General features: G+C 38.9%; 1 protein-coding gene across 3 annotated transcripts; it reads right to left on the bottom strand.

Moving 5' to 3' along the window:
* Positions 1-2,045: 2,045 nt before the first annotated feature.
* LEF1 (lymphoid enhancer binding factor 1) lies at positions 2,046-111,522 on the bottom strand. Of its 3 annotated transcripts, XM_070949106.1 has the most exons (11): positions 111,301-111,522; positions 108,794-108,854; positions 107,314-107,447; positions 47,763-47,895; positions 38,257-38,347; positions 36,163-36,246; positions 31,314-31,436; positions 28,253-28,415; positions 21,109-21,216; positions 18,913-18,961; positions 17,412-17,446 (listed from the first exon to the last, which is right to left on the bottom strand). In XM_070949106.1, exons 1-11 carry the CDS (start codon positions 111,505-111,507, stop codon positions 17,412-17,414), a joined length of 1,188 nt encoding a protein of 395 aa, XP_070805207.1. In that variant the 5' UTR covers positions 111,508-111,522. The 3 variants fall into 3 exon arrangements, with proteins under 3 accessions (XP_070805205.1, XP_070805207.1, XP_070805206.1); XM_070949104.1 differs by lacking the exons at positions 17,412-17,446; positions 36,163-36,246 and adding an exon at positions 2,046-2,125 and having other exon boundaries at positions 111,301-111,507; XM_070949105.1 differs by lacking the exon at positions 36,163-36,246 and having other exon boundaries at positions 111,301-111,507.
* Between the last annotated feature and the right edge of the window lie 11,615 nt (positions 111,523-123,137).

The following is a 123,137-nucleotide window of genomic DNA, read 5'->3' as shown; positions in this document are numbered from 1 at the left end:
GTGAAATATTTCCAAATACCTTTTGGAAAAACACCTTTGGGACAACCATGACCTGGATGATTGAGAATCTCCATAGATCTAAGAATAAGAAACACTGCTCTATAACAGGGGTGTCAAACTAAAGGCCTGCTGGCTGAATCCAGCCTGTGGGGTGCTTAGATCTGGCCACGCTGGAAACAGTGAAGGACCGGCCCACCATGCCTCTGCCAGTGAGGGGTCCTCCCAAGTTCTATTTTCGCTGGCAGAGGGTTGCAGGAGGCTGTCACAGCTGAAAACGGAGCTCAGGAGCCCGTTTTCACTGGCAGAGCTCTTGGGCCACCAGTGGCACCCCAGACACAAGGGACGTCGAGCTGGCTATGCCCATCTTGCCCCCCCACCCGAGGTAAAAAAAAAACCCTGATGTGACCCTGATGTGACCTCAATGAAATTGAGTTTGACATCCCTGCTCTATAATCTCCCATAAGTTATTATTTAAAAGTGGAAGTTACCTAGTGACACAGAACTGGCCATCATATAATAGAGTAGAATACAGAACTTACCAGTTGGATCAATTTTAAACAACAAAGACATAAAGGCAAACCGTGTCTGGCAGAACTTTCATGGTCTTTCCATGAGTGAAAAAAATGCAATTCAATTCAATTCCTTGGTTACCACGGGCCTTTTAAGAATTATTAAGTTTAGTGTCAGAGTTGTTTTGCTTTAAATCTTCCATCATTTTTTTCCCCCTTTTTGCTTAGGTGTATTTTTCTCATATAAGTAGACATGGGGAAGGGGGTTCCTTTCAGTTGAGCAGGATAATTTTCATCAATAAAAACATTGGATTGCATGTTTTTCCCCCCTGCTATGTGGACATACATATTTCCAAAGAGCAGACGCACCACCAAATTATCTTCATCTGGTTCCACTGAAGCTGCCACATGAAACAAAGCGAACCAAACTTAACTTTAACCAAGCCCAAAAAAATAAGTATTTTGTAGTTTTATTACAAAGCTTTTATTTTAAAAAAACATGAAAACAACAACAAAAATGCTCAGCACATTAACTCAAATTGGAATGACAAAATATATATTGGTTGTCCATATTTTTTTTTGGCAAAGGCTAGGCCTTGAACTAAAAAAAAAAAAAAAACTTGGGTACATCAATGTTCATTTCAACAACTGGCATAAAATCCCACTAAACAGGCTAACAGAAACAGATACAAGTACAGAACATTCGAAGTAATAATAATCCAAGTGCTGGGCTTTAAAAAAAAAAACAAAACCAAGGAAATTCAGATATGTGAGTAGGAGAGTTTACTGAAATCGGATCCAATAAGGTATGTTGCTTTTACACATATAAAGAGATGAAGTGGATCACGTGTTTAGTGTACATGTACAATGATTTCATCTGTTACAAATAGTTAATTCAAAAACAAAAGGGCTTTATCTTCCAAATGCTTTGTTCTTCTCCAACAGGAAAAAAGAAATCTACTATTATTTAAAAACCTTTTATTAAAAAGAAAACGTTGGGGGAGGGGATTTCAATGCTTCTTTAAAACCTCAAAGTCAATAAAAATGTACACCAAAGGCAATAACTAAAATATAGAAGCATTCAAGTTTATCTTTTTTAGAATCTGAAAACCAAGATTCATCCTCTTGCACCATTAAATAAACCGGATAATGTCTTCCTCAAGAAATTACGTTTTGGTTCCTTCAGTGTGAACGGGCAAGATGGAAGCCAGTGCTGCTGCTGTAGCCTTATATCATTCTTTTGACTAAAGCAAAACGAATACAGCTGAACTATTTTGTTGTTGACTCAGCACTGACAACATAGAAGATACAAATGGAGGAGTGTAAGGCGGACTGGAGATAAAAAGGGGGAAGATCTGAAATGCTACTCTTGGCTCTCCTGTTTTGAGTTGGGCTCGGAATTCTGTGATGGTGAAGGGACATGGCAGTGATTGTCTTTATGGTTCAATGTCTTTAGCAGAGACACCAGGGTAAAATTTGACACCCTTAGACATACTCCTTATATGCCTGTTTACATGAAGGACATCCATGGAGATTTTAACAAGCTTCCATCTCAAGAAAAGGCCCTGATGACGCTGCCTTTGTCTTGCAGGTTGAGAACGTATGTCGCTTCCCACCTGCAGAGAACAATACAGTAAATATTTTTTAGAATTGTATATCAAGGTACCTTACTATGTATTATTCATTGGTTTAATTATACTCTTACTATGTAGGTAATACCTTAGATCAAGGTTCCCAACCTCTGGTCCGCTGCCCAGTACCAGTCCGCAGCCCATTGGGAACCAGGCCACATAAGTGGCAGATGAGCACGCGAAGTTCCATTTGCACAAGTGGTGGGCACACACGCGCAACCATTCCCTCCCTCCCCAGTACAGCCACCGCTGCTGCTGATCCACAGAGTATGAAAGGTTGGAACCACTGCCTTAAACAATCTTCACAATCTAAGCATTATCATGCCGGTTTAGAAATTCTAAAAGTTGAAATCCATGCATCTGAAGGGGTCCAACATGGGGAAGGCTGGGACAGAGCAAGGCTAGGCAACCTGATTCCTTTCTTTGGACTGCAACTGCCAGCTTGCCTGACCATTGGTTACATTGGCCAGATAAGATCTGGAAGATACTTGCATATTTGTTCATAAGATTTTGATAAACCTGATGGAGGCAGCTACTCTGCTTTATACAAAAGATGCATCTAGATATTGTCCAATGACAACTTCCGATATATGGAACAAATTAGAATTCAATCTGATGTATAAAGTTCTAAACAAAAGTGTTAGGAACTCTAGATCCCAAAGCAAATATATATTATGTATAATGCTTAATGTTAACAATATACAGATGCTCAACAAAGTATTCAATAGAAGATGATGTTGGTTCAGAAGTAAACCTCTATAAACTTGATGAACTAATATCACACTCCACTGAATTCTAAGTAAATGTAATTTTTAAAATGAAAACTCATAACAGAGTCCCTCCTAAGAAATACTGTAGTAATGACGGTAAATTCTAGTTCATGATCCAAATGCAGATCACCAGATCCCTGAATTTGGACACATCGGTTAGGAGAAAAAAATATTTCAAATCACTGAGCAGTTCGAAGGGATAATTTTGGCTAGCAAATGCAACTACCTACCCAATGCAGGAATTCTAATTAAAACATTTATGATGGATGATACTCCCAATGAAAGGCTCCAATAATATATCAAGGATCTATTATGCTTTTGCCTGAATGAATAGCCACTTTTTTTTTTGGAGAAATATGATTGTAGGTAGTTTAGTTACATAAAAGTTAGAGCACCTAGCCAAGTAATATAGATACAGTCACTTAGCTGATCTTTCAAATTAGTGTCCAAATCCAAATACAAAATACTTTAGTTTTAGGATGTCGTATTAACATGAATATGATGTTAACATGGATGTGTTTACTAAATCCATTCACATTACATTTTTACTCTAGGTTACTAAACACCTGACAGATGAGGAAGTAGAACCCTGACTGCGTTTCAGAAGGCCAGATCCTGAAGATGAAACTCAAATACTTTGGCCACCTAATGAGAAGGACGGACTCACTGGAGAAGAGCCTAATGCTGGGAAAGACTGAGGGTAAAAGAAGAAGGGGACAACAGAGAATGAGGTGGCTGGATGGAGTCACTGAAGCAGTAGGCATGAGCTTAAATGGACTCTAGAGGATGGTAGAGGACAGGAAGGACTGGAGGAATGTTGTCCATGGAGTCGCGATGGGTCAGACATGACTTCGTAGCTAACAAAAATAAATATATTGGGAAAATAACTGTTCAAGAACACAAACCAGAGGTGGGTTTCAGCAGGTTCTGTCCAGTTCTGGAGAACCAGTAGCAGAAACTTTGAGTAGTTTGGAGAACCGGAGTAAAAATTCTGATTGGTCCCACCCCCATCTATTCTCTGCCTCCTGAGTCCCAGCTGATCGGGAGGAAATGGGGATTTTGCACTAACCTTTCCCTGGATTGGGGAAGGAATGGAGATTTTACAGTAGCCTTCCCATGCCACGCCCACCTAGCCATGCCACGCCTATCAGGCCATGCCACGCCCACCAAGCCACACCCACAGAACCAGTAGTAAAAATTTTTGAAACCCACCACTGACACAAACCCTAAATTAATCATGCTTTTATGGTTGCAGGATACATTTACCTTATGCACATTCACCACCATGAATGAATATAAACATATGATCAATGCAAGGAGGTTATTTTGCAGAGGTTTTATTTTATTTTACTATTTCTTTACGTTAAATCTTCCTAACCTTTGAAAAAGCAGACCCCGGTATCCTCTGGGGAAGAAAACCATTCATTCAACTGCAGCGGTGTGGATCTGACTCACCTAATTCTAATTTCATCGTAAAATTATCTTATAATAACTATTTTAAAAAGCCCCATCAGTTTCTGTCTTTAAAAAAAAATTGCCCAAGAAGAGAAGGGGATCAAAGGAAACCATGAAGGACTTTCTTTTTCAAAAAGGACAGAGAAGGGCCAAGCAAAAAAGCAAAGAAACCACTGGAAAGAGAGCACCCCGCCGATTTATATTTATTTTAGGCCTTTTCATCCCAGATTTTCAAAGGTTTGGTCCAGGTTGCTCTTCCTGGGAAGGTTTTCCTTTCAGTCTTACATTAAAACATTCTGTTTCCTGTTGAGGAATAGCCTTCAGGCACCAAGCCAGCAGTTCACGGCACAAGCAGAGCAATTCAGAGCAATTCTCCCGTTACAGCCGGGAAAATATTCCTTGCTGTAGGAAATGAAATGCTCTTCTGTTGAGATGGGTTCCCGTCCCCTCAACTCACACCCTTTCTCTTTCCAGAAAACTTTCTTTGAAGTGGGGAAGATTAAAATAATGTCCGGTCTTTCTCTAGCCTGCCCTTTTCAGAAATAGGATTGACGTTGACTGTAGCTGTGATTTTCTTTCCAAGCATCACCGTTATTCTTAATGGACCCCATTTTCATACATCTGAAAATGTGAGTGCTACTTTTTATAAGAGGGTACTGCCAAACTTTAAATGTACGTCTCCGCTTTTTATTTCTTTAAACATAAATTCTGCAGAGTTGTCTTTTGCTTAAGTCCGAGAATGGAAGTCCTTCACCCAATAAAAATGATAGCAGCAACAACATTGCCTCCTGTAACTGCTAGCTAAAAATCGACAATAACTGGAGATCCTTTCCACTTCCTACCGATAAACTGATTGGAGCCTTAAAGGAACATAATGGAGTTTCCTAGCAGATATGAAACAGGTCATGCCAGGATTCCTTTCAAGAAACCACAGGTATGTGCTACAGAGACGGAAGACTTCCCACATCTAAGGCTCCACTGGAGGGCTGCAGCTGAAGTTTGGCCAACCCAGGCAAGCCCAAGCAAAGCCTAACCCGCAAGTGAAGTCGGTGCAATCAAAGACAGCAATTACAGCTCCCTGGCTGTGGTTAGGCTTCAAAGCAAAGCGCTCCGAGTCACATTTTAGCATATGTGAAGCCTTGAGCCTCAGCCACAAAACTAGATCTGCTGCCTCTGCCATTTGCGCTGGAGTGCAGTTCTGTGACTGGAGCAGAGAAGTAAGGAACTGTTCCTCAGTTATTGGGGTTTTTTTTTTTTTTTGTTAAAATACTCCACAGTTGAAAGATAACAGTGAAATTTTGGCAGCAAGAAGAGCGCATAATTGAAGACTTGTGGCATGCAGAGATCAGAGGCTGGATTTTAATCTGCCCCCACCTCCCAAGAAACTCCCAATAAGGTTTTGTCCTTTTCTACACTGTACAATTTGAAAAGGGCTAGAGCAAGCAAAAATATATTTAACACAAAAGAATACTTTTTAAAAAGTTGTTTTGGTTGGGTTTATTCATGAATAAATATATAGACTAAGGATAACTTTAATGGATGACCTCAAGCTAAAAGGGACAGGAAAGTGACTCAGCACCAGTCTCTCTCATGCCAGGAGTCTGTCTCATGATTTGAACCACCTGAGTAAATGATCGTTCATTTGACTCTTGGGTTCCAACATTTCCTCCAGCAATTTGTTCTACAGCTTTCTTTATCATGAAATAATTACAGTATACTTAATATGTACTCAATACAATATATGTTTAATATAAAATTCTACTTCAAATCTGCTTGTGTTCTAAATTTATCTTACAGATTTCTCACAGAGTCCATTTTGCAAAAATAAATTGCGAAAATTATTTTAAGAAAAAAAATTTATCTAAGTATCTAAGTTATGTTAGATTATCAGTTTCCAATATTTTTTTTCTTTTGCCATGCATTTCTAAGCTACAGTATTTTATATTCCTTTCCTTTGAGAACTTTACAATGAAACATAAAACTGAACTCAAAATCTAAGGTCCACATAATAATTTAGCAACATATAACAGTATGCATCTAATAAATGCAATACATTTATTAGATGCAATAAATAATAAATTTATTGCAATAAATAAATGATATAAATCCTTTTATTTGGCTTTACATCTCTATCAAGCTCTAGGCTGTTTTCATAAGGAAGACTGATGAAATTTTAAAACTTTTGCCTCCATAATAAATTTTCAATGGCAAAAAAGAGGGGAGAGGAGGGGAGAGGAGGGGAGAGGAGGGGAGGGGAGGGGAAAGGAGAGGAGAGGAGAGGAGAAAAAATGTGGAAAAACACAGGAAGGTAATAAAAACCATACCATCTGAGCCCCAGGTATAATTCTGTGACTGTAGTGTTGCCTGCACAATAAAAGCCTTGTTACCTGGGAGTAACCTAAAAATAAATCAATTTAATGTTAACCTTGCAGGGGCAATTGTAATTAGATGGAGCAGGAATTTAATGATAAATCTTGGGCTATTATAATTAATGATGTGCTGCTATATTATACTTTTTTTCTTGTGATAACAAATAATCAGTGTTTACTGAAATAACCTCTCTTTTTTTTAAAAAAACCACGTTAATATGCAATGTAGCAAATTCATTAAGGAACAAATAATTCAAGTAAAATATTTTGATCTGTTGGCAGTTGTAACATTTACTTTATTCAGAGGGATAGCCTGTTCCATCTTGCTTACTTGTATGCTCCCCTAGGGAGGTTCTTAGCTTTCCCCTGTATTTGTGCACTGTATCAGTGTTCATATGGGAGAGGGGTGTCAAACTCAAGGCCCGGGGGCCAGATTTGGTCCACGGGGTACTTAGATCTGGCCCACAGGGCTGCCTTGGAAACAGTGAAGGATCAGCCTGCAGTGCTTCTGCCAGTGAAAAAGTAGCTTGGGAGGGCCTTGTGCAGCGCTCCTGAGCTCCGTTTTCACTGGCAGAGGGTTGCAGGAGGCCATGGCAAGCAAAAACAGAGCTCGGGAGCCTGTTTTCACTGGCAGAGCACTCAGGCCACCACAGGTGCCCCAACATGAGTGACGTTGAGGTGGCCATACCCACCATGCCCACATCCACCCCGGCCCCTGGAGGTCAAACACAACCCTGATGCGGCCCTCAATGAAATTGAGTTTGACACCCCTGATGTAGGAGAAGAGAAGGCAGAGCTGGAAGGCAGAGTTAAGTGAGTCATCAGCCTATAGTTGTTTTGCTCCCACAAATGGTTCAAGTCTAACTTCTCTTGAATTCTGTTAACCCTGATATATGATGCCAATTTGGTATTGCATGTTAGATTTTTGTGTGTAGGCTTGAGCAATAAATCTTCTGAATTTATGCATGATCCTGATCCTTCACGCCTGACAATTCTCTTGTAATATGGACTATGCCACAAATCAAAAGTTTTACTGATACCATATTTTTTTTCATGGTAATTTTTAGAGAGGCAGAACTTTCATTTCCTTTTTATGTTAACAATGGAGCTAAATTATATAGTGTCATTACATTAATCTGATAGATTTTTTTCTTTTTTAAAATTAAAGAGATTCAAAAATTGTATAGAACTTGCTTTTTGAAGCAGTATCCAAGCACCAATAAAGAGAGTAGTGTGCTTCACATACTTTATCCTGCACCAATGAGAAAATTATCTCCCACTATTGATAACGATCCTGAAGGCAATTTAAGAACTCATGTCCCTCCAGTTAATTGGTAAATTTCATCTCTACATCACCCCGGCCAATTTGGCTGATGTGAGTAATGTTGGGAGTTGTATAACATCTAGAAAGCCACAGCAGCAGTCTGTGCTGGAAAATGTACAGTATGTATAATTTAGCATGAAAGACATGATAGTCTTTCAGAACAGAGGTGGATTTCAGCAGGTTCTGACCTGTTCTGGAGAGCCGGTAGCGGAAATTTTGAGTAGTTCGGAGAACCGGTAGTAAAAATTCTGACTGGCCCCGCCCCCATCTATTCTCTGCCTCCCAAGTCCCAGCTGATTGGGAAGAAATGGGGATTTTACAGTAACCTTCCCCTGGATTGGGGAGGGAATGGAGATTTTACAGTATCCTTCCCCTGCCACGCCCCCAAGCCATGCCATGCCCACCAAGCCACACCCACAGAACCGGTAGTAAAAATTTTTGAAACCCACCACTGTTTCAGAACTCTGGAATCTGTCACAGCTATGGAAAGCAAATGATCCAAGCGTCCATCAACTACCGTATGGCTACAGCACTTTGCTCCAACTGTAGATTCCAATCCCCCCGCAAATATAGAATCATTAACAGTCCATTTTTGCACGAATGAAGGCAATTGTCCCAGGATAATCCTGCAGAATCCAATCAAAGTCCATCACTGGGATCAGAGATTTAGTCTTCCTAGTTTTTGGACTTGTGCTGGAGCCCTCAGGAAACTTCTTTCTCTATGTGTCCCAGTGACCAACTCATATTGGATCCTACAGTCCATTTTTGGTGCAACTTCAGTATTGACAACAACATGTGCGCCAACCTACAAGGTCTGAGTAATATATCTACAATATGGAATCTCATAACTTTCCTCCAACATATTTGGAAAGCACCAGTGCTTAGGAAAGAATTGGCATTGTTAGTAAAGCTTTTATAATAATAAGAGGATGTTATGTTTGTTTTGGTGGCAAATCTTGAACCAGAAAAAAAAAAGGATTCTAAATCCTAAATTCATTTCCTGATTCCTCCAGAAGATGTCACTCAACTATAGACAAACAAGAAAACCCGGCTCTCCGCAGGATTACAACCTAGTTTACAATCTAATATATTAAATAATATAATAGCACTATCCTCTTGAGATGTTACTTTCTTCACTAAATAAACACGAACAAGCATATTAAAACATACTAGTTGAAACCTAGTGTTGACTCATAACAGCAGAATATTCATTTAGTTTTTCAGTTAAGGAAATTTGGTAAATCTGAATTTGGGATGTTTGAAAAAAAAGCAGTAATTTTAGTATAAATTACTGGAAACAATGTATTTAGTTATTCATTTGATTTATGTGCTGCCCATCTCATCTAGAGGCTACTCCTTTTATGCTTATGGAAATTTTCACAACTTGTTCTAAAGAAACAAAACCAAATTCCTTGTTGTTTCTAAAAAGGAGATTTAAAAAAAGTTTCAGTTTTGAACAAGTATATTATGTTGAGTGCATCATTTTATGCTTGGGGTTCTAAATTCCAGCTTAAATTTAAATAAATTCTTGCCATTACATAATGCTTTCTTATTAAAAACAGTTACAAAAGTACAAAGCGGGTAAGATCTCAACTTGTGCAAATAAAATAAATCACTGTGAATTATCTTTCCCCCTATATAAGCTCCATAAGCCTGTATTGCATGTTCTGTAATACATTATCTGAATAGTTCATCAACTATCGGTAGCTGATTATTACTTTTTTTTCTGGGAGGAAGTTAACTTCTCTTAATTAGATAAATGGGCAGGATCTCTACAATGGCTTAAAAAAAATAGCAGAAGGAACAAGATTGACCATTATGGATAGAGTTAATAATTACATAGGGCTAACTATGTAATTATTTTAAATTGGGAGTTTTAAATTGGAGGTTTTAATCCAGGCCGAAATTGTGTAATATTTTTAATAATTTTAAATTTTGATATTTGTATATTTTTTGTTTTAATAGGCTGTACACCGCCCCGAGTCCTTCAGTAGAGGGGCGGTATAGAAATAAAATTATTATTATTATTATTATTATTATTATTATTATTATTATTATTATTATTATTATTATTATTTACAATAAAAGGGAAGAGAGAAACATTTGGAAAAGTGCTATGCTCAATATGTCAGCTGTTGACAAGGGAAGCACCAAGTACAAGTATTCATTCAAGTGTAATCCTTTCATTCTAATGGAATACTTGTGTAATGGCGGTTTTGAGTTTAGTGACATATTTTGATTTATCCTTCATATCAAGAAAAAGTTAGAGCTCATTCTGAACTAACCTGCATAATCTTCAGTTTTGCTTGATGGATAAAGGAGGATCTTAATATAGCTGCACACCTGTGAAAATCTTGGTGAATTTTGGTTCCCATCCCAGAGTCATATAGCACCTAGTTCAAGGTCAGGTCACTTACTCAAGGTCTAACCAGAAAGCCCTGTTGCCTCTTGAAAAAGCACCTTTGGGACAACCATGACCTGGATGACTGAGAATCTCCATAGACCATGGATGTCAACTCGCAGCATCATGCTGCTGTCACATGACGTTTTGCAATGTTTTCCCCATTCACAGAGCTGGGGTGGGCGTGGCCTGTGTGTGATGCATCTGGTCCGCAGGCCACCAGTTTGATACCCCTGCCATAGACAATCAGGTCTTGCAGCCTCATAACTATAGGATGGCCATGAAGTCATGGTGTCAGGTTGTTGTCTATGGAGATTCTCAGTGATCCAGGTCATAGTTATCTCAAAGAAGGAGCCTTGGTAGTACAGTGGTCTAAGTCACCCTGTTATTAAGCTGGTTATTAAGACCAGCTGCCTGCAATTACTGCAGATTCGAATCTCGCCAAGGCTCAAGGTTGACTCAGCCTTCCATCCTTTCTAAGGTAGGTAAATTGAGGACCCAGTTTGTGGGGGCAATAAGCTGACTTTGTATAAATATACAAAAGGATGAAGGCTATTGCTGAGCACATTGTAAGCCGCCCTGAGTCTCCGGAGAAAGGCGGCATATAAATCAAATCAAATAAAATAAAATAAAAAATAAATAAAGGTGCTCTTTTTCCTCCCCCAACAACCTTGGGAACTTAGCACCAAGTACTGAAGAAATTGGTCGCCCTTAGGGTATCTCTGCTGTCATTATTAAGAAGCTCCTGAGAGCTCTTAAGAGATTTGAGTATCATTTTGCTTGATATCTATGCTGTTTGTGTTATGTTATGCTTTTTAAATCTGCTTACTTGAATTATTAATAAAGTTTAAAGTTTCTTTATTCAGTGGTGTCCTCATAGTCTCTGGATCTAAAAGAATCGATTACTACCCTGACATTTGGCAAATCAACTTATTTTTTATATACCTTTTCTATTTTTACAAATAACGCAAGGCAGTGAACATTTCCAACATACCTATCTCGCCTCCTCTTATTTTCCACACAACAACCATCCTGTGAGGTGAGTTGGGCAGAGAGAGAGAGAGTGATTGGCTCAAGATCACCCAGCTGTCTTTCATGGCGAAGGCAGGACTTGAACTCAGGGTATCCCACTTTCTAGCCTGCTACCTTAAACACTAGACCAAACTTGATGCACTGTCATAGTCACTTTGAGCTATGAGAAGGGCATAACCTTACAAATTAAGTATTGCTATGCTTCACTTTAGCTTCAATTCCCCTTTCTTTTTTTATGTTTAATCAAGCGTTTCAAAGCATTAAAAAATGTAATTCACACTGTGTACCTTCAGCTTAACACACATATAGTTCAATAATATTTGAAAAATTGGGGTTAACAGCACGACCATTTCCATCCTTAAATAGAAAAGACCAGTTGGAAATTAAATTAAACGTAAATGCTTCACAATGCAGCATCTTGCTTGCCCCAGTAGTAAACCGGATGCTTTCAAGAAATGACAGGCAGATCTTGAAATAACTGGTGGGATTTTCACACAAACTAATGCCTGGTTAGAAGGAGATTTTCTCTTGAATGCAACAGAAAATGTTTCCCTACTTGGCCTAAATCCTGTTAATCAGCTAATTTTAATTTAACTGCTGAAGTAAAATGCCCAAAGAGGCTTTTAACACTATGAATACAGTGAAATCTCATCTTACTTCACTTCGGTTACTCTATTTTCTTATTCAGAAATGTCCATTGAACTGAAGAGGACAGCATAGCAAGGATTTACATTATTTATCTGATTACATCATCAGGCAATTTACACATGTTATAAATCACAAGGAAAATTTGGAATGCTACAATGAAATTGGGAAAAGTGAGATTTCACTGTGGTTTGGTCTAAACCGGGGTGGGTTCTACTTACCTTTACTACTGGTTCACAACGGGAGCACACTCGCTTGCTTCTGCGCACGCGCAGATTATCAGTGATTACATTGGGGTGGGGGGGTGGAGCCTCCCACCGCCATTACTACCAATTCGCAAGAACCGGACCAAACTGGGAGCAACCCACCACTAGTCTAAACTAGCAGTTATCTCTTCTTCTTGTAGTTTATTCATGTATCGTTTCATGCATCCTTTTACTTATCCTGATTCTCCTGCTAATGTTATGGAGTCAGAAGAATCTGTATCCTGGTTCATGTATTTACATCCCACATTTATCTCATTTTTAATATTAAGGATGGGGAAAGACTACAATAACTAAAAGGCCCAAATACCAAGGAACATATTCTGCACAGATCCAAAAAATCAAATTGGTTTATTGTATTATTTTTATGTAGATTTATATGGTCACAGATATCAGAAAAACCAAGCCATTTTACCTTCCTAAATTAGATTTCAAAGGTCAAGTAGGATTGGGGAAAATATTTGGGAAAGATCATATGTGAAAGCTCCCATTTTAGAACTGAAGACAATTTTATGGGATGAGACTATGTTTACAAGTTTGCAGTTATATTTAAAGAAGTTTAAAGCCTAAAATCTGTCTGGCCCTGACTTAAGACAGCTTCTGCTAATGTTTTGCTGGATGTGTCCTACAGACCTATTTTAAAAGAATGGGAAATTCTTGGTCTTTTTTTTTTTTCTGCTTGTAGCAAGCGATAACATATAGAGTGCCAAGTTACCCAAATTCTGTGAAAAGGATTATAAAAATTAGACTAATTAACTTGTCTCTACTTTGCATACAATTTATCCCGCTTCCAAGATTTGCAGACTTCATGGCATTTAGATATTTTGCATGCAAGGAAGTGGGCAGCTCTGGGAAATGGAAAAAGGCAAAGAGGGTATAAGAGAAGACTTATGAATAAAAAGTGGAGGTTAACAGGAATATTGGTAGAAAGTGATTATTATGTAATGGTGGAGTTCTTGATTTTAAACATTTAAAAAAGTTACATGGTTTGTTGAATATTTTGCACACCTTGTGTTTTAAAAAGTGGGTTTTAATAAAGATAGTATAATAAAAGGTAGTATAGTTTAATAAAAGTAATAAAGGTAGTTTTCTCTGGTGGAAAAAAATTATGGGAAAAAAAAAGAGTTCTTAAAAATGCTACATATAGAGCCCGATTTATGGGCACAATTGAGCCCAAAGTTTCTTGCTAAACGAGACATTTGTCAAGTGAGCTTTGCCCCATTTTATGGCCTTTTTTGCCACAGTTGTCAAGTGAATTACTGCACTTGCTATATTAGTAATATGGTTGCTAAGTGAATCTGGCTAAGCATCTGAATTTTGATCATGTGACCATGGGGCTGATGCAACGGTCATAAGTGTGAACAATGGTCATCAGTCACTTTTTCCAGTGCTGTTATAACTTTGGATAGTCACTAAATGTAAGTCAAAGACAATCTGTAAATGTTAACATACAACTGGAAAATCTTCTTATGAGAACTAGAAAAGGACAGCAGAAGCAGCAAATGTAGCTACCCAAAAGTAAAGTTCTGAAAAGAAATGAAGCACAGAGATAGGAAGAGGGGACATACCATCAAGGGCATGCCTAAAACGGTAGAAATGTACAGACATAGCCAAAAGTATTGGTATCCCCACAACTGTGCCAGATCATAAAAGGATCATTTTATAGCACCTTGAAAACAATACGGTAATTGCCAAAAGTTGCATACATTTCTCAAGGCCAATTTTTGCCAGACTAACTTTATCTCATATTTTTTATTAGTTTCTGTAATAAATTGTGGAAATATTGTAGAGTTAATGTATCTTGATTGCAGCAAAACATTTGATAAAGTACTCCATGACATTCTGATTAGCAAGCTCGTTAAGTATGAGCTGGAGGGTATGATAATTAAATGGATACACAGTTGGCTCAAAAAAATTGTACTTAAAAATTTCTCATCAAACTGGATGAAATATTGAGTGGGTATCATAAGATTCAGTCTCTAGTCTTGTACATTTCCAAATTTTTTATTAATGTCTTAGATGAAGAAGGGGGAATGCTTATCAGATTTGCATATGACACAAAATTGGATGGGATAAAAATATTCTAGAAGGCAGAATCTTGATCTTCAAGAAATGAATAAAGGAAAAACTTAATGGAAACCAATGGAAACTTAATGGACAATTATTTCCTTAGAAAAAGGAAACCAAATGCATAGGTATAGAATGGGGAATAGTGCTTTGATAATAGTAGAATAGAATAATAGAGTTGGAAGAGACCTTGGACTCGGAGGTATTCTAGTCCAATCCCCTACTTGGGCAGGAAACTCTACACCACTTCAGACAAATGGTTATCCAACATCTTCTTAAAAATTTCCAGTGTTGGAGCATTCACAACTTCTGGAGGCAAGTTGTTCCACTGATTAACTGTTCTGTCAGGAAATTTCTCCTTAGTTCTAAATTGCTTCTCTCTTTGATTAGTTTCTGTTCTACCCTCAGGTGCTTTGGAGAATAGCTTGACTCCCTCTTCTTTGTGGCAACCCCTGAGATATTGGAACACTGCTATCATGTCTCCCCTAGTCCTTTTTTTCATTAAACTAGACATACCCAGTTCCTGCAACCGTTCTTCATATGTTTTAGCCTCCAATCCCCTAATCATCTTTGTTGCTCTTCTCTGCACTCTTTCTAGAGTCTCCACATCTTTTTTTTACCTCGTGGCAACCAAAACTGAATGCAGTATTCCAAGTGTGGCCTTACCAAGGCATTATAAAGTGGTATTAACACTTCACGTGATCTTGATTCTATCCCTCTGTTTATGCAGCCCAGAACTGTGTTGGCTTTTTTGGCAGCTGATGCAAACTGCTGGCTCATATCTAAATGATATGAGCCAACATAGTACTTTGTATAATAATATCTTGAAAATTTGTCCAGTAGTGGGCATATTTTAAAATGATTCAGACAAACTGCATCAGATTCAAAGAAGAGCAATGAGGATGATCCACAGATTAGACACCTGTGAAGAAAGATAGGAGGATTTGGGAATGTTTAGCTTCAAGAACAGAAGACTGAGGAGGCATATTCTAGCACTCTTCAAATACTTAAAAAGTATAAAAACAATAGGACTTATTTTCCACCACTCTAGAATACAGGGTACAGAACAATACTATATATTGATTTTACTGGAAGGCATGATACAATTCTGCGTAACAGAGCAGTTTGACAATGGAACCTATTGCCCAGAGAAATGGTGAGTTGGTTTCTTCCACTAGATGTGTTCAAGAAGAAGTAAGGTGGATATCTGAAAAGGTTACTTTAACTGGGATTTCTGCACTGAAGTGATTGGACTGGCCACTTCTAGTTCTATTATTCTGCACAAGTCAAGAACAGGATTCAGATAAGCTATCAGAATGTTTTAATGTTTACTTCACTGATGTTTAGACTTCTGATTTCTTAACATTTGCACAAAATGATCAATTTATTACTGCGGCCCCCACCCTCCAAGAAACCCACTTCCCAATATACAAATGACAATAACTTTTTGATAAAAAAAATGTGATGATGCAAGTATTTATGTTATGAGCTTTATCACTCTTAGTACCCAAATTCAATATATATTGCAATTTAAAACAGTTGTATGATGTCTTTGGTTGTTGAAGACACTCTTTCATTATAATTAAAATATAAATTATATAAATATTATTGTAATACAAAGTCATATTTTTAGGCAACTGAAACAACTTGAGCTGTCCAAAACAGAGAACATCTTAAAATTCAGGAAATTTCACCAGGGTTTAAAATGAACTATTTTTCAAATTTAGCATATTTGGGGAATTTCTTTTTAAAAAATCTAGAATACCTTGTAAAAAGCTGAGTAATTTGCACATATCTATTCGTAGTTATACTTTGTTATTTTTATTTATCAATAATTTATATCAATAAAAATATGTTTTACTGCTTATTGAGTGATTAAGCTTCCCAATAACTGTAATTTTGATAGTGAATGAAAAAAATATTATTTGATTAATCACAAATGATGGTAATTAATTATTGTAGATTAATAAAGGTGATTATTTGGTTAATGTTGATGAACAACAGGATTTGGTAAATGTACCACTGAAGTAACTTCAGTGTAAGATTTAAATGGTTGTTATATTAGATACATTCAAAATTTGATATTACATGTTAATATTTAATGTAAGAATTTTTATTTTTTTATACATCATTGGATGTAGGAGATGACCAGACTGAGCCCGAGGGAAGGATCAAATGTGTCATCAGTCTCAAGTCCCTTCATGCCCAACAGAAATCTAAGTCCAGCCCAGCTTCAATTCCATTGACTCTTATCTATCGCCAATTTGCTTAAACCATTAGTAGTTCAGATTCCTGTAGAGAGCATAAGCTTGCAATAAACCCTTATATTTATTTGAACTGCCTGAGTTTCCTGATTTCCATGCTTGACATTGGAATCTTCACTATCCACAATTCTTAGCATAATGTTGGAAGAATTACCACTCATATTGAAATATTGAAGTGTTTTTCTAGCATTCATAAATGCTACAGCACAGACATACAAATGAAATGACACAAACACACAAACATGATATTAGGTATTCTGTTTTTCTGTTTTTCTTTACTTACAATGTATAAGTACTTTGAAATAAAAATGTTCTTTATCCTGCCACTCAAGATTATAAAATAGTGATGAGAACAAATCAGTTTGGTTTAACTTGTTTCTAATGGAGATTTTTGCAATATGATGCCAGTCAAAATGGTTTAACTGCTTATTAAAATCTTGGGCTTCAGATGTGCAGCTAGTCAGTGAGGTATAGTTAGTTTGAATGACGAAATTAAATAATAAAAGGAAAAAGAATTGGCTCTAAAATACACAGCCGGTATAAAAACCATTAATCATAAGAACATTCATTTGAGGGTAGCACATTAAATTTGTGTGTGCTATAATTTCTTGATTTTTTGTTCAAATATTAAATGTAGGAAAGTTTTAGTAGAAAGTCTTTTATAAATATTCTTACCATGCTTCAGATGTAGGCAGCTGTCATTCGTGGGGCGGTACCTGTAGAAGATTGTTGGTTTTTTTAAACAAATTTCACTGAATAATTTTTTTGCATACCCCAAATAAAAGGTCTTATGCTAGAATATGCATTACTGATTGATTTCCTCTGCCTTTTATGGTTCTTATACCAGCCATTTTTATTTTTTAAAAAAGAGAGAACCTCACTGATGCTTTCAGCAGAAAGATTTTAAACCACTATTTTTCTATTTTTTTTTTTTAAAAAATGTACTGTATGTTAATATAAAGTCTCCTTTGAATGCTGCTTGATTCTGCAGTTTTCTTGGCAACAATATGGAAGTAATTTGTCATGGCGTCTTCTCGGAAGAATCTACAACCCTGGGATTTCCTATTATTCTTCTATCCAAATATTTTACAGGTCTGTTTAGCTTTCTGAATTTACTAATTCATAATTTATCCATGAGATTCAGGGGTGGGCTGCTGCTGGTTATAACAACCGGTTTGCCCAGCACTGAAAATGTGAGCACACGTGCGTGCATGTTTGATTCGCTCACGTGAGCCCCTTCCGCGCATGCGCACAGCCTTCTGCACATGCGTGTGGCTTCAAAAACAGGGCAATATAGGACAGGATAGCGCCGGGGCAGGTGGGCGGGCGGCGGGCCCACCCGCAGGTCACAATTACTGGTTCACCCAAACCAGTCCAAAACGGCAGCAGCCCACCTCTGACGAGATTTATTGATTCATTTACATGGCTCATAAACTGATCCAACTGACTCTTCTCCAATGAAGAAATATGTTGATCTAAAACCTCTGCTTAACAGCCCCAAAAAGAGAATATTCTTAACCCTTCTGGAACTCAGTAATGGGTTAATGAAGCTAAAATGCAATTTACAGCACGGCGAAACAAAACAGCTTCTCAAGTAATGTTTCCTGAATCTAAGCAATGGTACCAAAGAATAAAAGGCAGTTGACTTTTTGTCATTGCTTCTTAATTTTTTTGAACTGGTACTGCTTATATAAGTTGATAGTAGTTAGTTTTATAATTTTCAATAATAATTCATACATGGACAGTCTTTCAGTAATTTCTCATGCATGGACAGTCTTCGGTAAAGATTATCCATGCACGAGAAATTTGGCAGGACAAGCTGACCTATTCGAGGCTGTTCTCCCCCCTCTTTATTGACATAGATTTGGCAAAGAAGTTATAATAACCTACTGGTGCTGTTACTATTTTCCAATCTTTGAGCCTTTACTGACATCCAAAAGAATGGAAATTAATTTCTTCTCCAATTGCTGAAACAAGCCACAGAGCTTCATTCCAAGCATCCTTTTATAATGAGATTAAAACTCTTAGCTTGGGTACATGAGGGCAATAGAGGTGACATCAAAAAGAATTATTAGAATATGTATTGTCTTTTATGGAGAGAAATTGACATCTTGGAGCAATGTGCTCAGTCTTTAAAACACAGCCAATAATATTTAACATGAATATCTACCCATAAATATACCTGATGTTGACTCCTGTAGCTTCTCTCTCTTCCTCTTTTTCTTCTTTCCCTTTAAAAAGTAAGACAAAAATTCTTTAGTTATAATAAGGAAATAAATAACAAGAAAATAGATTGTTCAGAATCGTGCGTGCACAGTGGTTAGAATGTAGTACTGCAGTACTACTCACTCCAGGAGTTCGATTCTGAGCGGCTCAAGGTTGACTCAGTCTTCCATCCTTCTGAGGTCAGTAAAATGAGGATCCAAATTGTTGGGGGCAATATGTTGACCCTCTAAACTGCTTAGAGAGGGCTGTAAAGCATTATGAGCAGCTTATAAATCTAAGTGCTATTGCTATATAAGCAATCCTAAAATATTATATGTTGTGTCTCTGTTTCTATAATTCTCAAGGATGAATGTTAAATTTTGCCTATATTTTATTGCAGACAAGCTATTTTTGTTTATATTAACTTCCGCCATTCTTGTCAGATTGACAAGAGGCAGGCGATCATAGAGTTCACAACAATTTCACCAAAAGTTACTTGCAAACCCTTTTTCAGATGCAGTAGACATTCCCTTCAATGGAGGACCAGTGTGACAGAAATTCTAGAAAAAGCTTTTTTAATATTCCAGAAATGTGAGAGAGGAAAAGAACTTGCTTGCTGGGAATTGCAGAACAGTTCCTGTACTATTGTTGTACTATTTATTTAACTTTATGCTACAAGAAATGCTGGATTGCAACATCTGTATCAGCCTCCTGGAGTAAGCATAGGCTTTTCCTCATACATGGCAACCCCAGTAAACTTCACCATAACCTCAAAATTCCTCTGCTAGTTTTGCATAGTAGATCAGGTTTTATTCATCATTCACAACCACTGAAAGCGCGGGGGTGGGGGGGAGAGAATTCATTAAAAATTACAATATGGCATTGCACTAAAGAAAATATCCTTCACAAGCTATTTGTGAGACATAGAATTGGAACAATGTGTGTATCATGAACATTTAAAGGGGAGAAAAGTAATCAAACTCAATATATAGTTACTGTTGGCTAACTAGAATCTAATTTGAGAAGCTGCTCAAAGTATTGCTGAGAAGTCTTAAAGGAGTTTACAATCCCCATGCTAAGAATCAAAAAATCTACTAATGCTCTTAATTTCCAATAGCTGGATAGCGTGTTATCCTTTTTTTTTCTTTCCATCTTAGCATAATTCATTAAAACCGAATAAGGTTTGCAAAATGGACTGACACATAAACTGCTTTGTTAAATGAATGTAGATACTAGGCAAAGATGATTCACTGTGCTCTGAAGCTCCTTGGCTCTTTTATGGAATTTGACTAAGGCAGTGAGTCTATTTATCTGGCATTAACTAGGCACATGAGATTAAGGATATATCCCACTATCGATTGAAATCTTAATGAATGTGTGAGAGACTATATTTTCAAAGTCAGAACTATGGCTGGGATTAGGCACTTCTTTGAATTGTTTATTTTAAGAGTCATCAAGGCCCTGTCTTAGCTAACTCTCAGATAAATAAGTCTCTGGCTATCGTTAAGTATGGATTTTTCTTAAGAAACTATTTACAAAGTTAATAGAAGACATACTGTTTAATTGTAATGAAATATTGTTATAATTTGATGGGCGAAAATCTTATTTTGGGGGTGAGGAGGAGAAGAACTCACAATTTCATAAAATGCTGTTAACTTGGTTTTTTAAAACAATAACAGGTATCCCACAGCCAAAAGGATTGCTGCTCAACTCAATGCACACTACATTTTGTTTGCTTTAGGACAACTATACACACACAAATTTCACATTGCCAAGATAAATTCCAAGATAATTCCAGTAGGACATCATTCAAATGACAATCATTGTCATGTGTATTCATTAACCATAGGATAAGCCTATGTCAAAACAGTGATCAGTTTTAGGGCATAAATCCCTGCGCCGAGATATGCAAAACAATTATCTAATACTGAATTGCCATTCTGATGTATTTTTCGAATAGGCATAAAGCTGGACCAAAAAAACTCCCAAACAAACAAGAACATTTGGAATCCATTCGTACATGTAAAAATGGTCCTAAAAAGAGAGAAAAGAAAAATGTATAGATCTCAAACTGAACAAAATGCCAATGCAATGACCTTTTGTTCCATGTGCACATTCAGATTGCTGTGTCTTCCTTACAACAAGATCCAGACAATATAAATACAAAGCTTACGTAGTTGTCTCTTGCAGACCAGCCAGGATACAGTTGCATGTGTAGCTGCCTTTCTTTCCGGGCGAGTTCGTAATATTTTGCCTGTTCTTCACGCGACAAGGCATGCCACTGCAAGTGAAGTGGGGAAACAAAAGAATAAGCTACAGGTGCAGACATCTCTAGATACGAATTCCAATTTATTCCAGTGCATGGAAAAATACAACTCCAGAATCTGTAGAGATTCTCAGTCATTCAGGTCATGGTTGTCCCAAAGGTGCTTTTTCAGGAGGCAACTGGACTTTCTTGTTTTTCCTTTTGAAGACGTTTCGCTTCTCATCCAAGAAGCTTCTTCATCTCTGACAGGATAGTGGGGGATGGAAGGATTTATACTCCATGCAGACAGCTGGTCATTTGCATCCTTTTAGAGGGTCCTTGAAGACTACAGGAACCAGGAGCACTAATCAGGTGACCCTGAGGGCACAGATAAACCTCCAAGTGCTTCCAGAACTCTCTAAAAGGATGCAGCTTACCAGCTGTCTGCAAGGAATATAAATCCTTCCATTCCCCACTATCCTCTCAGAGCTGAAGAAGCTTCTTGGATGAGAAGCGAAATGTCTGCAAAAGAAAAAACAAGAAAGTCCAGTTGCCTCCTGAAAAACCACCTTTGGGACAACTCCAGAATATTTGCATGTTACCAATGGCAGTATAAGAAACTTGCACAATGTGTACAACTGATGTCAGGCAGATGAGTTTTTGAGTTTTTAAATATGCAATTTTTGACATTTTGTGTGGAAGGACTTTGAGAAAACATGAGAACAGAGGGACGGCGTGTATGTTTTCCTGCTTCTCCTGCCTTTTCTATAATCTGATGACTTTTGATCAGGCAGCCAAAATTTTGCAGCACGATTTGCCGATAATCAGCAGGACAGGTCCTGCAAAAAATTGTCTAGGGTTAATATAATAACTCACAATTTGCATGAGTCTATATTTCTTGACCGGAGAGTGTGAATATTCAGTATGACAGGGACAGCTGGAATGCATGGAGTTAAATATTGAAACAGATCTGACTACATTTGGGGTGGAGGGGCAGCAGATGGTATTGCAACAAGAGAGACAGCTAAGGAATGATAGTCTGAAGCCACAGAAACAAATCCAAAACAAAACTATAAAACCCAGAAGAGCAAAAGCCAGGCAGTGTGTCTGGTGGAAACTTTGAATAAATATGGCTTTCACATGACAATGAATGAAGATGATGATACCCAATTATATATCTCTTCCACTGATAAATTAAGCAATGCCAGGAATATCTTATCTCAGTGCCTGGAGGCTGTAAGGTCTGGAGGGGAAACAACCCCTAACAGGCTTCAGTTGAATCCTGGCAAAATTGAACAGCTTTAGGTTTGGGGGCCTGTTGCTTCAAGGACTATGTCATCTTTGGATGGGGGTCATACTGCTCCAGACTGATATGGTGCACACTCTGGGGGTCCTTCCGGACTTAGATTCTTGCTTGAAGAGTAGGTAACGTTAACTCATGTCTGGGAAGGCTTTTGCATAACTTCATGTTGTATGTCAGTCGCACCCATTCCTGGATTGGGAAGCTCTGCCCACAGATACTCATACCTTAAGTCACTTCCAGATTGGACTACTGTAATATGTTCAAAATGGGGCTGCCCTTGAAGAGGATCTGGAAATTTCAACTGGTGCAGAATGCAGCAACATGGGCAATTATTTGTGTTCTCAGAACTTCCGCTCTGAGTTGCATTGGCTGCCAGTTTGCTTTCATCTCCAATTCAAGGTGCTGATTTAAAGCCCTTCATGGCATAAGACTGGGTTATCTTAACAACCATCTTTCCCAATTATATCACAGGCCATCCCATGAGACCTGGCAAAAAAGGTAAATTGTTGCTATCATCTGCTAGGGTGATGGGTCCCAGAAGGTGAGCCTTCTCTGCTGTGGTGCCCATCATATGGAACATTCTTTCCAACTCAGGTTTGTTCCTCTCTTTTAATATTCCAGAAGTCCCTCAAGCACCCCAGAAAATAGAAGACATTTTTAAGATGGCTCCACTAGCGTGGTTGAGATATTTACTTTTTTCCATGCCTTGTAGTTTTGTACATTTTAAATGTTTGTACTATTTTATATATTTTATATTGTTTTTATCTCTGGGTTGTTTTGTTTACATGTTCTTTGCCACCCAAAGTCATGAAATGAGCAACTATATAAATCTAAAAAAGTAAATAAAGGCAATTGCAATATTTAGGATCATGGAGATGGTGCCATAGGAATCAACTGGAGAGGAAGACCTTTTTCTAACTGCTTTTTACAGATTAGTCATAGCAATGAAATCTTGAAGAGATGCATTTAAGAATCAGTAATAGTAATCAAAAATTAAAATGTATCAATCTTCTTTTTATAACCATGCAATCCTGAAGCACTCACTGAATGATTTCTGAGCAACAGCTTAGCAACAACAGAATGTTCTTTAGAAGGCTAATCAAAATCTTCCACCTTGGGGTGTTTTTGATCACATTTCCAATTGTGTGGATATTTCAGCTACAGGCTGTTATCTTCCTAGTTCCCAATGAAGGCCCTTTAAAGAACCACTTCTTATTGTCGAGCTTAGTACTTACATTGTTTAAAAACCAAACCCTGTAGTTTAACATTCCAAAAATACTGAACCTGAGGCAATTTTTTTAGAACAAGTGAACTGCTCTTCTATTGCACATATACACAACCTTCCCTGAACCACAGCAGCCTTCGCCCTTCAAGCAGCAGCCTGATCCAATCGCTGCAGCTGCCCATCAGCTGTTTCACAGCAGGAAATTAGGGTAGAAGCCTGCAGTTTCCAAGAGCTAGGCAGCAGGAAACATGGGAGGGAGCCAAGAAGAGAAATGAAGTGCCAAAGACACACTGCATTACCAAGGAAGGAGAGCTGTTTAAAAATATTAGTAATGGAAGTTTGGGAGAAATCTTATCTTTTAGACACATAACCAAATCATAATATTCTGAATTATCTGCTATTCAGTCACATTTTAGGCCACGTATAACTTGGCTGTTGCAACCCAACATTTTGAGGTTATTGATTTTACTTTATATTTTGCATTTTGTTTTATTGTGGTAAAGCCAGCTTCAATGCTTATAAAGCAGTAAAGCAGGGATATGTGTAACATTATAACATTTAAATTTTAAAAATTAGCCTCAACAGTTATCTACTGTTCTCTAATGGGCAATACGAAACATGTGTACAACTGAATGCGTAGTGTAATCAGTTAGTTTGAAATATATTATTTAGAGATGGGATGAGCTTTCAAGACAGCAGAATTTCAATCCTTTAAAACAAAACAAAACATCCTGTCCTATTCTTTTCTGAAATAACCCTAGACAGAGCCTTCTCACTAAAGCTTTGGCTAGAATCCCACAATGCTATTTCTCCTTTCACTACAATGCAATTTCAGTTTTTTGCCATCTGCTACTATATACAAACTATGCTTTTAACAGATTGGTGCAAATATTAGAAAAATGATATTTGCACTATTATGCCAATAGCCAAATCCTAGATGAATTGGTAGATGCTCAGAGCCAACTGAACTCAGATACAAATAACTATAAAGACAAGATTTCTCTGGGATTGCCAGGTATTCAAAAGGTAGGGTCAGTACGCAGGCTATTGATAAGACCATAATTTGTGTAGAAGTAGCCTGAATGAGAAATCTTTAATATGCTTCCTTGAAGTGTATGTTTAAAATGTTTTACTTTTGATACTTGCTAAAATGTTGGCATAAAAAACCATAACATGGTAGGCATAAAATGGGGACAATGTATAAAACTAATTTTAATTTTTAAGTCTCTTTCCAGTGGAATAAAATTCCAAATATTTTTCTTGACAATAATGTGGAAATGGCTTTCTTTCTAAATCTGTTCTACCAGGTCATTTTTTTTTTAAAAAAATTCCAGTATAACTTACTGGAAAAATTCCCTATAGCACTCCAACCAAATATTAACCAAGCTCGATGCTATCTAACTGAGACAAGTCCAGCCACCTGCTGAAAGTATGTGGAATCTTAAGGAGGCAGAGCACATGTTGAAAAAAGAATTGGAAAATATCCTTGTGGCATATTACCCACTAAGCAATCAGCACTGTAGACTACCTCAAATCAAAGAATAACTTATAGATTCATAACCCCAAAGCCCATCCAGAAAAACCCACTCTCAGTTTATCTTGGGACTTTATAAGTATTAAACCTATAAACCAATACCCTATACCAGAGGTGTCAAACTAGATTTCATTGACAGCCACATCAGGGTTGTGTTTGACCTCGTGGGGGTGGGGTGGGCATGGCCAGGGTGGGCGTGGCCAGCATGATGTCACTTGTGTCGGGGGTGCCTGTGGTGGCCTGAGCGCTCTGCCAGGGAAAACGGGCTCCCGGACTCCGTTTTCGGTTGGGATGGCCTCCTGCAACCCTCTACCAGCAAAAACAGAGCTTGGGGTACCATGTGTGGCCCTTGCGAGTTCAGCTTTTGGCTGGGACGGCCTTCTGCAACCCTCTGCCAGTGAAAATGGAGCTTGGGAGGGCGATGTGCGGCCCTCACGAGTTCTGTTTTCGCTGGCACAGGCACCGCGGGCCAGTCCTTCACTATTTCCAGGGTGGCCCCCTGGGCCAGATCTAAGCACCCCATGAGCCAGAACCAGCCCCCAGGCATTGAGTTTGCCTGGGGGCTGGATCTGCCATATACTATAGAGGATGTAGGAATTATCCTGGGAGACAAAAGGTATCTTAAGTAATGAAGAAAATTATCAAAATATAGACAAGAGCTTAAGCTAATTCAGTGTTTGGGGGAAAAAGTAAGAATTTCTAATCATATGACATGTTTAGGTAACATAATAATCAAACACATCACATGCTTTGATGGGACCAAGCAATAAACATTATAGTATTCATAGCATAGAAGCTCCTAATCACTCTGACGCCAAGATTAATTTTATAAGCTAAGGGTGTATGTGCCTGCAAGCACAGATCAAGATCTGAAGGAAGTAAAAAGCGTAAGAGTCACAACTTAAAAAAAAACATTTCGGCTACTTTTAGGACACATATATTTTTATAAAAATGTGTTGTAATAATATTTTAACATGATTGGGGGGTTGATTAGAACTATTTCCTCTCCCTGCAAAAGCTGTGTAAAGCAGAAAATTAAGTATGTGATGTTGATGTTGAGAATTGCCTATTGTATCTATACATCACTTCCCGCAACCCAATCTCATTGTGAAATACAGTTTTTCTGGCCTCTTTTGAAAATAAACTATTTAATTTGTTATACAACACAAATCTAACTATCTGTTCCAACAACTTTACACCACAGAGGGACTGAGATGCTGTTTGCTATTGACTTTATTTCATGCAACCATCAAACTCTTGCAAGCAAAGAAATCTGGCAAGAGTTCCTTTTCCCAGATGACTCCTAGTTGTAGAAGCAAGAACAAAGAGTATGGGGACTGAGAGAAATTAAATACATATGGTAGCCAAGGGGGAAAAAATCATCATAGATGACAATGAATTTTTGGGTTTACTTTAAGTTATCTGATCACTTCTTCTAAATTACAACAGCATACAGGTAATCCTCAATTTACAACCATTCATTTAGTGACCATTCAAAGTTAACAACAGTCCTGAAAAAAAATGACCTATGATCCTTTTTCACAGTTAAGATGGTTGCAGCATTCCTGTGGTCATGTGAATAAAATTTGGGCACTTGGCAACTGGCATATACCTCATTTTTAATGTGTGCCACTGTGTTCACAGAAAAAGATGACAATAACAGTTGTCTTTTCTTGCCTTGCTTTGCCTTACCTCTTAACTATCCTATCCTATCCTATCCTATCCTATCCTATCCTATCCTATCCTATCCTATCCTATCCTATCCTATCCTATCCTACCCTACCCTACCCTACCCTACCCTACCCTACCCTACCCTACCCTACCCTACCCTAGCCATCTTATCTTATATCTATATTTATGAGAGTTGCTGGAATGGATGCACCTCTGGCCTCCTCTCAGGATGCAAATTCGGAGGAGGAAGAGGTTGGTCCTGGCACATCTGGGTAAGTGAGTACAGGGGGGCATCGAGACACAGACCAGAGAGTGGAGGGCTCCAGCTCAATGGAGCAACCACAGCAGAAGTGACCAGTTGGGCATCAGGCAGAGAGACCCGCAGCTGTAGCAAGTTAGCCTGGAGGCTTCAGGAGAAGAACAGGAGCAGCTGCCTTCAGTCAGCAAGTATGAGGGGATGGAGTCCACAACTCCCCCCTCCCCCCCCGTCCAAGTATGTGCAGGGCGGAGAGGCAACAGGCACAACGCCGATTGGCCAAGTTACTGGTGAGGAAGCAGCCTTGCTCACTGTGAATGGCCACCCCAGCGTTACCTAGTTAATTCCATGCAAAGATTCCATGTTTGCTGGAACAACGTGCCTGGTTTCCTTGATCCATATTTCTGCTTCCTGTGTGTTTGAATCTTGGACTTGCTCTTGGGACAGTGTTTCATGCTTAGTGGACTGCTTCTGGCCAGGAACTCTTGTGCCGCCCAAGTCCTGCCAGGTTTGGTGACTGAACCTGCTTTTTGTTGGGTACCTGAGAACTGCAGGGCGTTTGAATAAAGACTTCTCACTCAATGTGGTGTGTGTGTGTGTGTGTGTGTGTGTGTGTGTGTGTGTGTGTGTGTATGTGTGTGAATAGGGCAGCACACTGGCTCAGGTATCACCATTTGTAACCTTCACTCCTGGCTTCCAACAAGCAAAGCCAATCGAGGAAACTAGATTCACTTAGTGACTGCTTGATTCATTTAACAGCTGCAGCGATTCCTTTAGCAACAATGGCAAAAAAAAAAAGTTTAGAAAATGAGGACCAACTCACTTAACAACTGCCTTGCTTAGCAATGGAAATGTTGGGCTTAATTGCGGTTGTAAGTCAAGGACTAAGCTGTAGTCAATTTGTGAGTAAATATGGGGAAGAACTCGTAAGTGAGGTCTAATGCAATAATCAGGATAACTGAAACTGAATCTCAACCCAACAACTCTGGAGGAGGCAAACCTGAGGCTAATGGAACATGGTGAGTTAAATACTATAGACTGAACACACAATATGCATATACGCAAAAACACATTTCTTCATACCCTTCTGCCGAGAATCTGGTTGATGGCTGCGCTTTCTTTCAGAGTACATTCTGCTACAACATTCGCTCTCATCTCTTTCATGTATAACATGAAAGCGTTCAGAGGTTTCTTAATGTGAGGTCTTTTGGGCTCTTGTTCTTTCCTCTGTTCATGCTGAGGCTTCCTAAAGGTAACAGGAGGAAAGAGAACATACGGAAGAGTGCAATTGATACCGTGCTCATTTTTAAGGGATATTTATTTTATACTGCATTTCAGGTGATCAACAGATATCTCCTCATTTCTACTGGGCAATATTCGCTAGGTTATTTCAGCGTTCAGGCATAAAGAAAAAGAAAGAAGAGAGCAAAAAATAATTTCTCATTTCCATCTAGATCAGGGGTCTCCAACCATGGCAACTTTAAGCCTGGCGGACTTCAACTTCCAGAATTCCCCAGCCAGCAAAGCAAAGCAAAGCTGGCTGGCTGGGGAATTCTGGGCGTTGAAGTCTGATCTAGAAGTATTGCCCTCTGTTATTTGTTAAGAAGTCTTAGAGCTCCTTAACAGTGGCACACACAAATATTTCCAGATGTATTTGAATTTCTGTGGCTATATGACATGCACATTTATAGCAGTACATGGCTGTTTAAGAGAAACTTGTGGATAAACTACCATATTTTTCAGAGTATAAGACGCACCTACCTTTTTTGATGAGGAAAACAAGAAAAAGAAATCTGCCTCTGCCTCCCAGCAATTTTGACTTTTTGCAGCAAACAGCAAATAGCCTGCTTTACTTTCAGCATAGCTTGATTAGCACAAGAAAAAAAAAATCTGCTCCCAGCAATTTACCTCCTTGTAGCAAGCAGCAGAGGCCCGCGCAAAACAGCTGAGAGCAAAACAGCTGAGAGTTGGGAGGCCGATCCAATCAACTTGTGATAATTAGGCTGTGCTGAAGCTGAAACGAGCTGTTTCTTCTTGTGCTTGCTGCAAGGAGGTAAACTGCTGGGAGGCAGAGCCCAAAGGGTGGAGGCCAGGGGGTGGGCGGGGCTACATTCAGTGTATAAGATGCACCTAAATTTTCACCCCCTTTTAGGGGGGGAAAGGTGCGTCTTATACTCCGAAAAATACGGTAATAATTAGCAATGCAAGGATCAATAGTCAGAGGTGTTGGAGAGTAGAATTTCCTGTAATATGAGAATTAGAACAAAACAATACTTTAAAGACAGAGGTGGGCTGCTGCCAGTTTGGACCAATTTGGGCAAACCGGTAGTTCCATCCAGTGGCTGGGCCCGCCCACCCAGGCGTATCCCGTCCTATATAATCGTCATGTGTTTGCTGTCGCGCGCATGTGCGGAAGGCACATGAACGAAGCAAGCACTCTCACTCTCATATTTTCGTGTTCTGGGCGAACCAGTTGTTACAGTATGTGACGCCCACCTCTGTTTAAAAATAAATGAGACTGCTTCCATCCAACCTATTTAAATTGTATAAAATGTGTTTCTGAAATATCTGAAGAAGGAACAGTAATAAGCTACCTCCTTTAGAAAAATAATTTCCATCTTTTTCATAAAATAGAAAGGCTGAAAAACAAAGTTCAAGTCTCCAAAGGCTAACTCTGGGGATTATTATTACTTAAAAGAGTGTTATCTCTTATCTATGACCAAGTCAAAAGCAATCTAATTTTGGTCTTATTTGGCAGTTTTATGAATATGTCCCATATCTGTGTTAATCTACAACATTTAATTTTTATTTATACAGTATACACACACACACACACACACACACACACACACACACACACACATACATATATACAATTTGTATTTAATTGTGCTTTTTTAATAAAATTCAATAAATAAAATAAAATGCCTATTCTTCCTTGAAATATGATATGTTTAAACTATACTCCTTTGTTAGAACTGAGAGTATAAAATCAGAAAGAGATTCTACAATCCAAAGCCCCTATCCAAAGGAAACATATTTGCAGTTATCCAAATATTTTTATTTCTCCATGTTAATACGAGATAGATAAATTTTGATAATCTATAATCCATTTCACAATGCACATCTAGGTTGGATCATATTAAAATTGGAACACCAGAAAGGCTTTCATTTAACTTGATACTACATGAGTTACCTCAGTGTAAACAGCTTCAATATTCAAGGTCAGGAATAATTTTCCCAAGGGGCTACATGAGAAGTTGGGATGTTGTGAATGGCCAAATCAATAGGGCTGGGAAGATGCCTCAGCACACATGCATGCATATATGCAGTGGTGGGATTCAAGTAATTTAACAACCAGTTCTCTGCCCTAATGATTTCTTCCAACAACCAGTTTGCCAAACTGCTCAGAAAGTTAACAACTGGTTTTCCAGAAGTGGTGCGAACTGGCTGAATCCCACCACTGCATATATGTAAATTGAAAAAAAAATGTAGCAGTCACCTTAAAAATAAAAGCAATGCAGTTGTATTGTGTACATGGAGTACACTTATTTAGATTTGATTTCTAATTTTTTGATTAACCTCACATGGGACAGACAGGGATAGCCAAAGGGCCATATATGGCTAGGGGCTGTAAAATGCCCAGGTCTGTTAAAGGTACAGAAAATACAAGGCTATATTCATAACTTAATTATTCATAACATAATAGCTCCTTATGCTATTCATAACATAAGGAGCCTGGATAGCTCAACAGACAGAGCTCTGTAATTTAACACCAGCTGTCTGCAATTAGAGTAAGATCGAATCTCGCCAGGCTCAAGGTTGACTCAGCCTTCCATCCTTTCTAAGGTAGGTAAATTGAGGACCCAGTTTGTGGGGGCAATAAGATGACTTTGTATAAATATACAAAAGTATGAAGGCTATTGCTTAACACACTGTAAGCCGCCCTGAGTCTCCGGAGAAGGGCGGCATATAAATCAAATTAAAAAAATAATAAAAAAAAAAACTTAGGCACATATGCAACACTTTATTTTAAGGATAAGCAGGGGAAAAAAGCCCTTCATCACAACTATTGCCATGTCCACTTGCTTCCCAGGGAATGCAGATTAAGGATTGTTAAAAGACTTGGAAAAGTCCAACTCACACGTGCATTAAGTCACTGTCTGTGTGTGGATGTTCTTGTTTGACTTGAGGTGTTACAATTGCAGGGTGAGGGATTCCAGTTGCGTGGGGTCCCGGAGGACCTGGGATCATATGATGTGAAAACCTACAAAGGATGAAAAAGGGCAAGTCTTTTTCATAATGGCAATTTTCTCTTAGCATTGAACAATTATATGAATCACAAGGAATGCCTAGGAAGAAATATTTCATATTGGGCTAGCAACAAAAATATTAAGATGTCTATATTTGACAGCTAAGATAGGGACAGAATAAACAGGATTATTTTTGTCCTTTAATCCTGGAGAAATGTTGCAGTAGATATCTTGTATAATATGCAAAGAAATTCAATGCCTCCAACAATTCTAAAAACACATACAGTAGGAAACATAATGCTAATTTCATCTTAGCTTCATAAAAATATTTTCTCACATAAATATAACATTAAAGTTACCCACCACCAGCTAAAAAAAGGAGGAATGGTCATGCAGAAAGCAAATAAGGTTGAGAAAAAATTGCATTTCCTTGAGAAGCTATAACTTTCTAATTGTATAATCTAAATCCCAGGATCAATGTGTTCAATTATATTTATCTTGTCTCTATGATATGTGACTCACGCCTCAGGCACATGATACAGATTGATGATACACATTGACACATGATTTCGGAGAACCCCCAAATCTCACTCCTGGCTGGCCCTTCCCACCCTGCCCCGCCCCTCCCAGGCTGGTGCTGCCCACCCTCCCCCACCCCTCCCAGGAGTCCCCATGCGGCCCCTTTTGGATGCAGGTAAGTGAAGGGTGCGCATGGAGGCTCGGGGAGGGCAAAAACGGGCCTACTGGAAGTTCGGGAAGGCTGGAAATGGGCCCATGTCTGGTCTCTGGAGCCTGGGGAGGCTCGAAAAAAGACTCTGAAGCCACCACAACAGATCCAGTACTGAAAGTTCCTGAGACCAAAAAACAGGACAAGCTATGAGAATGCATAGATGGCATTCAAACAACTGCATTTACAGTTAATTGAGGAGCCAAGGTGGCGCAGTGGTTAGAGTGCAGTACTGCAGGCTACTTCAGCTGACTGCTAGCTGCAGTTCAGCAGTACAAATCTCACGGGCTCAAGGTTGACTCAGCTTTCCATCCTTCCGAGGTGAGGACCCAGATTGTTGGGGCAATATGCTGACTCTGTAAACCACTTAGACAGGGCTTTAAAAGCACTATGAAACTGTATATATTGCTATTGCTATTGCTAATTCTTTATGAAACAAGGATATCTATCCACATGAGTGCATATACTGTATTAATGCATAGAGAAGGAAAGGGTCCAAGATGTAGTAGAGCTTTTATGAAACACTTCAGAGTATCAACTGGAAAATGTTTCAATAGCAAGAATGGGTAATAAAATTTAAGACATCACCACTGAAGAGAAACTTGAGTTGTTGCAGCTGGAACTGAGCTGACAAGAGAAGGTTTACTCCTCTCTTACTTCTTAGCGTTGGTGGAAGTGAGCAGGGCAAGCCTTTTAAAACCTTTAAACACTTTACGGACATTTTCTCCAATGCAAATATTAGCTAAGTGTCAAACCATAGAGAATCCGACTGATCTCTCAAAGAGATGAAGGCATCACCGAACATTACTGCCTGATAGGAGGCTTGGAGGAAGATGAGGAGCTTCAGAGTCTGCCATCCATAAAGCTTGCTCCCAGACAAGAGCAAATAGTGTGATGAGCCTGCTTAATAAATGCCGGGTGGTGTTTAGATAGGTCTACTGTGTAACTCTCACCAAGCAAATAAATCCATGTGAAGGGGAAACCTTAATTCCTACAATGCAGAGTTGTGAAACAGAGCCCTTAAGATCATAAAGTTGGCCAACTGCCTGTCACAAGACAATGTATGAAGCCTTAAATAACAGTTTTAAGGAGTTTTGAAGAAAAGTTGAGATACTTTTAAATAAAATTGGGAGGAGGAAAGAAATAACCATATTGGACAAGCACGTCCTGTCCAAATATGAAATTGCGGCTGCTGTAATGGTTGAAGACAAACTGGAAGAGTTTAGAGGGAGATGTTCCTAGTTACCCAGTATGGTGTGTGTGTGTGTGTGTGTGGCTCTCATCAAACAATTATGTAAGCTCTAAAAGATCCCAATCTACACTCTGCAGAGGTTCATAATCCATGTATATACAATAAATTAGAGTGTTATTGTTTCCGACACGCACGTATGGAAATGTTGAACTGAGAGCTGCCACTCAATTAATTCTTACATTCACTCCTGTGCAGATTTGCATGGTTGCACCCAATCAAAGTAATGAGAAGAACATATAATGCCAGGAACTTGGAGCTGCAATGCTCTACATAATGAAATGCAGGTTTTCTCTCTTCTCAGACATTTAAAGCACTACACACCGGTGTGTGCCTCTTAAAGCAAAATAGCTACTGCATACCGCAAGGACTACTTGGGGCAGTTTTACACATTACACACTGAAAAGGATTTCCAGCATAGATCCTACCTCATGCTATCTCTTCACTTCTTTATTTAAAAAAGGTATTCCAGTAAATATTAAATAGCTTTTCACGATTCCAGCAGAATTTTCTGTACTTCATTAGTGAAGCCATTCAAACTATTACCAGTTTAACAGCAGACCATTCTGCTAATGTTATAAAGAGCTGGGGAACATGTGTAAATTGAATAGATAAAATCAATAATGCCCCAATGTTTTAAAAATCATCATAATGGTGGTGGCGGTGGCAGTGACGGGCAACCAATTACTCTCTTTATTCGGCCAAGATTAGTTTCTCACATCGAATATTGGTCCAGATGTGCCAGACATCAACTTTAATATTGACAAAGACTGCATCCTGTGCATGTCAATATACTGCTAGTTGCCAGAATGTGGGCAAGAGTATGTTAGTTTGCAAAATAGTCTCTGTTCAGAGATCCTAATCTGCACAGAATAAGATTATTAAACTTGGGGTAAAACTAGAAAAGATTCTGTAAAGAATGAAGCATTGTTAAAGGAGGACTGAATAAAAAAAGGAATCAACAGCATGAAAGAAAGTACTTGATGAGGTTGATGAGGTTTTTAGAAAGAGAATGATGAGAAATTTAAAGAACAATAGGATTATTTTGTGAAGAAGGTAGAAAGGTATGGAGCAGTACAGTGAATAATGCTGGTGCAAACTAGTTTGAGCTATTTTTTTTTCTTATATTATGCCTTTACATTTCTTACTAACCCTTACTAGTTCTTACTTTTGTTTTTCTGCACTGTGCATAATATTGTCTAACCAATGGTTCTCAACCTGGGGGTGGGGGATGTGATGTCATCATAAGGATTCTGCAAAGACTTGAAGGAATGTTATAGTTTAAACCAGTGGTGAAATCCAATTTTTTTTACTACCGGTTCTGGGGGTGTGGCTTGGTGGGCATGGTGTGGCTTGGTAGGAGTGGCTTGGTGGGGGTGGCAGGGGAAGGATTCTGCAAAATCTCCATTCCCACCCCACTCCAGGGGAAGGATACTGCAAAATTCCCATTTCCTCCCCACTCCTGGGGGAGGGATATTGCAAAATCCCCATTCCTACCCCACTCTGGGGCCAGACAGAGGTGAACTGCTCAAAATTTCCACTACCAGTTCTCCGAACTGCTCAAAATTTCCGCTACCGGTTCTCCAGAACCTGTCAGAATCTGCTGGATTTCACCCCTGGTTTAAACCTTGAGTTATGTCTTGGGGCTCCATGGCCATGATCCGTGTCCACAAAAGTTTTTAAAGGGTGATAGAAAAGGTTGAGAACCACTCTAACCCAAAAGAGAATATCAAGATGGGTATATTAGTACCAACTAGTGTTGAAAGCCAATATACCAGGAGAATACAACATTGGAGAACCCTGATTTAGCTAATAATATGTTAATCTGTTAATTACACTGAACTGTATTAACTGTTAAACATGAAAGTAGTGTCTTTGTATTAGTTTGATATTTATTTAGTCTTATCTAGTCTTTCTATCCTTCATATGCAAAAACTAGTTGGCAACCTGACACGTTGCATTAATTCATATAAAAATTTGACAGAAAATAGTATAAGTTGATAACTAGCATATTAGAAAAAGTTGTATTGAGCGTGGCACAACTGTAAATGGGAGGAAATAAAAAGTGTGATTAAACTGAAAACAGTACATGTATTCCACACACCCAGCCAACAAATATGTTAAATTGTTTTTATTTGTATGTTGCATTTTATTGATATGAGATACATAGAAAATTACAGCGACCTTTGGGTACACCAAGCACAGCATATAGATCCCATATTTTCATACCACAGAAAGATAAGAATGATACAAAATGATGCCACCACCAACACCTAGTTAGTGCTGCCTGCTTGCACTAAAGTTCTTTATTCGTACAGCAATATAACCATGTCTACACAGCTTCTTTTGTCTTAATTGTAAAATAGTTTGGAGCCTGGAAAAGTGTTTCCTATCTTGCATTCTACATTTAAATAGAATGCTTCAGAGAATGGAGAGAGAATACAAAGAAAACTGTCAAAAGTCACCATTTTATTTTCAGTCATTATGTACAATGATTTCATTGCACTTGTGCTGACAAAACTAATACTCTCTTTGGCCTCAGTAAGATTGTTGTATCACAGATTTGATGTCTTTTAATCAGCCAATGATAATTGCAAGCTGTATATACACAGTATTCTATAGACATACACAGAGACTTAAATGCAATTTAGCTAATGGGGCAGAGAGAGCAAGCAAAGGTAGCCACCAGGACAAAGCAGAATAGCCAATTCCCCTCCATGTCCAGCATTTGTTCCTGAGCCAGTCATTCCCCACCTACACCTACCTTGACATGGAAGTGTCAACTGAAAGTGAGGATGGGTAGGGATGCCTGAATCCACCTGAGATGGGATATACAGGCTGACCTTGCCTGAGGTCACAGAAGAAAGCAACCCATCAATTATAAAGTAACAGAAGTCAATCTGCCTTTTTCCAAACACCAATAAATAGATAACCAACTAATAACCCGAGTAGCTTATTCTTCACTTCGTAAGAACAAATAAACTAGGATTTATTCTTGCTATATTATGATTATTAAAACAGTAACAAACTGGGAATCCCAGTTTTCACAAAACATGAAAATACCTTCCTGTATTGTTTAGTCACTCCCATGGCAGAAGGAGGAGGAGCCAAACTGGAGCAATCAGGCAGAGGGAACCAATAGCTTTGCCTATTTCTGGTAAAGGGACATTCTTAAAAAATCCTGGGATATTTGGACTCTAACAAAAACATTAACTATATGTTATATTTTAAGCAACTGTGTCTTTTCCCACATTGTGAAGCATTGGAGAGTGTTGTTTGCATACAACAAACTGTCTGAAGCATCTTCTTGAAATCAGATTCAATGTGTATACACAGCCCAAGTTCATACAGTTTGAATGCAAAACAAAAACCTTGAAAGGGAGTTTAAAATACAAAGAAACTTCTAATATAAACTTCTGTTCTTCTGAATAGATACATGAACAGCTCAATTTGAATGTTTCAAATATTTTGAATCTTTTATGTTTAGTTTACATTGGGGTTTTTTCCCATCCTGAATTAATGCAACTTCTGAATAGAAGTTAACACACTTGTGTATCAACTTCAGAGAGAATAATTGAATTTTCTTTGAAAGAGTACACTCAATTCTATTCAAGCAGAGCTATTGATTGACAGATTTAAGAAACTGGCATTTTAAAGCTGCTGGCCCTTTCTTATTCTCACCATGGCACTCTTCACACTTAAGTTAACTTCTGTGCATACACGGTAGGTTAGACCATTGCATATGTACACAATTATGCACACACAATTCAAATATCAATCATACAGTACAGCAATAAGCAGAAACGTAAGAGAATTAAGTGCTGTATACTATTCATATTACCAGTATTTTTAATTCAGATTCATCTTTGAAAAAAAAATGTACGTACAAAGAAGCAAACAATTGTTAAAATTTAAAAGTTGGAACCAAATCTATTCCCACACTCCAAAAAATCTTTCCTTAGTGCAAAAACAGCCACAATAATATAAAAAAGCTTGGCCACCAAACTCTTGGCTCTCCTAATTTTCTTCCAATCAAAAAGGTTTATTCAAATAGTTTTAGTATTTTTTGACATGAAATAATACATCAAGTAGCAAATGGAGTTTTTCTATCTAATGTACCAGCTTTGTCAAAATGACAAATTCTCAAAAGAGTTATAGAGATAGCTCATTAGCATCCTTAATATTATCTTAAAATTACAAAAATTTAGATCACTACAATTCTTTTCCACCCGTTTGTTTATGTCAGATACTCTTGCTAAGCAATACTGCACCTGATTGACTCCTTGGAAGAAATTTCATGAAAGGTAAATTCAATTCACTCAATTGCCATTTTTTCAGCTTAGACTAAACAAAGAATACATTTACTAAATTGAATCAAATTGGGCATTCCTCCTTCATAAAGGAGAGTTTGCCTTGAAGAATTTTACAAATTTGAAACATTTGTTACACTGAAGATAAATTAGTGCAAAATGAACATATAAATTGTGGTTATTTAGTGGTAATGTGGCACTCTGCATGTATTCAGTGGCACTTGTGTATTTCACAAGTCCAAATAAACGATCTTACCTAACACATATTATCGGGCTCCCAACTATTCAAGTCATAGAGTCTGTGAATTGTGCACTGGATTTCATTTAGGAACATCATACTATTTCTTGAGTCCAATTTACTCTCAATAGGTTGCTCTGCAAAGCCAACTACTTTCCATACTTTTTATAAATAATTGTATTTTGTTATTTAATAATGGAAACCTTACAATTGTTTTAAAACAAGTCATTTCTCAAGTCAATAAGCATACATTGGATGTACATAACACAAAATACATGAGTGCAACTCAGAAGTAGCAGGAAGCTCTTACCAGCCAAGCGGTGGGGTTATCTGCCCAACACTTCCAGGAGATAAGGGATAAAAGGTGGAAATATCAGGACCTGGAGGATGCCGATTCATGCCTGTTAAAAAGTACAGAATGTAAATCATCATTTTAGCCTAAAGAGTATAAAAATAACCTGTAAGCCGCCCAAAGTCCCTTTGTAGGAGAGATAGGTGGCATTAAAATAAATAAATAAATAATCCATGATAAAACAGGAAATAGAGCCATTTAATCTAAAAACCTATGAAAAGAAAGATTGAGTTTGCAGTATAAGTAGATCTTTTTCCCCCAATAGTGCATGACATAGACTACTTTTGTCTACTCTAGCCTTATATATTCCAGATTGTTACTCCCCAACTAGTGTCATAGCCAGAATTAAAACTGGAGAATTTCAACCAAACTAGAGGATATATAATATAATTGCAAATCTTTTTTGAATACAGACCCTTTAGAACAGATAAATCAACGGTACTCAATTAACTTTGTACTGATCTCAAGTAGCTTATATTCATCTCAGGTAACTTACTTAGGCTGGATCCAACTCTTATGTCTTCAGGAACATTGAAGGATTGAACACCAAAATTGCATCTTTTATGAGAACAGATTAAAAGCCAGCACTTCATCCAGTGAAACAATCAGTTTCCTAGATACTATCATTTGGAATTAAATTAAATGAATGAAACTAGATACTATATTAGCCATTTCTATAATCATGTGACAAATGTGGTTAGCTAAATAAGGATTGCAGTTCCTCAACCTGATATGATTTAATCGTCAAAAAGTTAACTGGCACCTTAGTATCTATCAATTTTTTTGTGACATAAGTTTTCATAAACCAAACATATAGTCACCTCAGTAGGTAAATGTGTATGCATATACCCTAGGTACAAAGAGAAGGAGGTGTCCAAAGCAAAGCCAAAAGGTCAAGCACTGCACAAGAAAGTAGATGCACCACAATATTATGCAGAACACAAATCAGAATGAGTGTGACTCATTTGTGACTAGTGGGCTCACTAGTAGATTACAAATAGGCATAGCACATGAACACTATAAAATCACGTGAGAGGGCAATAGCTTCATCAGGATACCAAATTAAGCAGCTTCCAATTTCATTTACCTTCTGAATTAGGAAAACCCTAGTTTTGTTTATTATAGAAGAGCATAATGGACAGATGAATGGATTCTCAGTATTATGGCTGATGTTGTTATTGAGGTAGGATGGAACAGAAGCGGCATCACAATTTAACTTACTTTTGGTAGCACATTAGTGTTGTACTCTGTTTTAGACTTGGCTACAGATTCTAAGGAAGGACAAGCATTCATTTAAGCTTGTGAGGATCAATGGCCATCTTCCGGGATGCACAAAATAGTGTCACCTAAGGGCTATCAATGGCAGCAAGCGATATGCTATTATCCTGTATGAATGGTCCTATAGAAGATATACCCTGGGCACTTGGTGAGACCCTGCCAATGTATTTTTTACCTTTACCTTCTCAAATTTGAGTTTTAAGAATTTCTGATGCAATTCCTGGAGAAAGATATTTATGACCAAAAGAATGGAGAAAAGACAGTTATATTGTAGGATCTGGCTGCAGACAACAGCAGACTTCTCAGTATGCTGTGGTAGAGACACATCGCTTTAAGATGATGTTACTACATCATGCTTTTTTCCGCTGTGGTGCCTAGAAAGTGGAGTTGCTTTAAGGGCATATTTACTGAGGGAGTTCAGGTGAAGATGCTATCAATCTATCTTGAAAAGAGGAACAGCACTTGGAAGTAGGAACTAAAATGCTTACTAAACCATTAAATATGGCAGTCATTTTATTAGTTCTTTCAAGGGTTCGTGGAAAAACTTTTGCAGCATTTTTACTGCACTCAGCTTTAAAATCTAACCTTAATGAACTGGTTGAGAGGTGAGTGCGCAATGTTATGCAGTAACTTTTTTTTTTTCAGATTCTTCTATTCTGTTGAAAAATACATAAGCAAAATATAAATGGATTCTGTTGCCTGGAAATAAGTTGCCCGATGCAATCTTGCAGAAAAGTAGGTCTTTATGTAAGACTCCAGTTTTTTTTTTTTTTAAATATGCCTTTTCTTCATAAGTTTGTGTAAAATTGGGTTGCATTGAGTAATCAGTTGCGCTCTGCATGGCATTGTGATTACACCGCCCGCCCCCTCTTTCATTGCTTGACCACTAGGCCTCTCCCCCTACTCTTCTCCCTGTAGATGTCAATTTCCTTCTCTCTGTACTAGGATATATATACCTACCCATTAGGTGACTGCTTCATGTATCTGATGAAGTAGGGTCTGGCCCAGAAAAGCTTATGCTACAAGACTCGTAGTTTTTACATTTCTTGATTGATTTTCTCTCTGATTTAAAAAGAAAAAAAAGGAAGAAGTTATATGATACACAAGTGATAAAGTAGTAGAGTTTGTGTGACTGTAATAGATTTAAGTCTTGAAAAATCATATTGAACAGCTAAATATATAAGAAGAGGCTGGGTGGGATGAATGAAAGCAGCAGTTTCAAAAAGACTTATTCGATTTTGTAAATTGCTGCTTATACATTTTATATGGTTCCCTTGAGATGTACAGCTTTTATGAACTTGCTACCACTGAGGATCAGTGGTTAATTAAAAATCATTTTCAGGCCTGCAATGGTCATACTTGATATGATTCATTTACCTTCTGAGTCTCACTTCAGCTCTAGCTAAGCTCCTCATCATATCGACTCTTGGGTGCCAAGGTCACTCTTGTAGTAGTTAATATTTTTGGAATAGACTAAGGAAGTCTCACTGGGAATGATCCATCAATTCAGACTCTCAAAAATGTAAAAAAAAATATATATTCTACAAATTCTAAAAATCACCTTAAGGATTAAAAGTAATCCGAATCCCAAATGAGCCTTATGGTCTTCACGCTCTATCTAAATCTCATATTCCAAGGAGATATGATGCTCACAAAGATCATAAAGGTATTTTGGATGGATTTAGTGCATTAAGGAATAAACAAAACAAGTATTTTATTTTATATCTAAGTCCTCCATTCTAAATAATAAGAGGGACAAGTGATTAGATTGTTTAGAAAAGGGCGGTCAAACTCCTGGCCCATGGGCCGGATGCATCACGCACTGGCCATGCCCTTGCCTGGTTTAGCGAAGGAGGGAAAAGTCCCAATACGTCACATGACGCTGCCGTGACGATGTGAGTTTGACACCCCTGGTTTAGAAGAACCAACTACAATATAAAATTCAATTAAGAAAGTGCAATTAATGAGAACTCCATTCTTCTTGCAGCTGCCTTATACTATATAAACATCCGGCCATCCATTCACCTATACAGGAAGTGTTCAAAACTACTTGTCTGCATTTACTAGCTAAGCTCATACTCACACCTATACAAAGTAGCAAGGAGCAATAAATTCATCATGTTAACGGTGAATCTTATTTTGCTACATTTATAAATTTCCTTCCCCTTTTACTAAATCTCCTACAAACAACATATACTATTATTTTCCTTGGAATCTCAGTAGGTAAAGTTACTTTAAAGAAATGTGTGAGCTAAAAATGACTTTAATTCTTAATTTAAAAAAAGACTATAATGGTACTGATGGTTCATAGGGTAATGTTTAAGAGAAGATTTTAAAATTTTCTTTTACAGCAAGGCATATGGGCAGAATACTATATATTAAGCACAGATACTATTGAAGCCACATAGACAAATTATCTGTTCCGTAGTACTTTTCTACTGCACCTACCAAGAATCACTCTAGGCATCTCCAGGCAGTAGAGCTAAATAAAAGCACTCCTTCATGTGCCAGGAAATAACATAAAGATCATAACTGCTTGGAGGATTGTATGCATGCATATGCTTTAGTTTCACATTATCAGCCAAGATAAGACACCATGTGACACTATTCCTATCTACTTTGAGCTTTCAGCACAAAACTAGTTTAAGTTACCAAGAGGTAATAGCTAAAACAATCTCAGATTTTTAAGAAAGAGAGCCAGAAAATTGTAGAGCTTTGGATATGTGAATAACTTGAAATAATACTGTATGTCTATTTCAGTTCTTCTACTTTGCTTCATCATCCTGAGAAGTGAAACACCTGTCACTATTTTTATGCATATTAGATGACGCCTAGTTTTATGCATTGCACTAAACCACAACATAGTTTGCTTTGTTTTGGCTTAGCATAGTGTCCTTGAACTGACATGACCATGGGGAGTTGCAAGTAACTTTGAGAGGGGTCACAATCACCGTTCAAAGTCACTCTGGGCATAATAGTTGAGCTCAGATCTGTAAATTATATTACGCTTATGAATTGGTTTTCCACCTTGTTCCTTTTCTTAACAAAGATAGAAGAGTTCTATGAACAATATTTTATTCTTCAACTAATAGAACACCTTTTGAAATGCCTGATAAAATCCATCATTATATTAAAATAGTTGATGGAATATTCTTAATTTGCTTTGATCAAAGTACTGTGTTTTATGGATTTTAATGCAGTCAAAATGGACAAAACCCTCATTTCCCAAAAATGTCTTTTCTTGGGATCAGTGCACAAAATGAGAACAACAAATAAATGAGAAGAGACTAAAGTGAGAAAGCTATGACCATAAATATTCCATTTGCAACATGCTATTTATGCAAGTTAGGGTTTTCTTCAGTTGTTGCTATAAAGAGCATGAAGTATAAATGAAAAGTATATGAGAGAAGAAGAAAAAAGAATGATTGTCTTGAAAATAATTTCCATTTTTTTCAGAAAATATGCAAAAATAAGATCATTTTTTTTTCATTTAAAAATATGTGATGGTTCAATCTTATGTCTTCATTTCTAAAAAATTTTAATTTTTAAAGTTGCAGGAATCTATTATTGTTTTACCTGACACACAGATTAAAATTTAATTATTAAAAATAAGGAGTATTTATTTCTTGCCTAAGCCAGCCACCAGAATCATTAAATTTTTTTCCAGGGGAAAACACATATATTTGTTTTTTCATTTAAGACTGTAATGGTAAGCCTTGAGAATTCTTGGTTGAGCATGTTTTCTGACCTCAATCATTTTGATTTTACAAAATATAGTTTCTTGATTAAAGGATAAACCAATACCGATGGCTCTAATTATATATGAATAGTCTCTTCTAGTAATCTAAGGAAACTGAAGGACTAGATTGTGGCGACTAAACTTTTTCTTTCTTCTAGGATCACATCCCTTCTCCTTTCTCCCATTAGCATCATCTTCTTCTTGATCATAGAAGGAACTCTGGCCACAAATGCCCGTGCTGTAATTAGAGGGTTTGCAGAACAGATGACTCCCCAACCACAAGCACCGTCAGTGGAATCAACTGGAAGTGGTTTGCAAGCAGCTTTAGCATTTGGTAGTGCAATTAAGAAACCCTTCTACTCCCACAATAGAGAAATCAGTGTAAACCACTAAGGCAGGGGTCTCCAATCTTGGCAACTTTAAGACTTCTGGACTTCAACTCCCATAGTTCCTCATCCAGCAAAGCTGGCTGAGGAATTCTGGGAGTTAAAGTTCACAAGTCTTAAAGTTGCCAAGGTTGGAGACCCCTGCACTAAGGACTTCCTCCATCACCAACTGAGCAGGCTGCTCCAGTGAAGGCCAGCTGCTGCAGAAGAACCATTTGTGACTAGGCTTACTCAGCAAGTTCCGCCATGACTGAGGCCCATTATATAGACACCTAAACCTAATCCCTAAAAAGTGTAATTATCTGTACACAAAGGTCATCAGACATTTTATGTATGCATAAAATATTTTTTTTTAAAAAAACAGGCCCAAATCATGCCTACATAAAAAAACCTGTACAAATATAGGTAAAGGTCCCCCCACACATGTGTCCTAGTCATTTTCCGGCTCAAGGGATGGTGCTCATCTCCATTTCAAAGCCGAAGAGCCAGCTCTGTCCGAAGACATCTCCGTGGTCATGTGGCTGGCATGACTAAACACTGAAGGCACACGGAGCGCTGTTACCTTCCCACCAAAGGTGGTCCCTATTTTTCTACTTGCATTTTTTATGTGCTTTCGAACTGCTAGGTTGGCAGAAGCTGGGACAAGTAACAGGAGCTCATTCCATTATGCGGCACTAGGGATTCAAACCGCCAAACTGCTGACCTTTTGATCGACAAGCTTAGCATCTTAGCCACGGAGCCACTGCATTTCTACTTGCAAATATACTGGTTCCCAAACTCAATAGATAAAGCCTACCTATAGTGGATTATTCTGAAAAAAGTTATTTAATTATTTAAATGTATTCAAGAGTTATTAATAAAAGTTCTATTTAACATATTACTCAAAAGTTTTTCATTTTTTAAATTCTAGAACCCCTGATCAAGAAGGAAACTTCTACTAAGATAAAAATTGCTGCATTCGCATGCTTATGGAATATAGAGATCATAGTTTGAAAAACCAGTCTAAAAATTTCAAAAAATTATCCCAAATTGTACATATTCAAGCTTCAAAAAGAATCAGAAAGATATATCTAAATAAGTACCTGAAAGATAAAGATGATACTATTTAAAATAAATAAAGTCAATATCCCCAGTTATATAACTTACTACAATCAATATATGAAAAAAACAATGGCGACAATTTGCCTTAATGATTTCAAAGTGGAAACCAACACAGAATAAGGTGTATGACAAGCAATACAATATCATCTATCTTTTTCTCAACCTGCCTTGAAGAAGTATTTCGCAAATTAAACTAGGCAAAAGATGGAATAAAAATCAATGGTGCCTATTGAAATCACTTAAGATTTGAGGAAGATGTTGTTATATCTGGAGAAGAACTAGATGTAGTAGACCATTACATATACCTTGGCCAACAGATCTCAATGGAAGGTGATACAATAAAGGAAACTGAACAGCATACTAAATGTGGTTGGCAAGCTAAGCATAATTTTCAAGAACAACCTCCCCCTATGACTGAAGAGAATTGTTCTCGATCAGTGTGGGTGCTACCTGTTGTAACATATGCCATTGAAATGTGGACACTAACCTCACAACTGATACAAAAGCTACGAGTGGCGCAAAGAGCCATGGAAAGACCTGCACTGGATTAAAGAACAAACAAAAGTGTACAATATCATCAAGAGAGTAAAATAATTGAAATGGAAATGGACTGGTCACATAGCAAGAAGAACTGATGGCAGGTGGACCAAGGTAGTCATAGAATGGATCCCACTTGATAAAAAGCATCCATGAAAGACACCTAAAACAAGGTGGATCAATGACATCAGCAAGTATTGCCGGCCCAACAAAGAAAGCTCAGAACTGTATTGGCTGGAAACATACAGAAGAGGCCTTTATCCTGCAGTGCATAAACAGTGGCTAAAATGATTATAAAACTGAACACTAGTTTATACACACTTACAGTTATAAAACCATCACGTGTTTTATATAACTAAGAATATTTACTTTAAACGGTATCATCTTTCTCTTTCAGTTTCCAGAGAGGTAGTAATATTACACGAAAAATACAGACTTGTTATTTTAAAGTCTAAATTATTAGGGCATCAATTTCTCTTGATCAAGGTATGTCTCTTCAAATATATGAAGTATTAACATTTATGGTTTGTTCATGGATGGAATAAATTAGAAGGAAGTGACATGTAGGAGTTAAATACAGAGATAAGAACATAGAATGCCCATTCAAAAATAATTGGCAAATTAGTCTTGCAATTATGGCCTGATTAAGATATATAGAAAAAACTTGAGGCATTGTTTTTAGATTATGATACACTGGAAGGTTCTACTTTATTTTATCATCATCTTCATTTAATGACCTCATAATCCCTTGTGGAGTGGAGTCTGGGTAACTGAATGGAGCTGAGTATTTACTGGCTGGATGCTCTTCCTGTTGCCAATGTAGAGTTTTGTTCAGCAGATACATTCTCATCACGCCCAGAGAGAGAAATACCTACCTCTACCTAGGATCGAACTCACAGCCTCCTGATTGTGAGACGAGAGCTCCACCTCTAGGCCATCGCACCACTCGTTCTACTTTATTTTATAAACATTATAAAATCTACAAAGATGCAGCACAATGATTAGCTGACCTTTAACAGAGAAACTAGCTTTTACACCTGGATTGAGGTTTGCAAAACAAGAGAAGTAAGATAAACAAATCATTATTGATCACTGCATGGTCTCTCGTTTTAGCCAACAGTGTTTCATAATAGCGTTTCACAAAGATGACTAAAAACACCCATTAAGTTTTTGGCCATCAATAGGCAGTTGGCATATTCTGCTACCCACAGAGATGTGAAGTTGATATAAATATAATTTTTGGATATGATTCAAATGGCTACTTACTGATGTAAATATATTAGAAAATAGAAATTAGGCAATTTTTTCCAAAAGCGTATGGTCAAGCTAATCTTACAAAAGTGCCTGAGAGTGAATGAAAACTATCTAATCTAGTACAGGTAGTCCTCATTTAGCAACTGCCTCATTTAGGGTCCATTTGAAGTTACAACAATGATAAAAAAATAACTTTGTGACCAATCCTTGCCTTATAATCTTTGTGTCTTTAAAGCAAAAAAAAAAAAAAAAAGCTGAGGTATGATCCTAAGCACAGTCAGAGTTTCATTTTGCAACCTCTTTGGTTAATGACCAAGTTTTTAAAAAAGGTAAAGGAGTAAAGGATTTTATTGTGCTGGTTATTGCCGATGATAGGGGGCACTGCTCATCTCCATTTCAAGGCCATTGAGTCAGCGCTGTCCAAAGACAATTCTGCAGTCATGTGGCCAGCATGATGTCCCAAAGCACTGTTACCTTCCCACCAAAGTGGTACCTATTTATCTACTCGCATTTGCATGCTTTCGAACTGCTAGGTTGGCAGAAGCTGAGGCGAGGACGGGAACTCACCCCATCATGCGGTGCTCAGGTCTTGAACCTGGGCTGCCAGCTTGCCAACCAACAAGCCCAGTGTCTCAACTGCTGAGCTACTCCAATGACCAAGTTACTACTTCCAATAGTTGAATGAGGAACACATGTTCTGTAAATGTAACATTACATCAGAGGGAAGCAATTTGGATTCCTTTAAAGAAAGCTTATTTTAATCGTTAAGATATCATATGGCTAGTAACAAAATGCAACAATGGCATTGTATTTTCCTTTAATGGGACCCAAATTTTCAAAAACAGCAACTCAGAGATATTTTAGAATTACTGGGCTCTACTTCAAATACAACAGGACTGAGGTAATCAGGAAAAAGGGAAAACCTACTGTATGTACCTGGATCCACCAGTACTATAAGATAGCATGAAAATCCCTTAAACTCCGCTGAAGATGTTACCTACCCTGTTAATGAAATGTTTGGAAACCAACCCACAAGTTTGGAGAACAAGCCTTCATCCTCATAGTATGAAAATATCCTTTTCAGCATCTGAGGCTCTCAAAAGAAAACATGAGAGAGATTTTCTTCTAACAGCTTTTCAAAGGCTGTAAAAATGGAAGGATTAGCTCACCTTGCTTTGTGTTGACGTCTGAGGGGAGGTGTGAAGGATGTGTCCCTGGAGAAAAATGTTCATCGCTGTAGGTGATGAGTGGAGTGAGAGGGTGGACTGCATGGGAAGGTTGCACCACAGGGACTTTGTTGGACTGCAAACAAAAACAAAAGGCTTGAGTAGCATTTCTTTCTTTTGCTTGTTTTTTCTTAAACTAATAGGCCTGATAAAAATATTGCATATTTAATTGCCTCATTTTTTTTTATCTGAACAATAAGACATACTGGGGACAATTTAATTCTGTTTCACAAACATCAGTACAGGTAGTCCTCAACCTATGACCACAACTGAGCCCAACATGTTGCTAAGTGAGAAATTTGTTAAGTGAGCTTTGTCCATTTTTATGATTTTTTTTTTGCCAGAGTTGTTAAGTGAATCACTACAATTGTTAAATTAGTAACACGGTTGTCAAATAAATCTGTTTTTCCCATTGACTTTGCTTGTCAGAAGGTCACAAATGTGATCACACGACCCTGGGACATTGCAACTGTCATAAATGTGAGTCAGCTGTCAAGCATCCGAATGCAAATCACACGACCATGGGATGCTGCAACGGTCATAACTATGAAAAATGGCCATAAGTCATTTTTTCAGTGCCGTTGTAACTTCGAACGGTCACTAAGCAAATTATTGTAAATTGAGAACTACCTGTACTCAGACATACCCACTCTCACAGTAAGTGGAGATTTAAATAATGGTTTGATGAATAAGCCACAAAAACTTTACCCAGACTATCAAGCCATTATCATGAATAATACAATGACTGGGTATATAAAACATGTGAAACTAAAATCAAACAAAGTTAGGTCCAGGACAATGGGTGAACTCAACCACAGGTTGCAGATTATGCCTGTCTAATATAAAACAATAGCCATTGATCAAATACTAGGCCTCACCACCATCTGCATAACAAATAGTCAAGGATTAGCAGACACATCACTTCGTTGCTCATTTCAGACAGCAGAAATCAGGTAGAAGAATATAAAAACTTGGCTAGCCATAATGCATTGTAGAGCTAACATGGCGTAATAATTTTAAAAGGTTAGAAACTACCCATAAAAAGTAGTTTCATCATGGCACCCGCTACAAACCTTTATCATTATAGTACATACAACCACAAAATGCTAATTTACCAGAAGTCTGAGGATATTTTGTAACTTCATCTAATCCTACCTTGATGAGTTGTACTGGGCAGACAGGGATATTTCTAAACAAAATATTAAGAGTCAACCCGTCCGCTTTTCTCATTCATACAAGGGATTAAAGACATTCTTGAAAACAAAGATAATACTGTACCAAAGACTTTCCTTCACAGCACACCAAGTTAATTTTTTAATTATTATTTTAAACAAAAGGTTTTAAAACATTAAGATCTTAAAGCAGGGGTATCAAACTCAATTTCATTGAGGGCTGCATCAGGGTTGTGTTTGACCTCAGGGGAGGGGGGGCAAGTAGCCATGGCCAGGGTGGGCATGGCCAGCTTGACATCCTGCAGCCATCTGCATGCAGCCCTCACTGCCTCTGTTTTTGCTGGCAGAAGGCTGCAGGAGGCCGTCGTAGCTGAAAATGGAGCCTGAGAGGGCCATGCGTGACCCTCATGAACTCCATTTTCTCTGGCAGAGGCACTGCAGGCCAGTCCTTCACTGTTTCCAGAGCAGCCCTGCAGGCCAGATTTAAGCCCCTTGTGGGCCAGATTCAGCCCATGGGCCTTGAGTTTGACACCCCTGTCTTAAATGCTCCTGTTTTAGACATTCCTGTCTAGCCTAAATACGTCCAAACACAGATCATTTGTGAGCATGTAAGTATAGTACTCCAGTCTAGTATTACCAATGCTGAATCACAGAAGTCTGATGCTAAGATCAAACAACAATGTGCTAAAAAGAACTGTGGATCATAGCTAAAAAGATCTGTGGGTCATAGCTAGGTAGAGACATTTTCAAATAGAGCTTGATTCTTAGTAACTACTACTACAAGCAGTGTTCTTAGCAGTTTTAATGGTAAAAAAAACCCTTTTGCATTTTCCCCCCAATTTTTTCCAACTTCTAGTCTGCAGCCCTAGGTCTTACATCCAAATACAAACCTGATCTGACCCTACTTAGCTTTTGGCAATTGGGGTGTTATCAACTGCATAGTGTTTTCTGTCTTCCTTAAAAGAGAAGCAATGCTCTTGCTACAAAATGGAATTCAATAGTCAGGTAAAGGAAGCCTTCTCTGAAGCATGGAAAGAAATCAAGCTATTCTGTTGATGGGTGTAACAATCCCCTCAAGCTGAAAAGTATTAGAGTTACCACAGTAATCCCCCCTTTTTTTTCATACATACATCTATGCAAAACATGAAAAATGTCTGAGACTCATTTGCATTATTAAATCATGTTCTTTGGTTCATTCTCCCTTTTCTGCACTCAAGAAAAATCTCAGTATAATTTGAAAACACTGTGTAAAAACCCTTTCAGCATTCTTTGAAATAATCACAAATATACATTCATGTCGGATAGGCTTCTGGGAAGAGAAGAGAAGACTCATTCCAAAATGCAGATATTGTTCATTAAACCTCCACTCATAAAATAGTGGAAACTAAAAATAGATTTTTTTTCCATTGACATTATTTAAATCATACATTATTTATGATTATATTTATGACAGACCATATTTCAAACACAGTACCAGAGTCTGTGTTTTATTGTCACTACAAAATTGCCACATTTTTTTTAATCTGCTACTTTTTTTTTGCATACTTTCCCTTGTTTCCAGAGCACTACCTTAAGGAACTTGCATTAGCAAGTAGTATCATTTTAATGTCTGACCTATCCCTCCAGTCATATAGCTCAGAATCTTCTGCATGGATTTTTGCTAAATTATGCTATCCTTCCTCTCCTCTTAATTTTACGGTTTTCAACACAGATTTGCTTTCCTGTGGGAAGGAGATAAGAACCTGAGGATTTTAATTTAAGCTTTGGCCTTGTCTTATATTTTGCAAGAGAGAGAGAGAGTGTGTGCACTCGCGTGCATGCACAAGCAGGAGAGAGAAAAAGCGATGCCACTCATAAGTGGTTGAAAGCCATTAAGCATTCGGTCCATTATTTGTCACGAAATAATAAAGCAGAATGAATTTCCATTAAGATATATGAGTTAGCATTCACGAGATATTTGAAGCAGCAATGCATCTTCCCATTTTTAAAGAAAACACATATTGATAAACATTGAATAACTATTTCCAGATTATCTATACCTGTAAGAATCAATTGATTTTTTAAAAACAAATACTGTATTTTTCGGAGTATAAAATACACTTTCCCCCCTCGCCCTAAAAATGGGTGAAATTTTCGGTGGGTCTTATAGACCGAATATGGGCCCATTTTTGGCCTCCCAAACCCTCTGTGTGTCACCTTTTCACCCTCCCCGGCCCCCAGAAGCACTCTGCAGTGCTCCACACGTCCTGTTTTTGCCAAAAACAGCCCAGCTTTTGCCAAAAACGGGTACGTTTTTGGCCTTCTAAACCATCCACGCATCCCATTTTTGCCCTCCCTGGCCCTCAGCACTGTGCAGGCCAAAAATGGGTGTGTTTTTGGTAAAAACAGGATACGCGGAGGGTTTGGGAGGCCAAAAACGAGCCTGTTTTTGGCCTGAAAGGTGCTTCTGGGGGCCGGGGAGGGTGAAAACGGGACACACGGAGGCCAAAAACTTTTTTTTTTGTTTTCTTCTCTAAATCTAGGTGTATCTTATAGTCCGAAAAATACGGGTATATCTGAGATTATGCAAGATGCATTGAAGGTAGAAGTTTACAGCAACACATCACCCTCCGAACATGTGAGAAGCCAACTGTACCAATTGTGCTTAATGCAATTCCTCCTAACACAAATTTCCAATCTAAACAATATCTTTATAATGCCATTGTGTTTCTTCCTTTGACACAAGGCACTCTTTTACCTTCTTCCTTTTTATAAATAAAATGTTCCATTTACTTACTTTGCTGTAGTTCATGAAATGCTAAAATATATAATGAGAAGAGTATTTCTACAACTGTCATACCCCCCCCTCCGCCCCTCTGTGTTATAGTCAACAAAACAGATTAAGGACAATTCCACACAAGTCTCATAAATTGCTCATCTCTCATGTAGCTTCCAGCGACTCCTTTAAAAATTCTATTGTGGATTCTAATGGTTTGGCATTGTGGCTGCTTCGTGTTCAGGAAGACAAGTCTTGATACCTGACCCACTTTAGGTAGATCCACTCTTCCTTTAAACAAAAGGTAGATCGTCCATACAATGATGGGACAAACTGAAAGTAGAAATTTGACCTAAAGCTCCACATATTTGTCAGGAAAGTGTGTTTATGGCTTTGCCCAGGCCTTTGGTCAGGGTGACCAAAGCTTCCTTTTAACTTGCTTTTCTTTTCTTTTTGTTTTGTTATACTGCAACCTTTACTCTTTTTGTTTCTTGTCATTTTCAATATCTTTGTTATAATGTTTGAAATAATTTGTAAAACACCCAGAGTCTCTGACAGTCAGAAGGCATAGACGTTTAAATAATAATGATGAGGATTTTTTAAAAATCAGGAATTGAAATCCAGTCATTGACAAAAACCATAAGAAAATCTTAGCACAGGTATAGCAATGGAATTTGGCTTAGATGAATATGCTACAGTAGCAATAAATTGGGGTAAAATCACACATGGAATAGAAATGCCAAATGGTCAAACCTTCCAGAGCCATCAGGAGGAAAATAGAAATGGTAGAAGGTTCCAAAAGATCTTTGAATTCAAAAGACTTAGCCTCAAATTGATATGATGTTAACGATCAGAGAGTAACCAATCAAAAATCAGGCTAAGATGGAAAAAGTATTGAATAGTAGAGATGTCAACATTCAAGATACCTTAGAACACGGGTGTCAAACTCGCGACATCACGTTGCCATCACATGACGTATCCCGATGTTTTTCCCCTTCACGGAGCTGGAGTGGGCATGGCCTGTGTGTGACGCATCCAGCCCGGGGCCGCCAGTTTGGCATCCCTGCCTAAGAAGATATTTTTCAATTGCAAGCGCTTCTAGTGTCAGAAGATGAAGCTGGATAATTTCAATTATTACCAAGTCAGAAGGCTACAGAAATAGAGCAAGCAATTGAAGAAGAATCTGTAAAATCTTTAGCTAAACTTTTCCAGAAATTTTGAAGAGCAACGCAGAGACTAACAAACTGGAACAGGTCAATCAACAACTAATATCAAAAAAAAAAAGGAGCGTGCAAACTATTATACAATATCCTTAGGACCATCTAATGCAGACAAAATGTTGTGAATGGTCTGTCATATTGATATAATAACATCACTCATGAGTTAGGAAGTACCACCACCTCTTCATTTAAAAAAAAATCTAATAACTTCCTATCTGGAAGTTCCTATCTACTCTGGAATGAGCTCCCTCCGGAGATACGGAGGATCCCGGATCTACGCACCTTCCGCCGCACTCTCAAGACCTTTTTATTCCATCAGAAACAATAAGGCTTCTATTTATTCCTCTCCATTGAAGGTTTCCTAATAACAAATTCTTATCTCAACAGATCTTTCTAAGGGGTGCGAGCAAAGATGTTCCCAATATGTCAATATAACACGCTGAGTGGGAGGGGCAGGTATGGCGGGAGCAGGGGGCCATATCATGTGGTGGGGGCACGTGCTCGCTATCTCCGAGCGATTGCGTGCCCCGGTCCCCTTAGCTCTTCCCGTTCCCCAGGCTGCTTAGAGTCTCAGCGCCCGAGTCTCCGGCTGATGTTATGTAATGCCAGGTCCGTAGTAAATAAAGCCCCCCTCATTTGTGATCTTATTCAGGAGGGGGGAGCGGACCTGGCAGGTATCACGGACACCTGGTTGGGCCATGAGGGGGCAGTTCCCCTCGTGGAGATGTGCCCATCAGGCTTCCGTGTATTTCATCAGCCGAGAGCTCAGGGCAGGGGCGGGGGGATGGCGGTCATTTTAAAAGAAGGTCTCGATCCGAGGGAGACCACTGTACCTCAGATAGCCGGATGTGAGTCCCTTTTTGTGAAGTGGGGTCGTGGGGCGCAGATGGGTCTGTTGATCACGTACCTGGCTCCCTGCCGCGTGGCAACGACCCTGCCCAAACTCCTCAATATTATAGCCGAGGTGGCGGCTGATACCCCCAGACTTGTGGTCATGGGGGATTTCAACCTGCCATCCATCGGTGAGACATCTGAGGTAGCTCGGGAGTTCATGGCTTCCATGACGGCCATGGACCTGACCCAAGTAATTCACGGCCCTACTCATATGGGGGGACACACTCTGGACTTAGTTTTTATCTCTGGTCAGTGGTTGAGTGGCCTTGATATAGGGGATGTAGATATTGAACCCTTGTCATGGTCTGACCACTCGCTCCTTCGACTTGACTTTCTGACCGCCGTACCCCGTCGCAGGGAGGCGGAACCGACCAGGTGGTTCCGCCCCAGGCGCCTGATGGACCCTGATAGGTTCCAGATGGAGCTTGGGCCATTTCCTGAGACTCTAGCTCATGACTCGGCTGATGACCTGGTGGCCGCCTGGGATAGGGTGGCTGCTGGGGCTTTGGACCGGGTCGTGCCTTTGCGGCCTCTGACCCGGCACCGAACTCACTTAGCTCCTTGGTTTTCCGAGGAGCTGAGGGTGATGAAGCGCCGGAAAAGACGCCTAGAGAGCGGTTGGAGGGCCAGTCGTTCCGAGTCTGACTTGACACTGGTAAGGTCTCATATTAAGACCTACCTAGTGGCGATAAAAGCGGCGAAATCTAGCTATTTTGCCGCTCTTATCGCGTCATCAGATAACCGCCCAGCCGCCCTGTTTAGGGTGACCCGCTCCCTCCTCCATCTGGGAGCGCGGGAGGACCCCTTGCAGGGCCGAGCTGAGGATTTTGTACAGTATCTGGATGATAAAATAACTCAGATTCGGGAAGACTTGGCCGCCGACTGGGTTAGTTCAGACGAGATGACTGAGGCAGGCCTTGAGAGTGTTATCTGGGAGGAGTTCGATCCTGTGGCTCCCGAGGACGTGGACAGGATCTTGGGGCGGCTGAACGCAACCACATGTTTATTGGACCCGTGTCCCTCCTGGTTGGTGCTGGCTTCCCGGGAGGTTACACGAGGCTGGCTCCAGGGGATTATTAACGCTTCTTTGAGCGAGGGTGTCCTGCCGGCCGCCTTGAAAGAGGCGGTGGTGAGGCCTCTCCTCAAGAAGCCATCCCTGGATCCGGCTGTTTTGGCTAACTATCGTCCAGTCTCCAACCTTCGCTTTATTGCGAAGGTTGTTGAGAGTGTGGTGGCGCGACAGCTTCCCCAGTACCTGGATGAAGCTGTCTATCTGGATCCGCTCCAGTCCGGCTTCAGACCTGGGTACAGCACGGAAACGGCATTGGTCGCGTTGGTGGATGATCTCTGGAGGGCCCGGGATAGGGGTTCTTCCTCTATCCTGGTCCTATTAGACCTCTCAGCAGCTTTTGATACCATCGACCATGGTATCATGTTGCGCCGGCTGGAGGGACTGGGAGTGGGGGGCACCGTTTTGCAGTGGTTCTCCTCCTATCTCTCCGACCGGTCGCAATCCGTGTTGACAGGGGGGCAGTGGTCGACCCCAAGGCGCCTTGTTTGTGGGGTGCCGCAAGGGTCGGTCCTCTCGCCCCTCCTGTTCAACATTTATGTGAAGCCGCTGGGTGAGATCATCCGTGGTTTTGGGGTGGAGTTCCATCAGTACGCTGATGATACTCAGCTGTACATTTCCACCCCAGACCATCCCAATGATGCCTTGGAAGTGATGTCCCAGGGCCTGGAGGCCGTGCGGGTCTGGAGGGGGAGAAACAGGCTTCGACTCAACCCTTCCAAGACCGAGTGGCTGTGGCTGCCGGCGTCCCAGTATAGCCAGATGACGCCATCGCTGGTTATTGGGGGCGAATCATTGGCCCCCACGGAGAGGGCCTGCAACTTGGGTGTCCTCCTGGATGCGCGGCTGTCTTTAGAAGGGCATATGACAGCCGTGGCCAGGGGGGCTTTCTGTCAGGTTCGCCTGATACGCCAGTTGCGCCCCTTTCTGGACCGGGACTCCCTACGCACGGTCACTCAAGCACTCGTCACTTCTCGTCTGGACTATTGTAACGCTCTCTACATGGGGCTCCCCTTGGGGTACACCCGGAGGCTCCAACTGGTGCAGAATGCGCGGGGGATTATGGGAGCGATGGGGCGCTCCCATGTGACTCCTCTCCTGCGCGAGCTGCATTGGCTTCCGGTGGACTTCCGGGTGCGCTTCAAGGTGTTGGTGATCACCTTTAAAGCGCTCCATGGCTTAGGGCCAGGGTACTTACGGGACCGCCTTCTGCCACCAATAGCCTCCCACCGGCCGGTTCACTCCCACAGAGAGGGCCTCCTCAGGGTGCCGTCGGCCAGACAATGCCGGCTGACGACCCCCAGGAGGAGAGCCTTCTCTGTGGTGGCACCTACCCTATGGAACAATCTACCCCCAGAGATACGAGTGATCTCCGACCTTCGGATTTTTCGTCGGGCCCTAAAAACTCATTTTTTCCAGTTAGCCGGTCTGTCTTGATTTTAGGGTTAGTTTTTAAAATTTTAATATTGATTTTAATTGATAAGTTTTAAATTATGGGCCAAATTTATAAATTATTTTAACTTTATTTTTTAACTGTGATGTTTTGTATAGATGTTTTTATCTTGGCTGTTCACCGCCCTGAGTCCGAAAGGAGAAGGGCGGTATAGAAATTTGAATAAATAAATAAATAAAATAAATGTCCAAAACAGATGTTAATGTTTTCAAAAAGTCATACAGTCCATGCAGTTCTAATGACAGACATCCAACATGGTCAAGAACCCCAGTTATTCTGGATGGAAAACAAGACTAAAGCTGTTGGTCAAAACATATCAAGTTTAATACGGAACAAAGACAAATGAATTTTGTTCCACTGAGTTAACTGGAAATGTTCTATGGCACATTTCAAATGCGTACTTTGTTCCAAGTTCAAAATTAATTATTGTTTCATTTGAACCCATAGTTGTAAGCAATTATAAATCCTTTTAAATCTATTTATAGTATATTCCATCATTTATTTAAGTTCCATCATTTATATATGCCTTGATTGATTGATTGATTGATTGATTGTAAAATCAATGAAACTTATTCATTGTTCAGGCATAAATTTTATGTCATACTTTGGAAAAAAAGAAAAGCGAAAGAAAAGTATTAATCTTCATGGGTTATCTTCTTAAAGCAGGGGTGTCAAACTCAAAGCTCAGGGGCTAGATCCGGCCCGCAGGGTGCTTAGATCTGGCCCGCGGGGCTGCCCTGGAAACAGCAAAGGACTGGCTCGCGGTGCCTCTGCCAGCGAAACAGAGCAGGCAGCCCTCCTGAGCTCCATTTTTGCTGGTAGAGAGTTGCAGGAGGTGCTGTGGAGCTCAGGAGCCTGTTTTCACTGGCAGAGCACTCGGGCCTCCTGTGATGACCTGGGGATGGTACAGAGATAATACAAACAGTTGGCAGTTCAAACCACCCCTTTCTTGCTCTAAATTTCCCCAAATGCTCCCATGTTTCTGGCCAGTCCCAGAGCAAAGTGATGTCAAACCCCCACAGACACATCAAGCAGCCTCTGGCTGCAAATAGTCCAGCCCAGCACTGTGTACACCAAATCCATCAGGTCAAATCAAGGAATTCAGGAAGCAAAGGATCCAGGTAATTAGTCCAGAAAGCCAGAAAGAATGCAAGGACTCGTGGGAAGTTCAAACGTTGGCACTCAACACTTCAGGAACTCAGTGTTTGTTCCCAACAAATGCCCCTCCCCACAGCATCTCCTTAAGTCTCATTCCCCAGGTGTGCATTGTGAAGATGGGTGGGGCACTCTCCACTCTCCATGCTCTCAGATCAGGAAGGGGTGGTTCTTGCTCCTCACCTGAGCTTTGTCTCTCATGTTCATCCTGCCCCTGTTTCTCCCTGTCTACAAGATGTCCTAATCCTGAAAGGCCTGACTGGCCCTGCCCTCCCCCATTTTCTTCCGAAGCCAATGAAGCCACCCCCTCAGGTTCCAGCTCATCTTCCCCCACAGATTCAGGCTCCGACCAGGGCATGACACCTCCACAGTCTCGGCTCCCCTAGGACTGTGTCCACGCTCAAAGAACACGCTTAAAGCCAAGCTGGTGTATCTTCATTTAATCGTGGCAATCAGCGCTTACAGAAACCGGAATGCAAAGCTAGCAAAACAAAGACGCAGCTGTCACGCCCTTGCAAGCGAGTCCTTATATAGTTCCTTCCAGATTACATTCAGCTGGAAGATCTCGTACTTCCTCATTTCCTTCGGACGTACTGGGATGCCGTCACTTTTCTAGAGTGTTCTCAGAGTAGTAAGCTAATCCCACGCGACCCTATAAGGCACCCGTGCACATAAACGCCTACTCGGAAGCCTATTCCACCACCATCACCCATGTGGCTCAACCCCCCCCCCTTCCAGCCGGGTATCCATGTTCTGCCGGTGCATGGACACGATGTCGAGTGCTTCTTGACGCTCGACACACAGGCGCCCCCAACGTCGAGCTGGCCACGTCCACCCTGTCCCTCTGAGATCAAATACAACCCTGATGGGGCCCACAATGAAATCGAGTTTGACACCCCTGCCTTAAAGCAACTGCTTCTTTCTTTCTTTCTTTCTTTCTTTCTTTCTTTCTTTCTTTCTTTCTTTCTTTCTTTCTTTCTTTCTTTCTTTCTTTCTTCCTTCCTTCCTTCCTTCCTTCCTTCCTTCCTTCCTTCCTTCCTTCCTTCCTTTTTCTAAAGACTGAAAAAATCATTCTTGCTTTATCTTGCTCTATCTTGAAAAAGAGGCTTTCATGTAATTTCTTTCAGAGCATAAACAAATACACAGATACTTTTAAAGAAAAGACAAGTATATGGCAACTTTCCTTCCATGGTTTCCTTCCATGGTTTCTTTCCAAGATGCCGGGACTTCAATTCTAAATCTTTCCCAGCAACATGCTAAAATACAGTATCTAGAGAACACAGTGTTGAGAAATACTAATCTGTGATATATTGTATAAATATATATATTAGAAATAGGCAAACTCCAACAACTTAAATATCCTACTATTTCAAAATTGATATACTGTACTTTATACTACATTTCTTTTAAGTAAATTGTCTCCTGTCCCAAGATCATAATGACATCATAAAGTACACATAGAGACTCTAAGTGTATTGGGAATATATGTGTAACATTATTGGTTTATTTCAAATATAAAAATCTATATTCCTTTGAATACACACACACACACACACACACACACACACGCACACACACACATACACACACAGAGAGAGAGACTTGCTGCTAAAGAGGGTTTTCACTGATGATTCCAATTTTTTCTTTATACTTGCACAACTAAAATCTGATCAAAATAGGTTTATCACTTCTCAGAAAGCTCAATCAATACATTCTGTGCATTATTTCAGACTTAGAATTTCACACATGTCTATTATTAAACGGACAGTTTCAGTTTAAACCTGCTATTCTGATTCTTTGTCTCTGAGTGATATCACTATATAACACCCTGTTCCAAACATCTCCCTCTTGGACTGGTAATCTCCAACGAGGCAGCCTCAGCTGATTATAACAGTCACAACAAGGCAACAGTTGGTTACTTCTTCTACCTTATAATTCATGTAAAGCTCCTAAAAAATAAGTTCCAGAGTTTTTATTAGTCCTCTTCCATCTCAACAAGAAACCTTTCAGTTGGTGTCTGTAAGGGTGAAGGGTGTAGCATACTTTGTACAGGACGTGGTGTGCAGCAGAATTGAACCAGAAAACGCAGAACTTCACACTGCTATAAAAATAAATAGTCCAGTGTCATGCTTTAAAGCATCTTATCATATGGATGTCATAATATATTATGGGCACTGAAGGCTAATGGTAAAGAAATATTCCACCTTGTTAGCCTGGGAATGGGTTTATAATAGCCTCACCGACTAAGCTAAAAGAGGGCATTACACCTTTTAAGAAATTACCTGTAATTCTAGGCTTCACATCTTTTGCAATATTATAGTTGTTTTATAACAAATGCTCTGCAAGTGATGATACCTATATAATAATAGCAAATCCAATTATTTCTCAATAACTAATTATGTCTTTGGTACACCAGCACACTTCCATCTTTTCATTTAAAAACTGGAATGAGATTTTACAATATTTTGCATTTTGAGCCATGAAATAAATTCCTTTCATTTGTAACCTAAATTGCATATTCCTTTGTGAAAACTCAGTCAAATAGATCAAGATTTGCTGTAGCTGACTTTAAAATGGGTTCCCCAGTCACGTTCACTGTCTAATTCTTCTTTCACTTTAAAAAAATGCTATTCAGTTAACAAATTTATAACAATTTTCACTAGTATTAACACAAACGCAGCAACAAATAAATAGGAAGCAGGGGTGAGTAGAGAGAAAGAAAACCTTTTAGGAAAGGGTACAACTAATAAAAACTAAGGATACATATAGGAAGGCAAATTAAAAAATAAAAAAACAGGTTGACTATTTGTAAGTGTGGCTCTTTAAATGGCAGTCATCAATGTGCTAATACAAATTGTGGCATAAAAATTTAATTAAATAAAAAGTCTCTCCATCTTTAGTGGTTGAGACCATATAAGCCAGGGGTCACCAACCAGTAGTCCATGGACCACTGGTGGTCCGCAAGAAAATGTTGGTGGCCTGCAGAAAAATTAATTGTATTTTTATATTGCACTAAATACTATTCATCTTTTTAAAAAAATCATATTAAATTCCATGGGATTTAAAATAATGAATTTAGTAGTCCCTGAGGGCCGAAAAACTGGTGACCCCTGATATAAGCAAAAATAGGGCACAGGTACCTCAAAAAGTCCAGATATTTGTAGAGGGGGGGAAAGGGTTAGGACGGGCTCTATGTATTGCTTAATAACATTCAATGGAAATAAATATTATCACCTGATTGCCATGAAAGATGGCTAAGGTCCAAAATAGTTGAGCTCCTGTCTTCTTAGTGTAGCTACAATGAATTTGTTGAACAAACGAGACACAATTGCACACTTCTTTGTCTTTCTAGAAGATGAGGAAATGCATTTCCTGAGGTAATTATTTGTACCAAGCCATACATGTCTGATTGTTGGCAGTTTTATGCAATCTCCTTATCTGCATGGTTAGGTGCACTAGGATGGAGATGGAAATGCAAAGATTCAAGAATGATAAGATATATAACCCTCTATCAATTTTACCAGAAGGAGAAGAGATGACATAGAAAATGGCCCAAAATGAATACTTAAAGGAGCAGTACTGTTGTAGCTTCTGCTCAACAGAGATAATTACAACACTTGTGGAATGGCAATAATAGAGGATTGATATAAAATAAGTTAGGAAAGTTATAAAGCTTTAGAAATCAGAGATAAATGTTTCCACTACTAATCTCTGATGAAGAATGAAAAGGTATATAATAGTGGACCATGTGAAGGGTTGTTCTATCCTTAATTTGTGTCTCAGATACTGATTGGAAAAGAAAATAACTGTATGGACTACATCCTCAAAATAATGCTTGCACAGAACATAGGAATCTAACAGAGGGAGGAGATAATAAAGACAGTCTGTCAGAAAAAGCAATATTAATTCTTCTTTTTTTGCACAGCGTTCTAAATCTTGTTGCTTAGCTGCTGATTATAGAGTTTTAGCCCTTTTAAAGATCCTGCGAGATATTTGTATGCAACCGTTTAATGACTGAAACAGACCTTTGGATGGATGTTGAGAAATCATTATGGAGACTGAAATCTATGGTTGGGCCCCAGGTGCTGGAGGCCTAAAACAAACAAGATGGAATTGAGAGAAAAATGGGGCTCTGTGTAATAATTATGTGAGCATTTTTGCCCACGACCAAACCAGAAGCTAGAGTTTCTACTTCATACATTTCTGCCAATGTGAACAAGGGTATCATTCTCCCCAGGGATAAAATCCAGCAGGTTCTGACAAATTCTGGAGAACCAGTAGTGGAAATTTTGAGCAGTTCGGAGAAGCGGTAGCGGAAATTTTGAGTAGTTTGGAGAACCGGCAAATACCATCTCTGGTTGGCCCCAGAGTGAGGTGGGAATGGAGATTTTGCAATATCTTCCCTTGGAGTAGGGACGGAATGAGGATTTTGCAGTATCCGTCCCCTGGAATGGTGTGGGAATGGAGATTTTGCAGTATCCTTCCCCTGCCACGCCCACGAAGCCACGCCCACCAAGTCACGTCCACAGAACCGGTAGTAAAAAAATTTGGATTTCACCACTGATTCTCTCTGGTACGAGAGAAAAGTTGAGAGCCTGCCCTAATATGTCTGCTAAATCTGACAAATTTACAAAGTGAAACAGTAGTGGCAAAGGCCCAAAGGCAAGACAGGAAGACTTATACTGTTGACCCATATTGATTTCCATTCCTTAAATTCTCATAATCCAAAAAGTTAAGTAGAAAAGTATGAAGTAGTGTTGTATAAACTAAATCTGTCAATAAAAGAAAATAAAAAATAAAAAATGATACTCTCAGATAGATGATCGGCCTTCTTCAAGGAATTAAATTGATAAACACAAATGGCACATATTATTGTCAACAGTGATTAAACTAAACCTTGTGAAGCCCAGAATAAAACAAGATAAATATCTCCTATGTCACCTCCCTCTTTTTATTTTAGTTCTAGAAGTTTTGAACAGAGATGCCGGTATGAGGTTGGATGAGAAAAAACAATTTGAAAATTTAAAAAGAGACTTATAAACTAAGGGCTCTTGCAGAAGATTTAGTTTTGATTCTACAGGAACCCAAGAATGATATAGAACATTCAGTAGGAAACTAACTAAAAGATTTTATGTGTTTGCTGGATTTAAGATAAATTAGCAAAAAGCAAAAAAAAAAAAGTTGATTAAAAATATGACTACACGTGATCAAGACCAAAAAGATGAATTTAAAATTGAAAAGAAAGTTAAATACTTGGGGTTATATTGACTAATATGAACTGAATATTGTTTCGGAATAATCATGTCAAAGTATGGAATGACATTAAAAAAGGATTGTGGAGGTGGCGAAAACTTCAATTGTCAGTATTCAGTACAATTTCAGTACCATTCAAACAATGACAAAAATCAAATGAGTAAAAAACCTTGAATATAACATAATGTATGGGATAAAGGGATAAAATTTATACTGAATTACAATTTGAAAGAGAATTTTTATAAGATGATTTATGATTGATAAATAACACCTGCTACAATGGAACAATAGATGCCGAAATTAATGGAGTTGGCTGAGACAGAAACAGTAACTGCTTTGATTAAAGAAAAGACTTTGTCTAACTTTGTTTTCACATGGAAACCACTTTTTTGGATCTGAACTTTTTGCTTGAATTTGAAAGAAATGAAATTGTCAACCAGATAGATCAGAAACCTGTTTGGTTGCTGCAGAGTTAGAATCTTTGGCTCAGACCTTGGGTAAAAGTATATATGATAATCAGATCTTCAGAAATGTCTCCATACTAAGGCAGCATGATCTTCTAGGAAAGTTTAATTTCAGTTCAGAAGCTTTTACTGAAAAGTCCCTTCAATTCTTTCAGAGCAAAGCAGTATCCAGTAAATATCTAAAGGAAGCTACAGCTGACTTCTTTTTAGGTGAGGTGATATTACTTTGAAGCAAGTCATTCTAGCATCTGGAATTGAAGTAGCTTTGTAAAATAGCACCACTTCTTACAAACTAATTTAGAAGAGAATTTCTTGGTCAGATTTCAGCACAGTCAAACATTCACTGATCTATAATAGCAAATAATAAGTCTTTCAAATAACATAATTTAAAGTGTGGTGGCCACCAGAAGACTCAAGAAGAGCCACTTCAGATGGTAAACTCCAGTGCAAGAAGAAATTCTATAGCACATATGTGTCAATCAGCCTCAACAAAAAGTTACAGATGTAGTTTGGAATCAAAAGCAGATGAGAAGTAGATAGAGAAAATGTGTTTTTCCTTCCTGCCATTTGTCTGCTCCAAATGATCTTTCTCTGTGTAGCAAGAGAGAGAGGAGAGAAGAGTTCAAAGGAAATATTTCTAAAGGAAAAGGGGAAACACCCTTTAAACACCCCTTCCTGCTCACACTTCTTTAGTGCTTTTGCTTGCAAGATGTTTTAGTAAATGACACTGATGATGGTTTGTGTTTTTTTAAAAAAAATATTCAGAAACACTTCTTAACCTCAAGGCATCATTTCTTTAATAATAAACTGGCAATCATAATTTACATCAACCGTAGAAACTAGCAACGTTGAGAAATATCCCAACCTGGCATTCTCTATATATCATGGGTTACAATTCCTATAATTCTCAGCATAGAGAGCTGAATTAAGATGGTCAGATTGTGTGGGAAGAATTGTTGTTTCAAGAGGATTTATTGAGATTGAATGTTTACCTTATTTAAAATCCTGGAAAGCATGAAAAATATTATCAAACCTAAATTCCTCTACTTTTCAATATTTATTAATAATTCCAAATAAATATTATAACTCAGCCTCAGGTTTGATGGGCAGCTATCTCTGTCATAATGATTATGACAATTTGAAAATGCTGTTGTTAGATAAACAGAGACTCTTATGTATGCTAAAGCTGCTTTAACAAAAATATGTTAGCAGGAAAGACAGAACAAATTATTATAATCAGCATCTGACTAAATAATGTTGTACATTGTCTTGTTGATTCTTTGCTTTGTGTCATTATTATATTTTTTTTGGTTAAATCTTTTTAAAAACTGTAAAAATCATTTTTTGATTTTTGATCAGGAAAAAAATTCCAGATCAACAATTGGAGTAATAAATTCATCGTTAGATCTAATCAGAATGAGCAAGTAAGCTTTTGAGTTATACAACAGTTAATCAGGAAAGACATGAATACAGGAGATACAGAAAAACCAAGAACATCCCCAATTATGCCAGATGTCATACTCATGATGTCTACAGACAAGCTGAGTCTTGAGGAAAGGCTGTTAAACTGAATGCATCCAGTACTAGTAGCATCAGAAACAAGAAAAAGTTGTCTGTGTAGCTCTCAGAATAAAAAGACCATTCATTTTCAATATGTTTCTAAGCACTAGAGGTACAGTCACTTGGTCTGACAGGGAAGATAATAAATAATATTTATATTTGCAATAAAAAAAGTCAATTAAGCTAAGGTGTGTGACAATGGTTCTATCACCTAATTCAGAACAATTCAATGTACAGATGTTGACATATAAAGCATGTAATAAGACATGGATACCGATGGAGCACTTGAATTATATGCTTTTTCTGATCATAAAGATACAGAAGGTTTTTCATATTTGCAATAGACAAGCTAAAAGAGGCAATTCTTAAGATTGGAGTCCTGATTTCTCTATTCATTTGTGTAGATGATAAACTTTATAATTTTTAGTTTCCAGAGTACAGCTGAATTTATCCTGCCTGAATCTTTTGCCCGCCATATTTTTTACAATGTTACATGGTTTCATTGCTTTGATACCTCGTCTCTGAAAGTATTATGTAAAGATTAAAACTAGCAATACAAGTAGTCCTTGACTTACAACAGTTCATTTAATGACCGTTCAAAGTTAGAAGGCATTGTAAAATGTGACTTATGACCCTTTTTTCACAGTTAAAACCTTTGCAGCATCCCCATGATTATGTGATCAAAATTCAGATGCTTGGCAACTGGTTCATATGAATGACCATAGCTGCGTCCCAAGGTCACGTGATCTCCTTTTGCAATTTTCTGACAAGCAAAATCAACGAGGAAGCCAAATTCACTTAACAATTGGGTTATTAACTCATCAGCTGCAGGGATTCACTTAACAGCCATGGCACAAAATGTCATAAAATGGGGCAAACCTCACTTAATAAATGTCTCACTTAACAACAGAAATTTTGGTCTCAATTGTGGTCATAGGTTGAGGACTACCTGTACATGTTCTAAAGAAAAAATTAAAAAAAAATATTCTCAAAACCTTTCAAGTAATCTTAGCTGATCTGCTGCACAATTCACTTTCAACTAAATGCAAATTTTTCTGGCAAATTCCCTGCCTCTAAATGAAAACAAATGAAAGGTGCAATTTTACAAGGTGGAATCTTCAAAGGACCATTTTACATTTCAGGTGAGGTCTTACATGACAAAAATTCTCTTTTCCATCCTTGTACAATAACATAAGGTGTCACAAAAGCATCCCACTCTACTCTTATTCTCAATACTTAATTTCTTAATGACATGGTTTTAAAATTGCAGCTGTGAGCATTCCATTATTTTTGAACCTCTATTTGCAGTCTAAACTCATACAGCCAAGACCATGTCTTGCGAAAACTTTGAATGACTCAACCAGCAAAGAACAAAACATAATCCTATCCCAAATATACAAAATAACTCAATAAATTGAGAATTGTACAATGGGTTGACTAGAAGAGAAGTATACTAATCTTTTTCATACATACAAGCTCTAGGTCCCACAGTGTAGAACTATATCTGCAGATACCTCTCCCATTTCCACACACTGATTGGAATCTAATCTTCACAAGTTTTAAAGACAGCACCCTGCAGCTATAAAAGAAGAATGCAAGTCCCACTTTAGGAGCTTATATGATGATGATTATATGATGATGATTCAGTTGTGTCGAACCCTTGGCGATTCTATGGACCAGCTCACTATCTACAAATTCCACTCCAAGAGGGTAAAACATTCTTTGCCAATCTAATTTCTTTTAGATGATCTCTGAAATCTAAAAAAAACTATGTGTGGAATATGGAGGAATGTCAGATAAATTGGATTATATTCCAATTTATGTGGATGCAACAGAGTTGGAAAATTAAAACAGAAAAGAGGCTGATCTAGGCCTTCATCATTTAGGCGTTTACCTTTGTATCCAAGTAAACAATAAAGTCTCAATTAGACTGAGCTGAGTCAAACTTCTGGTGACTGGATGGACATATCAATACAATTTTCTTGGCCATTCTTTTCCCAAAAGATCCTCTCTTTTTTGCTTCTGAGTCTAGCTTCTACAGATCAGGTTTTCTGTTGTTGCACATACAAGTCCTAAACTAGATCCATTCCTCTTAATTTTGGCTTGTTTAGATCAGCCTATGTTAGTTAAAAACTGCTACCATAGCCTTCTCCTCCAATTAAGCCCCAGCAATTGATAATCCAAAGGCATACTACCCCAAATCTGGAAGCAATATGTTTAACTAGTAGTTTATTGATCCAATATCCTTTTGAAGCAACCACCTCATAGAAAATGAATTTTATAGGCTAACTACCATTGGGAGTCAATATTTCCTTTAACCTGTAGTGAAACTCTAGTGGTCCTGCATTTCTACACATCCTTTTTAAAAACCATCAAAACTGGTCCCCAAATATGTTTCATTATGTAATAATCTAGAGAAGGGGTTCCCAACCTCCAGGCTGCAGCCCAGTACCAGGCTGTGGCTGGTTTGGATGTGGGCCACATGAGTGGCAGTCTGGTGCATGCACGCACGGCTCAACTCAACTTGTAGGAGCCTTGGTGGAGCAGCGGACTAAAGCGCTGTTAAGTAGCACTTAAGTAGCACTTAGCTGCCAGCTGCCTGCAATTACTGCGAGTTCAAATCTCACCAGGCTCACAGTTGACTCAGCCTTCCATCCTTCTGAGGTAGGTAAAATGAGGACCCAGGTTGTGGGGGCAATAAGCTGACTTTGTATAAAAAAGAACACCACTTGGGGGGGGGGGGCGAAAGCCCTACTAAGCAGGTATATACAAAAGTATGAAGGCTATTGCTTAACGCATTGTAAGCTGCCCTGAGTCTCCGGAGAAGGGCAGCATATAAATCGAACCAATAAATAAATAAATAAACTCCTGTGAGTTGAGTGTGCACGTAGCGCACACACGCACCGGCCCACCGCTTAGATGGGCCAGTTCCAGTGGTGGGTTTCAAAATTTTTTACTATCGATTCTGTGGGTGTGGCTTGGTGGGTGTGGCATGGCTTGGTGGGCGTGGCAAGGGAAGGATACTGTAAAATCTCCATTCCCTCCCCAATCCAGGGGAAGGTTACTGCAAAATCCCCATTTCCTCCCGATCAGCTGGGACTTGGGAGGCAGAGAATAGATGGGGGCAGGGCCAGTCAGAATTTTTACTACCGGTTCTCCGAACTACTCAAAATTTCTGCTACCGTTTCTTCAGAACTGGTCAGAACCTGCTGAAACCCACCTCTGGCCGGTTCCCCTCTCCCCCCGACACCAGGCCCAATCATAAAGGTTGGAACCCCCTGATCTAGAGAATAGGGCAGTATTTTTAACTTCACAAAGTGTTAATGGATTCTTTTTAAAGTGGTTAGAATGTCTTTAATCATCATATATTTTCATGAGCATCGGGTAGGAAACAGATACAGAATACTGTGCTGCTCTCTGATTTACAGTCCTTTCTCTTTTCTAGCAGAACATGATAAAAAAAAATGCTGCTCAATCACAAATGCAGGAAACAAACAATGTTTTCCATGTGTAGATACTGTGTTCCAAAATATAACCTTGTGCTTTTCCAGACAAACAAAGTACAAACAATAGCTTTTCATAAAAGGCTGACATGTAGGAACAGTAAAATGCAGCTGTTGAAAGGCAGTGCGTGTACACTGATGTATGCATATGTAGGTGTGCCTATGACCAGATATAGCCTTCAATTGTTTTGGAATTCAGCCAATTTATATTTGAAGGTAATGAAATATAAAGTTCACACCTGTGTGTGTGTGTGTGTGTGTGTGTGTGTGTGTGTATAGCAAGATTTTTGCCACTTATTTTAAAATTCTTCTTATCGGAGACTCTTTCCTTCTCATTCACTTAAAAAAACAATACAACTAGTACAAGTAATCCTCACTTAACAACTGGCCTGTTTAGCATTTGATGTTACAATGGCAGATGTTTGGCTATTGGCAGGCCTTCACAAATGTTGCAACATCTCACTGTTTGCACACTTCACAACCAGCTTTTGACAAGCAGAATCAATGGACAAACTGGCCTTAAAATTGCAAGCCATGGTCACATAATGTCTCACTTAACGACCCACAATGAGTTGTTTAACAACCACAGAGGAAGTGAGGTCAGAGGAATATGTGATCACATATTTTAATGACCACATTGTTTAGCAAGTGTGTTGTTAAGCAAGGATTACCTGTACTTATACAGTTACTTGCAAAGTTTTAGGTACCCCGCCAAGCTCGATATCTATGTATGTTTCAATGAATCTGTAAATGAACAGAAACTGACAATCTCTAAAAAATAAACTATGAATCTTTTTGGAAAATGTGAAGGCACGGTTATTGTTTATATGCAGTTCTTTTACAGATTCCAAATAAGAAAAGAGTGCATATAGCATGTGCAGAAATCTGGATATCCTTCCAGTTATTTTTTTTTCCCTAATGAAAAGTTGTTAATAAGGCCCCCAATGGTGAGTAATTTCTTAGGACTATAAATAAAGGTAAAGGTAAAGGTTCCCCTCACACATTTTTGCTAGTCGTTCCCGACTCTAGGGGGCAGTGCTCATCTCCGTTTCAAAGCCGAAGAACTAGCACTGTCCAAAGATGTCTCCATGGTCATGTGGTTGTCATGACTAAACGCCAAAGGCACACAGAACACTGTTACCTTCCACCAAAGTGGTCATTATTTTTCTACTTGCATTTTTTACATGCTTTTGAACTGCTAGGTTGGCAGAAGCTGGGACAAGTAACAGGAGCTCACCCCATTACGCAGCACTAGGGATTCAAACCACTGAACTGCCGACCTTTCGGTTGACAAGCTCAGCATCTTAGCCACTGAGCCACCGCGTCCCTTGTCAGGACTATAATTAGGGAAGTAAAAATCATTCTAGAGGTGAATAAATGCTTTAACCCTTCTAACCTCTGAATTTGTAACTGTTCTGCTTTCTTTCAATATTAATGGGTTCCTCTAAGCACTTAAAAATTAAGATAACTCCTTTTTACAAAACATGAGGAGACTATTTTAAAAAAAAAAATCTCTAAACACTCTTAGCTAGACATTTCAACTGATAGAAGGAATGGAAAGTCTGTTGAGGTCCAGATAAGATCTGTAGAGCCTGTAAGGCAAAGGGAAAGGAGACATCTTTAATACAATGTACCAGAACTAGCTCAAGAGTGTCTGTAGCAGTGGTAAAATTCAATTTTTTTTACTACTGGTTCTGTGGGCGTGGCGTGGTAGGCATGGTGTGGCTTAGTGGGCATGGCTTGGTGGGGATACTCCATTCCCTCCCCACTCCAGGGGAAGGATACTGCAAAATCCCCATTCCCTCCCCACTCCAGGGGAAGGATACTGCAAAATCCCCATTCCCTCCCCACTCGAAGGGAAGGATACTGTAAAATCTCCATTCCCTCCCCACTCCAGGGGAAGAATACAGCAAAATCCCCATTCCCTCCCCACTCCAGGGGAAGGATACTACAAAATCCCCATTCCCTCCCCACTCCAGGGGAAGGATACTGCAAAATCCCCATTCCCTCCCCACTCGAAGGGAAGGATACTGTAAAATCTCCATTCCCTCCCCACTCCAGGGGAAGAATACAGCAAAATCCCCATTCCCTCCCCACTCCAGGGGAAGGATAATGCAAAATCCCCATTCCTCCCCAGTCCAGGGGAAGGATGTTGCAAAATCTCCATTCCCACCCCACTCTGGGGCCAGCCAGAGGTGGCATTTGGCAGTTCTCTGAACTACTCAAAATTTCCGCTGCTGGTTCTCCAGAACCTGTCAGAACCTGCTGGATTGGTCTGTAGGATAGAGTAAAAAAAGTAAAATTGACAGCTATGATGGTGCAATTGAAGTTCTGTCCAAGACAAACTGACAAAAATGCACAGCTTTGATTGCATCTTAACTGCTGCCATCTTGACTCTTTTTTTTTAACCTGACCCCGATGTGAGGGATGGTGTCTAAGGAGAGGAGGATGGTGTGATGGATTACAATGAAGTGAGGAAAAAAAGAAGTAACATAGCCTGGAGCTGGAAAGGAGACAGAGGAAAAGAGTTAGGATTGCCATTCCCTAGAATCTCTTGGTGGGGTAGAGTGGGAATCCGTTAAAATGAGAGTAGTATAGCTTTAGTCTGGCAAGATTCTGTCTACTGGCAATAAAGAACTGAACTTTGACTGGATTGTTCTTGGGCTGGGCCTGACCCCTATAGACATTCCTGATTGGGCAGAAAAAAATCTGTATGATCATCAGATGTCAGGAAAAAGTTAACATTTTCTATATCAATTTGTTGCCATCTAGGTTCGGACTTCGATAGCTTGGATATAGTAGCTCTATTACACTATCCTTTGGTTAGTATTGCTAAAAGCCTTCAATCAATCTAAAGCAGTTAATGTCAATGTAACCATTTTGAAGCACAACCAAGAGAGTCAGATTGACTTGGAGGAACCAAAAAGGGTAATTTATAGGCTTCTTTATTAATCCACTAAATTATAATCAAACAAACTAAATTTCAATTATAGATTAGTGAAAACATTTTTCCCATCCTGAAGTCTAATCCTGGGTCCCAGGTTAAGATCTCCTAAAACATGAGAACTCTGTAGCAAATATTTCTCAACCTCAACTATTTTAAGAGGGGTGGACTTCGGCTCCTAGAATTCCCCAGCAAGCGTACATCCTGGAGAATTATGGGAGTTGAAATCTACACATCTTAAAGCTGCTGAGATTGAGAAATACTGACTTATATAGTATGATAAATTCAAGGTGGGTTTTAACTGTAGTGGGTTTCTGCAAACAATTTGTGGCACTAAAAGTTTACTAAAGCTTGGTTAATTAGTTACTTAGCTGTCCCATTCTTACCGCCAAATCTTGAAATGACTAACTTCAACCAGAGTTCAGGATTTTGGTATGATATGCCCCAGATACTTTAGTCTCAACAAATCCATGTATGGTATAACCACAATTTCATGATGTCCTTTGATATATTTTGACCTGGCAACTTTCGCTCTGCACACAAAGTTCTCAGCAATCATTCTTTAAGCTCATTTGTTTGCTTGATAGAAATCTTTAAATAAACGTTTTCAAAATTAGCACAGATACGCGAAGTGTATGTGCCCACAGCTGGGCAAAGTATCATGTTGTATTTTTTTTTTCTCTTTAGGATCACAAAGCTGCTTTAAAATAAAAAAACATATCCTTCCAGATTCAGCAAAGGGCTTATTATCTCAAACTGTGTGCCTGCATGATCAAAGCCCCCCAAAAGGTCAGGCATTCCACAATGAGCAACACTGATGCCTGCAAGCACTCTTCCAGCGTACTTCTGTGGAAGCAGAAGCTTCAGTCCTGCGCCTAACTGAAGCACTTTATCTGGCTACCAGGTGAATTTGCCAATTAGATTTTGAGTAAATCCAGGCTGTACGTTTTCTAAGGTTTTAGAGGATGAGAAAAAAAGCATAGTGTGGATATTCTTCGTATTAGGCCTAGTTCTATGAAACCTGGTATCTATTTTCTTGGGTTAACATGTGGAGTTTTATTGTGCAAAACACTATCTATTATTTTATCTCTTTGTCCATGTTGACCTATATCTCAAACGTTAAGCACTGCAAGACCAGTCATTTATTCTGCAACTACTCTGGTTAATCCTCTGGATTTTATTAGATTGCATGTGTGTTCATGTGCCATGGAATTAAGTAGTCATTCCATGCTAATTCATGAGTTTATTGCAGTGTTTCACAACCTTGGCAACTTCCAAGTGAATAACTTTCTCATACCCAAGCAATTGTTATGAATCTGAGAAATTCTAGACTAGACTAGACTAGACTAGACTAGACTAGACTAGACTAGACTAGACTAGACTAGACTAGACTAGGGCAGGGCCGGGCCGGGCCGGGCCGGGCCAGAACAGAACAGAACAGAACAGAACAGAACAGAACAGAACAGAACAGGAATCGAATTCTTTATTGGCCAAGTGTGATTGGACACACAAAGAATTTGTCTTGGTGCATATGCTCTCAGTGTACATAAGGAGAATAAAATACATTCACCAAGAATCATAACGTACAACACTTAATGATAGTCACAGGGTACAAATAAGCAATCAAATCATACTAGGAAACAATCAAATAACTGCAGTCCCCGCATCTGGAAGTTCCAGAGGTGCTTTTCAAAGGACAACTGGACTTTCTTTGTATTTTCCTTGAAAATGTTTTGCTTCTTATCCAAGAAGCTTCTTCAGTGAGAACTAAAGAAGCTTCTTGGATGAAAAGTGAAACATTTTCAAGCGAAAAAAAACCAAAGAAAGCCCAGTTGCCTTTTGAAAACCACCTTTGGGAGGACCATGGCCTGGATGATTGAGAATCTCCATAGATATTCACACATCTGAAAGTTGCCCAGGTCTACCAAATCATAAATGCATGTGAACATATGAGTTGTGATGTTGCTCCCGTCTCACACACGCACACAAACAGATAGCCAGGGGTTAAATAAAACTGGCAGACAACAAATTCTTTCGATAAGAGGATTGGCAGCAACCCAGTAGCTGCTTGCCAAGAACTTTACTCAGAGGGAGGGGTTGTTCCTCCGACAGATAAACCCAAACAAGATACACACAGTTCAAGAATTGTCAAGTCCAGTCCGTATTAAATCCAAGGCAGATAACGTTGTATCAAATATACAATGTGACTTGCTAGTAGTTTGTTTTGTCCGTCACAGAGTCTGAATGGCCACCTCACCCCCTTTGATCCCCTGTGGGGTGTGGTCCAGTGACTCAGCTTAATCTCTGGCACGCCTCCTTTTCTGCTGCGTGCGCCTGTCTCTCCGACGCTGGCGTGAATCCAGCCAAGACTTATCTCCGTCACTGTCTGCGAGGAGATACCTGGCTCCTGGCCAATCTCTTCTCCTTCGGGAGACACCTGAGGTATTGCCAGAGAGAAGGGTCCTGGAGTGGGAGGCCTGGCCAACTCCTCTCCTTCATGTTCGGAGCCTTCTCCCTCTGATAAGTCGGCCTCAGGGGTCGAGTCACAACAGATGTGATGAAGCATAGTCAAGAATATAATGGCTTTGTCCTCACACATGTCAAGCTAAAAGCTTAGCAGAACAGATAATAAACGGAGTCATTATCTTCAGTTTAAAATATGGATTTCTTGCTTTCTTGTTTCTACATGAGAAATCGAGGTGCACCTTGTTTCAGAAGATGATGAATACTAAGGATTACAACAAAGGGCTCATAAAAAATGCGTATAAAGGAGTTATATGAATGAAGAGATAAAATGTACCATGTTTCCCTGAAAATAAGACCCTGTCTTATATTTTTTTGAACCCCGAAATAAGTGCTTTGCCTTATTTTTGGGGATGTCTTATTTTTTGGGGGGGGGGCGTGTGGAACAAGACAGGGCTCCTCTTGCCATCTTACCTGATTTCCAGCTCTGTCTCCCTAACCCTAACCAGAGGAAATGGCGGGGACCGGCTGCGTATGTGTTTAAATATTTTCACGGTGGGCTTATTTTCAGAGGGCCTTATTTTCGGGGGGGGGCTTATTTGAGCGCATGCACTCAAAAGCCCAATTGAGCTTATTATCAGGGGATGTCTTATTTTAGGGGAAACAAGGTATTTGATCAGATTTAGAAAGCAGGATGAGCAATTCAACAGGCATTGAAGAGAACAGTGGTCCTTCTTAAACCTAAAGCCTCTGAAGCAGAAAGAACAGTAGTGAACAACAGCTTAGATATGAAGTTTTGAACAGGCATTAAAATCCTGTGCGTTATTTCAAATTTGATTTGACATAATGATACAACATCATTTGTCCCGCACGATTTATATTCTTGTATCTCCCATGATGTGAAAACCTCAGGTACATTGGATACAACTCTCATCATTCCCAAGCATCAGAGCTAGGTACTGGAAGTTGTAGCTGGACATATTTGCAGGCCAGGGGTGGGCTGCTGGGGTTCGCAGGGGTTTGGGAGAACCTCTAGCTAAGATTCTGTACAGTTCGGAAAACCCCCAAATCCCACTCCTCACTGGCCCCACCTGCCCCACCCCGCCCCTCCCAGGAGTCCCCACACAGTCTGTTTTGGATGCAGGTAAGTGTAGGGTGCACATGGAGGCTCAGGAAGGGCAAAAAATGGGCCTACCGGAAGTTCAGGAGAGGGCCTCCAGAGCCTGGGGAGGCAGTTTTTGCCCTCCTGGAAGCTCAAGGAAAGGTTCCGGGACAGGAGGCTGACTAGGCCACACCAACCATGGCCACGCCAACCATGGCTATGCCCACCCAGCAACCAGGCAGAGACTCCTTAGCAAGGAGTTCTTTACAAGAACTCCTTGCTAAAAATTTTGAAGTTCACCCCTGCTGCAGGCTAATTATTTAATTACTTAAGCAATTTATATTGCCACCCATCTTGCAACAGGGAGTCTGTGGGCTAATAAAATTAGCAAGATCCCCTCCAAAGTACTTTGGTGACCTTATTTTTTTTTAAAAAAATTCAATAAAACATAATCAAATCTAATATTAATTTTACTATTACTAGTATTGAAAGTTAACGAAATACAATGTGGTACACAGGTAAGGATGCTTATAAGTAACTTAAAATCTAACACTTAACTAAAGTATTTATCTCCCAAATTTTACTAGATGGAGAAAGTTTTAAAGGTGGCGACTGCAGGCTTTCAGATGTTATACTGTTTGCTCTGCTTGCAGTAGAATTACATTTCCTCATAAACTCCCCCACTGGAACTAGGCTGTATAAGAGATGCTTCAAATTCTTTTCTCTCCCTTAAAATTGAGGGAGGATGTAAAGTGAATGGACATCAAAGGATGAAAAAAGGAAACGTTGGAGTTTTGGATATGCAAGTTTATTCTGTCTACACCAGCTGTAACAGTAGGTCTCATGGTAATTTTATGATTAAAATGCTGATTTAGTGCAATACAACTTTCTCCATTAACCGAGAACAGTGCTCTGTTAAGACAAAACTGGCACGTCTTCCAATCACAAAACATCACCATAAGGTCTAATTTTTTTCCAGTTTTATGCATAGAAGAATAAAAATGCATTGCAGCTCTTATATCACTATGCTGAATTATAGAATTCTCACTTGATAAATGTCTGTATAGCAACCATTTCAGTTCAATACAAGAATTTTCTAACAAAACTAGTCAGAATTTGGGGGTGGGGGAAAGGGCAGATATAAACAGCAGCCATGGGTGATTATTTATTTTAGAGGCATTTTGAGAAGTTAAGGTGGCACAAGAACCAAACACATTCTTCAGCTAATTTGCCTGCAAATGTAAAGTTATTTATTGCCTAACAAATGTGGATGTTTTATGGGGGAAAAATGAGTCAAGCCGAAAAGTAACTGTGTGGTATTAATACAGTAACTTCCATACAGTACCTAAAGACAAGTATTTTAAAGTTTTCTTTTACATAATTTTATTGGAGGAACATACGACAAAAGCCAAAAGACAACTATAATCCTCCCATATTTTTCAGTGGAACATGTTTTCTTTGCGAGTATTGATAGGAAAATTCAGTACAGGCAGTCCTCGACTTACAACTACAATCGAACCCAGAATTATGGTTGTAAGAAATGTCAGTCGTTAAGTAAACGGCATCCATCACATGATGGTTTCTGGCAAAACAATAGTAAATCATGATAACATGATTGTGGAATACTACATATGGTCATAAATGTGAGCCAGTTGCCAAGTGCCCAAAATACAATCATATAACCATGGGGAAGGGGAGAGTGAATGAATATGGGTTGTAAATACACTCAACGTAACTTTGAACAGTCACTAAGTGGCTACCTGTTTAAGACATAATGGCAATTGCTGTTCCTGGGGAATTCATAATTAGTTATGTCATAAAGCAGTTAACCTTTGAATTCTCTTCCTTCCTCATTTGCTTATTCCGTGAATTTTTAAATGAATAACCCTATTAGGACATACATAGAACAGTTATTCTGGCAATACTGTTGTACCTTTATGTGATGCAACTTGATACCAAACTTCCCATTCAGTCCTAGTTCATTTGTATAAGCAAATATCCCAGAGACTGTGTGAGTCCCACCGTAGTTATGGCAAATCCCTCCATCTAGAACAGGGGTGTCAAACTCGCGGCGTCATGCTGTCATTTCGTGATGTATTGTGACTTTTCTCCCCTTTGCTAAACAGGGAGTGGGCATGGCCAGTGCCTGACGCATCCGGCCCATGAGTTTGACATCCCTGATCTAGAAGCTCCCAAAGATAAAGAGGGTGCATTTTACACCAATGTTCTAGTTTAATCACAAGCAAGAAATATGGCACCTGTATAGTTAAAGGTAAAGGTTCTCCTTGCACGTATGTGCTAATTGTTCCCGACTCTAGGGGGCGGTGCTCATCTCCGTTTCAAAGCCAAAGAGCCTGCACTGTCCAAAGACATCTCCGTGGTCATGTGGCCAGCATGACTAAACGCCAAAGGCACATGGAACGCTGTTACCTTCCCACCAAAGGTGGTCCCTATTTTTCTACTTGCATTTTTTATTTGCTTTCGAACTGCTAGGTTGGCAGAAGCTGGGACAAGTAACGGGAGCTCACCCCGTTACACGGCACTAGGGATTTGAATGCTGAACTGCCGACCTTTCGATCAACAAGCTCAGCGTCTTAGCCACTGAGCCACCATGTCCCATACCTGTATAGTTACGCAACTCTAAATTCCTTTAATTCTCTGTATCAATTAGCCAACAGTAGTTGTGTTTCCATACAACAGTAGGGAGGGTTCAGAAGAACACAGATCATAGAACCAAATACAAGCCTTAGAAAATTGTTAACTATTTTATAGCATTAAAAAGCACATTTCTTTTTTACTTATTTAATACATTTCTTAACCACTGTCCCAAGTCAGCTTAGTTTAAATAACACAAAAGTCCAGTTTTACATACTCAACAAATATAATCAAATTTCTTTTTTAAATTCAGAGGAAACTTACTAGCATATCAAAATTTATTTTTAAAACTAGATTTCTAGACCCTTATTCAAATACTCCCAAACTAAAATCAAATGAATAAACGTTGAGGGCTCCACTTCACATAGACAAGGCCATGTCTACTTCTCTGGGAAAAGTAGTCTAGTGACTGGCCACTACAGAGAAGACTGTTCCTGGGATTAATTCCTTGCCCTAATTCTGTTAATGCTAGGTCTAATTCTAGGTACCAAAGAAGACTTCTGAGAACACTGAGGACAGCCATGGATTCAAACCAATGGATCATCAAGCAAATTCTTCCTATAGGCATAAATGAACAGGCTCAAATTATTCTATTTTAGAGATCTTATGCAAAGACTAGCTCTCTGGCAAATGCTCTAATGCTGTGGAAGGAAGGAAGGGAGGGAGGGAGGGAAGGGGAGGGGAGGGAAAGGAAGGGAGGAAGAAAGGAAGGAAGGAAGGAAGGAAGGAAGGAAGGAAGGAAGGAAGGAAGGAAGGAAGGAAGGAAGGAAAAAGAAGAGGATGACCAGCAGCAAGGTGGACAGAGTCAGTTACAGTAACAATAAGTACCCCATCATTTAACTGCAGTTAAAATGCAGTTGAAATAAAATATTGTAATCATTATGACTTTGTTTAGAAGGCATTTCAATTCATCTCCCAAGAATCAAGATAGGATTGAAGAGGAAGAAAAGCAGTGTGATGCCTTAAAAATATACTATACCGTCCCCCCAAAAAGAAAAGCTTGAAGCCATTAAGACAAAATAGAAATATCTATGCCATCTGTGTAATTATATTATCCTATTTTATACATAATTTGAAGGAACTAGACAAACATACTCCCTAGAGCAGGGGTGTCAAACTCATGTCGTCTTGGTGGCATCACGTGATATATCGAGACTCCCCCACCCCTTCGCTAGACCTGAAAGACTAGGCTAGGGATAGATTGTCATGGAGAAATGGTATCTTAGATGTGGTTGTTAGAAGTTGAAAATAACTTGATGTCACATAATCAATCCAAAAAGTAATTTGCTTTAATGATAGCTATGAGACAAATCAAGCATTCATTTGTCATTTTACTATTTGTTCACTGAAGGTTGCTATCTAGTATTACACCCCCTTATATTACACTTTCAGGCACACTCTACATTTTAATTTGTAGATCTGATCTGATTCATATCTACAGCCAGACTGCCCAACAGAAATCAGAACTCATTTTCCAATTAGATTGTGGTGAATCTAATCATTTTATTTCTCTAGGAAAGATGAGCACGAAAAATTATGCCATTTTCTTTCCAGAACACCAAAACAAAGAACTGATGAAGAAGACATGAAAAACAACTTGTGAAAGCTGAAATTTCAAAACAGTCTTTAATAACCAATTGTGAATAAAGGCGGAATTACAAATGCTGAACGTTTTAATTTCATTATTCCAGGACACTGTTCTGACCATAGCTGTGTTTTAGAAGTGCACCAGTCTATATTTCTTGACATTATGAGCACCAAAGCTTTTGGTTTTCTTCATCCCAGATTTAATCTTCTGTTCTTTTAAATGACTGAATTGAGGAAAGAATTACAATTAAAGGAAATCCACATTTCAATAAGATCAAGGTAATAACTAAAAATAAAATAATGATGATTGAATAGAAAGGTCATAGAGTGGATGCTACTGTAGCAACAATCAGCTGTCAGACTGAAAATCAAAAACAGATCAGAACAACAATCCACAAGGTTGCCCATGAATCGACCTTAATCCAATGACAACCAAATAATAATAATAATAATAATAATAATAATAATAATAATAATAATAATAATAAACAGTCATACGTAAAACCAAATTTTAGGAAGGCCTCTGTGTAACTAGCTCTACAAGTATTTTCCTCCAAGCTTTAGAATTATTGAAGTCAAACAAGCACACTTTCATAAATAAAATATAGGCAGGATTGCTTTCTTCACAGCTTTGACTAGGGTGCTTTCACATTGTATAAAGTAAGCAGCATTTCTGAATGCTGCAAACGTCATTATAACAGCAACTAGAAAATCTAGCAGCGATACCAAAACCAACAGGCATTCCGTTTGTAGTATGTTTTTGTGTTTCAGCATCCCATTCAACAGAAAAGCCGTTCACAAAAGAGCAGCTGATTTAATCTCCATACAGATAATAACATCAGTCTCAAGTAGTCTCACCTGGACCTTGCTTTTATGCCTTACCATGGAATTGCTTCAATATTTATACCAGTAGTTATCTTCCAAACAGAGGAAACTGAAAGGTTGGGAAGTTTCTATGGTTACTTTAACTAGTTTTGAAACGGTAACTGTAAAAAATTGTCAATGAAGGCAGTCAACAAGTCACTATACCGGGTAAAATCTCCCAAACAAACCTTGTCAGTGTTCTCTCATCTATTCTTCATTCTCCTTGCCAACATTTCTCTTTCAGATCCTACGCCAGTACAGTTGTGCTTTAAATATTGAGGTTTTCAAAGCTTTTCTAAACAGTAATCTAATTCTTTCAAGAGATGAAATCAGAAGGGTTACGCTGTGAATCAGAATGTTTTCTTTTTCTTTTTGGAAAGTAAGTGCATTATCAGGTCATCTATACTTAACTCAATCGTAGGAAAACAAATTGAGTAGCATTTGTTAGCAAAAAGTCTCAAAATACATGTTATCAAGCAGACCGATTTTAGAGTCTGGAAATTGCTAAATGAGGTTTGTAATATGAAAATTATTCCGCTTGCATTTATCTCATCAGCTCTTCTTACAAACTGTAATTTGACAATTTGTTGGATTTTACTGATGTTTGTATTTTTTTTTACTTTTTTTTAAATCAGGGCATATTTGATCATGCAATATTTTTTTTTCCTTCCTTCCTTAGAACCGAACACCATATACTTCGTGTAGTAGCTAAGTTTATATATGACTCTAAATATAAATGGTTTAACCATGGCTTGTTGAAGGAGCCATAATTACTTAGGTTCCATATCATATTAAACCATAAACTAGGATTAACCAATCTCTTCTGAGTAGCCAATAGGGTATGCATTAAACTGGTAGAGGGCAGCTTCATATCTTGTCATATCTAGATAGAGGGCTTATTCACATTATCAGTTTTCCCAGCTGACAATACAGGCCACTATCTTTTTGTGGAGGACAGAAACCTAAAATGATTATACTTGTCCCATGCTACTGCAAATGAAATCCTATCTGTGTTCTCCTCTTCTGCATTACAAGTGATGTTTTCCATATTGGGCTGGTTCAAGTAATGCTGTCTGATTTGCTTGCTGAGGAAACAGTAGACTAGGGAACTGAGTAAGATAAAAAGCATGCAGTAAAGTGGGTAGCTCAAGAAAACAAAATAATATTTTTCGGAGTATAAGATGCAACTTAGTTTTTGGGGAGGAAAATAGGAAAAGTTCTGCCTACCAGGTATTCATCTGGCTAGTCCTTAGCCTGGTCAGCTTCAGCACATTAGTTTGCTCGCTGGTTTTGAGGTTGGGGCTGGTTGGGGCTGAAAAACAACTTCAAAAGCACAGCTGATTGTTGGAGGGAGATCCAGTGACTAACACAGGAGAAGCATAGAAGGGGTAAGAGAAGGCAGCAGTTGTTCCAGGTAGCCATTTTGGGCACCGCGCATCACCTTTTCAGTCTCCAAACGCATCACATTTTCGGGCAGCGATCGGCAGCGATGTGCTTTGGCAATCCCTGAAGCCTTAAAGGGCTCTCAAATGGAGCGTTTGGAGGCTGAAAATGCGACGCACAGAGCCCAAAAACATAAGCCATTGTCAGTGGCAATCTCTGCAGCCAGGAAGAGGTGCACAGAGGCCAAAGAGTGGGGGCCAGCGGGTGGGCGGAGTTACATTCGGATGCAACCAAATTTTCAGCTTCTTTTAGGAGGGGGAAAAAGTATGTCTTATACTACGAAAAATACGGTAGTTTTTCAAATCTGTACAGCACTAGTCTGATTTTAGAACTTTAGAAGAGATTCTGCAAAGGCAAATATGAATGCAGTTGTCACTCTTGTATAATGAATACATATGAAAAGAAGATTATTCTTTGGTCAGCTCATAGGATTTTATCTTAGCCACCCAAGTAGTCCAGGTAGGAAACACAACACAATGACCTAACTCCACCTTATTATAAACTTATATTAAAAGAATCTTGGAAGTATAAAATTACAAATCTCTTGCTATCTCTTTTTACCACCAGATAAATTAGGCAAATCCTTTTTATGTTTCTTTCTCTGTCTATTGAGTTGCAAATTCTCCTCCTTCTTTTATCTGATCATTCTCTGTATCTTCCAAGGTCATTCTCACATTCCATACATTCTTAGACAGAGGTCACTATACATTTGGACAATCATTATGAAGGTAATCCTCAATTCTTTAAGTGAATTTTGAAAGGCCTAAAATAGACACCATCTCTTCAGAATGATGCTGGATGCATTCAGTTCCATCCAAAACAAACATAAAGAGACTAGAACTCTTTCTCAGTCACTGTTGATGGACTGTGAAAAATGATAACTAATGTAAGATCCTGTCTCAAATAGAATACAGAGTGATATTGGACGAAAGCAAACAACTGGGTAAATAACTACTGTGCCCATTTGAAGAATAAGGATGGATGGATTCTCAATGCTTCTATAGGAGGAGATTATGGGAACAGTGATCATTATCTTAAAAAGCTTGGATAATAACACAAAGAGAATTAGTGGTGTTTATACCAGCAGATAGAGGTGAGACAACTTTCATGAAGTGCCTTACTAGTGAATTACGGTATATAAGAGAAAGGTACCATCCACCAAAATGTAGATTGGGAAAAAAATGTGCGAGGTATATTGTTATGAAATAAACACCAAGCCATTGTTTTTTGTGTGAAATCTGAAGTATATTATCTTGGCAAAATAAGTTCTTATGAAAGGCTACTCAGAAGTCAGGAGAAGCATCTGAATTGTCCAATCTTTGAGACAAAATAAATTGATATCCACATTGCACTCTTGTATCTGATAAATAGTAAATTCGCAGTTTGGGAAATGGAAATAGCTCAATAAAGCAAAATATACAGTAACGCAGAAGTGAACAATGACTGCTGAGACAATTGTGAAATAGGAATGCAATTGACTGAATCCATGCAGTTCTTCTCAAGGATGGGACCTTCTCTATGCTCATTTCCATTGATTCTCTTGTCCTTATGAACAGTCGTAGAAGAGGTCCATTCCTTGATATATCTTCAAATTGAACCAAGTATCTCAGGTGATAAAGAATCAAAGATGAAATGTCAACCTAGATATGGATATATTGATAATGAGGATCTGAGTCAAGGAAGGTGATGTGAGGACTACACTCACTGATGGTATCTATCCACAAGTGAAAAGATTTGATTCAGGTAGAATGGAAAAATGAAGAAATAAAGCAGCTTGACATCTGAATCCCGGGACATCCCAAAATGCAAATTAATGGCTGCAGTCATAGGACAAATTAGGAACTTACTACAGTTGTGGAAAAAACATTTCATGAAAGAACTTCCATTTGATGTAATCAGAAAGTAATTCCCTTGACAGTTGATGGCTTTATGAATTATATGACTTTTTCAGCCAGAAGGAAATACTTTGTTTGTTTGTTTGTTTGTTTATCATTCCAAAGTTAATCTGAAGTCCCAAGTCATGTAAAATCTGAAGCACTTGAGACATGTGGCAAGAAAGCTCAATATGAAACATGCCAACTAAGGACTAGTTACCTAGAAAAGAAAAGATTATAGATTGGAGGAAAATGTATGCCACAAGCGCTGTACACTCAAGAGAATTCTAGTGGCCACAGTGAAACCAAATGGTAAAACATAAAAATGGTATTAACTATTAACTAAAAGCTATTAACTATAAAACAAAGGAAAAGTAGAATACTATTGATATATAATTAAGGTAATGATTAAACATTAAGCATGAGCATGTTGTATTTGCTCACAACATTAAAAATCAAGACTTAAAAATTACACTCAGTGATTCTAGAAATTACAACAGACTTTCATAAAGATCATAGTACAAAAGAACAAAGAATTATCATAAACTTATTGTGAGCCACACAAGAACCTGGGCTTATACGAGCTGTGCAGAAAAATCTGGTAACGGATGTTTACTAAATGAAAAATACTGAAATCATTTGGTCATTATCACTCCTCTGTAATTCCACATTATAAAACATTATGATCCTGGAAAGTCCCTTTATCCCATTTTAAGTTAATAATTCATTCAATTCATTTCAAAATAATGCCATCTGATATTCCAATTTTTAAAAAATCCTAAACTTGTCTAGTTTCTTTCTACTTCAATTTTTATCTATCAAGGAACTTGTTTGCTTTCCCTAAAAGGGGAAAGTGGTTCATATTTAATAGAGGTGTTTTATATTACAATAGTAGCCTGTTAAATTTATATTAATTCGTACAACAACACACAGTATCCAGCAATCTGCATGAACAAAAACAACAACAAAATCATCATCCAAGCAAAAAAGAAAGAAACCCAAGCAGCAAAATTGACAGCGTATTTATTATACTCCAGTTATGCATGGAAAAGATATAAGTGCAATCTGATAAGACATTTTCACCTGATAGACCAATTTGTACATAGACAATAAACTATAGTAACTATACACTGTTTATCATTTTATCTGAACTAGATACATACCATGTTTTAATTACAATCGATCTGATAAAACCCCTGCCTTAACATGGTTTTCTTTTGTTCGATTCATATTATAACTACATCACTACGTGTGAATACATGTTTGTAAGACTCATATTTTCCTTTTATTAGTTTTCCATGTGTACCTATCAGCCTAGGGTTTATGATAATAATATAAGTTTATTTGCTTCTACCTAAGAACATGCAAAAGAAGAATTACTAGCTCACGTCATCATTGCTACCACCTATTTCGTTTTGTCAGATCATGCCGCTTCCATTTGAGCAATTAAGTGATGTTATCTTAAATATAGGCTACATTTGGCCAATTATCTCACACCATAAATTTATATATGAACGAATCTATCTTATTTTTATTTTACTTTTCCAAATTAACATGCTAGTTAAGTATAATTAAATTGGTTAATCATAGCTTCCCATTCTGAATTTTTCTTACAAGCTCAAATAAGGTTGGCTTTCCCAAGTTGTTTGGAAGCCACAAAACCACACATTTCTACTTCCAATTGAGGTAGTCCTCAACTTAACCACAATCAGGACCAGAATTTTCAGTTGCTAAGCAAGGCAGTTGTTGAGTGAATTGTACCAGTTTTATGACATTTTTTGCCATAGTTGTTAAGTGAATCATGTGGTCATTAAGTGAATTAGGCTTCTTCCATTAATTTGCTTATTGGAAACCAACTGGAAAGTTTGCAAATAGTGATCACATGACCCTGGGACACTTCACCTGTCAAAAATACATGCCAGTTGCCAAGCATCTAAATTTTGATCACATGATTCTGGGGATGCTGCAACGCATGAAAGACCAATCATAAATCACTTTTTTCAGTGCCATTGTAACTTTGATTGGTCAGTAAATAAATGGTTGTCCCAAAGGTGCTTTCTCAAGAAGCAACAAAAGGATAACACATAAGAGAGCAAACCCATCAGGACAAGATTCAGCAGTCCATCTGCATTTAAAAGACAAAGGCCACTCTTTTGAAGACAGCAAAGTCCACATTTTGGACAGAGAGGACTGCTGGTTTGAAAGATGGGTCAAAGAGCCCACCTATGTCAAAACTGAACAGCCCTCTCTCAACAGAAACAGAGAGATACGACATCATCTAACTCCAATCTACAACACAGTCCTTTCAACAGTTCCAAGAAGGCTCCACACCGATTTGCATTACTCAGGTGACCCTGAGGACACAGATAAACCTCCAAGTGGCCTCAATAACTTTCCAAAAACAAAGCAAATGACCATCTTTCTGCAAAATCCTTCCATACCCCAGTCAGAGCTGAAGAAGCTTCTTGGATGAGAAGTGAAACATCTTCAAAGAAAAACCAGAAACTCCAGTTGCCTTTTGAAAAAGCACCTTCGGGACAGTCATGATCTGTATGACTGAGAATCTCCATAGACATTTAAATAAATGGTTGTAAATTGAGGATTACTTGTATAATAGGAAGCAATAACTAACTCAGGGAAAGAAAAAAAACGAACAGCACATGATGGTAACTGAGTTGGCAAATTATTTTCTTTACCTATTACCTGAACAACACAATACAACACAACACAACACAATACAACACAACACAATTCTTTACTGGTCAAATGTGATTGGACACACAAGGAATTTGTCTTTGGTGCATATTTATTTTATTTATTTATTTATATTTAAATTTATATACCGCCCTTCTCCCAAAGGACTCAGGGCAGTGAACAGCCAAAAGTAAAAAACATAGAATACAGAAATTTAAAAACAATTTAAAATATATTAAACAATTTGGCCCAACAATTAAAATACCCCATTTAAAATTCAAATTAAAATTAAACAATTGGAGAAGTTAGGCCAGCCTGGCTTGTTGAAATAAAAAGTCTTGCGGGCCCAGCGGAAAGTACGTAAATCCGGAATCATCCGTATCTCCGGGGGCAGCTCGTTCCAGAGGGCAGGTGCTCCCACAGAGAAAGCTCTCCCCCTGGGGGCTGCCACTCAACATTGTTTGACTGACAGCACCCCGAGGAGCCCCTCTCTGTGGGAGCATACTGGCCGGTGGGAGGCTCTCGGTGGCAGAAGGCGGTCTCGTAGATATCCAGGTCCTAGGCTATGGAGCGCTCTAAAGGTGGTCACCAACACCTTGAATCGCACCCGGAGGACCACCGGAAGCCAGTGCAGCTCGCGCAGGAGAGGTGTTACATATGCTTTCAGTGTACATAAAAAGACAAGATAGATTCGTTAAGAAGGTACAACACTTAATGATAGTCATAGGGTGCAAATAAGCAATCAAATCATACTAGGAAACAATCAATATAAATTGTAAGGATGCAGCAACAAGTTACAGTCATACAGTCATAAGTGGGAGGAAATGGGTCAAGTTGCAAAACCAGAATATACTACTACACAGAAGAAACTGCCTTGCTAAGAGACCAAAATCCAAGTAATCTAGAATATTGCTTCCAACTGTGTACAATCAGATGCCTCTAAATATCACAGTCAGTCCTCTTTCTCTGCTGCAGCATTTTTCAGATAGGTTCCTTCAGCTGTGTTGGACAAATTCCTATAATTCTAAAGGCAATGCTGGCTCTAAAAACTGTAGAATTAAGAGACTTCAAGTCTAGCAAATCTCAAAAATATCAGATTATGAAAGGCTACTCAACTCTGTCATATTATGATACCTTGAAAGACACCATAACTCCTTTTAGATCTTTTGGCTCCCCAATTAAGAATTTACAGGACATTTTTCAAATTGAGCCTTATAATATGACATTGCACTGGAGCTTCTAAGAATACTACCATAGTATTCTACAAACCCAAGCCAAATTTGGTTTACTACCGTATACAAAAGAACGGTTACTTCAGATATAAGTATCAAAGGATAGAACAGGAACTTGCAATTAACATGATGTACAAGAAAACATTGTAGAAATGATGAGTCAAATCTAGAAACTCAATTAACCAACAAAGAATAGGATCAAAAATAAATAATCTTTTCAATTAAGCATGACATGAAATTTACGTGGCAATATGAAGGAGACAATCTGAATTAAAAGCAGGCATTGATGAAGATACCTAGAAAGGTTTTATTTTCCAGATGCAGCTGTCATAATATAACTCAATAATCCAGATTAAATCTGACGTATATTCTTATTGTATTACTATTAACATATTATAATTCAGCATGTACATTTTGACCTAGGCAAACTTAATCTGTTCCGCTGTAATACATTTCATAAAGTACCCATTTGCTATTTTATCACCTCCTGCAAACATCAATTCAGATAATCACTTTTCTCATAAACTTAAAGCCATTTTGTAACCTTTTCTAGCCCAAACACTATAACTGACTTTTAATTATACTTGACTGTTACACTGTATTTTGATTTTAGCTGTTACTTATTCCAAAAAAGAATTGGAGAGTGGGTAGGATTAAACGTGATTTTGAATAATTTTATTAAGATTTAAATGTAATTAAAGTTAAATATACGGCTATTTACCAATCATGTATTTAATCATTTTTGTTTATAGAACACTAAATGTACACTGTTTAGTTATAACTCCTAAATGTCTCTAATGTCCTGGCACAATGTTTTGGAGATTTGCTTACGGCCCTGGTACTACACCTCTGCTATAACATCTGGAAAAGTCCATGTCAACTGAATTGCACATAGTTTTAAGCCATAATTTCTTTCAGGGTATATTTTCCAGTTTCATGATTGCCAGACAACTACAGAAGTTGTAACCAGGTATATGTCAATAACTTTACATATGTTTTCTCTTTGCTGGCCTATACTTTCTATTGCTCTGAGAAAACAGAGGAAAGAACTATAAAAAGCAGTCTCAAGATGGGCACACTGTATAACCATCCTTCTAGAAATCCAAAAATGAAAAATGTGCTATGAGGAATTCTCAGTAGCTGCTTATCCCATTCCTCAAGCTATACAAAATCTAAGCTTGTGTAAGGATATGGTTAAGCAGGCATTTGTGTGATTAAATGTGTTTCTGCTTGAATTATTTCATTTCATTTCATATTAATTTTAATTGTAGTATCTCAAGCCTCAGAGCAAGTTTCTCCCACTGGCAAATGAAGAAATGACATGTCAGCCCAGAGAATAACTAGAATTGTTCAACCCACATTCAGTGCCTGAAAGTTATGATATAGGCAGACAGTCTACCATGCTTGCCTACATAACGTGTATATATAGGTCATGCAATTTTATCCACAAATGCATCCAAATGATAGTACAGAGCCTTGATAGTACAGTGGTTTAGTGCACCCTGTCATTAACACAGCTGCCTGCAATTTCTGCTGGTTCGAATCTCTCCAAGGCTCAAGGTTGACTCAGCCTTCCATCCTTTCTAAGATAGGTGAAATGAGGACCCAGTTTGTGGGGGCAATAAGCTGACTTTGTATAAATATACAAAAGTATGAAGGCTATTGCTTAACGCATTGTAAGCCTCCCTGAGTCTCCGGAGAAGGGCGGCATATAAATCAAATTAAAAAAAAATAATAAAAAAAATAACCGAAATTGGAATTATGGAAACATTGCTATTCCAGTCCAGAAAGTCATAGATCAATCATGTAGCTTCCCCATTGCGTTTGGACAGGGTTAGGAAAGGCTCCCTTACACATATCTTCTCATTGTAGACGATTTCTTCACAATAAACATCTAAAGTGGACCTGCACAACATATGACCCAACTAAGCAACCTTGTGTTGGCACTCTTTAAAAAGTCAATATTGCCCTCAAAAGGTTCTGTCAATAATCTCTAACACTTTCTGGCCTCACCACCACCAGCTCAGGCCACCACTCTGCTGGCCACCAAACATCTAATCAGGGTATTCCTCTGCAATCTGCAATAATTTTTAATTTGTCTACATTGCCCCCCCCCCCCTCTACAAGTTTTACAGGCTTGGTCTAAACCAGGGGTGTCGAACTCTAGGCTCATGGGGCCGCCTTGGAAACAGCAAAGTACCAGCCTGTGGTGCCTCTGCCAATGAAAATGGAGCGCCCGTGCTCCATTTTCGCTGGCAGAGGGTTGCAGGAAATGGAGCTTGGGAGCCTGTTTTTGCTGGCAGAGCTTTCGGGCCACCACAGGTGCCCCCCAACATGAGTAACATCAATCTGGCCACACCCACCCTGGTCCCCCGAGGTCAAACACAATCCTGATGCAGCCCTCAGCCCTCAATGAAATCGAGTTTGATACCCCTGATCTAAACTAATCAAGATGTTTCCCTAAAAAAAAATTTCTCTTAATTTACAAAAAACCTGAATGCAATTTTCTCTCAAATAAGGAAGCTGTAAATTTCAGGTTATTTTTAACGGTTAGAAAAGGATTCTACCTCACAATTGTTACTTTTATGGTTGTGACTATGGTTGTTTTGGAAGCTAAGCAGGCTGACCCTGGTGAGAGTGTAAATGGGGGACTGTCAGTGTCTTATCAAACTGTAGGCTAGATTGGGAACCTTGGGGGAAAAAAACAGTGGCAAGTACTTCCATATTATTACTAAGAAAACTACCTTAACACATTCATGAAAATATGAGAAAATCAGGTTTTTGTAGATTCTGCCTAACTGGTCTACACCTTTCACTAAATGTTACAGAAAGACCTGAATTCATATGTAGTGAAGCATGGAGGAGTTATTTCAGTCTTTAATTTACCAATACAGTAAAGTTTTACACCACGAGTGAAATATATTCTAATTCCTCTGTGATTAAGTTTAAGAAAGTAGAAGAAAGCAGTTTCATTGAAGCCAGTGCTTCAGGCTGCCCTGGAGCAGAGTGGATCTAGATTGAAGAGAGTTGGCAAACCTAAAACTTTTTGATAAGATAAAAATGCATTGATGTTGGCTCAGACTAGGCCCATTTCAACTCTACACTTGTCCTCTGAGTTTCCTTGACATATCTATTCCTTTTCTCTATCTGCTTTAGCATAACTTTATTTTTCTCTTTTATCTTTAGATGACTACAGCCAGGGACCAGCGGGATTGATTTTTTGTTTTGACTTATTGTTTGAAGATCTGTAACTCAAAGCAGCTCTGATGCTTCTGATGTCTAAAGCCTGAGCAGCATAAACGGTAAATCGAATTCATGTATCAAAACTGAGTATTGATGGCACTCACAACAAGCAATCTCTTAACATTTCATTTTGCTTTGGGTGGGGTGGGGGAGACACTGGTGGATGATCATATATTTTACAATAAAGTGACACTTTTAAAATCCATCAGTCCTGGATGGTTTCTCAATTAAAAGATGTTATTCATTTATTTTGCCTTCAAGTCAATTGACTTCAGACAGACAAGCCTAAACAATATTCTAAGCAACGTGGTTTGTCACTGCCTTTTTTGTAAGCTTTGGAGAACACAACTCCTCCAAAGTCTGCTCCTAAGGCAGGGTTAGGAGTTGGATTGGGAGCAGGTGTCCCTGCTCCTAATCCAACATCTGAACCACTCGAATAAACTGAATATTTTAAACTACTTTTGTTGTCAATAAAGGTACTTTTAAAAAAATAAGTATGTTGCTACATCATATTGATTGTTTTCTAGTATGATTTGATTGCTTGTTTGTACCCTATGACTATCATTAAGTGTTGTACCTTATGATTCTTGATGAATATATCGTGTCTTTTTATGTACACTGACAGCATATGCACCAAAAACAAATTCTTTGTGTGTCAAAGAATTGGCCAAAGAATTCTATTCTATTCTATTCTATTCTATTCTATTCTATTCTATTCTATTCTATTCTATTCTATTCTATTCGCTCCTAATGTAGCAATCTTTCCTCTCTCTCCTTTTAAAAAAGATTGTTTGCTGATGAAATAGAAAGCTTGTGGCTGAAATATTTTGAAAGGAGCTTTACAATTTCTACACATTAAAAAAAAGAAGTTCAATTCTACACAAATGCTACCATGAAGCCCAACTTGGATGGAAAACCAGTGGGAGGCATTTATACTTGTAATTCAAAAGCCCAGCAATTCATCAACCATCACTAGCAAGCACAAAGCTAGGCATGCTCTAAAGCAGCCTATTTTAGATATCTTTGGAATTACCCATGATTCCTGTTGCCATTCTCTCCTCCTGCCCCCTCCCACCGTCCCATCTTCATATCTACAAACATTGCTGGGATATTTGTCAATATAATCCCTTGACAAGAGTTTCTAAACAAACGGGGAAATGAATTATATCAAGTACACAACGTTACAGACATACTTTCTTTTTTTTTAAACTGTAGCCCAGCGTTCCTCTTCCCTGAAGTTTCCCAGCTTGATGAAATATGGTTACATATGCAAACATTATCTCCCAATTGTAACCTCATTTTCTGCTCTGCTGGACAGCGTGACCAGCATTTGTCATCACACCTCCCCCGCCCGCTACATCATTCATATGTCTATAATTGTCATCAAGATGTGGCATGTCAGCAGGACTCCTGTGTTCAGAGTTCCCCATCTCTACACAGTCACTCAGGTAACAAACCCATAATCTCATCCTGTTTTCATGATGGTTGAATTACACATAATTGTTCCTGCACAGTGATTGATTTCTGCCTGAATAGAGACCTCTGCCTTTTTTCAATGCAAGCGAGTGGCAGCCAAGTCTCTCCACCGAGGAGGAGGGAGCAGCCTTTGAAGAGATCAAAGCCAAGGCCGCAAGCAGTTGTGCGCCCTGGGAATATGGAAAGCCTTTATGTTCTCAACCCCATTTCCAGCATCATGTTGGATTGCAGCTGCATTACATTTTGCCAGCATTCTTAATGCTTTTAGTATTGACTCTGACATCACTGATAGCTGTTTTAAAGAAACAAAAAGCTGAAATAGGACTTATTTTTCACAACTCTGCAATTGCTACATGCAAAGTTTGGGTGGGGGAGAAGCATTTGTTTTTAATCTAAACTAATATAGAAAAAAAGTGTGTGAGCACACATGAAATTATATAAAATCTCTGAAAATGGAAAACATGTTTTTTCCTACGAAAGGAGCAGAAGGGGATTTTTTGTATCTTTGGACCACACAAAATGAACTGATTATTAGGGACATGAATGTGGATGCTTAATGAAAGAAAGACTAAATACAAAACTGCAGCCTTGAAAATTAATGCTTCAAGTAATTCATGAATTCCAACTATACGTCAAGTACCCTAGCTAACCTAGATACCTTCCATATTACATATGCCTAGTAACAAACTAATTTTAATATTCTTGTAATATCAATACATTCGCTCAGAAATTAAAATAATATTCATTCTAATACATAGGTGAATAAAGCTATCATAAATCATTGACCTTCACTGATTTGAAATTATCTAATTTAATTTTAAATCTCAGTACAAAAGAATATGATTGTCTTATTCCAGATAGAAAAAGCTGACAATAATTTCCACATCTTTAAATTAAACTGTGTACAAAAAAATACATTCCTGTATCACCATATAAGTATAAAATCATTTTGCATTCCTGTAATTTAAGGAAACATCTCAATATATATGTATCAAGATAGGCACATTAAAAGTGTTTTAAGTGTCAGATAAACATAACTCATATGAACAAATCAGTAAATGCTTTGTTTAGATTGTGTCATCTGCACCTGACTTACAATACTGTCTTTATTAGGATTCAACAAAATGGACAGCATCTGCGATTATGAAATTCTATTTTGTACATATCAATACAACATTGAACACTTCTTTATTTTTTCCTTTGATCATATACAGTTTTCACATGTTCTTGGTGTCTGTAGTATAGTTTTTAGTCCATAAATTTCATAAAATTGGTTGTTGTTGTTTTTTTAGAAAAATCAGTAATGGAATTAATTTGGTTCCAATCAGGTAAATAACGTGATTCTATTTTGTTTTGCTTTGTACAGGGAACATTTAGTTATCGCTAGCCTACAAATATCAAGTAACATGAGAGATAGCCTATATCAACATTTTCTAGTCCTATATTTACAATAAGATACATTCACTGAACACTCAAAACCTTTATCATATTTCTGGAAGAGATACAGAATTCTATCATTTCCATTCACTTCCATTCTACACAAGATTGTAAGGGTGGAGGAAACAGATTGAAGATGTTTAAAAAGCTATTATCTTCAACAGTACAGCAAATCTTTGCATCGTGAACATTCCTGGCAAGCACATCAACCCCATCACTCTTACTCCTCCTCATTTACTCCTTTCTGTTGCTTCAACCAGAAAAGTTTTTAAAACTTCCCACTGTTAGCTAGTTAAAATATGAAACAGAATGTTGTTTGCTTTTTCTAGCTGAAAAACAATATTGAGCAGGGAGAGAGAGGGAGGGGGAGAGGAGAGAGGGAGAGGGGGGAAGGAGGGGGAGAGAGAGAGAGATAACAACACAGCTAACAAACCAACTCTAAATTAGCTTTCCTAATTTGCTATTCTCCAATGTGTTGGGATAGCAAGCATATAGTAACAGGGAAATTAGGAAATTCACAACTGAAGTTATATTCTTAGTAAAATTAATAGAGGTATAAGACCAGAGCAATACTTTTGTAGTTATTCCATCTGATTGCTTTATAACAATAATATTGTATTAGCACTTGAATTGCTGTACTTCCCTTTTTCACTTCTTAAAATGATTTCAAAGAAAGAAATGGCATAGTTCACCAACTACCTTTATTGCTAATATTTCTCTTATTTTGATTCCTACCTGTAATTCTCTGGAATTTGAAATCTATTGCTTTTTTTGTTTTATTTACAAATGAAGTTGCTGCTTCTCTTGTATTTTAATATCATTTTTATTTTATGAAAAGCAATACTAATGCCCTAAGCATTGCTTTATCTGATCTACAGCAGAAGTGGTATGCAGCAGGTTCTGGCCAGTTCTGGAGAACCGGTAGCGGAAATTTTGAGTAGTTCGGAGAACCAGTAAATGCCACCTCTGACTGGCCCTGACACCATCTATTCTCGGCTTCCCGAGTCCCAGCTGATTGGGAGGGAATGGGGATTTTGCAGTATCCTTCCCCTGGAGTGGGGTGGGAATGGAGATTTTACAGTATCCTTCCCCTGCCATGCCCAAGCCACGCCCACCAAGCCACGCCACGCTCACAGAACCAGTAGAAAACATTTTTGAATCCCACCACTGATCTACAGCTGCAACTTTCAGATGGGGAGAATATATAATGTATGGCACGGGTGTCAAACTCATGGCGTCACATTGCTGTCACATGACATTTTCCCTTTGTGGAGCTGGGGTGGGCATGGCCTGCATGTGATACATCCGGACCATGGGCCACCAATTTGACAACCTGATGTATGGTATAACATGACATCTTTTTTTTTTAAAAAAAAAAATTCTACAAAAACATTTATTCAATAAAGAATATCCCACCTTTACTAGAACAATGCAGTGAGAGATTTGCACGATATAAAATCATTATAAAGGTCACATCATAAGCTTTCAAAAAGTCAAACAGGACATAAAAATTAAAAGCCATTCTATAACACAGAATGATTTCTGGATAGCTCTCAGAAAATAGAGAGACTTGGGTGGGTCGGGGCTGGATTAACTATGTGTCCATAGTCAATAAAGACGACAGTCAGTAAAGGCAACGAACATTTCATAAATAAGAATTTCATCAAAGTTCAGCAGTTCCCATAAGTTTCTGTGCAGAACAACCTCAAGAAATGTTATTCATCTCAGAAATAAATAAATAAATAATATAACTTGAATGAAGGATATAATAGAAAGAAAAGACTTCTGGGATACAAGAATATCCTGTGTAACCTCCAAATTAAGGGCATCTACAGGTAGGATAGTAAAAACTCATCTCCCTATTTTTTTTCAAAGCAAAACTCAAAACTCTGAAAACTCAGAAACAAAGTACAAAGTGATGATTAGTATGCTCCAGCAAACAACAGGAGGGAAAAAAGCCAGTTTCATTTTGGTTATTGCCAGTTCTTGCCAAAACTTTCGGCAATGTCTGTTTTAACTTAACAGCAAAAAAAATTGTAAGAATGCATGTCACACAATTTTTAAAGATAATTCTTTTTAATAAAAATACATTTTGGAATTCAATAGTATTACACCGCACAGACTTATATTCTATGCAGAGTTGTGCAGAGGTTAAGAGCAGATATCTAATTTCTCTTGAAATTCATGTATCAAGTCTACAGAAATCTGGATAGCCTCTGGCTAGTAAGAATCAGTTTCTTTGCTTTTATACCCTGGAATAAAGTTAGTGGTTCTTCCTTTTAAAAATTTTGTACGTGGTAAAGAAATAACAATGAGCTTGACAAACTTCTACATTTAAAGAGACAGAGAATAATTTCTGGACTTTGATTAGAATAGTCATTTAGAGTACATTTCGAAGGAGCTCAACCTGAAAGCTAGTTAAGTCCATTGCCTAATGTTTGCAGCAGCCATATAGATTAGCAACCTATCGTACTCCAGGTATTGCTGACAAAGTATGGCCAATGTCAAGGGGTTGAGCAATGTAGTTCAGCATCCTGTTGCCTATGCTATTTTACCAGAAAGCTTGATATGAGTATTGTTCTACATTGTGAATATCTCACTCTACGAACTCTGTCATTCTGGATGTGTTCATTTTCTCTATACTGTGTAGTACTTTAGTATACGCGATATATCTATCAAAGTCTTCATATTATCCTCAGAGAATTACAATTTAAGACTGGGAAGGCAAAACTATAAACAAAAACTACTCTGGCATTCCAACTACTCTGGAAAATGTGCTCAATATAGCACAAACTGAAAAGAATAAAACATCGCCCTATACATCTGGAAAGTGTCATTATATTGCCACATTTGTTGATGTGGCAATGGGGTTGACACAAGCTCTCCCAAGGTGTATCCTCTCTATCTAAACCAGGGGTGTCAAACTGGTGGCCCGTGGGCCGGATGCGTCGTGCACAGGCCACGCCCACCCCCAACTCTGCAAAGGGAAAAACATTGTGATACGTCACATTGCTGTCATGTGATGTCAGGAGTTTGACACTCATGGTCTAAATCAGTGGTTCCCAATGTGGGGCCTACACCCACAGGGGGCAATTTGATTTTTAATGGGGGCAATTTGGAACCTTGTTTAAACCAAGTTAATGGCCTTTTAGGGTTCCTCTGCATGAGTAGGAGTTCACTTTTTGAATAGTAAGAATTATATGTCACAGGGGGGTGGGCATCAGGATTTTAGAGATGCTTATGTGTGGCATGGCCACAATATGGTTGGGAATCACTGGTCTAAACTAATGTAGGCTTTGAATCCTTTGGGTAGAAATAAAATTGGCAGACTTATCTATTACAGTGGAAAGTAATATTGAAATGTTTAGCAAAATAGTGGAAATAACTTCATGAAGTACTTTTCTGAAAACATTTTTGTACAGTACTTGCTGTACTGTACATCCAAATATATGTTTAATTTTTATTTGATACATCTTAAATCTTTCCTATTTGCATTATTTGTTAAGATATCATTATTAAAATGTGCACCTGTGATAGCATAATATTTTTTCATCACTTAGTGCTGGAACAAGACTCAAATATCTCCTAAGCAGACTGAAAAGCTGCTACAGAATTATTCCACTGTCCGCAGCTGCTTATACAGGCATATTTCCAGATACCTCAAAATAATATGAAATGGCCTTTAAAAGATGACATTCTTTCACTGAAATAAGCTTGGGTTAATATTTTTTTAGAATATGTACTGATTATTTGTTACACAAATTTCATTAGGCTCATTCAGTAACAGTGTGTTCCAAAAATAAATTGTAAAAAAAATTGATGTAGAGATTCAATTGATTTCAGCTAGCTAATAAAAATTGGCTTGCTTTGTACTTTTGGTAGTTATGAGAACAAAGATCATCTAATTATTTTTTCATTGATGAATCTTTACCTTCCTCAGAGTAACCTAAGTAACCCAATCATTGACTACTTTTAAATACAGTAGTCCAAACAGGTGTATATATGAATTATCTTGCTTCTAAATTAACTTTTGCATTCAGTAAACTAGCCTACTTGAATCTATCTAATGTGTTAGTAAAGTAGTATATTTTCCTGACTAGGCTTAGACATTCTGAATATTAAGGCATATTAATGTGTACACGTGTATTAAAGATATTAATATGATGCAAGGTAAGAGAAAGAATGGGTGAAACCATCTGGCAATCTCTAAAATATTATGCCTGAAGATCTACATCAAGACAGGCAAAAAATAGTTTCTCTAATCTCCTAATATATAGTAGTTAGTTGATTGCATAATACTATGTTATAATCATAAACTTTGGTTTAGAAACTACACATGATTGTGTTTTGCCCAGACTAATCTTTGGTGATATGAGTGACTATAAATGTGATCAATCAATCAATAAATTAAAAATGGACAATGTAGCAAGTAGAGAGCCAGTTTGGTCTAGTGCAGAGGTGTCAAGCTCGATTTCCCTGAGGGCCGCATCAGGCTTGAGTTTGACCTTGGAGGGCTGGGGGGACATGGCCAGGATGGGCGTGGCCAGCTCGACATCCGTTTTTGGCCACGACAGTCTCCTGCAGCCCTCTCCCAGCAAGAACAGAGCTCAGGGGGGGCGCATGTGGCCCTCCCCAGGTCCATTTTTGCTGGCAGAGATACCATGGGCCAGTTCTTCGCTGTTTCCAGTGTCAGTTCTAAGCACCCTGTGGGCCGGATCTGGCCCGTGAGCCTTGAGTTTGACACTCCTGGTCTAGTGGTGAAGTCACCCACTAAAAAGTGGGTGATTGTGAGTTTAAGTCCCAAAAAGCCAGTTGGGTGACTTTTGGCCAGTCACTTTCTCTCAGCCCAACTCACCCCACAGAGTTGTTGTTATGGTGGTGAAAATAGGAGGAGGAAGGTGTGTTGGATATATTCACCACCTTGAGTTATTTGTAAAAATAATAAAGCTGGGATGCAAATAAATACATTTGGCCAAGACCAAACAAAACCTATCATGTTGTTGTACAATCTGTGAACCCAGCCAATGTATAACAGCACATTTTTGGAAGTTTAAAAGTTAGAACTTGGAATAAGAGTGCATGAAATATGCAATGGCTGTGGAGAGGGAATGTTGCCATACAGCCACGGTATGTTTTGAAACAGAGGTCCTTTCATAAAGAAAGTGAATTGTTGTCATTTGCTCTCAGCATTTGCTCCACTGGTCATCTCCAGTAATCTAAACAGACCTCCCAACAAACTACCAAAGCAAACCCAAAATTTCAAGATTCTGAAAGACTGGGAATATTAATTGTGGTAATTAGAATCATCATTATTGACACCACCTTTGCTAGAGAAATTTCATAAAATCAAATCTTCAGTACTAAAACTATTTCAACTAAAATAGATATGCCATTTATTTTATTTAGGCTAGAAAAAGTTTATTATGTCTCTCCCTGATATTAAAAGTTTAAAGTGGGATGGAAAGATCTCTACCTATTTATACAAAGAAGCTTCTACTGTTGTCAAGATCTGTTGACAAAGCTGAAACTGGCATTTTGGGTGATGAAGCATAAGAAAGGGAGGTTCAGTGTAAATGCAGCCACCTCTTGCATTCCTGCATTTGCATTTCCTAGCAAAGTTATGCAGGTTTGCCTTCAGGAAATGTTTTAAAACTGATACTAGCAGTTGTACGAGAATAGTTTCTGGGCTTGTATTTTGAGCTAGTAGTCTTATCGTTTAAAACAAAGGTGTATTTTAAGGTGACTTGTAATAAAATAAAAGACCTTATGCAGCTTTCTGAAGGTGCCAGATTACAACCTTAACACTTGCAAGGTTGTTTCTCAAGAAGGTAAATTTCTCAATGTTTCTCAAGAAGGTAAATTTCTAATTTTTACTCCACAGAATAGATTATGAAAATTTATTTGCATCATGGGTTTTTAATCCCATGCTAAGGTACTATCTGATTTTCATTAGCGGGTGGCGTTAACGGGTGTATTGTGCCAACCATAGTTTATGTCTGAACATGTGGTAATCCAGCCAACATGGTTTATAAATAAAATAAACTATAATTCAATTCAGCAGAATATATCTTAATTCAGACCACAGATCTTGTCATAGCCCACAAATTATTTGAAGAGGAAATTTATTAACTTGAATAATATATAACCAACTGCATGTAGTAGAAATTAATTTTTTATTGCTAACTACATGTAGATCCAAATAGACCAGTATTTTTTAAACAGCTACAGATCAACATAATGCTTGTTTGCCAGATGTCGGGAAACACCTAGCCAGACAGAAAGGAGGGACCAAGCAGGGAGTTAGCTTGAATTGTTGTACAGCTGCAAAGATCCAGAACTGACCCCCGCCCCTCAAGCTGCTTGGAACCTTATCTATCTATTTCCAAGAGAAGGCAAGCAGTCCAGGGAGATTCCTGTACTATAGGCAGAATACAATAAAGTAATTAGCTTTAATTCTACAGGTGGGGACCTGGTTGTTTGCATCTGACACCGATACAACATATTACTGTAGCTGTTGTTTCAATTGTTGTTTTTAAGGTTAACATAAATTCTCCTTTTATTTTGCTTCTTCAAGGCCCTCTGACACTACTGTTTTGTAAAGTAGGATTTAGGCCAGGATTTCCAGTGGAAACAACCTGGTGTTTAATCCTCCATTTTCTCATCATTCTTCCCATCCACTTCTTCTTCCTGGCCTCCTTCCTTCCCTCTTTCTCCCCAGTTCGTCAAACTTATCCAATCATTGAAGATAGGAACAAATGCAACTGTTATTAGAGGCTGGGTCGCTATCATAAATATATACATACATCTTTTTGCAGAGCAGTTTCTATAGCTTTCTATTATTACATTTGTCTAACTGAATGGTCTCCCACAATAATAAAAGGAAAAAGATATGAACACTATATATAAACTTTTAGTACACTATTTTAGAATAACAATTGCCATAACATCTCCTTTTCAAAGAGAAAGAGGCAGTAAAAATTCAGCACCACCATCAATACCTCTTACGTTTGCTGTGCAATGGGGTCAGCAACTAGCAATTCATTTCACCTGTACAGTAGTCCTTGACTTACAACAGTTCATTTAGTGACTGTTCAAAGTTACAACGGCACTGAACAAAGTGACTTATGAAAGTTTTTCATAAATGTTGTGGCATCCCAGTGTTCACAAGAGCAAAATTCAGATGCTTGGCAACAGGATCATTTTTATGACACTTACAGTGTCCCGGGATCATATGACAATATTTTGTGACCTTCTGACAAGCAAAGTCAATGGGGGAACCAGATTTACTTAACAACCGTGCTACCAACTTAACAACTACAGTGATTCAGTTACCGTATTTTTTGGAGTATAAGACACACCTTTTTCCCCCCTAAAAGAGGGTAAAAATTTGGGTGCGTCTTATACACTAAATGTAGCCCCGCCCTTTGTTTCAGAGGTTGAAAAAAACCTCTGAAACCTCTGTTTGAGAGGCTGAAAAAAAAGCAAGGCGCAGAGCTCACAACCAATGAACCTGTTCCTAAAGTTCACCTCTGGGGTAGTCCGGGAGGCCAATCCACCCCCAATCAGCTTCTTTCTTATTTTCCTCCACAAAAACGTATACTCTGGTGTGTCTTATAGTCCAAAAAATATGGTAAATCTGGCAAGAAAGGTAATAAAATGGTACAAAATTCACTTAACAAATGTCTCACTTAGCAACAGAAATTTTGGGGTCAATTGTGGTCATAAATTAAATTTATTTTAACAATGAAAATGTTTGCTATGAGTGAATGAAAAAATGAAAGGGGAATAAGTTTGCCTATGGAGTTTTTTGTCAGAATGTGAGCAGGTTCATTGAGGAATTGTAAAAATAAATGAATCGACTTAAATCTTGGAATGTTTTACATCTATGTGGAGGTGAAGATTGGTTGCTAAATGTTATCCATGCAAGCGCATGCATAGAATAAGGAACAACAAAAAATATGCAATGTCCTCTTACTTCAACAAAGACATTTAATGAATGTTTGGATAAATGTATAAGGAATGCTTGTGATGACATTAGAGATGGTCAATGGACATGAATGTTAATCTACTTTTTTGGGAAGGCAATGTTCTGTAGCTGGCTGAAGACTGGAACGGTTGTCAGATATTAGACAACAAAGAATGAGGATCTGACAATCTATTGAAGACAAAGATGGGCAACAGAAAAAAAATGAACATTTGCAAGTTATATAGGGAGTGAGAAGAGGTAGAGTAACTAAATAAATATGTTACTTTGATAGAAAACATATTTCAGATAAGGAAATGGATGGAGAAATCTTAAAATTAAAATTTTGGCAATGAGATAATATGTAATATATGGTCTATTATGATAAATGAGTGCATATAGAAAGTGAAAATAGTAGCGTATAAAAATGTATTTATGGATACTTTCTAATATGGAACAGAGATTTGGGTATGTCAGGAGAAACAGCATGCAGTGAAACAGATTATTTAAGAAATGTGCAATGAAAAACAAGTGAATGAATAGAAAACTGAATGGTCAGTGTTAAAGAAGTACCTTGAAGAGATTTGGTTATACACAGAGAATTTATGAAAACGGAACAGTAAAACATCAAAGAATAAGTTATTGAATCAACAAAAATGGAAAGACCAGGAAAATAATGGATGGATGAGATCTTTAAAAAGAGAGAAGTGAGAAGATAGCATATGAAGTGATGAACGGCTAAAATTAGAAGAAGGGTTTGCAAAAACAGAGCAAGTACTATATGGTGAATTATATTGGTATAAAATAGATTCATTGCTTCCTTTTCCTAAACTTTAATCTTTACTTAACATTCCTTACTTTGCACTTGGCACAATACTGTACTAAAATACTAAATACTATACACAATACTAAAAAAGAAATAAAATGCTGGGTATTTATGTATGCACTGGATAAATGATGGTCTTACTCTCAATAAACAATCATATCCTTTAAAATATTAATATAACATTATTGTATGTACTGTATGTTCTCCCCCATTAAATAATTACATTCAGACTTTGACAACAATGCCACTATCATTAGCTATGTAAGATGGAGAAGAAAGAATATTAAGATATTTATTTTTTAAATTTTATTTATTTAAAATGTTTATATAGTCAAATCTTTGTTTAAAACCATTATTATGCAGAGAAACACAAGTATGCATTCAACATCATTTGAATGAATCACTAGCATTGCAATTTTGTCATGTCTTAATCCTTTTAAGGTGTATGTCAGAACTGACAGTGTAGATGTGCCTACAGGCATATTTTAAAAATCTACCTGTGCTCAAAATTTTAGTAAAGGACAATCTCAGTTGGGCAAGAGGTCAAAAGGAATGTATCCTTTCAATGAATCTTTCCATGAAACATAAACATTAGGAAGATTGCAAGGAGAAAATGCAAAGTCTTTCATTTCCACATAATCAAATTGAAAGAGTTTGGCCTTTAAGAAATGCATTTTCTATGGTTCTGCAAATTTCCAACTTTTACTATTGCAAACCTTTGAAAATTATCAAGAGGAAGATGCTACAGAATTAGGAATATGTAATAAATGTACTCTGCCAATAAGATTTTTTTTTCTCCAAGAACAGTTTGTTTTTTTAAGACTGCAACAGTATAGACACTGTAATAAATAGTACACAAGATTATAGTCTTAATTATCTGTGCATAGTCTGGTTTAAATTATTGCTTGTGGTTCACTATTTGCCACAATATGCCTTCCTTCCTTGCAACTCTTTTAAGAATTATATAAAAGACTTTCAAAATAAAATAAAAGCATTGTGGTTTGAAATTAAAATTAAATTCCTTTCACTATATAATCAGGCTTTTGGTAACATTTATGTTATACATTTGGGTAGTTTCTATTCACATACATTTTGGATATCACTAAGATTGGGATACTTCTTAAAATGAAGGTAACATTCAACTTCGATGCTGCAAATTAGATTTATAGCAGTTTTAAAAACTTGGTGCTTTGTTCATTTACTATTCTAGAAAGCATATGACTCTTCCATTGAGCAAAAGATTTTTTTAAAGTAGCGATCTAATAATTACAACTGAAAACATCTTACTGAGAATCCAGGACTACATAGCACAGAATTATTTAATGTTGCCACTCAAAAATTTAACTCAACCTCTAATCTTAATTGCTTGGGAAAGAGATGTATACAGATTGGTGAATAATGCACATATACATAGCTCGCTTCCTTCTCTCTCCCTTTCCATTAGTTCCCACTCTATGTCAGGAACTGCCAAAAGGGCACCCAAAGCTATATTCACAAGAATTAAACATCTCACTCTTAACATTTGTGCTACACGATGGCTTGCTTTGAGAAGGGGAAGCTTCTGCCTTTGGGGGCTCCACCTGCTTCTGCTGCTTCCTTCCATAGTTTATAGCAGCTTCTTAGTCAATCTGAAGACTGTAACTTCAGACATTCCATGATAATGTGATGAATTTCAGAAAGCAAGCAAGCTATGCAAAATATAACAGGAGAGCTTTTAAAAGAAAATAAGTAAGGTTTTGCCATCCAAAATAGAAAGCATTTTCATTGTTCATAGTACAATTTATGTTATTATTTTAGGAAATTCACTATATTACAGAGTAAGTGTTGTATAAAAAATCACAGAATTTTAAATATGTTACATAATTCAACCTGCTCAAATTTCTACATGCTTAGTTGTTATATAGTGCCAAGAAGAGATTTTGTAAACACGATATGAAGAGCAGTTATCACATAATATATTTTGTTCATGCAAGGAGCTATGCTGTATAGCCTAACAATATGAGTAAAATCAGAGGAATCAAGATGTAGAAAGAAAACTCCTAATAGATGAACAGCCTTACTCATCCCTACATAAATCTACAACTTTTCTCAAAATGTAGTGTACCATACATACAGATACTATATACAATTTATCTAACACAAAGTGCAATTTTGAAATCATCATAGTATCAGCATATACTCTGAAAACTGTACCAACAGACATACATATTACTGTGCTACCACACTGCTATACCATATCCAAATATAAACGCCCTATTAGCAATATCCTTTGGCTGGGCAAGTTATGCAATATGCATTCAAGTGTTTATATAAGCTACATTAAAACATATTTTAGAGAATTTTTGTAGGTATATTTCTGTTCAACAGTATTTTCAGACGATATACTCAAAATATTCAGGGTTGTAAAATTAGATTAGCATTCCAAGAAGAGAAATAATCACCAAGGGTTTCATAATAAACATGTTGGAAAAAATGGTAACAGAACTTTTATAAGATATGGGGAAAGTATATGAAGCTTGTAATGGAATTTATTACATTCCTTGAACATGAATAAATCAGTCTACTGAGTGTAAACTGTGGAAAAAAGCCACTGCCCTTGATGGTTCAGAATTTGAATCATCACTATTTGAACTGACACCTTGGGCAACATATATAGTCAATATGTGGATCTTTTGTTATGCTAATGAGGAATTCCACATGTGTAACATAAAACAAACCTACACATAAGGCTATTTCAATTCAACCAAAGACCATTTCCACGTAACCTATCAGACCAGTCTTTATTTATTTATTAAATGGATTTATATAGCCATCCAACCCACACACAGTAACTCCAGGTTTGAATCTGTCTAAAAAGAGACAGAGTTCAAAGGCAGTCGGTGATCGTTTTTGGGAAGATGAAAAAGCTGTGGCAGAAAAGTGTGGGTTCCCCACACTTGTATATATGACAAGAAAGTACAAATCTTGAGAAGTCTAAGGGAGTTTAGGGGAGAATGCTTCTAAAGACTACCGCAAATGTCCCCAATTGTTTCCCTCTCAATTCTCTCCCCAATTCTAATTACTTCTGACTCTAAACCTAACCCTCAATTCAAACCACTTCCAATATTATGGGATTCTGTGTAACTCTATAGGTTTTTTTTTCCAAACACACAAGTTGAATGAAACCAGAAAGAATTGTTCATCCTATCACTGAATAACACAACCTACAATAAAACAAACAGGAAAATACAAAATAATGACTAGTTTTCAACTATCCCTAGTCGCAAAGTCTCCAAATATTTGAATATATATTGTGTTAAGAGCATGTCTTTTTGTTCAAAGAGGCACAACAAGTAGCTGATCAAGGTAATTACAGTGATATAGGAGAAGATATGAATATTGTTTAGAAAATGAACAATATTATTACCTCCTTATTAAAGTTCCTTTACTACAAATATGTTTAATATAAGTTCTAGGAGTCTATTGTACCATACTTTCTATTTTCTTAATTATCAGGCAAATCACTAAGTGCATAAAAAAGTCATGAATGTCCAATACCGATATGATATTTAGCATGAAAAATAATTCTTTTCTCTTCAACCATCACATTTTCAGTTTAGGCAGAAATACAAAATCATTATAAGTTACTGGCACTCTCCAATACAGATCTAACCTATTCATCAAGCCAAACCAATTAGTAGTCTCTCAAGAAAGCCAATGAAAACATTATAGAAGGTAACATTTAACTATAAAATTTTAGCTGATTGAATTTTTGGGCTTTTGACTTGTTTCCAGACAAATCATAGCATGTTAATATATAACAATAAACTGCATATTTGGAAGTATGCACATCATTGTGTCACTGATTTCTCTTTTCTTCTCAAAAGTACTGCAGATAACATTGCATCCACCATCTCTAGATACACAATGCAATATATTCATGTTTACTCAGCAGTAAATCTCACCAACTTAAAACAAGATTCCTACTGAAATAGATGAGGTCACTTTTTCAAACATCGCACAGTGCTAAATCAAGTTTGCCATTAAATGCACATTGTTCCAGATGTACAAGTAATTTTGAAACTCTGATTATATGGTATATATCCTGAGGACCTTTTTTTATATGCCTGCATAATATCTTAGGATGATATGTGCATTTTATAGATGTGTGTTAAATTCTATGTCTCATCCAAACAGGGCTCAAATACAGTTGAAATCACAAAAGAATTGTGTGCCATCTAAATCAAACACATTTTAACATAAGCTTTAATACATTACAATTCACTTCACCTTCTGCCTTTATAACATTCCGGTTATAATAATCTTTATAATAATCTTAGAGAATACAAAAAACTCAGAAATCCATAACCTCCTGTGGATTTTCCACCATGAATTAAATAAATTATTTAAGCAAGCCCCAAACTATTACACTTACATGAATTAAAAATGCCCAACAAGAGAAAAAAATTACTTTGGGACCCTGAAAAATTAGCTCTTGAAGTAACTTTTGGTTTTAAAATATGTTATTGTGGATATCAAATGTATTGACAGCAACCCTAGCTTTTTGTTTAAAGTATTGTCAATACTGGATACTTATTCTCATTTTAAAATTAATATAAAAGGAAAAATTTTGCCCAGCAAAAATAGATAAGGTTGTCTTACCAACTCAAACCTCAGATTTATTGGCTTTATCTAGTAAGATATGCTGGGGACTTCAGTCTCTTTAGACTTGGCTAGCCACTAATGGAGCAGCCCTACACATGTTTCTCAAAAGTAACATGTGAAGCTTAATTGAACCAATGGAGCTTAATCCTAAAAAAACTTAAAAGAAACTTAACAATTGCTTTGGCAACTGCCAACATCTACAAAGATGTATTTTATAATGAACATCACAAGCATATGTCAATGGTTACATCTGCTATTGAAGTTATACCACCCAGACATTCTGTAGAATTTACCCCTTATGCTCTATTACAGGTTTCTGAATATTATTAAAATGTCTGAATGCAATTAGAAATGATTCTGAGGGAAGAATTGCCACATAGCAGGAAGGAGTCTTCTGAAACGTTATCAAAACTACATGTTTGCTCCTCGATAAACAAAGCTTGTCTTTCCAAAGATAGCTTTTCTTCATTCATTGCATAAAAACACAGAGACACAGATACACAGAGAGAGAAACACACAGTCAGACAAATATGTATAAAGAACACTTACTGTTCTAGGGATTGGTGGAGAAAGAGATCCATTAGACATATATGGATCATTATTCATATTTGGCATCATGATATACCCAGAATAACCAGAATAAGAAGGTCCTTTACTGTATAGAACACCATCTGTGTGTTTGCCTGTAAAAAGCAAGGGTTATTTTAGTCTGTTCTTTACATTTCTAATACAAAAGAAACTTTTATATAACGTGATCTTCATCAAGCAGCTTTTGCCCTTTTTTTTTTTTTTAAGATTCATCTTTGCTCATTTGGTCTTTTCTCAGTTAAGTTTTAAAACCTCTTGAAAGAATATATGTATGTAAGAGTTTAGCTTTCCATACATACGCATGCTGTGGGATAGGCTGTACAGTTTGACTTCTAGCAAATATTTCCAACCTTCAAAATTGCAGCCTGCCAGATCTCTATGATATTAAAACGTCAAATAAATCTGTTTACCCCTACAAGGTACAGAGAAAAGAAAATGCTTATATATGTGACTTACGTGTGCTTTCTCTAATGATTAATATGCACTTTTTTTTTTAATGTGTCATTCTAAAACTTTAGTAGTCTTTATACATGCAGCATGATCTGGCTTATTCTGATTGGGCCAATTAGAAGCAATTAAGGAGAAAGAGAGTTCAGGCTGGCATACAACAATATCCTGCTGATAGTAGTGAGCCTGTTCATCAGAGGAGTCTCCATTTTTAATCTGCTTAATATCTAATTTAAATAATAATGGCTAGTTTGCAAGCAGTGCAAGTTGGATTTAGGTTGTCCATATTTATTGACAAGTGTTTCATCACCGTTCCTGGATAACAGAAGGCTTGTCTGTGTTCAGGATTTGACAAGAAGCTGAAATATTTTGTGGTTAAAAAAAATTCGCCTAACTGGGCTCAATGAAAGACTTTATTTAACCAAATATCCAGCAGACCTTCCTACAATTGTCTTTAATTAACAGCAGGGTAGATCTCTAGTGCATTCTGTGAATTAAACTGATTCCTTAATCACAGTTTTGAAAAATAATTTTAAAATAGGTTTGTTAACCACTTCTGTACTTAAGTAAATAAATAAGCAAACATCTGAGTACATAAATAAATAGTGCAATAGTCTTGTCTTGTAAAAAGAGCATACATATGCTTTCCTGGCAGATAAGCAATTTATCTTTTAAAAACTATTTTTTTTTAAAAAAAAATGGACACTGGCTTGATTGAGGAAACATTCCCATGGCATAGAAACACAATGCTAGATACCAAAATCACATTCATGACCAACAAACCACATTCAAAAAGAATGGGTTTGGTTAGGTGGCCCACCTATTCAGTTTCACTCAGAAGCATAACAAATCCACTATCTCAACAGTGAAATCCAGAAACTATATCGTATATATCTAGCCATAATATATACTGACTGGGAACAAGAAGTATATTTCCAATATAATGGGAGACTGCCAGGTTGGATAAAGCTGCTATAAACACAACATCTCTTACCTTCTTCAGGATGTTCTCTGCCTTTTTCATAAACTTCCTGAGACTGGCCTTGCCTAGACACCTAACCAAAAAAATAATAATAATCATATATGATGGCTACCATATTTTGTGGTACATAGTAGGAAACTGTCAGTGTCCAAGTTCAGTAAAAGTGTTTCTTAAACATTTTCCAGGACAAATAAGCGAAAGGGAAGGATGTCCCAATATTCTCTTTTCAGCTATATCAGAATGGCTTCCATAGTCCTTATTTTGCATTAGATGCTTGTTTTATTGAAAATTGCATTATTAAAAACTGTGGGTTTAAACAAAAACAAAACAAAACCCAACAACCTCTCTCTAGTTTGTTTTAAGATAAGTTAGTTACCCAATACTTTATGTAAATCCTTTAAAGAGTTTATGATTAATTCTGTAACCTTGCTGATTTCAATCCAAAAATATTCATGGCTGCTCTAGATTAATGCTATTGTATGATCCTATGAGTCATATGAACATGCCTTCAGTATGCCATGGAAACTAATTTACAAAACAAACCAATACATCTAATCTGAAGTATCACTATGTTGAATGATGCTGGCCATGTAAACATAAAAAATAGGGAAAATAGGGCATTTTCATTGTAAAAGCCTTGGTATTTTGTTGCATGAGAAAAGAGAACAGGTAACTGTTATGCACAACAACAAAAAACCCCAAAAGATTATTCTGGTATTGGAGAAATACAAGTGTCTTTTCCTAGAATAAGCCAACATTTGTAAACAAATAACCAGCAATTTAGTGCTACTCTTTGATAAAACTCAAAGTTAGCTGCCAAAAGCATCTGTTTCATTCTGCAGGATGGTAGGGCCAGTCCCACTTCAGTGTGACACACACACACACACATACATATATACATACAGTATTACCTACCCATAAATAACATTGTGGGTGGAATTTACTTGGAACGAATGTGTTTGAGACCCTTTTCCTAATTATTGGTAGGGCAGGGCCCATTGCTACATTCCTAAAATATTTCTACATCAACTCCTGCCAGAAGCAACAGGAAGAAAGAGGCTCTTCTGACTTACGAGCACTATTACTATCTCTGAGCTACCGAGGCTACAGGAATAACATTTCTCCAAACCTTTCAGGCGTCTTTTTTTCCATGTAAACAAATTCAGATGGACCTTGGGGGTTTTTATTAATGCATGAATCAATGCAAGCAGTCGATACTTCCTATATGCAAATATGCAGAGCCTCTGTTTTCCTACAATTGCAATCTCAATTTATAATCAACTCTTAAATCCAAATGGAAACCCCTAACGGTGGTTTTTGGGAGGAGAATTCTGTGACCCTTTGCCTGACAAGATCTATTCGTGAAAAGTGCTTAGGATGTGATGGGTGGGGGGAGGGCAGAATCCGTATTACTGTCCTAATCATGTTCAGTTTCTCCATCTAGAGTTAAATAGTTAATACTTAGCCACACATAATTGCCTCTATGTCCTCAGTCCCAAGACTACTTTACATCAGGGATAAGGCCAGGCCCCAAATATAATCTTGATCGAGAACACTCAGCATCAAACTCAAAAGTTTTAATCTCAAAACAGAAGGGGATTTACAAGTCATCCTTAACAGCTGTCTGCATGCAAGGAACTAAGCAAAAGGAACCAATTTGGCAAAAAAGAAAAAGAAAGCCAATGAGCCGAAGGGAGGGGGGGGCTACTATAGTGGCATTCTAGCAGTCGTGTCCTTGTCTCTCCCCCCCCTTCTAAATTTGGGGATAAAGTAGCAATAAGATTAAACTCTGGGTAAACAAATCAACCGTTCTATTTCAGCTTCTGAGCGAGCCCGGGCTCTCCTTCCAAAGGGGTTGGGGAGGGGAGGGGGGGAGTGCAAACAGCTTTCAAACTCCGCTCTCTCCTCCCACCACTACGCCAAGCGCTGCTAATTCATTCATGGGGAACAGAGGCAGATCGGTTTTCAAAGCGCCGTGGTCAAAAACTGTAACCCACTTGGCGGCTCTGCAGCTTCCCGTTTTCCATTCTGGGCTCACACACCCCCTTTCCTTAGCTGGCCGTGAAGAAAAAAAGAAGAGAGAGAGACAGAGACAGACAGAGAGAGCGAGAGAGAGAAACGAGGGGACTGGAACTTTCAAGGAAAGCCCTTTAAAATGAAATGAAATGAAAATAAAAAAATAAAAATAAAAATAATTTTTCCCTATTCCCTACACGAATCCCAGAAGAGACCCGAGGCCAATAGATGAAAGAAAGGCGCTCCCACCCAAAGGGAAGCCCACCCAGAGAGAGCAAGCGGACTGTCTCCTCCGGGCAGGACTCTGCTCCTCCGGGACTCCCGCTTGCTACCGTCCTACCCTCCCACCCCGCGACCACCGCTCCTTCCAGAAACTTTTCTGCAGCTCCATCAGTCAAGGAGCAGCCCCGGCTCGTCCTTCACACCCCAAGACACCCTTCGAAGTTCAGACGAAGAAGAAGCCCCCTTCTTCTTCTTCTGCTTCTTCTTCTTCTGCCGCCTACCTCATGCCCGTTGCTGCTGGGGATGGTTTCCGACTCGTTGACCAGCGAAGACTTGATGTCGGCCAAGTCGCCTTCTTCCTCCGGGTGGCTGATCTCGGCGAAGATCGTTTCCTTCTGGGGGTCACCTTCGTCTTTGAAGGGGATCATCTCGTCGGTGGCGCAAAGCTCCGGATCGCCGCCGCCGCCGCCTCCCGAGAGCTGAGGCATAGTGGCTTTTCCACCCCCGGAGAATAAAAGGGAAGGCAGGAAGAGAGAACGAAAGAGAGAGAGAAAGAGAGAGGAAGAACAGGGAGGAAGGAGGAGAGCGAGGGAAGTTAAAAGGCTTTGGACGGCGAGCTCGCTTTGCGCTGCACTCCTATAGCGCCCCCCCCCTCCGCCTCTCTCTCTCTCTCTCTCTCAGCTTAAGCGCTGCGCTCTCCTCCCTTTCCCACCCCATCCATATCCAAACACCTGGGGGAGGGGAGAGCGAGCAAGATTGGGAGTGCGGCCGGCCCTGTCTACTTTGTCTGCTTTAAAAGAAGGGGAGGGGAAAGGAAGCTAAAGAGCCTGGCAGACTCGCGCTTCCCCCCCTCCCTCTCCCCTCCCCTGCCGGTTTCTGTTGTGTCTGCAGTTAAGACGACAAGAAAGTCGGGGCAACTTGGGCTTGCCTGAGGGACACTTTTAAGTCCGATTTTCTAACGCGGAGCCCTTGGGGATCCCTCGAGTCCACCTTTCCCCTTCCCTTTTTTTTTTTTTTTTTTGAAAGAAGGTAAACCGCCCGATTTTTGTGTCTTTCTCTCTCTGTGTGTGTGTGTGTGTGTGTGTGTCTTTCTGTGTGTGTGTCTCCCTCTCTGTGTCTGTCTCTCTCTCTGTGTGTGTCTGTCTGTCTGTCTCTCTCTCTCTCTCTCTCTCGGTGTGTGTGTGTGTGTGTCTTTCTGTGTCTCTCTCTCTCTCTCTCTCTCTCTCTCTCTCTCTCTCTCTCTCTCTGTGTGTGTGTGTGTGTGTCTGTCTGTCTGTCTCTCTCTCTGTGTGTGTGTGTGTGTGTGTGTGTCTGTCTGTCTCTCTCTCTCTCTCTCTCTCGGCGTGTGTGTGAAGCACAAACGCTGGTCTTCGAGAGGAAAAGCCAACGGGCCCTTTAAATGGAAGCGTTCTGAGATCCAGAAGCGGCCCCTGTTGGGAAGCGACCCCAGGAAGGACTGGGGGGGAGGTCTCCCTGCCTGTGCGCGCACACACACCTCGCTAAAGTTGGAGGGTCCCGGGGAGGCAAGGATGCCAATGGGAGAGAAGAAGGGTCGGAGGGGAAGAGGTGAAGAGCAATCTCACACAAACACACCAGAACTCCGCTTTTGTTCCTTCTTGGCAGGGAAAGACTTTTTTTCCCCCCAGCTCGGCTGCCTAATCCTCTACGCCGTCCTGGCTCTCCCGAAACGAACTGAACCGGGCGGCTGGCATTGACAAGGGGGAAACGGAGCCGAACAATTCCTCAGGTGCAGCTATAAGAAGCAGAAGCAGAAGAAGCGGCAGCGAAAGTTCTCGGGAGGGCGGCAGCAAAAAAGGGACGCTCCTTTAAAAAGAAGAAGGGGAGAAAGTTAGCTTCTCCAGGAATTGAGAAAAGCATCCCCCCCACACACACCCGCCCCCAAAAACCGAGCCGGGCTGCAAAACTCTTGAGACTAAAAAAAGGCAAACCCACCCCAAACTTCTTCCAGGTGCTGCTGATGCCCCCTTCAGCGGTCCACGCACGGGCGCGCGCGCGCACTCGCTTTTTTGGGGGGTGAAGGGGTAGGGGTGGGGTAGGGGTAGGGGCCGCGCGCTCGGTTTTGGTCGGCGAGAGGGGCGGGCGTGGAAAGGTCTCCTTTCGCCGAAGGTGTCGGTTGCGCTTCGGTGGCTCCCGGCTTACGACCAAGGGTTCCCCCTCGCTCGAAATCGCCGGCCCGGGGATTCTGGTTGTCCACGAGCTCTTGGTGGGCTTGCGAGGCGGGCCGCGCGAGGTGGAAAAGCAGCCGCCCGCCGCGCTCTCCTCATGTAGCGTAACTTTGCCGTCCCTCCGCCCGCTTCGCCTCCTCCCCACGTTCTCCCCTTCCCCTCCCCCCTTCTCTCTCTGGCTCTCTCTGGCTCTGTTGAAAAGGGTGGGGGCGGGCAGGGAGAGAAGATGAAAGCGAAGCCGCCGCCGCCTTGATTGACAACTCATTGAGAGATGCTCTTGAGAGAAAAAGGAAACGCAGCCCCGCAGAGAGAAGAAGAGGAGGAAAAACAACCTTAAACCGGGAAAAGCTTGAGGATGGGCTGGAAAAAGCTCGTTTCGTCTTAAAGCACAAAAAAAAGGAGATGCAGAGAAAGCCAGGCCGACAAAGTTAAAACAAAACAAAACAAAACAAAACAAAAAAAATAACAAAAAAAAAACAAAAACCCACCGCCAATCTCTCAGTCCGCGGGAAAGTTTCACCTGGCAGAAGGTGGACGGCGGAGATGGGGGAGGGGGAGGACCAAGAAAGTAGTCACAGGAATCGGAACGTAGGGCTGGCTGGGTTTTGCTACCCCTTCGTTTGCCTTTTTTTTTTTTTTTTTTTTGCTTTAATCACAACGGTTGTTGTTCCCGTCCAGTTCTTCGGGGTCGTTGATGCTGTTTTTTGCAACGGTCTGAGATTGGGCGAAAACCAAAGGAGGGCGAGGGTGGGCTGGCTGCTGCTATTGGGAGGGGTAGACCATCTCTTCCCTCCCTCCCCCCAAATCGTGGTCTCCGGAAATAATAAGTAATAGTGATCCGAATATCCTCGGACGAATCTGGGACAAGGATGTGTGTGCGTGTCTCTTGTTTTGTTGGCTTAAGTCTGTCCCCTTTTGGGGGACAGGGGGAGAGGCCGTGTATCCATATCCAATTCTTGGGGGCTGATAACGGGGTTCTCCTACGGCTGCTATGTTTACAGTGACAAGAGGCAAAACACGTGACGAGACTCTCAGGCTTCCGATTCCCGAATGTTAAAATCCTATTTGAAATAGAACGTTGAAATCTGAAATCTTATGCCCTATTGAACTGAACGGACTGTGCTGAATACACGTGTGTGAGAGTGTATCAGAAAGTAACAGCTTCATATATTCTCCTTTCATATATTCACATTTAGTCACTGATCTGATCGTTGGAACATCACAGGCTTTTTATTGCCTATATCTATACATTCATCTCTGCAAGCACCGCCTGTATGTATAGGGGAAAGGAAAAATCAAGATTAGACGGCCGAATTAAGAAACGTTTACTCGGTAATAAATGCGACTTGGCTTGGGTGGGATTTCTTAATAAATACGGTTTGGGATGCTGCAGCTTTCTCCAGTGCACATTTTGTTGCTTGGTTCTCGTTTTAATCGAATGTATAAATATGCCATAACCGGAAAACGGAGGAATGGAAATATGTCAGACAAAATTCAAGTCGATCCCATATAATACGTTTTCTGTACAGAACCGTTTTATTTTATTTTTTGTAGGACCCAAAGAGAAGAGCGGAGGGTTTCTTGGGATGATCTTTTTTAGAAGAAAAAAAAGTTGAGATGAATAAAAGCAAATACGAGAATGTTGAAAGAAAGCTGCTTCCATCTGGGGATTATTAAAAAAAACCCAGTTATCTAAGCCTCGTAAGAAGAAAGACAAAAGGGCTCTGGAGGGTGGAGAAACACGAAACCTCAGGATGCTGCATAGAAGCCAACGCGTTACCCCGATATGAGTTTGTGATCAGAAAAACACGAGTGGGTTTTTGTCTAAAGGTCCAAGCGGCTGTCCACGTGGCCTTTGGCGGTATATCTCCGTGGGATATATATCCTCTTCACGCCAATGAAGAAGAGAAGGTCTTGGGAAGCAACTTCCACAGTAATGAATGGGGCGGGAACTTGGTGCCCCATAAACTCGCGTTTGATTCGAGCAGATCGCAGCTGGCGAAAAGCTGCCTCTAGGTCCCCCTTCTCTAGCTTTAGGCGGCTGCTTAGAAGCCGAAGAAGTTTTCAGGGGCGCTTTTGCTAAATGTTGATCTTGTTCCACCTAATTCGAATCCTATTTTCCCCTTCATGTTAATTGTTGGAGCTGCCGCTCTCATTGGCAGAATCCCTCCCTTTGCCCTCGAGATTATTGTACTTTAAACTACATAATGGGAACCGCTTAAGAGGCGGGAGGAGGGAAAAGGGAGAAAATTAGCGCGTAAAGGGAGAGCTGCATTTGATGTTGCTGGCGCAAAGAGATCTTCCTCTTTGGAAAAACCAACCCACCCACCCTTCTTTGGAGACGCCAAAGCCACGGTTTTCCTTTGACAGTCGTCTGCGATCTGAGGGTTTTGCTGTTTAAATCTTGTCACTAAACGTTCGCCTCTGCCTCAGAAAGACAGGGAGCGCGATTTGTGTTTGATGGGAAAAAAGGTGTATTGGGAAAACACCTTCCCTATCACTCGTTTTAAGGATCCGTTTGGTTATTTTCTATGAACTAGCAGCCAATACAACAGCCTAGGCGTTTTGGTTTTTTTTTTTTTTTAAGAGAATTCTTATTGGCTGTCGTAGCGATTAAGCAGCCCGGACTCCAATTAGCACGTGTCTAATCGATTGGAATCGCCATTAAAAATTTTAAAAAAATAAAAATCGAGGAATGGAAGCGAAATCCTTTCAAGTTTCAACGAGATTTGTGTCGATTTGGGGCAATGTTTGACTCTTCCTGGATCCTGAGGGAGGCGGATAGGAGGGAAATAAAGGAAGCTTTCTCCGGAGAGGACTCTTTCCGCACGGAGGTTTAGTATTAATCTGATCCCTCTAATAAAACAATTAGGAAAGGATTTATGCCCGTTTCTGAACCTTTCCCTCTCTCCCCACGTCTATAAGCTTATATACTCATCGGCTGATAACCACGCTTTCATTCCCCCGGTCACACTGTTCGCAAAATCCCGAATAGATGGAGTAAAAGACATGAGACCGGGAAAAAGAGAGCCTTGGGCATAGCTGCGCTAGGTTCCGCGGTGGGCTGAGATGCACTTCGATGCACCCCCCCTTAGCCACCAGGAGCTACAATCTCTTATAAAGAGCCAAGACCCCGCCAACAGGGTCTCCCCAGCAAAAGAACCGTGTGTCCCACCGAAGAGAGCCAAGATGAGAGAGAAAAGAAAAAAGAAAGAAGATCCCTTTCCCCTTTCATGTGGGCTGGAGGTTTTTCCCCATTGGCTTTTTTTTTTTTTTTTGGTGGGAATTTTCTCTAAACTAAAGGGAAAAGCAGAGGAGTTGCGGGGGCGGAGCGAGAAGACGAAAAGTCGGGCTTTAGGACAAGCGGATAAAGTCAGGAAAACCTCAGCCGCCAGGATGGAGGAAGCCCGAGGCTGTTGAGACCAAAAAAAAAAAAAACCCACCCATGCAAAGGATTGTCTGAGTTCGGGCGACAAGTTAGGCTGAAATGTGGTGGACCTGCCTGTGATTCAGAGTGTGTGTATGGGGGTGGGGGGAGGTATCAGTTCGGCTCTTTGGGGATATAATTCAGGGGAACGAGAGTGAAGCGAGCCACGAGTCAGGCTGCTTTTTTTGCAAACACCGCAGGTCTTTTTTCAAAAGCCTCAATTCCGCATAGTGACTGGCTGGGTTCCCAGGGTTATCATGCTTAAATGAACCATGGGTTGCAGAACTAATGCAATGTTCTGGGTCCCTCCGACACATTAAGCACGAAACTAACCATAGAGAAATGTGATTATAGCTAGTTTGGGATTCAGCTATGCGAACAGCTATCGGGTTGGCGCATCAAACTAAGCTGCGGGTTTGCTTAGTTGGATGGAGCTCGTTGGCTCAGGAACAATTCTCCGGTTTCACTCCTTAGTTAAGTCATAAACCATCGTTTACAAACGACCCTAACCCCAAAAAAACAATTACGTCACATTATGAGTTTGTCGGTGCATTGTGTGAATCAAGCTAAAAGAGGCAAGTTAGAAATGGAAAGACTAAAGATAATAAGGCTTCTTCCTTGGAATATTATCTCACTCAACTCTCTTGTAAATAGAAACTACTCCAATTAAACCCTTATAGATATTACATATAAGGTATCTTTGTCTATTGACCTAAGAGGAAATTCCATTTAATCCAGTGGAATTTACTTCTGAGTAAATTCCCCAAAGCACTTTTTCTTCATTGGAAACCCTCTTGAACTCAATAGGATATCCCCCCCCCCCTCCAAGTTGAATATTAAAGGGCTGCTTTTACTTCGGTGGAGCCCTCCTAGAACTGAACTGTGTCTGGACAAAAACATAGGTTCTGACTACCCTGGTTTATAATACACTCCTATGCAGCTTCCTATCTTTAGGATCTCGGTAATTAATTGCCTATTGGAAAGTGAATATGAAAGTGATACTATGCATATATGTTTATATGTATCTGGTTATGATGATTATAATGATTTTTATATGTTAACACTTTGGACACCTAGAAAACCCACTGTTCAACATAGAAATGGAGTATGTGATACAAAACAATAAAAATATTTATATGAAAGTGAATCCCACTGTCTGGGAGTCCTGAGACGGAGAGAATCAATGGGATGACCAGTTTTGGCTTGGTGAGATCCTGCCATCAATTAAACAGCCTTCATATTAAGTTTGGTATGTAAATCTGGGTTTCCTGGGATACCAAATGAGGAATATTCATTGACCGTGCCAGTAGCTTCGATCGATCACGCACTCTACCTCGACTTGGCACCCTGGATGTGCTCCAGGGCTGAGTGATGGAAATACAGGGTGTACTCATCTAGAGGGCGCCAGGTTGGAGAAAGGTGCACAAGGCACATGATGTCATTCCACTCGCTTTACTCCCCAAGAAACGTATATTTCCGGTGATGTAGATGAAAATAATCCTGCCCTCCCCCCTCCCCTCAGGTAATTATTGATTTTCTAGGTTGGAGAAGGTTAAAGGCTAAATTTAAGCCTTTTTAACTTAGTAAGGATCTATATTCTGTCAGGGAGTGAGAATTTAGAAAGGGGCTCGAGAAGGCCTTTAGAGCAGGGGTCTCCAACCTTGGCAACTTTAAGCCTGGAGGACTGCAACTCCCAGAATTCCCCAGCCAGCAAAGCTAAGCAAAAGCAAAGCAAAGCTGGCTGGGCAATTCTGGGAGTTGCAGTCCTCCAGGCTTAAAGTTGCCAAGGTTGGAGACCCCTGCTTTAAAGAAATATTCAAATCCGTTCTGTGGATTTTAAATGCCCTTTGGGCAGCAGTCTCATTTTTGATCGAGGGAACTGAGGATCGGTAACACAGTCCAACATACACTCAGAAGTAACCTTGGTGCTTTTTCTAAGTCTTTAACTCCCACGTGAGCGCCAGCCTAAGGATAAAGGTGCAGGATTCACAAGAAAAAGAAAAACGCAAGAGAAACACGGGCCAGTGGGCAGGATCGCGCTCTTGTCAGCGCACCAGGAACATTACAAGTACATCAGGGTTAATCATCAGGCTGGACCCCGTGTACGAACCGAACTCAACAAACAAACCTACAACGCCCTTGCAGCTGAAAATCCGAGGCGTGTCATCTATAGGGCGCTTCGGTTAAGGCTTAAACCACCACCTACCCTGAATGGTTGTCTGTTTTATGCCCATTTTAGTCTGACGGGGTGGTTGTAGAACCACGGGACAAGATACCTGGCCGATCAGGAAGGCTCCATCTAACTCGGATGTCGATGACTCCTTTGTGGCTCGATAGGTCGTGGGAATCGTCCACTTGGGGCGAGTCTCTTTTAGCTCGACGATTACTCTGCGGCACCAAGCAAGCGGGGCAACTTCTTGTAAACCACGATGCTGTTCATCTGGGGTTAAACTGTTTTACGCAGCCAATTCCTGAACCACGAGTTTTAGCCAAGCCGCCTTGGAGTCCCGCGCGTCGTGTGAACTCAGCGCATTGAATTATTGGGAGTTTAAACCGCAGACCGATTCACAATGGATAACCTTTTGCCCGCCGACGCAGCCAAGCCTGCGGACCGGAAAAATATCCGGAAATGTAGTCAATTTAATGAAAAAACAAATGAGGTGGGACGAAAAGTGTGGGGAGGGGGGGGTGAAACCAAACAAGCCAGTGGAAAAGGAGAGGAAGTGTGTGTGTGTCATACTCGGTGAGTCAGCTCTGAAACAAAACACGTTCCATTTGCGTGTGTGTATATATACATTACACGCATTCGTAGATACAGAAGTTATGTCTTTATTTACTTGAGGGGGCAGCTAAAGCTTCCCTCAGCAAATAAACTGAGGACTGGGCAGGAAGAGGGGCGAGCTAGCAACCGAGCAGTTGCGTGAGAGAGGCCACCGCGGCAGCCTCTCCTTATATAGGCAGGAGGCGGGGTTAGAGGGCGCGCAGGGGCGGGGCAGGGGCTCCCTTTGAAGTCCCGCCGGCTGTCTCTTTCATCCTCTCCCTCGCTTCCCCTCGCTGGCCTCTTTGTGTGACTAAATTTGGCAAGAGCGGGGAGCCGCGCCAGGTTTTTCCACGTGTGCTCCGAGCGCCCAGCTGAGCAGGCAAAGGTTCTCTTCCGGGTAAGGAGACAGAGAGAAAGATCAAAGAGTTTGGGGAGTTGAATCTGAAATGCGACTTGGAAATCACAGTTAAAAAGAAGAGGAGGAGGAGGAAAGGAGGGGGGGGCACCCAACCCACAATCTCAGCCTCCGGACAAACTTGAGTGGATGGAGCAGGAGGAACCCTGAGTAAAAAATAAAAAATAAAAAAAATCAAAATCAAAAAGCAATCAGAGGAAGCGGGTTACTTTTCCTTCCTCCCACGTTTCCAAGTTCGTTTGGCATTTTTGGCAATTACATTAGGAGAAGAAGGAGTAGCTTGCTCTCGGTTTGCCCCCTTTGTAACTCATCCTCTTCCACTGGCAGTGTTTTTTTTTTAATTTATTTTTTTTTATTTTTTTAACCAAGCTATGTATTCCTCCCATCTTTTCGCTGGTTGAAGCCATTAGAACAAAGATGTTGATAAGGATTACTGCTATTATTACTTTTTATTCCTCTGTGGCTGTGACACACTGCGAAACCCCTTCAGTGATTTTGCATCAAGACTAAAGGAGGCGGGGTGGGTGAAAAAAAACTGCCTTTAAATTAATTATCCCTAATTATTGTGAAGCGGTTTCTTGCTGATTTAGTGAACTTGGTAGTTCCCCAGATATTTCATGTGTGCGGACACAGAGAACAATAATTAAAACAAACTTTCTTGGAAGAATCTTCTGCCAGGCCAAGATAAACTTGAGAACCAGATGTGTGCAGTTACAAGGGGTTCTTCAAATACAGCGGTTTCCTCTGGATTTAGCTTTAGTTATTGTACTGGCAAAACATTAGGAAAGGGAACCGTTTGTAGAATAGTGCTGTTTCCGAAACATCTGTTAAAATTACTTTTACATTTCAGCTTGGTATCCCACTATTTTCCTTTCAGTGAACTGAGAGGTTTTAATGGATAAATCAATCTCTTTTGAAGGATTTGGCCCCAGAATCCATTCAGTTCAGCTGTGTGGCAACTGGGATAATGACAAGATTGGCCGTTTATATGCTGATCTTCCATAACTCAGGGTTTCCCAGATAGATTGGGCAATATCTCCCATATTCTGCAGAAATTGTGTATTGTGGTAAAGGCATGTCCCATCAGTTGACTTTTTTTTTTTGTCCAAATAAGACATGTGTTTTAAGAGAAAAATCCCTTTAAACATACATATAGAGATACATAATTAAAACACTATATTTGTACAAATATCTACAGGTGTATTTTGTTGCAATAAATACTAGAATTTGTTTAAAGGAGGGAAACAGAATTTCTTTTCATTAAAATTAAAATGGAAAACAAGTTGAATGAAGAAATGCAGCCTGTATTTGTTGACAGACAGCTTAATCAGAGGCACACATGCTAATAAATGTGTCCCATTGAGTTCAACTGGGCATTATTCCAAGAATTCTCCAGTAAGTAGGTTTTTAAAAAGCTTTCCATTGCTGCAAAGGGAATTTTTATAGCCTAATTACTGAGCGTGTTTATATAACATATTAAATGAGTGGCAATTCGACTAATGTGAATATAAATATAGGCTCCTTAATCATAGCTGTTAATTTCTCTATGGTTATTAAGCCTACAATGCCAAGTTAGTACTACCCCAGAACTCCACAACTTGTAGAACTGCTTACAAAATTTGTAAAGTAAACAAAACATGCCTGTATGAATAATTTTCCAAAACTGTCTTGCAATATATTATACGATCTAGCATAAATGTGGTTTGTTCAACCATAGCTTAATGTGTTATATTAAAGTGGCTTGTAAACTATAATGCCTTAGCATTTGCCAGTTGTGGTTGTTTCCAACAAATATGCCTAATGCAGGGCTTGCATTAGGCATATTGCAGGGCCATATATGTCACACGGGCCAGATGCATCACACGCTAGCCACACCCATGCCTGGTTTAGTGAAGGAGAAAAAAGTCACAATATATCACATGATGCCACAGTGACTGCGAGTTTGACACCCCTGGCCTAATGGGTTAATTAACAGGAATAAAAATAGGTTATACTATTAAATCTCAACTTTTATATTTTTTTCTGCATGATTGGTATCCTAGGATTCTTGTTATAATGTTAGAAACCACAAACCTTCATGAAAAATCAGTTGAGATTTTTCTAAAATGACAATTTTTTTTTAGATTTGAACGTAATTGCCATTATTGCTACTTACTGTTAAGTAGCACCAGCTGCCTGCAATTACTGCAAGTTCAAATCTCACCAGGCTCAAGGTTGACTCAGCCTTCCATCCTTTCGAGGTAGGTAAAATGAGGCCCCGGATTGTGGGGGCAATAAGCTTTGCTTTTAAACTTTGTATAAAAAAGAACACCAATGGGTGGGGGGGAAGCCCTACTAAGCAGGTATATACAAAAGTATGAACGCTATTGCTTAACGCATTGTAAGCCGCCCTGAATCTCCGGAGAAAGGGCGGCATATAAATCGAACCAATAAATAAATAAATAAATAAATAAATAAATAAATAAATAAATAAATAAATAAATAAATAATATTCAAAATGACGTTTTATATATAGCTGAACCTGGAGTATCAGCAAATATAATGACAGTAGAACATCATTTTCATAATTTTATTTACCTCAGAAATGTGCCTCTTGAAAACATCTAGTCATGTTCTAAAGCAGGGATGTCAAACTCACGTCGTCATGGCAGCATCATGTGACGTATCGGGACTTTTTTGCCCATCGCTAAACCGGGCGTGGGCATGGCCAGTGCGTGATGCATCTGCCCTGTGAGCCGGGAGTTTGACACCTTGTTCTAGAATATATCCCCCAGTAAGAATGAATGGTTTGTTGGTCATTGACCAGCATAAATCCAGTAACATTATCTGACTCATCCTATTATTTTGTCATTTGGAAACAAGGAGCATGTAATCTTCCCATATTTCTGCAATCTTGAATAGGAACTTAGTTGGGAAAAAAAATCAATGAGAGGTTTGACTCTTAACAATTCATTTCTACAGAAAATAGGTGGAAAAACAGTACACTGTATATTCTCCATATGCATTTTTCAGACAAGTCAACGTCTTAAAAAGGATGAGACTTATGGTAATGTCATGGAGAGTGCTGAAATCATTCAAAAAATAGCAAGATGAAATGAATGAGCATTTACCCCATGGCTCAAACAGCTGTGCTTATTCTGTTGATGATGTTTCAGCCAGACAAAGTGTCTGTACAGCTTCCAGCTAGATGCTGCACGTAGAGAATGCCCAGCCTGGAAACGTTGGCCAGCAACATTTGACCAAGAGATATACAACTGCTCTAGTTAGGAACAAATTATGTCATTTTAGGATCGTGAAGTAAAGCATCTCAATCGATCACATTTGTTGGT

Source organism: Pituophis catenifer, unplaced genomic scaffold (assembly GCF_029215685.1).
Source record: "Pituophis catenifer annectens isolate HBS135680 unplaced genomic scaffold, rPitCat1.0.hap2 SCAF_8, whole genome shotgun sequence".
Classification (NCBI taxonomy): domain Eukaryota; kingdom Metazoa; phylum Chordata; class Lepidosauria; order Squamata; family Colubridae; genus Pituophis; species Pituophis catenifer.
This window is presented reverse-complemented; position numbering and strand designations above follow the sequence as displayed.

Bases quoted from the DNA above. Each gene is read 5' to 3' on its own strand.
- LEF1 (XM_070949106.1), bottom strand. From the start codon at position 111,507: ATGCCTCAGCTCTCGGGAGGCGGCGGCGGCGGCGATCCGGAGCTTTGC. The intron at 108,855-111,300 runs GTAGGCGGCAGA...TTTTTTGGTTAG, and splicing joins CCAGCAGCAACGGGCATGAG to GTGTCTAGGCAAGGCCAGTC. The intron at 107,448-108,793 runs GTAAGAGATGTT...TGCTTTTTACAG, and splicing joins CAGAGAACATCCTGAAGAAG to GCAAACACACAGATGGTGTT.